General features: G+C 42.9%; 1 protein-coding gene across 1 annotated transcript; it reads right to left on the bottom strand.

Moving 5' to 3' along the window:
- Positions 1 to 26,300: 26,300 nt before the first annotated feature.
- ACTN2 (actinin alpha 2) lies at positions 26,301 to 99,765 on the bottom strand. The gene is made up of 21 exons (XM_044288723.1): positions 99,450 to 99,765; positions 75,320 to 75,434; positions 74,149 to 74,268; positions 71,254 to 71,340; positions 68,812 to 68,899; positions 64,548 to 64,626; positions 57,169 to 57,250; positions 56,137 to 56,222; positions 52,378 to 52,470; positions 50,367 to 50,597; positions 50,084 to 50,231; positions 48,298 to 48,448; positions 46,472 to 46,580; positions 43,337 to 43,477; positions 42,902 to 43,084; positions 39,584 to 39,718; positions 38,485 to 38,664; positions 34,616 to 34,762; positions 31,841 to 31,906; positions 29,276 to 29,434; positions 26,301 to 26,585 (listed from the first exon to the last, which is right to left on the bottom strand). The coding sequence occupies exons 1-21, from the start codon at positions 99,573 to 99,575 to the stop codon at positions 26,427 to 26,429; spliced, it is 2,685 nt and encodes an 894-aa protein (XP_044144658.1). The 5' UTR covers positions 99,576 to 99,765; the 3' UTR covers positions 26,301 to 26,426.
- Between the last annotated feature and the right edge of the window lie 9,013 nt (positions 99,766 to 108,778).

Below are 108,778 nucleotides of genomic sequence, written 5' to 3'. Positions count from 1 at the left end.
TGCCACACTTTTTCCTTCCCACAGACTTCCCACTGAGGTGCCTTGATACCGCACTCTGGGAACAGCCTATTCGTTCAGAAATTTCTTTCTGTGTCTTACCCTCTTGCTTGAGGGTGTCAATGATGGCCTTCTGGACAGCAGTCAGGTCGGCAGTCTTACCCATGATTGCGGTTTTGAGTAATGAACCAGGCTGGGAGTTTTTAAAAGCCTCAGGAATATTTTGCAGGTGTTTAGAGTTAATTAGTTGATTCAGATGATTAGGTTAATAGCTCGTTTAGAGAACCTTTTCATGATATGCTAATTTTTTGAGATAGGAATTTTGGGTTTTCATGAGCTGTATGCCAAAATCATCAATATTAAAACAATAAAAAGGCTTGAACTACTTCAGTTGTGTGTAATGAATCTAAAATATATGAAAGTCTAATGTTTATCAGTACATTACAGAAAATAATGAACTTTATCACAATATGCTAATTTTCTGAGAAGGACCTGTATATAAATATACACTCACCTAAAGAATTATTAGGAACACCATACTAATACGGTGTTGGACCCCCTTTTGCCTTCAGAACTGCCTTAATTCTACGTGGCATTGATTCAACAAGGTGCTGATAGCATTCTTTAGAAATGTTGGCCCATATTGATAGGATAGCATCTTGCAGTTGATGGAGATTTGAGTGATGCACATCCAGGGCACGAAGCTCCCATTCCACCACATCCCAAAGATGCTCTATTGGGTTGAGATCTGGTGACTGTGGGGGCCATTTTAGTACAGTGAACTCATTGTCATGTTCAAGAAACCAATTTGAAATGATTCGAGCTTTGTGACATGGTGCATTATCCTGCTGGAAGTAGCCATCAGAGGATGGGTACATGGTGGTCATGAAGGGATGGACATGGTCAGAAACAATGCTCAGGTAGCCCGTGGCATTTAAACGATGGCCAATTGGCACTAAGGGGCCTAAAGTGTGCCCAGAAAACATCCCCCACACCATTACACCACCACCACCAGCCTGCACAGTGGTAACAAGGCATGATGGATACACGTTCTCATTCTGTTTACGCCAAATTCAAACTCTACCATTTGAATGTCTCAACAGAAATCGAGACTCATCAGACCAGGCAACATTTTTCCAGTCTTCAACAGTCCAATTTTGATGAGCTCGTGCAAATTGTAGCCTCTTTTTTCTATTTGTAGTGGAGATGAGTGGTACCCGGTGGGGTCTTCTGCTGTTGTAGCCCACCTTTCTTTCCCATTCTGACATTCAGTTTGGAGTTCAGGAGATTGTCTTGACCAGGACCACAACCCTACATGCATTGAAGCAACTGCCATGTGATTGGTTGACTAGATAATCGCATTAATGAGAAATAGAACAGGTGTTCCTAATAATTCTTTAGGTGAGTGTATATGCATATAAAGGCTGGCATATATACATATAGATTTAAATTCAACCCTTCCCTCAACAGTTGCATATAAAAGCACCCTGAGGTACCCCTAGAGTGGAAACCCCCAAAAGTGACCCCATTCTGGAAACAACACCCCTAAAGGAATATTTCAAGATGTGTAGTGAGAACTTTGTCCTCAAAGGTGATTCATGGAATTGGCTATGAAAATGAAAAATAAAAAAATGTTCCCGAAAAAAAAATTGACTTTAGGCCCAAATGTTTCATTTTCACAAGGGGGAACTGGAGAAAATGTACCCCCTAATTTATTGCCCATTTTCTCCTGATTACAGCAATACCCAATATGTGCTTGTATACTGCTATATGGGTGTACCACAGGGGTCAGGAGGAAAGGAGCACAAAATGGCTTCTGGAAGGCAGATTTCACCGGAATAATTCACAGACGCCATCTTGCAACTGAACACACCCTGAGGACAGATTTTGCAGGATTGGCTTTTGGGAGCTATGTCGCATGTGAAGACACTCTGAGGTGGCCCTACAGTAGAAACCCCCAAAAAGTTACCCCATTCTGGAAAAAACACCAATCAAGGAATATTTCAAGGTGTGTAGTGAGCACTTTGACCCATCGGGCGTTTCACAGAATTAGGAAACGCTTGGCTGTAAAGATGAAAAATTAAATTTTTTTCCAGAAAAAGTTGCTTTACACCTACATTTTTCACTTTCACAAGAGGTAACAGGACAAAATGCACCCCACATTTTGTTACCCATTTCCCCCAAAATACGCCAACACCCCATATGTGCTCAAAAAATTATGTATGGGCGCATGGCAGGCTTCAGAGTGGAAGGAGCACCATATGGCGTTAGGAGAGCGGATTTAGCTGGAATGGTAATTGAGAGCTATGTTGCATGTGAAGACACCCTGCGGTGGCCCTATAGTGGAAACCCCCAAAAAGTGACCCCATTCTAGAAACTACACCCTAAAGGAATATTTCAAGGTGTGTAGTGAGCACTTTGACACATCGGGTGTTTCACAGAATTAGGAAACGCTTGGCTGTTAAAATGAAAAAATCAAATGTTTTCCAGAAAAAGTTGCTTTAAACCCACATTTTTCACTTTCACAAGGGGTAACAGGACAAAATGCACCCCAAATTTTGTTCCCCATCCCCCCCCCCCCGAATATGTCAACACCCCATATGTGCTCAAAAAGTGGTGGAAAAGGTACTTTTTAGCAAACAGGTGTTTCACAAAAGGCAGAAATAGTAGAGAAAGGATTTCAAAGCACATATTTGTAAAAATGAAAAATTACTAGCAGACCCCAATTTTTCACTTTCACAAGGGGTTAAAGGAGAAAATGCACCCCAGTATATGTTCCCTCTTTTTGCAAACACCCCATATGTGCTTGTAGCCTGCTGTATTGGCGCACAGCAGGGCTCTAGAGGCAAAGTGCAAAAACAGTTTTTTTGCAGGCCTGAATAAACAGACATGGATTTTAGCTGCCATGTCACATTTAAAAATTACTGAGGTCCCCAGAAATGAAAAAAAAACAAGAAGTGACCCCTTTTTGGAAAGTGCACCCCCGTACGAACATTTTAAGGGGTGGAAGGGCACGGTTGTCTCACAGAATTTTTTTTTAGTGGTTGTTGGAAAGTGAATATGCAAGCGAGGTAGACTAAATCAGAGATATAAAGTGGAAATATTACAGGGAGCATAAAGGATTAAATTAAAGAGAACCTTTCACCGATTTTTACACTGTGAACTAAGTATGCAGACATGTAGAGCGGAGCCCGAGGATCTCACTGCACTTACTATTATCCCCAGGCGCCGCTCCGTTCTCCTGCTATGCCCTCCGGTATCTCCGGCCACTATGCTATAGTAGGCGGAGTCTGCCCTTGTTCTTCTGTAGCGCTGAGCAATCGCATTGCAGAGCTCACAGCCTGGGAGGCTATTTTCTCCCAGGCTGTGAGCTCTGCGCTGCGATTGGCCAGCGCTAGAGCAGAACAAGGGCAGACTCCACCTACCATAACTTTGGGACTGAAATCTCCGCCTATTATAACTTAGTGAGTGGAGATACTGGAGGGCATAGCGGGAGAACGGAGCGGCGCCCGGGGATAATAGTAAGTGCAGTGAGATCCCCGGGCGCCGCTCTCTCTATGTCTGTATATTTAGTTTACAGTGTAGAAATCGGTGAAAGGTCCTCTTTAAATGAATACTCCATAGATGAGTGGTATATTTTAAAACACTCCTTCATGCACAGGCCAGGTTTTTCAGCGCAGGTTTCACAGTGGTAAATGGTATCCTTCCAAATACCCCTTTTTGAACAAACTCTGACTCTTTTTTGGGTCCTTCCCTTTCTTGCTGTCTGGGGGACTTCAGCTGGGAAATGTTGTCCTGGTACAACACGGCCACTGTGACTTACAGAAGTACTGGGGCCCTCTTCTGCTTGGTTTCGAAGAATTAGGGCCTTGATCACTACTTTTTGAAAGTGAAGAAATGTTCCTGTGTGTCTGCTAGGCTTATATAGCACATACGCATTGTACATTGCCGTCCGTACAATGTGTACGGCCAGTTTTTTTCTACCACACTTTTGTTTTTCGTGTGGCACTGTAGGGCTTCAGAACTCTGGTTTGGGGACAGTGGTAGTGGTACCTCGTACAGGGGCAGGGGAGCTGGTGTTACTGTGAATGGTGGTCAGTACAAGGAATTCCCTCTTGTACTTAACCACCAGCATGTTCTCATTGTGGAGAGCCCTGCTTTCACCCTTACTAAGTGGTTGCCCTACCAGGGATATAGGGAGGCCTCTCTGATTTTTGCATACCGTGCTGCAAGCCACAGTACCTCTGGAAGTTAGGGACATAAATAGGGGTATGCTGATATAATAGTTATCCACATAGAGGTGGTAACCCTTATCCAGCAGTGGGTGCAGTAAGTCCCACACAATCTTCCCACTAACTCCTAGGACGGGGGGGGGGGGGGGGTAATCTGGGGGTTCTATCTGGGAATCTTTCCCTTTATAAACCCGAAACCTATAGGTGTACCCGGAGCTACTCTCACAGAGTTTATACATTTGTATCCATACCTTGCTCGCTTGCTGGGCAGGTACTGGCGGAATCTTACCCTCCCCTTGAAATGTACCAGGGACTTATCTATACAGATATTTTGTTCTGGGGTGTACACCAGCAAACTTGGTGCTGAAGTGGTCAAGGACGGGCCTAAATGTTGGGTCATTTTGGGGCGGACACTGTGCATTATCGTTGTAAAGCAAAAACTTCAGAATCAACTCAAATCTATTCCAGGCCATGGAGTTACTGAATATTGGAGTGTGGTACAAGACATCCGCATTCCAATACTGTCTAATTTATGTTTTCTTTTTAACAAACCCCATATGCAGCAGAAGCCCCCAGAAGAGTTTCATTTCTGCTGCTGTAACTGGGGTCCAACCAAGGGGTCTTGCGAATGGCGATGTGGGGTTCTGGGTAATAAACTGCTGGGCATATAAATTTGTTCGGGCCACGATAAAATTTACTAAATCTTCACTGAAAAAGATTTTGAAAGAATCTATTTCTGTGAAGCCCGTGTAGTCAATTTGGATTCCAGAGTTTCCCAAAAACTCTGGAATTTGGGGCTGATAATCGTCAGGGAGTGGTTTCCATATGGGGTCACTCTGGGGGGCTGCCTCCGCTGCTACCCTGGGGCGCCTTCTAGAGGGTCCCTCATCAGCGGATGATGATGATGAGGGGTAGAGGAGTAGAGGAAAGTGGCATCTTCTTCTCCCTCACTGGCAGACTCAGTATCGGAGGCAAGCACGACGTATGCCTCTTCAGCTGAGTATACTCGTTGGGATGGACGGGCCATTTTTATTTTATTGGGGTGTGATGTGTGACATGTGTACAACTTTATTTAGTGTGTGGTGTGTATGTAGTGTTTTCACACGTGAAGGGGCTTGTAATTGTAATAAATTTTAATTTAGAAGAAAAGTTGTAAAAAAAAAAGTCTTTTGCACAAAAAAAAGTCTTCTGTACAAAAAAAGTATTTCTGCAAGAAAAAAACTTGCAGGGCAAACTGAGCAGACGCGATCAGTAACTATTGATCGGTGCTCAGTGCTCTGCAAAATGCACGCACGCAAATGGTGCGTTCGTGTAAAAACCTAAACTGCCACTGAAATTTATATATATATATATAAAACGACCTCTAACTGAAGCTCTTTTTTCATAACAAAAAAATGTTAAAAAAACCTCTAAAATGTGCAGATGCTACTGAGCACACTACTGATCAGTGCTCTGAAGCACGTACGCACGCACACAAATCGTGCATGCATGCAAAAACTGTAGTATAAAAATTTACTAAATGTTTGTGTATATATATATATATATATATATATATACATAAATATAGAACTCACCTCTCTCTCTCTCTATATATATATATATATATATATGAAAAATTTGCCAAAAAATCGGCACAAATATTCCGCAGGTGCTGATCAGGCAGGTACACACTGAACAGCACTTTGTGGTCACAGCTCGCACGCAGAAAAAGTGTTGCAGAGCTGGAAAATGGTAAAAAAAAAAATACAAATAAAAAGATAAAAGAAAAGTGCATGGACCAAATGGTGTCCGTAAAAAAGGATGGGAGGGGGGGTGGGAAGGGACAGGGACGGAGGGTAGTTTAGGGATCTGGACCTGCAAATGAAAAAAAAATATCTGTGCAGCTATTCCAGATGTTCTTTCTTCTTATTTTAATCAGGAAAGGGGTTAAAAACACAAGCAGCACAGAAAGGCACAGAACCTCTCTGCATGCAGTCAAGTTCTGCCCCTTCCTGTGCAGCTATAGCGCTGCCATTGGCTGGAGCATTGTTCCAGCCAATAGCAGCGCTGGCAGGGGACCCAAAACACTGGTGTCCCCTGCCGGACCTAGGAGGAGACAGGTGCTGACTTGTTCAGCACTGGTCACCTCCAGATGACACCCCCCGCACCCCCCGGAAGCTCCGTTCAACAGCCGGAGCTGCAATGCGCATGCCTGTGGAATCCAGCCAATAGCAGCGATTGGGGCTGCGGGGGGGGGGGGGCGGAAATACCTCCCGCAGCCCTTAGCTAACATGGCTGCCTGCTCGGCAGAGCAGCCATCGCACCCCGGTTCCCCAGCAATTATGCCCGGAGGCTTGCCGTGTCGTAATAGTACGGCGCTGGTCGGGAAGGGGTTAAACCTAACACTTCTGTCTCCAGTTTTCCTACTCCACCTCCTACTGGAGTGAGATTGTGTCTTTTTTGCAACTTTTAAAAAAACATCAGTGATATGTCGGAGTCAAAACTGGAGTGAGTGGTGTAAAACCTCAAAATGTTGCAAAATTTTTGTGCAAGTAAGTGCAAAAAATTGCAAAAGCCCGACTTTGTCACTTTCTAAGCTCGAATTTTGGAGTAAAGGCCTGATAAATCAGGACCACAGACTTTTTCTCTAATGCTCACAGCCTGCCTCTGTAAAAAGAAGATTCATACTTACCTGCTGCCCGCTACCCTGGTCCTCCGCTCTTGCTCCCGCATGTCCATGTTCCGATCCCCAGACTGCTCCAAATGCTGCACTGCAGCCAACAACTGGCCTCAACAGTGACCTGATCACAAGGAGTATATCACTGCTAAAGCCAGTTATTGGCTACAGCAGGGCATATGACCATGCACTGCTGGATGTAAGCAGTCCGGGGACTGGAACATGGACAGCGAGATAGACCGGAGTGGAAGAGAGCAGGTAAGTATGGATCTTCTGTTTACAGAGGCAGGCTGTGGGCATTAGAGTCTTATTCCCGGAGAACCCCTTTAAATATCAAAGGTTTCCCTAATAAAAACTAATGACACTTTCTAATATAATTTCTGTTTCCATATTCAAGAACTGCTTGCTGTCAGTGAATGGGAACATTCTTGCTTACATTCAGAGAGAGGCTCAAAGCCTGTACAGACCTAATTCTTCACAGCTGCATACAGTCTATGTAATCCTCTGTGAGCCTAATACATCAGCAGCACAAGTTTCGCTTCTGTTCTTTTTGGTTTGCTGCAATGTATTAGTGTGGGTGAAATATCAGTCTGGAGTCTGGGCTGCTTAGAACTTACATGGTTGTCTAGGCTGGATACAGTTGTAGAACCTATGAGAACTGTTATGTCTGCACTCATTTTTATTCTCTGGAGCTAAACAAGAGGGTTCCCCTTCACTGACAGCAAGCAGAGATCTTGAAAAGATCGATAATTGAAACACAAAATATGCAATGATAGCATTTTATTTAGCTGAAACTGGATACTCCCTTTAAACACACAGCGCTTAATTTGAATTTATTAAAAGTGTATGTGCGTAAGGGCTCATGCACACGACCGTATATATTTAGCGGTTTGCAAAACACGGATCCGCAAAAAATACGAATGACATTCGTGTGCATTCTGTATTTTGTGGAATGGAACAGATGGCCCCTATTGGAAAAGTCCTATCCTTGTCCGTAATGCAGACAATAATAGGACATGTTCTATCCCTTTGTGGAATGGATATACGGAAATGGAACGCACACGGAGTAATTTCCGTTTTTTTGGCAGACCCATTGAAATGAACAGTTCCGCATACGGTCCGCAAGAAAAAAAAGGAATTGACACAGAAAGAAAATACGTTTGTGTGCATGAGCCCTAAGGCTGAGTTCACATTTGCAATGAACTGATCCATCAGAAGAACAGAAACATTTTTTTTTTTTTTTATTGATCCGTTATTTTGAGTATCAGTTGTGCTCAGTTTGCATCAGTTATTTTTTATGGGACAAAAAGTCCTGCGTAAAGGACATAAAAAATAACTGATGTCTGACGGAACTGACAAAAACTGATGCTAACTGAGCACAACTGATGCTCAAAATAACGGATCCATTTTTTAAGAACATTTTTTGTTCTTCTGATGGATCAGAAAGCTCAATGCAAATGTAAATTCAGCCTCACGCAACTTTTTGGTTTAAAGTTCTTGATATAAGCTACTCCCTACCTAGATCTGTGAGAATTGTGTTACTTACCTATCTCAACATTGCTATTTGCAGTTACTGGATGGACCGCAAGGAATGAAACCTGGATTATTAGAAGGAACATCTGAAAATACGGAATCATCATGGACACTCCGGAAGTTCTTGACTCATCGATGGTCAGAAGTCCAGTGATGACTCCACCGTTGGTTCCTTGAGAGTAGGTGATCCGGGTAACGCCTAGGCTCAATTTTTTTAAAGTGTTTCTTCTTTTTATCACCTTTGCAGTGAGGAGTGCCTCCTACTTGGACAAGGAACAATAAATTTAACAGGCAACAATGGGATTCCCTAAATTCACAAAAGCCTCTAGTGGAAACCAGGACAACGCACACAAAACTTTTGAATTTCTCTTTTAAGACCAAATTGTCCAACAATAGAAAGTACAAAACAAGACATTTTTGCTTGTCCTGTAGTAGCAGCTTGATAACGTGTTATTTATTGGCCTGGAGTGTGGACCCCTTATGATGCCCAACTTCATTGATGCCTGTAAAGTGTTATAGTGTTTGTCCGGTCAGCTATGAACACTTGTGAGTGGGAAATACCACGTATTTCAGTCCAGGAAACGATAAATACCGCATGTGTCACACAACAGTTTGTGGTTACAAAAAAAAATACCAAAAAATAACTTTTTCTATTATATGGGAAAACACTATGGCTTTGCTATAGGTTTACATAGGAAATGGAAGTAGGGAACTCCCAGGATACCAGGTTGTGTACAGGCGTTTTAAAGCGTGATAAACCATTTATAGTGTGGTTTTAACACACCGTGCCATATGGTCCTTAGAAATGTTAGTAAAGGACACCCCACTTCTGACAACATAGCTACTATACTATGTCCCTCTTTGTAATTGCTGGGCATTGCCCACCCAATCTATGTGTGTAAAAAAAAAAAAAAAAAGTTTTAACTGACCAGGGCTTCATCACATGTTCATATGTCTCCTATCTATCTATCTATCTATCTATCTATCTATCTATCGATCTATCTATTTATTTAATATCTATCTATCTATATATCTATCTATCTCATATCTATCTGTCTATCTCATATCTATCTATTTAATATCTATTTATTTAATATCTATTTATTTAATATCTATCTATCTATCTATCTATCTCATATCGATCTCATAGCTATATATATCAGCTATCTATTATCTATCTTTTATCTATCTATTATCTATCTATTATCTATCTTTGTCTATTGTGCATTCGGAAAGTCTTTTTACATTTTGTTATGTTACAGCCTTGTGCTAAAATAAAAAAGTCCAACATTTCCCCATCATTCTGCGCTCAACATCCCATAATGAGAAAGTTATAACAGAATGTTAGAAATCTTTGCTAATTTATTGAAAAGAAAAGATTTAAATATTATACTGACATAAGTATTCAGACCCTTTACTCAGCATTTAGTTGAAGCACCTTTGGCAGTGGTTACAGCCTCCACTCTTCTTGGGTATGATGCCACAAGGTTTGGACACCTGGATTTTGGGATTTTCTGCTATTCTTCTCTGCAGATCCTCTCGACCTCTGTCAGGTTGGATAGGGACTGTTGGCGGACAGCTATTTTCAGGTCTCTCCAGAGATGTTATGTTATGTTACTAAGTCCTTGTATAGCGCTCTAGAGGAACTCAATCCGATCGAAGATGTGCGCTTGGGTTCAAGTGTGTGCTCTGGCTGGGCCACTCAAGGACATTTACACCATTGTCCCCAAGCTACTCCTGTGTTGTCTTGGTTGCGTGCTTAGGGTCATTGTCTTGTTGGAAGGTGAACCTTTGGCATAGTCTGAGGTCCAGAGCACTCGCCATCACGTTTCATTAAAAATATCTCTGTTTACATCTGTCCTTCTCCCATAGTGTGACATTTGCACATTCTGATGGTTTGATGCAGGTCTGGTTTGTCCTACAGTATCTATCTCTGAATCTAGACCTGGGTAAGGGATATTCTCCAAGCACATCAGAGTGCCATAATGTTGCCACCACTTGCCCACCATATAGATTTCCAACCTTTAAACCATGTAACACATGACAGTAACTCTATCCTTCTTATCCTCTGCATAGGTCATCAGTATCTGATCGGTGAGGGTTCGATAAACGGGACCCCCACCGATCAGCTGTTTGAGAAGGCACCAGCACTCACAGTAGTGCTACGTTCATTGGTCACATGACTTAGGTGCAGCTAAGCCCCATTGAAGTAAATGGAGCTGAGCTGTGATAGAAGCACAGCCACTTTACAAGGCTTGGTTAGAAGACTGTGGCACTACTGCAAGCACTACTGCAATAACTTCAGGTCCTCGGAGGAATTGCTACCTCTGCACCCCTTATAACTATGCTCCTGAATGCACCCACATAGTTCTATGTCAGTGTTTTGTATTTGTCCTCTAGTATCTATGATCCTTGAAGCTTTTTTCCACTTTGAATATACAGTATAGAATCACAGACTTATATGGTTGCACATCTTTCTCTGTATTACGTAGCACTTTAATAATCTTCATTCTTATTTCACATGTAATGTTTTATTATCGTAAAGCAGTGGACTGGATCATATAACTCTAAAAGAGACAGATATAATTCCCTGTACGCCAGAAAACTGGCATCAAAAAGTCACTACATTTGGCATATACCCAGCTTGAGGAAAATGTTTGGCTTTTTGGGGGTTTTCACCCCTCTCGCCACTTTTTTCAAAAAGTGGGTGGAGTGGGGTGGACAGCAGGACTGGGCACAGCCGTCTTGGCACCTTTATTATAATCTATGCCAGGAAACTGGCGTGGATTATCTTTGAGAGCATCAGCTCCCTTGCTGGATAATATTTTGGTTCTGGTGCACAGACCTGCACAGATATGGCAACATATTAAGAAGGGTACACCTTTTAATAAAAGCAGCTATCTCTACAAATGAATTCAGAGGGGAAAAAACAGCAGTCTGGTTTGAAGTTGTTTGGTAGCAGCAGCTATACACTACTCGCAAAAAGTTAGGGATATTTAGCTTTTGGGTGAAATTTATGGAAAACTTAAAAAGGTCATGCTACAGTGATATTATATCATGAAAGTAGGGGATTTAAGAAGAAGCATGCAATGGTGATTTCCTTATTAATGTCTCAGTAACTTGTCATGTGGCCTTGAGCATCAATTACAGCTTTATAACGACATCTTATGCTGTTCACAAGTCAACTTTTTGTCTGCTGAGGCATGGCATCCCACACTTCCCTCATCCAGCGCAGATGCTCCCTGGCCCATGCAAGACGATGACGCCTGTGCTAGGTGGTGTGGTCAGGAACCCTTGCAGGTCGTCTACCACACAGACCACACTGATGTAAATGGTTTTGAATGGTCTGACGTTACACTTTGATGCCTCTCACCTCTCTTAAATGTGCCTGGAGTTGTGTGGCATTCATCATCCGTTCCACAGGGAATTGTTGTCACGGCTGAGGATGGGGAAAATCCTCAGCCGTGCGATGCCAGAAGATGTAAATCCCTGCTCGGCCAGGACGAGAGAATTAGGGAGCAGGTCACCTCCTAATACATCCCTAATCCGTCCCTAACTCCTAGCTGCATGGGCCGACCTTGAAGGTAGGAGGGCCCATGCTCAGGAACCTCGGATCCCTACTGCCCTCCGACCAGTCCCTGAACTAGGAGTGAGGGTAAGACGACCTGTTCCTTCTGGACGCGGAGGAACAGGAGTCTCACTGGCCAAGCTGCAAGGAATGGGGAACAAATACAACATACAGATATGACAGGCGAACTAAAGTAGTTCCAAACGTACCTGTCACAGCCACGCTGACTGGAACCCATGCATGACTACTAATGTCCACAAAACACTCAGGGACACAGCACACATATCACACAGGTAACCAGGACATCCATAGTTGCAATAACAGATAAGAAAGGAAAACATCAGGTAAACATCAGTAAACTTAAACTTATGACCACAAGGGTGGCCCCCACTGGCAGGTGATATAACACAGGAGGCTACTCCAGCTAGGCATGGCTGAAGTACCCCTCAGACTGGAGATTAACACTGAGGCTTTATAGGCCCAAGTAGTCACACCCACACAGACACACCCAGTGTTCACACACACAGAAGGGAATTAACCCGTCCAACACCAGGAAGTGTAGTGAGACAACATAAAGGGAAATACACACAAATACTCACTGCAGCTGTTACCGATGACAACGACATGTGTGGCAAACGTGTCCTGGGAGCCGGACAAAAGGCCGAGACACTGCCACCACATGTACATCAAACCAAACGTTGCCACGGGCAGCTACAGTGAAGGGAAATGTCAGAGTGCACACCAAACATACAACAGAGTGCACACCAGACATTCAGAGTGCATACATACACACACACTCAGGTGTAACCGCATGCACTTGACAGTAAGCTACCTAGCACCAGCTCAGGCTGCTATACTGCCAAGTACAATCACATGTTGCCGGCGGCAACCACAAGTGTGGCAACATACTAGCGGCCCTCACCTGTGGCTGAACATCCAAACCGCAGGCAACAGCATGCGGACACAGGAGTCACGACCATAACCATGGCCGTGACAATTGTCCACAATAAAGCGGTTATCAGCGTGGGATGTGGCCAAAGGATGTCCATTTCTATGCCTTTCTGTGAATCTTCCAGTCTCTCTGTATCTCTGTTACAACCTGCTGATGATTCTCTAAGCTCAGTGGCCACTTCCATCTGAGAACATCCTGCTTAAAGCCTTGCAATGACGACAATTAGATGTTGCCTTGGCCTCATGATGTCAAAATGTGAACAGCATGATGAGGAGGACTGTTTAAATACCAATTCTAATTGAACCAGGAAATTTATTGGGAGATTCATGGATCAAACACCTGTTGTGAATTTTGCTGTTAAGCTCCTTGCTAGAGAACAGCAAGTTGTGCAATAAGTAACATAGTAACATAGTAACATAGTACATAAGGCCAAAAAAAGACATTTGTCCATCCAGTTCGGCCTGTTATCCTGCAAGTTAATCCAGAGGAAGGCAAAAAAAAACAAAAAAAACCCTGTGATGTAGAAGCCAATTTTCTCCACTTTAGGGGAACATAAACTTCCTTTCCGACTCCAATCAGGCAATCATAATAACTCCCTGGATCAACAACCCCTCTCTAGTAGCTATAGCCTGTAATATTATTAAGCTCCAGAAATACATCCAGGCCCCTCTTAAATTCCTTTATTGTACTCACCATCACCACCTCCTCAGGCAGAGAGTTCCATAATCTCACTGCTCTTACCGTAAAGAATCCTTTTCTATGTTTGTGTACAAACCTTCTTTCCTCCAGACGCAGAGGATGTCCCCTCGTCACAGTCCTGGGGATAAATAGCTGATGGGATAGATCTCTGTGCTGACCCCTGATATATTTATACATATTAATTAGATCTCCCCTCAGTCGTCTTTTTTCTAAAGTGAATAACCCTAATTTTGATAATCTTTCAGGGTACTGTAGTTGCCCCATTCCAGTTATTACTTTAGATGCCCTCCTCTGGACCTTCTCCAGCTCTGCTATGTCTGCCTTGTTTACAGGAGCCCAGAACTGTACACAGTACTCCATGTGTGGTCTGACTAGCGATTTGTAAAGTGGTAGGACTATGTTCTTATCACGGGAATCTATGCCCCTTCTGATGCAACCCATTATCTTGTTGGCCTTGGCAGCAGCTGCCTGACACTGGTTTTTGCAGCTTAGTTTGCTGTTTATTAAAATTCCTAGATCCTTTTCCATGTCAGTGTTACCGAGTGTTTTACCATTTAGTATGTACGGGTGACTTGCATTTTTCCTTCCTATGTGCATACCTTTACATTTATCAGTGTTAAACCTCATCTGCCACTTATCTGCCCAAGCCTCCAATCTATCCAGATCCCTCTGTAGTAGTATACTGTCCTCAAATTACATTACACAGTTTAGTATCATCTGCAAAAATTGATACTTTACTATGCAAGCCTTCTACAAGATCATTAAAGGGCTTCTGTCACCCCACTAAAGTGATTTTTTTTTTTTGGGCTAGTGAAATTAGTTATATTGCGATATATGACAATATAATTGTGTTACTTACTTTGATCCAGCAGTTTCTGCAAAAAACAAAGTTTTAATATATGTAAATTCGGTCTCTACCAGCAAGTAGGGCGGCTACTTGCTGGTAGCTGCTGCAGAAATCCGCCCCCTCGTCGTGTTGATTGACAGGGCCAGCCGGGATCTCCTCCTCCGGCCAGCCCTGTCGGCATTTCAAAAATCGCGCGCCTGTGTTGATTCGGCGCAGGCGCTCTGAGATGAGGAGGCTCGTGTCCTCAGAACTCCCTCAGTGCGCCTGCGCCGATGACATCACCGAAATAGAAGACGTCATCGGCGCAGGCGCACTGAGGGAGTGCTGAGGAGACGAGCCTCCTCATCTCAGAGCGCCTGCGCCGAATCAACACAGGCGCGCGATTTTTGAAATGCCGACAGGGCTGGCCGGAGGAGGAGATCCCGGCTGGCCCTGTCAATCAACACGACGAGGGGGCGGATTTCTGCAGCAGCTACTAGCAAGTAGCCGCCCTACTTGCTGGTAGAGACCGAATTTACATATTATAAAACTCCGTTTTTTGCAGAAACTGCTGGATCAAAGTAAGTAACACAATTATATTGTCATATATCGCAATATAACTAATTTCACTAGCCCAAAAAAAAAAAATCACTTTAGTGGGGTGACAGAAGCCCTTTAATAAATATATTGAAGAGAATAGGGCCCAATACTGACCCCTGAGGTACCCCACTAGTGACAGTGACCCAATCTGAGTGTGTACCGTTAATAACCACCCTCTGTTTTCTATCATTGAGCCAGTTACTTACCCACATACAGATGTTTTCTCCCAGTCCGAGCATTCTCATTTTATATACTAACCTTTTATGTGGTACAGTGTCAAATGCTTTGGAGAAGTCCAGATATATACGACATCCATTGATTTGCTGCTGTCAAGTCTAGAACTTACCTCCTCATAGAAACTGATTAAATTAGTCTGACATGACCGATCCCTCACGAAGCCATGCTGATATGGCGTTATTTGCTTATTTCTGTTGAGATGCTCTAATATAGCATCTCTCAGAAAACCTTCAAACAGTTTACCCACAACAGATGTTAAACTTACCGGCCTATAGTTTCCAGGCTCTGTTTTTGGCCCCTTTTTGAATATTGGCACCACATATGCCATGCGCCAATCCTGTGGGACATTCCCTGTCAGTATAGAGTCTGCAAATATCAGAAATAAGGGTCTGGCTATGACATCACTTAATTCCTTTAGGATACGGGGGTGTATGTCATCCGGTCCTGGCGATTTGTCTATTTTAATCTTTTTAAGTCGCTGATGTACTTCTTCCTGGGTCAGACAGGACACTTTTATTGGGGAATTTATTTTTGCATTCTGCATGTCATCTGACAGTTTATTTTCCTCAGTGAATACATTGGAGAAAAAAATATTTAACAGCTTTGCTTTCTCCTCATCGCTCTCTGCGACTTCCCCCTCATTACTCTTTAACGGGCCGACACCTTCAGATTTATACTTTTTAACATTTATATAATTGAAGAACATTTTAGGGTTAGTTTTACTCTCTTTGGCAATTAATCTCTCGGTCTCTAGTTGTTTTTTACATGTTCTATTTTTTTCCTTATAGTTTTTCAGTGCTTCCGTGCTCCCCTCCTGTTTCAGTGAATGATATGCTTTCTTTTTGTCATTTATTGCTTTCTTTACAGTTCTATTTATCCACATTGGTTTCTTTTTGTTCCTTAACCTTTTATTACCATACGGTATGTACCTCTCACAATGAGATTTTAGGATGTTTTTAAAGATATCCCATTTTGTGGCTGTATTTTTATTTTTGAGGACTTTGTCCCAGTTTGTTTGGCCTATGGCCTCTCTTAGTTGGCTAAATTTAGCTTTTTTGAAGTTTGGTATTTTTGTTCCTCCCTGTAGAAACGCTCTTTTGAATGATAATTGGAAGGTTATTACTTTATGGTCACTATTTCCCAGGTGTCCCCCAACCTGCACATCTGTTGTTCTGTCGGGCCTATTGGTTAATACTAAGTCCAGTATGGCCGTCCCTCTAGTCGGGTCCTGAACCAGTTGGGAGAGGTAATTGTCTTTGGTTATTGCCAAGAACCTGTTTCCCTTATGAGATATACAAGTTTCAGTTTCCCAGTCTATATCTTGGTAGTTGAAGTCCCCCATAATAACCACCTCATTATGATTTGCCGCCTCGTCTATCTCGTTTAGTAATAGATTTTCTGTGGACTCTGGTATATTAGGTGGTTTATAGTAAACTCCTATTAGTAATTTATTGTTGTTTTTAGCTCCATGTATCTCTACCCACACTGACTCCACATGTTCATGTCCCTCACTTATATCTTCATGGAGTGTGGGCTTTAGACCGGACTTTACATAAAGGCAGACCCCTCCCCCTCTCCGGTTTTGACGATCCTTTCTAAACAGACTGTAACCCTGTACATTAACTTCCCAGTCATAGTTATCATCCAGCCATGTCTCAGTTATTCCCACTATGTCATAGTTCTCCTCACACATCGCTAATTCCAGTTCACCAGTTTTATTAGTCAGACTTCTGGCATTAGTATACATACATTTGAGAGGTATTGAAACATTAAACAGTTAGACATGTGCATTCAAAAGTTTAGAGAAGGTCATATTAAGTTCACCTTTAAAGGTTAGAGTGCATTTTAGGTTCATCCTGAAATTTCACCCACAAGCCAAATATCCCTAACTTTTAGTGAGTAGTGTATAAGCAGACAAAAAACGCAAGTTTGTTTGATTTCAAGTATTTGTATTAAGTGCGTGATTTAGGGTGGGTTTGCACTAACGTTATGGCATTTCATTATAGGTTCCGTTATATAACAGAATGCCTAGACAGAATTCAGTCCTGTTGACTGGACTTTTTTCCGTCCTGCATAACGGAAACCAGACGGATCTGTTATGCTTGCCCATAGAATTCTAATATAACGGAACAAAACGGAATGCCTCTAAAAAGGCTTGAGTTTTGCATTCCGTCTGGGCATTCCGTTATATTCCGTTATAAACGGAACCTATAACAGAATGCCATAATGCTAGTGCAAACCCACCCTTAAGATTAAAGGGGTTATCCCATCATAATGATCACTGTTAAATCTGTTAATGATTTGACAGTGATCATTTTTGTAAATATACTTTATTAACAAATCCCCACCGATTAGGATAAAATTCATACCCACTTACCTGATTGTTGTGACTCGGTCTCCCCTGGTTACGACCACTTCTCTTCTCCAAAAGCCGGAAGGTCGCGCTTGCCCAGAAGACGACTCCTTTTCTCCCGGCCAGTCCGCTCGCTGTTCTGAACGCGCACGCTGCCACGCATGCGCGACAGTGACTTCTTCCCGGCCAGAATAGTACAGAGCTGCGAACGCGCACGCCGGCTCTGTAGGAATAAGTCACCATTGCGCATGCGCGGCGGCGTGTGCATTCAGTCCAGCGCGCGGCACGGCCGGGAGAAGACTTCAATCAAGATGAAGCCTGCCCCCAGCCAGAATCCAGGAAGTGAACGCGCGGTGGCAGCAGGTAAGTATAAAAACGCTAAGTGGGATAACCCCTTTAAGTAACTTTAGATTAAAATGTTTAATAAAAATTATCTGATTTAAAATTAGTACCCATTAGTACACATACCCATTAGTATGTGTTCCATTATTTATAATGCAGTCCAGTGGACATCTTGTCAAATGTATGCAGTCCTGGAACAGCTTTTGAGGCTGCATATCTTAGTTCAAAATGTGAGCAAATTGCACGCTTGGTATCACACATCCTGTATCTAAACAATCAAATTTTGACACTGAGATGTATTGATAATCAGGGCCGGCATCACCACCCAGCATAAGCGGGCAAGTGCTGGGGCCCACTGCTCTTGGGGGGGGCCCGAGAGCCGCACCGCCAATTAGACGAGGTGAGGCAATCACCTTGGGCGGCGCAGCCCTGGAGATAAAAGGATAGCGGGGGTGGAGGCTGCAGCAGCAAGGCCATGAGAAATGAGAGTTTCCATTGTGGAAGTGCTCATCTCTCTACATTCATCTGTATTGCTGTCCTCAGGACAGTGATACATTTGGATGCTGTGGCGGGACAGCGGAGAGGGATCTCCCTTCCCCATTTTTATGATAGGCTTCAGGCCTAGTGCCTGCAGCCTATCAGAGGCTGTTGCAAGCGGCGCTATGACATCATCATCGTCATGCCGCCTGAGCTGGGTAGCGTACAGCATGGGACACAGGCTAGAAGAGGCCTGCATCGCATCGCTGCCAGAAGCATGGAGGTAAGTATTAATGTATTTTTTTGTACAATGCTGTTGGGCACACTATATAGGGGCATTTTTTACTGGCACATTATGGGGGGCACTATGGAGAAGGATGGGCAGAAGCAGTATGCGAACATCTATTGGAGGCACTAAGAAGGGGTATTTTATACTGGCACATTATGGGGAACACTATGAGGACATCTACGAGGGGCACTTTATAGGAGCATTTTATACTGTCACACATTATGGGGGGTACTATGGAGAGGGGGAAAGAGGAGCACTATAAGAGCATCTACTGGGAGCACTATATAGGGGCATTTTATATTGGCACATTATGGGGTCACTATGGGGAAGGGGAGAGGGGTACTATGGGGCATTTTATACTGGCACACATTATGGGGACACTATGGGGACATACTTTGTACTGGCACACAGAACGGGAGCATTTTTGTACTAGTTCACATTATTAAGGTGCATTTTTTGCACTGTTACACATCATAAGGGGGCACTTTTGTACTGGCGCTCATTTTAGGGGCATTTTTTGGTGCTGGCACACATTGGGGGCATCTTTCTACTGCCACATTATGAGGACTATTATTTCTACTGGGGGAAATTGTGGTGAGCTTTCTTATTGAATAGAAACCGATCAAAAAGGTGTATGTATGCAAAAATTGTAAAAAATACAGCTTGTCTCGTTTTTGTCTTTTCTTTTATATATATATATATATATATATATATATATAATTACTTTATATACTTTATCGCTCAAGGGTCCCCATGAACATGGAGCCGGCCCTGTTGACAATTTTGTAAAGCGTCTGCTGCTCACTGAGCAGGCACTCTATGGGGTAGATGCAGTGGAGGGTGGTAGTATAGAGGATCTAGCTGGGTAACAGTTACAAAGTGGGGTACAGGAAAGAGGGCAAGGGAGGCTAGCCCTGATCTGGAACACTCCAACAAGTTTGCAAGGTTGGCAGATGAGGGAGATGTCAGTTCAGGGAGAGCACTGCTGCAGCCGAACCCTTCCTCTGCCAGTCAGGGGAATGTCAGCTCCAGAAGGAAGCAGGGGACCAGGAGAGTAGGGCAAGCCAGACAGGTGGTGGTAGTGGGAGACTTGATTATTAGGGGTACAGATAGGGCTATCTATCACAAGGACCTGGACGGTGTGTTGCCTTCCTGGTGCTTGAGCTCGACGTATCGTTCATAGGGTTGATAGATTACTGGGAGGGTCTGTCAAAGACCCCACGGTTATGGTCCACATTGGAACCAATTACAGTCAGAGGTAGGTGGAGCATCCTTAAAAATGATTTTAGAGATTTAGGTCAAAGGCTCAAGGCAAGGACCTCAAAGGAAATATTTTCCAAAATACTACCTGTACCACAAGCCACACAAGAAAGGCAGCAGGAGATTATGGAGGTTAACAAGTGGCTCATTGTTGTAGGAAGGAGGGGTTTGGGTTCCTGGAGAACTGGTTCTATCGTACATATTCTATCGTACGGATGGGCTTCACCTCAATAGAGAAGGTGCAGCTATTTTGAAGGAGAAGATCGCTAGAAGGTTGGAGGAGTGGGTGGGAGGGTAATTACATATAGGAGGGGATAGTGCAGATGGAGAACTGAGGCTAGGTAATGGAACGGGGGGTGGGTGGTAGTGGAATGGAGGCAGTTGACAAGGAAAGGTGGAGGGTAAAAAATATGCAAAAACGTCTTAATTGTATGTATACTAGACTGACTAATAAAAATGATGAACTGGAATTAGTAATGTCTGTAGAGGACTGTGACATAGTTGGAATAACTGAGACATGGCTGGATGATAACTATAACTAGGTGGTTAACGTACAGAGTCTGTTTAAAAAGGTTAATTAAAACCGGAGAGAGGTAGGGGTTTGTCTTTATGTAAAGTCCTGTTTAAAGCCCACACTCCAGGAAGAAATAAGTGAGGGACATGAACATGTGGCGTCACTGTGGGTAGAAATATATGGTGGCAAAAAGAATAATAAAATACTGATAGGAGTCTGTTATAAGCCACCTATTATACCAGAGTCCACAGAAAATCTACTACTAATGGTCCATTCACATATCCGCAAATGGGTCCGCATCCATTCCGCAATATCGGAACGGGTGCGGACCCATTCATTCTCTATGGAGCCGGAAGAGATGCGGAGAGCACACTATGTGCTCTCCGCATCCGTATTTCCGGAGTGTGGCCCCGAACTTCCGAGCTTCGGTCCCGAACTTCTGGGCCGCGGCTCCGCAGAAAAATAGAACATGTCCTATTCTTGTCCGCAATTGCGGGCAAGAATAGGCAGTTCTATAAGGGGTGCCGGCCGGGTGTATAGCGGATCTGCACTACATTACGGACGTGTGAATAAATCCTAAGGGAAACAGATGGCAAAGAGGTGGCAAATCGGAATAAGGGCATTATTTTGAGGGATTTCAACTACCCAGATATAGACTGGGAAACTGAAACCTGTAGATCTCATAAATGAAGCAGGTTCTTGTCAATAACCAAAGACACTACCTTTCCCAACTGGTTCAGGATCCGACTAGAGGGACATCTATACTGGACTTAGTATTAACCAATAGACCTGACAGAACAAAAGATGTGAAGGTTGGGGTACTGAGAGAGAGAGAGCAGTGTCATTGCTGTGCTCTTTGCTTTGCTGAGTCATCTGGATTCTTATTCAATTACATTAGATAGTTAGTTATCATATATATAAATATATATATATATATATATATATATATATATATATATTACAGATACTTAGTGGGAGATAGTCAGTGTAGATTAGATAGTAATATAGTGTAGCTGATGGGTTCCGGTGCAGGGTGTTAGGTAGTGTGATAGGAATTACTGTACTGTGCATTTTCTCCAGTCTCAGGAAACTTCTAGCAGCTTGAAAAATGTAGCAAAAGTGACCCACACCTGTATTACACGCGCATATTACATTGCCGATTTTCACAATCAAGAAAATAATGACTGGAGATCACGAACTCTAGAATTTGCTAATTTATTGCGAATACTTCAATGAAAATAAAAGAATAACGCCATATCAGCATGGCTTCACGAGGGATCGGTCATGGCAAACTAATTTTATAAATTTCTAAGCGGAGGTAAGTTCTAGACTTGACCGTGGCGAATCAATGGATGTCGTATATATCTGGACTTCTCCAAAGCATTTGATACTGTGACACATACAGTAAAAGGTTAATATATAAAATGAGAAGGCTTGAACTGGGAGAAAATGTCTGTATGTGAGTAAGTAACTGGCTCAGTGATAGAAAACAGAGGGTGGTTATTAACGGTATACACTCAGATTTGGTCACTGTCACTAGTGGAGTACTTCAGGGGTCAGTATTGGGCCCTATTCTCTTCAATATATCAATGATCTTGAAGAAGGCTTGCTCAGTAAAATATACATAACACGGAAGAGGACAGTATACTGCTACAGATGGATCTGGATAGATTAGAGGCTTGAGGCAGATGAGGTTTAACACTGACAAATGTAAAGTTATGCACATGGGAAGGAATGATGCAAGTCACCAGTACATACCAAATGGTAAAACACTGGGTAACACTGACATGGAAAAGGAAGTGGACAGCAAACTAAACTGTAGAAACCAGTGTCAGACAGCTGCTGCCAAGACCAATAAGGTAAGATAATCGGTTGCATCAAAAGGGGCATGGATGCCCGTGATGAGAATATAGTCCGGCCACTTTAAAAATCACTAGTCAGACCACACATGGAGTACTGTGTACAGTTCTGGGCTCCTGTGAACAAGGCAGACACAGCAGAGCTGGAGAGGGTTAAGAGGAGGACAACTATATTGGCTGTGTAATCGGACAGATATACTAATACTACCTCAAATTCAAGGTTCATGCACATTTTGCTGTGTCTGTTCCTTTTTTTTTTTTTTTTTTTTTGCGTCCTGTATGTAGAACAATTCACTTCAATGGGGCTGCAAAAAACCCAGAAATGACTCTGTGTGCATTCCATCTCCGTATGTCCGCGTGGGTGTTCCACAAAAAAACTGAACATGTCCTATTATTGTCTGTATTACGGACAAGAAAAAGGACTGTTCTATTAGGGGCCGGCCCTTCCGTTCTACAAGATGCGGAATGCACACAGCCGGTACGTGTGTTTTGCGGATCTGCAATTTGCGGACTGCAAAACACCCAACGGTTGTATGCATGAGCCCTCAAGCGGTGCAAATTTACATGTCAGATTGTGTCAGATTTAGGCTACTTTCAAACTTGCAGCAGAGTGATCCGGCAAGCAGTTCAGTCGCCGGAACTGCCTGCCAGATCCGGCAAAACGCATGCCAACTGATGGCATTTGTAAGACTGATCAGAAAAATGCCTGAATGCATTGAAATGCCGGATCCTTCTTTCCGGTGTCATACGGGAAAACGGATCCGGCATTTATTTTTTTCACCTTTTTTTCGGTCTGCGCAGGCTGGAAAGGACGGATCCAGCATTAATACGTTCCTATGGAAAAAGATGCCGCGGTTTTATCTTTTGCCTTATCAGTCAAAATGACTGAACTGAAGACATGCTGATGCATCCTTAACAGATTGCTCTCCATTCAGAATTCATGGGGATAAAAAACTGATCAGTTCTTTTCCGGTATTGAGCCCCTAGGATGGAACTCTATGCCAGAAAAGAATAACGCTAGTGTGAAAGTACCCCTTATCACAGTGGTAGATGCTGGATGATAAATCTGATGCATCTGGACAATGTTGAACCACCTATTACTTGGCGTATTTTTCACCAGAATTTTATGATAAATCTTTGCACAATTTTTTGAACACAGTGGCGTATCTTCAAAGAGCTGTCTGGGTTTTTAACAGATGTATTCACATGTACATCTTCCCCATGCAGTTTTTTTTTTTCAGTTTGGACTCTCCTGACCCATTTTCACAAGGTACACAGATCACTATGGTTTCTTTAACCCCTTCTAACAGGACCAGTTTTCACCCTCCTGCCCAGGCAGTTTTTTGCAAATTTGACATGTGTCACTTTATGTGGTAATTACTTTGGAACACTTTTATTTATCCAGGCAATTCTGAGTTTGTTTTCTCGTGACACATTGTACTTCATGAAAGTCATAAATTTGAGTCAATATATTTCACCTTCGTTCATGAAAAAATCCTAAATGTACCAAAAATTTGGGAACATTCACAATTTTCGAAATTTCGATTTCTATGCTTTTAAAACAGAAATTGATACCTTATAAAATATTTATTACTTAACATTCCCCATTTGTCTACTTTAAGTTGGCATCATTTTGTGAATGTTTTTTTTATTTTTTTTAGGACGTTAGAAGGTTTAGGATTTTAGTAGCAGTTCTGAAAATTTGAAAGAAAATTTCCAAAACCCACTTTTTAAGGAACAGTTCAGTTCTGAAGTCACTTTTTGGGGCTTACATAGTAGAAACCCCCCATAAATGACCCAGTTTTAGAAACTACACCCATCAAGTTATTCAAAACTGATTTTACAAACTTTGTTAATCCTTTAGGTGTTCCACAAAAATTAAAGGAAAATTGAGATGAATTTCTAAATCACTATGACGTAATTGTACGTCAAATTGCAGAAAGTCACCTGCCGCCATGACGTACTATTACGTCATGTGTCAGGAAGGTGTTAAATCCTATATGTAGCAATTCCTGTTGCTGTATACAACCAAACCCATGATGCACTTCTCCTTTCTCTGCCACAGCTCCAGCACCGCCCATCTAGTTTATAGCTCCTCCCTCTCACCCTTGTTGGGTACTTGCAGGAAAAGCGTCTAATCCCTTAATGTGGAGTAAGGTACTGTATGTGCCCAGAATTTTTGTGCCTTTTCAATAGTAAATCTGCCTAAATATTAGATATAGAATTAGCTATATATGTAGCAATGCAGAGAAGTATAGCTCGATTTACAACACATATTTAGTTTAACTGACTCCATTGATCTTTATTAATGTTGCATACATCATGTACATTTTTGGTTTGATGTGTGCTGCACCAAACTCCTAAAAATGTTCAAAAAAAAGTACAATCAAAAGCATATTATAAATTGAAGTTAATGTGTTATTAAAGGACGTCTGTCAGCAGATTTGTAGTTGTGAAACTGGCTGGCCTGATACATGTGCACTTGGCAGCTGAAGGCATTGCTGAGAAAAAAATTATGTTTTATTATATGCAAATGAGCCTCTAGGAGCAACGGGGGCATTGTCATTACACCTAGAGGCTCAGCTCTCTTTGCAACTGCTGCGTCCTCTCTACTTTGATTGACAGGGCCAGGCAGTGTCAACGTCATCACGCCTGGCCCTGTCAATCAAAATGCAGAGGGCATGGCAGCTGCAGAGATAGTGGAGTCTCTAGGTGTAACGGTAACGCCCCTGTTGCTCCTAGAGGCTCATATGCATATATTAAAAACATCATTTTTCTCAGCAATATGGGCACATATGAACATGGGACATACACAGATGTCTTCAGCTGCCAATGGCACATGGAACAGGTCAGCCAGTTTAATAGGTACAAATCTGCTGACTGATGCCCTTTAAAGAGAACTTTTCCCTAGACATGATTAAATCACGGCATGCTGCTGAAACACTTCTAACTGTGCCCTTGTTGAAATTGTTTGTATTATAAGGTTAAAAACTAAATGATAAAACCACCACGCGGTGCTCACCGTGGGCAGTGCTGCAGTGGTCACAGCCACCCATTCTGTCCTCTTGTATAGCTTATACTGACTTCACATGTCAAGTGGGACGTTAAAGAAGGCAAAGTGGGCATATTAATACTGAGGACACTATGAGTAGTCACTCAGATGACTTTTGGTACGCGGCGCGTGAAGTTTTATAACTTAATTTTCTCTATCTTAGTAAAACAAGGCACATCTACAAAAGTATTTACAAGCACTATACTCTGCTGACAGGTTGCCTATAAGCCTTTCTAACCAATTTAAAGGGGTTGTGCCAAGTTTTCAAGTTATCCCCCATTCACAGGATAGGGGATAACTAGTTGATCAGTGGGGATCCGACTGCTAGGACTCCCACCGATCCCGAGAATGGGGGTCTTGTTTCGGTATGCTGATGGAGTGGCAGGTCGATCATGCAACCTAGCGCTCTATTCATTCTCTATGGGTCTGCCGGAGATGCAGTACAGGTCTCAGCTATTTCCAGCAGTCCTATAGAGAATAACCTGCCGCTCCATCAGGACAGGAGGAACAGGACCCCAGTTCTTGGGATCGATGGGGGTTCCAGGGGTTGGACCCTCACCGATCAGTTACTTATCGGGGATAACTTGAAAACTTCACACAGCCACAACACCCAGACCTCTGCAGTTCTACTAAAGTGAACCTAGCCATACCCTTTATGGTGATCAGTACAACCAAAGGTCTGGATGTTGTGACCATATTAAAATCCAACCATACTGCAGCCATGTGAAACTGGCCTAATTCCAGCAAGTAACCAACCAATCCTGTATGTAGGGTTTTACCTGAAACATTTTCCCACAGAAAGGAAACACATTCACAGATTCATATTTGTCTAGAAAAAAAAAAAACATTTCCCATTTCAGTGTGACACTGCCCTTTAAGCACATATACTTTTAATGCACGTTTCCTTTTAAGCTCATTCAATGCTGCGAGCACACCATCTACATTTTAGGGTTGGAGCCGAGCATCCTACAGGAATATAATTACAGGTCACTTTCTCCATACAAAGCAGTTGAAAAACAGGAATAATCCAGAGCCCCAGGAACGGCACCCCGACCAGTGTACGGAGGCATCTTGGAAATGCAGTACTGGGCTTGATCAGGAGGAAGCTCTCTCCGAAGTTCATCAGCTAATATGTACGGCTGTAGGGAACAAAAAGAGAAATAATGAATTACTGCTATAACAAATCCCTTTATTGGCCGATTATATCACAAGGCAAAGATCTAGACTGAGCATGTGTGACCAGTGGCATTCAGCTCAATAGATGGACATATGCCTTGCTAGACACTATGCTATGTAAGCAGATGTCATAACTTTCCACTGGATTTTTTTTTAAATGCTATGTTCAAATCTGTGTTAGATATTACATTAGAGACCTCTGTCTCAGATTTCATAAAAATTAAAAAATAACGGACCCCATGTACTTCCATTCGCTTACCAAATAAAATCTAGGTGCACCATAGCTCCAGCCCTTTCTGTTTCAAAGCCTTCCCCTCCTGCTTGATTGACAGGGGCAGGCATGAGAAGCCTGGTCCTGGCAATCAAGGAAAAGAGGAAGGAGCTGAGAGTTACGGTGCACTGCACAGCTCAGGACCACCCTTAGTGCACGTGAGAGCTAATTTGCATATGAATTAGAAAACATTTTGCAGGATTGGTTCTGGCATCTAAAGGTATGGGTATTACTACAGCCAGGCAGGCCCACCAGGCATTGGGCACAGTTTAACTGTGCATTCGGTGGTGGTCACAAGCAGTGTTCCCTCTAAGCCTTGGCAGCTGCTGAGCGGGGTCGGCTCAGAGCTGGGCACAGCGCCATCAAAGGTGGGCGATAGGAAAACCTAAGATAATTGTCACTTCAAAGAGCATACAAACCTTAGCGCCATCCCGTACAATATACAGTATAATCCCTGCACCATCCCGTACAATATACAGTATAATCCCTGCACCATCCCGTACAATATACAGTATAACCCCTGCACCATCCCGTACAATATACAGTATAACCCCCTGCACCATCCCGTACAATATACAGTATAACCCCTGCACCATCCCGTACAATATACAGTATAACCCCCTGCACCATCCCGTACAATATACAGTATAACCCCTGCACCATCCCGTACAATATACAGTATAGTCCTCTCTGTGATCACTGGACATTGGTCTCCGTATAAAAACCATACAGGGAAAAAAAATCTTTGATCCAGAGAACTTACATAGAAAAACTAATAACCAAGAGGCTAAACAAAACCCAGTTTCTGACCCTTATGTTAAAACATAATTTTCATTTTATTGCTCTAAGGCCTCGTTCACACTTCAGTGTTTGGTCAGTGATTTCCATCAGTGATTTGTGAGCCAAAACCAGGTGCAGCTCTAAACATAGAACAGGAGCAGATTTTTCCCTTCTACCTCATGTCTATGGAGGCTCCACTTCTGGTTTTGGCTCACAAATCACTGATGGAAATCACTGACCAAACACTGAACTGTGAACTAGGCCTAATACCTAAACACCTAAAGGAAAAAAATAATTTAAAAAAGCTGCTGTTTCTCTAGATGACCTTATGTTGAGAGTAGTGGTAATAGAGTCTCAAGGGTCTATAAAAGCATCTACACTATTTTTACAAATCATTGAGACTCTATTAACACTACTATCAACATAAGGTCATCTAGAATTCTAGAGAAACAGCAGCTTTTATTTTTTTCCTTTCTCTTTAGGTGTTAAAATAGAACTTTAATTAGATTGCTGTAACACCTAAACACCTAAAGGGGGAAAAAAGAAAGACTGTGCTGGGCTGGCGGCGCTGCTGTTGCTGTGGGCTGTGGCAGGGCCGGGGTGAAAAGGGGAGAAAAATACGTTATAAAAAAGTCTGATAAATACCAGTGTGAATGAAGGACTGTTAAAAGGGGTTAATAACTACTGAAGGCCCTTCACAGTAGTTATTAACCACTTCAGCAGTCCCCCATTCACAGTAGTTATTAACCACTTCAGCAGTCCCCCATTCACAGTATTTATTAACCACTTCAGCAGTCCCCCATTCACAGTATTTATTAACCACTTCAGCAGTCCCCCCTTCACTGAAGAGGGGACTAGTGAAAGGGGTTAATAAATACTTTGAATGGGGGACTGCTGAAGTGGTTAATAAATACTGTGAATGGGGGACTGCTGAAGTGGTTAATAACTACTGTGAAGGGCCTTCTGTAGTTATTAACCCCTTTTAACAGTCCTTCATTCACACTGGTATTTATCAGACTTTTTTATAACGTATTTTTCTCCCCTTTTCACGCTGGCCCGGCTACAGCCCACAGCAACAGCAGCGCCGCCAGCCCAGCACAGTCTATCAATTTCTTTCAGACCAGACACGGCCACTACCTCAGCAAACTCTGTGCCCGCGCTCCTCAGAGTTCCCTTCCTTCTCCCACGAATCCTGCAGCGCCAATAAGTGCGCGAACAGCGGTGTGTGTGTGACGTCTGACGTTATGTAGGCGGCGCCCCGCTGTGCTGAGCCGCATAAGACTACGAGGAGGACGTCGGCGCCGTCACGCACAAGTCTGACGAGTGACGACAAGAGCTGGCATTTTGCCAGCAGTGTTAGCGAACTAGGCATGAGCGAGTGAGCGGGCATTATAAAATTGTGAGCGGGGCCACAATAATTGCTGCGCGGCCGCCCACCCGCGCAGCTTAGAGGGAACACTGGTCACAAGACTCGCTATCTTCAGCACGGGTGGCCCATGGGTCTTGCACACAGGTTGCACACTTCTACAGTGGGTCCTGGGTCTATGAAATTAGTTTCCCACATTTATCAAAAAGGTGAAAAAAAACCTATGTTTTACCAACCTTATCTGCAGCCAGAATTCTGAACGCACCGACAACTTGTTCGGCTGAATCCGTTTCAGCTGTCTCCCTTGTCATAAAGTCAATAAATGACTGGAAAGACACTGTTCCCGAATTATTGGGATCAACCAGAACCATAATCCGAGCAAACTCTGCTTCACCCTACAAGCAATCACATATGACTACATATTACCTGTTATGAATATACTGAGATAACTGACAGTATACAAAGACAGTATTGTATTCTTTTCACAATCATTACTGGTTAATTAACTCCTTCCTTCCCTGAGCCATAACAGTACATTTTCCTGGAAATGGTCATACTAGTACAGTACAGTGATAGTGTGGACAGAGGAGGTCTGCCTTCACCATACCACGTATAGGTGTCAACCGCTTTGTGACATCCCGTTCTAAAGGCTGGGATTGGAGATAACTCCTATCTCAACTGTTTAACCAATTAGATTCTGCAATCAGTAGCTAACAGAGGGGGAGCTCCCTCTGTTAGCCTGTAGGCACCCCTACAACTAGATTACAGATTGCTGTCAGGTTACTATGACAGTTGGCGGCCTGAAAAGATCACCCGTAGCTATTACGCCAAAACAGAGGCATGACCTAATAGATCACCTGTCAGTGTGCTCAAAACAGCAGCTTCAAGTCTCTAGTGAAAATATTAAAAGAAATCTAAAAGACAGAGTAACAAAAAATGAACAAGATTTTCTGAAATAACATTAACATTAAAGACATAAAATGTGGTCTCGGGGTAGTATTAGACCCCCAAACATTCTAGGTAACTGTGTAGCCGCTAAGTGTGCATGGTATGTCAGCCCCAGGTCTCCTCATACCTGGAAGCCTGCATCTGACTCACTGCGGGGACGCACTTTGTTACATTTTTGCATGCACCTATCTGACCATGGTGGCATATGGTAAATGAGGTATGGGGGGGGGGGCACACACAATGATAAATGGAGTGCGCTGGCAGTTCAACAAATACATATGCAATAACCCGTGAGGAAGCTGGTTGTTACTGGCGATACGCGTGGGGCGATGTCTCTCCATTCAGACCCACCTGAATGATCTTATACCCTTGTATTCTACCCGGGTATCAGGTGTTTTGATGCCACATTACGATTGTTTACTTATTTCCATGCGTTATACTTTTGGGTATTGTCATGTTTGATCATATAAATATTGTGTCCATATTTGTGACGATTGGTATATGTGTTTGGTTTTAGCGGATATCAGCACATGATACATTGTATACAATTTTTAAATTTGTTTGTATGTCCTTGTAGTTAAATAAAATTTAAGCACTTTATTTTTGGTGGATGTGCGCCTTATTAGAGTTTTCTTGGGCCATGTGGACTCTTTTTTTGCATTGGTGGCATATGGGACAACCCCTTTAAGAGCCATTTACACTGGCCAAATGTACAGGCATTTATTAGGAACAAACCATTTGTTCCTGTCAATTTCCTGCTCGTCAGTGGAGATAAGAGCTGCATTTACATACAGCAATCAACTCCACCGTATGGAAAGAAGCGACCTCTACTGTGATCGCTCCTCCCTTACAGACTAATTGGATAACGACAGCAGACCCTTGTTTAGACAGGACTATCTGCTGTCCAGAAACAATGCTTTCACCTGATGAACTAGCATTTGCTAGCTTTACACAGGCCAGTTATTAATTAACATTAATTTCCAAAAATCAGCCTGCATAAGGGTGCTGCCATACATTTTTGATGATTTCTAGATGAAGTTTCTGAAGCCAAACCAACAGATACTATCTCTTCTCTTTTTTTGAATCCACTCCTTGTTTTTGCTTCAAAAACGACATAAAAAACCTGAATGTGTAGCAGCACACTGAAGGGAACTTCAGGTTGTTGGATGTTCACCCCTCGGCACCCTTGCTGACTGAAGGGTTGGGTGCTCCAGCAAGTGATGCATCCTCTTCATTTATTAGCAGGCATAGCTCTGTACTTTTTTGTAGCAGCTATGCCCAGTAATGAGGTTCAGTCCCATTGACTTGCATGGGATTGAGCTGCTCTGAGTTGCAATACCAGGCACAGCCAATTATAAATGTACAGAACTGTGCCTGGTAAACTATGAAGGAGCCCCTTCAATAATCTGATCAGTGGGAGTGCTGAGGGTTGGAGCACCACTGATGTGATAATGATGGCCTTTTGTAGAGTCAGAGAACTCTTTAAAGGGCTCAACTTTATTAAAGTATGGACTTTGACAGAACGGCCATGTTGTCCTTTCTAATGCCCCAGACTGACTGCTCAGATAACTGACAGCTCCTGCCCAGTGTCATTTACTGAATGTACTATGATGTCCTATTGCAGTAAGAACACCTCAGTTGGGATGTAATCCTATGTGGGAAGGAGCTAAGGTATCCTATGGTTCTGGTAAAAACTAAATATTAGCTGTGTGTAATGGCAGTTACCTAAAATGTACAGGGAATATATACATAGTGGCTTTTTGTGTGATTCCACATTGGATACATAGCTACTGTGTTTGTACATTGATACTTTAGCAATTATATATACACTTAAATAAATACACGTTACTTACCAGATCGTAACCCATTGAAATAAGACAGGCCCTGAAGTCATCATGATCCATCATCCCCTTTTTTCTCTGTTGGTTGAACATATTGAGAGACATCTGAAGTCAGTCATATGTTGTATCATTATTATTTAAAAATACAATTTATATCATTTGTAGTAAAGACACATGTAATGAGTTATTACTGTCATAACCAGAAGGCTGTAGTTTTAATAAACAGATTGATAACACTATATCTGACAATTATATGATTTGTATCTGTCATTATAGAGAAGTACTGAGCAATATAGATGAGAATAAAACACTTGGGCTGAGATACAACATTTACTATTAGCTGCAGAATCTGCTGAATCATTCCCGTGATGTTTTTTTCTCTCTCTATCTCACTCTGCTGCTCACTGCTCCTGCCCCTCCCCTCTCTATAGACTTCTATTTGATGATATAATCTGCAGCCTGTCTTAGTTAATGGAATTCAGAGAAAATGTTAAGGTTTTACACGGACCAATAATTGGGCCAATAATGGGAGTGTTTGCAGAAATGCTCATTCTCAATAATTGGAACTTGTAAAAGTGCCAGCAATCACCCAATGAACAAGCAAACACTTGTGCATCAGGTGATCATGCCTTTTGGCCAGTACCAAATATCAATATTTCTGTGCAGCATATCTTTCTGTATAAACAGGGATCTGCTGCCTAGAAACAATGAATCTGTATGGCAGATGTGATCACCAGTCCTCATACAGAGAAGATCACTGCTGTATGTAAATGCAGTCCGCTCCTGATATTTGACTTGACAATTGCCATCGGTCCAGGTGAAAAGACTATTCGTTTAGGAAAGAGGGAGCTAATAACTTGGGAACACTAAATTTTTCTCTGACAAGATATATTACAAAGTTTCTTATATTCACCTGTACTATTACATTTATGCAAAAGCTATTGTCTGATTCAGACTTTGTTCACATCTCCACTAAATATTTCAGTTGGTCTGCTCTGTTATAGGGGAAAAACAATGAAAGTAATGGAATCCCAGGTCTGTTACATAAAAAAAGACTGACAGACCCTATTGACTGTAATGTAGTCCATCAGGTTTTCATCAGGGAGAATGCCATTTTATCGACAAAATAGTGCAGCTTTTAATAGGGGCCTAGTTATCAGTGGCTGGCTGCTCAATTTGCTCACCTATTAGCCAGAGAAGACAGGGGCTACAAAGACCACTCTGTGAGACCTAGGACATTGCTTTGGCCACAGGTTAAAGGTGCTTTCTTTTAGGACATATAGACATCATAGAGTAGGGGTACTGCTCAGAAACAAGTCCTATGAGCCAGAATAGGGTGGCACCCTGTACAAGCGACGTCTGTTCTGCCATAGTCATGCTGTCCTTGTATTACTTAGGCTACTTTCACACTCGTGTTTTAGCTTTCCATTTGGGAGATCCGTTCAGGGCTCTCACAAGCGGTCCAAAACGTATCAGTTTTGCTATAATACATTCTGAATGGAAAAGGATCCGCTCAGAATGCATCAGTTTGCCTCCGATCAGTCTCCATTACGCTCTGGAGGCGGACATCAAAACGCTGCCTGCAGCGTTTTGCTGTCCGCTTGACGAAACTGAGCCAAACGGATTCGCCCTGGCACACAATGTAAGTCAATAGGGACGGATCCGTTTTCTCTGACACAATCTGGCACAATAGAAAACGGATCAGTCTCCCATTGACTTTCAATGGAGTTCATGACAGATCCGTCTTAGCTATCTTAAAGATAATACAAACGGATCTGTTCATGACGGATGCATGCGTTTGTATTATTGTAACGGATCAGTTTTTGCAGATCCATGAGGGATTCGCCCGAAACGCGAGTGTGAAAGTAGCCTAAGATATAACACTTTCCCTGCAGTGGCTTCCAGGAAACACCAGGCTAGCTGGGTTCAGAGTAATGCGAAGATCGCCCTGGACACTGCATTTTGGAAGGGGTTGTCTCTCATGTCTCTGCTCACTTTGCATAGTGGAAGAGAATGGGGCCACCAACAGAACAAGCATTGCTAGGGCAAGATAAGCTGGTGACTGGGTCGCTAAACTTCAACTCCATCTTCAGACGTCAGTATCCAGAGATTTACACGCATTACTTTCTGGGGGGGAGGGGGCACCAAGTTAAATATTTTCCTTGGATAAAAGAAATAGAGGTTTAGAGTCACCAAAGGATTATATAATGAGTAAAATAACCTATTTCTATTTTTTACATTTTCCTTAAATTTGGGAGCTGGAATGTAGCAAATTTGGGAGCTGGAATGTAGCATACATAAAGCCGTTTACTCCGTTCTGTGCAATGAAGCTTGATAAAAATTAACCTTGGCATAATAGTATCTGCTCATGGATTGTCGGTCTATAAATAACACTAAACACAATGTACACAGCTTTATTGTATCATCCTTAAAATAGCTGGCCATGAAAGGATTTCTCCTAATGTCAAACTGATAAGGCCACATTCTACACCGCACAACAGATGGAAGTAACGCATTCTGTTCATCTGACATTACCAGGGAATTACAAAGAAATGTCTCCTGAGACTTTTGTATGGACAGTCACTGATACTTGATTAGACAGGACTGATCCGTAAAATAAATATACAGATGGTCATAAACAAGTTATAGAAATGTATAAAAAAAAGTAGCATAAAAATACCATGGGGCTGTGTTGGCCATATGCAGAGATCAGTGTCTCTTTGAATAAAATAACTCAATCAGTACTGACCTTATACCATTTTACTGTCCTATCGTTCTCCAAATTACCTTGTCGAAATGATTGAATGAAGAGCGGAATTCATTAATCTGTTCCTGTGTTATGCCTTTGGCGTCCCGTGTAAGCATCTGAGTTTCGATTTCATTGATTGTTCTTGCTATTGTAGTTAGCAGGAGCTCCCAACCCACGCGGATGTGCTGCACGAGAACACAAAATCTGGTTAAGTTCATATGTGAATACTAAAAGAGTCCTGCTTCTTGAATGATGTAAAGCCATAAAGAATTATCTATCTACTGTATCTATCTAAATCCAGAAATAGAGGCAGCACTCCAGGGTGTGTGAAAAAGTGTGGTAGACCTACCTTATTCACCCGTGCAGCGTTTCAGCCTTGCACAATGACACCTTTGTCAAGCCTCATTGTGTTGCCTAGAATTATTGTGGATGTCTTTTTTGGATCCTGGTCCGTGGATTTTGGAGGGATTGCACCCATTTCCATTTTCTGGTCATGTCTGGTCATGTGACTAGATAAATCACCTCCATGCTATGTCGCCTCCATTCAAACACACTGCAGCTATACTAAACTCCCAATAGAACAAGTGCAAATGGCAGGTGCAGTGTGTTTGAAAGGAGGTGACATCACATGGAGGTGATTTGCCTGGTCACATGACCCTACATCAGCAGCCATTTTACGGACAGCAGAAAAGACTATGTAAACAAGGAAACAAGGGGGCACACCTTATGAAATACAGAAAATGGTGCAGAATTTCAACAAAGACTACATTTGTAAGTGCCATGTAATAATCTCACAAACACATTGGTCAACAATAACCAGAAAGTGGCCAACCACTTTAAGTGCTGCTGTTCTTTTTTGTATCTATCTAATCTTGCTAAATCTAACACAGAATCACCCTGAAGCACCATATATACTTTATATAGACATACTGAGTAGTATAGATGTGAATAAAGCACTTGGGGTGAGATATAACACTTACTGTTAGGTGTTGAATCATGCCTGTGTTGTGTTTCTCTGTCTCACTCTGCTGCCCTCCTCATAGACTTCTATGGGATGATGTAATTGGATCCTTCAGTGAGCAGGTAGCTCATCTCTCAAAAAGAATGTTAAAAGGGTTTGACCACTTTCTGGCGACTTGTGACCAATGTGTAGGTAAGATAACTACAGTATATGGCACATACTAATATAGCCGTTGTTGATATTCTGTGCCGTCTACAATATTTCATAAAACTTGCCACCTTGTTTGGCAAATCTTCTGTGCTGTCCACATGGAGGTCCCGTTCATAACATGGCCACTGTTGGAGGGTCATATGACCATGCAAAACATCTCTGTGGGATGACTCCTCTATTCAAACGCACTGCACCTGCACTAAACTCCCCGTGGCAGATCCTGTGTACTTGAATGGAGGAGACATCACATGGAGTGACAGTCACATGACCCTCCATCAGCAACCATTTTATGGATAAGCCCTCTTTGTAGACTGCACAAAAGACTTGGTAAACAAGGGGGTAAACCCTAAGATTATATTACTAAGTGCCATATAGTTATCTTATATACACCTTGGCCAACAGTAACCAGAAAGTGGCCAATCCTTTAAAAAAAATTTTTTGCACAGACCAATAATTGGGCTAAGGGTACTCTCACACTAGCATTATTCTTTTCCGGCATTGAGTTCTGTCCTATGGGCTCAATACCGGAAAATAACTGATTAGTTTTATCCTAAGGTATTCTGAATGGAGAGCAATCCGTTCAGGATGCATCAGGATGTCTTCAGTTCAGTCTTTTTGACTTTTCAGGACGGAGATAATACTGCAACATGCTGCGGTTTTATCTCTGTCCAAAATTCCAGAACACTGCATTTTTTCCCATTGACATGCATTAATCCGAGTGTTCTGGCAAAACGGATCCGGCATTGCGGTCTGCACATGCTCAGACTGCAAAAAAATGTGAAAAAAAATTAATGACGGATCCGTTCTTCTGGATGACACCGGAGAGACGGATCCGGCATTTCAATGCATTTGTCAGACGGATCAGGATCCTGATCCGTCTGACAAAAGCCATCAGTTTACATACATTTTGACGGATCCGGCAGGCAGTTCCGGCGACGGAACTGCCTGCCGGAATCCTCTGCCGCAAGTGTGAAAGTACCCCAATAATCAGGGATGAACGTTTGTAGAAAGCCTTATTCCAGATAATTGGTCTGTGTAAAGGTGCCAGCAATCACCCTATGGACAAGCAAGAAATCTGTGATAGCGTCTTGCAGCCAGCACCAAAAATAATTTCTGTGCAGCACATCTCCCTGGGTAAACAGGGATTTCCAACCCAGAAGAAAATGATTCTTTATGTGGAAAAGTGATTGCAGTAATGATGATTAGTCCCCATACAGAGGAGATGATTGCTGTATGTGAATGAAGCTCTCACCTTCTTAGACTATCAGGCAAATAGCTATGTATTTAAAAGGACATACTAAATAATAAAATAAAAACCTAATGGTGACTGTTCACAAGTACAGACTGGGGGGGGGGTTCATATCAGCATCACAAATTCCGTTATTGCTTTCTGTTGAACCTTGGTTATAATGGAAAATGCTGGAATTCAAAACGGAAACCTTTAGAGGCATTCTGTTTTCATCCGTCACAATAGATGTCTATGAGCAAGCACAATGGATCAGCCTGAACTTTCTTTTCCGTCCTGGATAACGGGAACCAGACGGATCCGTTCTACTTGCCCCTAGACTTCTATTATAATGGATCAAAATGGAATGCCTCTAAGGCATCTTTCACACGGGCGAGATTTCCGCGCGGGTGCAATGCGTGAGGTGAACGCATTGCACCCACACTGAATCCGGACCCATTTATTTATATGGGGCTGTGCACGAGAGCAGTGATTTTCACGCATCACTTGTGAGTTGTGTGAAAATCGCAGCATGCTCCTCTTTGTGCATTTTTCAAGTAACGCAGGCCCCATAGAAATGAACGGGGTTGCATGAAAATCGCAAGCATCCGCAAGCAAGTGCGGATGCGGTGCGATTTTCACGCACGGTTGCTAGGTGACGGTCGGGATGGGGACCAGATCATTATTATTTTCCCTTATAAGATGGTTATAATGGAAAATAATAGCATTCTGAATACAGAATGCATAGTAAAATAGGGCTGGAGGGGTTAAAAAAAAAATAGAAAAAAATTTAACTCACCTTAATCCACTTGTTCGTGCAGGCGGCATCTCTTCTGTCTTCATCTGTGAGGAAAAGTACCTTTGATGACGTCACTACGCTCATCACATGATCCATCACCATGGTGATGGATCATGTGAATGACCATGTGATGAGCGCAGTGACATCATCAAAGGTCCTTTTCCTCACAGATGAAGACAGAAGACATGCCGGTTGCGCGAACAAGTGGATTAAGGTGAGTTACATTTTTTATTTATTCTTTTTAACCCCTCCAGCCCCATTGTACTATGCATTCTGTATTCAGAATGCTATTATTTTCCCTTATAACCATGTTATAAGGGGAAATAATACAATCTACACTACAACTAACCCAAACCTGAATTTCTGTGAAGAAGTTCGGGTCTAGGTACCACAGTCGTTTTTTTATCACGTGCGTGCAAAACACATTGCACCCGCGTGATAAAAACTGAACAATGGAACGCAATCGCAGTCAAAACTGACTGCAATTGCTTACCTACTCGTGCGGGTTTGCCGCAATGCACCAGGACGCATCTGGACCTAATACGGACATGTTCGTCTGCAAGGGGCCTAAAGGTTTCCATTTTGAATTCCGTCTTACAACTCCATTATGTTCTGTTATAACCATGTCATAACGAAAGTAATAACTGAATTTGTAACGCTGATATGAACCCGCCCTTACATAGATTATTTGAAGGATCCCAATTATGCTTACCTCCATAGTGTAATTAGTGTGCTTGTTATCAAAGATGAGCGACTCCTGAATAATCTGGTGATCGCCTTCCAGTTTGTCAATGTTATGCTTGTAATTGATAATGTTATGTTCTTGCTGCTTGAGATTATTCATCTGATCTTCAAGTGTTGTACTTAGATCAATGGAGCCGCGAGCAATCTCCTGTACAAAGAAGATAACATCATATCAAGAATTCTGCAAAAAATGTCCATTTCATCAGATTATCCATGAAAGCATATTAGTATTATACAATATTCTTGTAAAATTCATCCTTAGGCTATATGCACACGACCGTGCCGTTTTTTGAGGTCTGTAAACAGCGGATCCGCAAAAAACGGAAGCCGACCGTGAGCCTTCCGCAATTTGCAGAATGGAACGGGCAGCCCATTGTAGAAATGCCTATTCTTGTCCGCAAAACGGACAAGAATAGGACATGCTATACTTTTTTTGCTGGGTCACAGAACGGAGACACAGATGCGGACAGCACAGGGAGTGCTGTCCGCATCTTTTGCAGCCGCATTGAAGTGAATGGGTCCGCACCCGAGCCACAAAAACTGCGGCTCGGATGCAGACCAAAACAACGGCCGTGTGCAGGAGGCCTTATTCAGAAAATCTGAGTGTTCGGAATGTTTCAATTCCAGTAAAATAAGCCAAGTATAGGTTTTGACTGTAAAGGGCTCGATACGATAAGTAAATCTTGATGTGTTCACATTGTGTGGTGCTGCATGATGGTTGTCGCTGTTGTGGTGCTGTGCCTGTAGGTTGGGGTGACCCAGTGCCGCGGGGCACTGATAGCAGGGGTGCTGTTAGGCTGCTGGGTCTCGTCACCTGCAGGGGCTGTGTAGTGGCAGCGGATGCCATGTGGTACTGCTCCAAATTAGAGTAGGAGCCCACTCATAAGAGGCCAGCTTGACGTGGTGAGTGGGCCTGTGCATTTTGATCAAAACATATACTAAGAGCCTCAATAGGGATATTTCTAAATTATGCTGAGAAGTAATAGAACACTGCTTGGCATGCGGATGTAAGATTCTTTATTTTATTTTCTACAGGATAGGTATAAAGTAAATGTTGATTTTCTAACCTCCATCTTGCTCTGAATCCATGGTCCTATGACATTTGCCTGAGCAGCAAATTGTCGGCGATAGCGCTCATTAGCTTGTTGACGTGCAAGTTCTTCTTGCAAAGACTGGTCTCTAGTAGGCACAAGCCTTTTCACCTTCATGGAAAAATAAGATTTTTTTTATCAGAAGCATCCAATTTGTACATTATTTTACGATCCCGTATCAGTAAAGAACTAGACGAAAATAAAAAATCTAAAGCACCTTTAGAAAAAAGCCACACTGACCTATTCACCAATACATGATTTCTGCTTCAGGTCCCTTCTGGACGCAAAGTGTCCCATCTGTTGTCACGTGTGCTGCTGCAGCTATTCAAAGCCTGGTTTAGAGATACATCACTGCTGGGGCCAGTGAGTGGCTGCAGCGGTGCACGTGGTAACGTACAGGACATCTCATTCCCAGACCGGTTGGGGGTTGTCCCTGCACAGTCTGATACTATTCAATAAGTGCTGATGAAGGGGGTATGAGGTAGCAACCCCGAAACGCGTTGACCTGACCTGTGATATCAATAAAGGAATTTGCCAGAAGTGCCACTTGTGGGACTGCCGTCCTTCCTAAGATACTACAAGCGATCCAGGCGAGGGGGGTCAAGTTCGTGGGTGTCTTGAGCTTATCCCACAACCGCCCCCCCCCCTTCCCACCCCACCCTGGTGAAGTGAGTTATTTTTTCACAATTTCAGTTCTTACAACATTTTTATTATATTGACTTTTATCCTGTGAATTATCCCATTTATTTGAGGTGGGAATATATTTAGTATTTTATGTTTACACATATACACATACTTCCCTTACAAACTACCGCTCACAGCTACCAATATTGGTTTGGCGCCTTTTCCTGTGGCTTTTTTTCTTTTGGTTTGTTTTTCTATTACAATAAGTGCTGAGCCAGACTTTGCAAGGACATATCCCTGGCTGGTAACATTCAATTGTACCTTTACTGAAGACCGCTGGCAGTTTATTCATATACCTCTAGTAGGACTAATAGAGGAATAGTACAACACAGAGTTATATGAAAAGATGCTCAAGAATTGTTATTATATGGGGAATGCGAGTAGTTACCAAAACAAACATGTCAGGAGAGGTTGCAAGGCTTCTTTCACACAGACAGTGTTTGGTCAGTGATTTTCATCAGTGATTGTGAGCCAGAAGTGGAAGGTAAAATGGAAAGATTTGCTCATGCTCTGTGGTTTTGACATGGTTTTGGCATAGAATGGAGCCAGGGTGCTGGAGCGGATCAGTGGGGAGCAGACGAGTATATTTTTTCACTAGGTACAACATACTACTGGGGCTATTTAAATAGGACAGAAGGCCAGATTTAATACCCCAGAGTAGTATAACCATTTATTCACCCTGCTACTGTATTTGATTGCTACCAATAATGTCATCTATGTATTTATTCCAGGTCCTCCTACATTGTGCATTCATAATCTTGCTATGTAAACGTTATGTTCATGTATTGTGCCTGGTTCACCAGCAGGTGGCAGCCTGTATCACAGAGCCATCTTTAGACAGAATGGAACTTACCATTCTATTCTCTCCTTTTGGGCAGAAGTGGGCCAGTCCCATTTCCTACCCAAGGGAGGGGCAACAGGAAGAGTGTGGTCAGTCTAAGCCAGGGCACAATAAGACCCCTTTCACACGGGCGAGTATTCCACGCGGATGCGATGCGTGAGTTTAACGCATTGCACCCGCACTGAATACCGACCTATTCATTTCTATGGGGCTGTTCACATGAGCGGTGATTTTCACGCATCACTTATGCGTTGCGTGAAAATCGCAGCATGCTCTATTTTGTGCGTTTTTCACGTAACGCAGGCCCCATACAAAATTAATGGGGTTGCGTGAAAATCGCAAGCATCCGCAAGCAAGTGCGGATGCGGTGCGATTTTCACGCACGGTTGCTAGGAGACGATCGGGATGGAGACCCGATCATTATTATTTTTCCTTATAACATGGTTATAAGGGAAAATAATAGCATTCTGAATACAGAATGCATAGTAAAATAGCGCTGGAGGGGTTAAAAAAATAAAAATTTAACTCACCTTAGTCCACTTGACCGCGCTGCCCAGCATCTCGTCTGTCTCCTTTGCTGAACAGGACCTGTGGTGACGTCACTCCAGTCATCACATGTTCCATCACATGATCTTTTACCGTGGTGATGGATCATGTGATGACCGCAGTGACGTCACCACAGGTCTTGTTCCTGAAATGAATGCTCACCACAGGTCCTGTTCAGCAAAGGAGACAGAAGAGATGCCGGGCTACGCGATCAAGTGGATTAAGGTGAGTTAAATTATTATTTATTTATTTTTTTAACTGCTCCAACGCTATTTTACTAGGCATTCTGTATTCAGAATGATATTATTTTCCCTTATAACCATGTTATAAGGGAAAATAATACAATCTACAGAACACCGATCCCAAGCCCAAACTTCAAATGAAGAGTGCCTGTCTACAGTGATAACTCATAGAGCATTCTGACTCCTTATCGATTTACAGACAGAATATTGCAAGGGGATCAACAGCCAAAGGCACCCCACTCCAGAGATACCAGTACAGTCCTAAAGTCCAGCTGCCAGAATACAGCTGAGTTTAGCACAGTAGCGAGAGAAAGCAGAGTACTTAAATTTGCCTGCCAGTTTATGCCAAAATCTGCTGGACCCAAGAGAGAGCCTGAATATTGTCCGGATACAAGTTGATGCAAGTAAAACTGTTGAACTTTATAAAAGTCTGGACTCGATTTATTCTCCATCTCCACCATTACTATTCCCCTTTATTGCTTCGGAGCCAAACCCTGTGGACCGACAGTACCAGGAAGGAGCACCGTGACACACATAGAAAACTGTTGGGGGTGCACCACACCACTCGGCATTCCAATAAACCTGGGATGCGATTGGTCCTGGGGGGCGGCACGTTGCACACACAACCCCTTTACGGCTATGGTTGATCAGTTTATAGTTTTGCAATATACTACCTTTATCAATTCCTCAAGGCATTCTTGAAGTCAATCAGTAGAAACCTTCAATGTTTACTCCAGTGGATATGTTTCAGTCCTGGTCATGTGATGAACATATAGGTGCACGGTTCCTAACGGTCCGGTTATCACGGCTCTGCCTTCTAAGGAGCCGAGAATCTGTGTGTCCATTACATGAACAGGTCAGAGTTTTATCCACTGGAGTCAACATGGACTGTTCCTATTGAATGACAGAAAGCATTTACACCATTGCATAACAAACCCAGGTATTATAGTACCGAAAGATGATTTCTTATTCTCTTAATACCTTCTCCCACTTGGTGCGGAGTTCTTCCAGGGTAATAGTGCTATATGGATTAACTGAAGACACTCTAATGTTATAGCTCTGAATCACTTTCTCCACCTCACTCTGGATGCCTATAATTGCTTGTCTTTCGCTGTCCGCTTCCGGCAGTGTGGCTTTAAATTGCTCATGAGCGGTAATTAATTTCTGGGAAAAAAAAGAAAGTAAATACAGACCATTTTATACCTCTAAAATCATTATGAAGAGAAAAAAATGACAAGGAAGAAAACCAGACTGTAGCTGTTTACCCAACTGAAGAGAAGGCAACTGCTCCCTAAGAAACATCTTTGAGTTTGTGAATTATTATATCTGCTGTCTTGGTATTTACTATATTTTCTGTTGCATATTATTTACTATGTATATGTCATAGATATGGCCATACTTTGTCCATTGGCTCACCTGAATCTCCTCCACGCTGTGGACAATGAACATGTCCTGGAGATCCTCCATGGCTCCCTCCATCCAGATGTTGAAAGGTGCTGCCCTCTTGATAAACTCCAGGTGAAGATGATCAACAGTTTCCAGTAGCTTCTCAGCTCGCTGTATAGAGAGAAACAGACAAACCCGATCTAAAATAATCAATAGGGTAAAGTAAGATTCCACGGAGAGCTACATTGCTGATCTGTAGAGAGGGGATGTCAGGCTTCATGTTGTTCAGGGCTCCTTTGGTGCTGCAATTTCATATGTGTTGAGGTAAAAGGTGAAATTAGTAATTTATGGAAACCTACTTCATGTTATTCTAGTATTTAGTCATTCGTAACATTGTAGCTTGTACTGCTGTATCTTGAGACAGTTTTCATTCTCTCCAGGGTCAATAGAGACTATCACCGATCCAAGGTAACAGGTTTTTCCACCCTCTGTCCACAAAACGCAGACATATGTGGACGTCTGTATAGCGTCCGAGTGGGTAAATTTTTTCCTGGACCAATACACTTGAATGAGTTTTGGGTGGGAAACGGACGGCAATGGTGAATGCTGTGAGTTTTTTTGCACAGATGAATTGAAAAACTGTGTGAATTGCGTGTTTTACTTTTAAATTTTTTATTCTCTGACCTGCTAGAAGGGTACATGATGTAATCTGTAGTGAAGGTAATCTTCTTGCCAGTGTCTGTATTTGTGCGTTATACCCTCCTTTCTGATCCTCAGCTGTGTCATGTGACCAGCAATCAGACCTTCCAGATAAGGCTACTTTCACACTAGCGTTCGGGCGGATCCGTTCTGAACGGATCCGCTCATAATAATGCAGACGGAGGCTCCGTTCAGAACGGATCCGTCTGCATTATTTTTAGCATAGAACAGCTAAGTGTGAAAATAGCCTAGTACGGATCCGTCCAGACTTTCAATGTAAAGTCAATGGGGGACAGATCCGCTTGAAGATTGAGCCACATTGTGGCATCTTCAAACGGATCCGTCCCCATTGACTTACATTGAAAGTCTGGACGGATCCGCACGGATCCGCACGCCTCCGCACGGCCAGGCGGACACCCGAACGCTGCAAGCAGCGTTCAGCTGTCCGCCTGTCCGTGCGGAGGCGAGCGGAGCGGAGGCTGAACGCCGCCAGACTGATGCAGTCTGAGCGGATCCGCCTCCATTCAGACTGCATCAGGGCTGGACGGCTGCGTTCGGGTCCGCTCGTGAGCTCCTTCAAACGGAGCTCACGAGCGGACCAGCGAACGCTAGTGTGAAAGCAGCCTAACAGAGCATCTTATGTGAGGACAGGCAGTCAGTTTCTCTATGTATTCCTATAGGAGCCTCAATGTCAAGAGTGAATAGAGTAATCAGTTGGAGATCAAAGAGTTGGTCACATGACACAGCTGAGAATCAGAAGGGAGGGGATAGCTCACAAATACAGTCACCGATGAGAAGATTACCTTCACTACTGATTACATCATGTACCTTTCTAGCAGGTCAGAGAATAAAGATTTTTGCAGGAGTTCTTCTTTAAAGGGCATCTGGCACCACATACCAGTAGGTAAAATGGTCGGCCGCTGTAGATCAGCGCTTGTCAGCAGATTCTCATAATATCTGTGGCATCTCATATCTATCATATATGCTGGCAATCTGGAGAAAAAAATAACTTTTTATGGCATGCAAATTACCTCCAAGGTGCAATGAGGGCAGTGCTGCTGCAACCCATTGCATCCAGAGGCTATGCTCCCTGCCATGCCCCACCACTTGGACTGACAGTGATAACTGCAAGACTTCAGGGCCATGTTTTCACTGTCTGGCCCGTCCTTCAAAACGGTGGGAGCACAGAGAGCAGATAGGGAGAAGAGCCTCTAAGTGCAACAAGGTACAGCAGCACCACCCTTGTTGCACCTAGGGGGTAATTTGCATACCATAAAAGTAATTTTTCTCCAGATTGCCGGAATATATCGAGATGCCACAGATATAAGAATTTGCTGACAAGCGCTGATCTACAGCGGCAACCATTTTACCTACAGGTATGTGGTGACAGACAGACATGGACACAGTAGAGGCAGCATGGAGAACCGAAGCCGTGTGGAGCAGGTAAGTAGGAATCTTCTGTTTAAGCAGGCAGGCTGAAGGCACTTGCCAAAGCTCATTATTCCCAGAGAACCCCTTTAAAGGAACATTCAATGTAAAGGCAGCAACTAATAAAAGTGCAACTTACAAAAAGAGCAGCTAATATTATTCTGGATTGTCTTTAGAAGTAGAGGTTGTTAATTGTGGTAGATTAATGTAAGGATCATGAAAGCATATGGAGCACAGAAGCACTAAAGCTTCCTGTCCCAGATATTATGGTGAATTACATTGAAACTGTTGACTGATGGATCCTATGCAGGATGTTAGTTATGGATCACGGTATTTCTTTCTAGCCCTAGCCACATACAGTCGAGACTCCACACCCATGGCAGCCAACGGCCGCACAATTTTATGGCTAAACTTTAGTTATTCCTTTCAAAAACATGTGGCCTTTGGCGTATGACCCCTGCCTAAAGCAGAACAGGTCCTTGGTAACAAGAGCTCCTACAAATGAATGTTCCTTGAAGCAATGGAGCAGATGAACAGAGCTGTCCCCTTATAGGATAGTTATGAAACTATTACAAGTTTTTTTTAGATTTGTATTTTTGGTAGTGACCACACACTTAACAAAGATCTTCAAAATCAAATGGTCGGAATGAAATTAAGCAGAGCTTCTTTTGACTGCGAGTAGATCTTTCATCTTCTGTTCCAGGGCCAAATTCAGAGGATACTTTATGAGTTGCATTCATTAAAGTTGTGAAAGACCATTTGCATATCACTTCCTATTCTCGCTATGAAAGGCTTCACAGCTATGACAACTGTGCTGTCCTTTGTCAACAATTAATTGCAGTCCTATCAGTTGCCATAAATCCTGCAGTCCTATGTCCACAAGATTCCTATAATGTTATGAGATGTATTGTGACCTGGTGACTTATTTTGGAGACTTGGATCTGATTAGAATGATATATAAGTATATATAAACACTTCCTTTAAAGTTGCCTGTATTTTCTAAGTGGTGTACAAAAACAGCTACTTTATAAGGCCCACCTCAAGAGCTTCCCTCCGTTTTTGAGTTAATGTTCCAAGTTTGTCCCATTGTTCACAAATCTTTTGGCATCGTTCATTAATTCTGGCTGCATCATGATAGTCCAGCTCACTGGGTGGAGAAAAGGACAAGAACATTATGAGACTCCAAAACTAGACCAAAACAATTCATGATGTGAAGACTGCATCTAAAAGGCTTAACTGGGCAACTTTATATCTAGTGATCCCACAACATGGAAATAATTTTAAACCAGATCTATAATTAGGCTATGCTGTCTTATGTTAGGGCAGTGCCAAAAGGACCACACTCCTGTTAGCCAAAATGGCTTTTATACATAGTGTGCACCACATTTATTAAGTGCTTAATTTTTGGAGTATTTTTCCAACTTGTATGACATAGTTGTGTGGCTTCTGACTGGTGATCTGGCTCAGTCCTCCCCGGCCTGAAGCCTAAAGCGAACAGATGTGCCGAATGTATGAGAAATGATCCCATAGTCTTCTATGGGATCATGCACATATATCTGATGCATCAGCTGTGATGTCGGATGTCAAATAGCGCCAGACAGAAAAATGCTGCATGCTTAGTTTTTCTGTGCACTGCACATATGTTAGATGTCTCTAGTTCCCGGCATAAAACAGTTGGCCGGACACAACTGATCTATGTGGGAAATGGACATGGCAAAACATGCACCAAAAATGTGCCAAAATTGTGACACATGATTTCGGTGCAAAACAAGCCAACTAATAAGTTGTGTAAAGCTATAGCGGATTTACACCGCGCAATTGTCAGGCCGATTATTACTATGAACGCTCGTTCCCGGTAATAGGCCTGTGCAAATGTGCTGCCGAACTTGTACGAATGCTCGTTAGCGATTATCTATCGATGTAAAGGCGCCGCCGATTACCTGATGAACGAGCAAAACGCCTGTTCATCAAGTAACATGATAGTTTGTGTTGTCATCTAAATCGCCTTTTGCCAGCTACAGATCGTTCTGTCTAATCAGAACAATGATTCTGTATGGAATGGAGCGATGGCATTAGTGATCGCTCCTTTCTCATACTGTGGAGGAGATCACTGCATTTCCTCCACTGAGGATTAAGCGAATGTCAGCAAGCAACGCTTGCTTCCCGACAATCGTTAGCCTGATCTGTCAGTGTAAAGGGGTCTTGAGACTGGCTAGTCTAAGGGGGTAATGTATTAACATGCGTCTACCCCACTGACAAAACAGGCACAGCTATTGGAGCAATGACTGAGGGGATCTCTGGATCCATGTGAGGTACAGGGCAGGTTCTAAGTTGGTTAGAAAGAGGTGGTCATGTACTATATAATGGCAGATTTCAATTTTTACATTAATCATGGGATAACCCCTTGAAGCTCAGGGAGGCAACTGTAGTTGGTGCAGATGTAGGAGATGGACCAGAGCCCTGGAGCTTGAAGTAGCCCAAGGCCCTGTTACAGATTTTGCTCTGGAGCTCAAAAGCTTCCCGTTCTGCCTCTGAGTGGAACTACTTTTTAAATAATTAACAAAGATTTTCCTAATATTATTAAGAAAATTAGAAGTTATTTGAAAACCTATTCAGCAGCCGCTGGTAATTATGCTGCAGAGTAATAAAACTAAATGGACGTTGAGTTATTTGTGTAGATCGAAGGATTCCGAGTAAGGACTAAATTTAGCCATTAAAAGAAGAGGGTTTTCAAAAGCTCAAGATAATATTCTTACCCAACTATGCCAGGAATTCTTTTACACAGTACCTATGACACTATTGAATGCCACGGAAATAGTTTTATCAGCTAAATGTCAGCAGCTGTGAGTCTGAGCGGAACATACTTCAGCTCCTGGGCGATGGCAGCAATCTGCTCCACTCGGTCTTGGCGGGAGGCCAGTTCGCTTTCAAAGGCCTCATGTTTCCTCAGTAGTGCGCGCACTTCTGTCAAAGATGAGCCCTCATAGTCTTTCTGAGTTAGCATTTGCTCCTTTCCTGGAAATAGAAATCAAGAAATAACATTAAAATGTAAAGTAGAATAATGGTCTTAAGTTAGGGCGTGCTGGGAAGTTCACTAGCTCGCTAAAAGATCGCCTCACTTAGCCAACCGTTGCTTCATTATGAAGAAGTAAGTTTAATTCATATACAAATTAGCGGGCAGGTCCATGCCATTCTGTGCACCTTAGCTCCTTTTGCTTCCTCTGCTGGCCCATCCTCTTCTTTTTATTCAACAGGGTCAGGTTCCTGCATAGTCATCTTGCCTGGCCCTGTCAGTTAAGAAGAAGGGGAAGGGGCTGGCAGAAGAAACAGAGGGACCGCCCTTATTGCACTTAACTGCTCACTTCCATATGGATTAAAAGTACTTTTTCTCCAGAATGAAGCATCTGATCGCTAAGTGAAAGGCATCATTACATTGATCTGATCTAGCCCTGCAAGGCATTGTGCCAGGGTTAACAGACAATTTCCTGGTAACCCATTACCTTTAAGTTATGGCAGAGCAACGTGCAGAGAGCCTGTATTGCTGTGTACAGGGGGTGTATGGCTCCCTAGTACAGAGATACACAATTTCCATTTCCTTCTGTACAGGCTCTGCTGCTTGCAGTTTATACCGAGATATTCTCCCCCAGAAGCAATGCTCACAGGGAAGAACACCTCCGTACGTATGGAATATTATGGATCATGCCACGTCAGAAAAAAACCTCCATATTCATCTATACGATATTATACACCTCTATGGGAGCCCTATTACAGGTGTGTACCAAGCATAGCTTGAGTCCTAAGTAAGGCAGTGTGCAAATGGTGGCGTAATATGCTGTTAATGCGCAGGTAATAAGCTTTCCTTATTGTTCCATGTGAAATAAAATCCGGTATTCACATAGTGGAAAATTCAAGAGGGCATCTGTGGCCGCTGATTAGATGCATGAGTACCTGATGCTCCTAGCATTAATTAATGCTGAGAGCATTACATCGTTATGTATCTGGCAGGTGGTGTAAGGAGGGCTTGGGCGGCCCCCTGGGCATTGGCCCACTGGGAACTTTCCCTTTAGGGTCTTTGACCAATCTGCCCCTAGTTGCAGGCCTTTACAGAGCTAAAAATGCTTCTGAAATATGGGACTTTAAGGGGACAAAGGAGACACCTCTTACTTTTGCAAAATTTATTATAATAAAAATTATGTTTGATAAAAAAAAAAAAAATGCTTCTGAAATAAGTAATACACCAAAAGGTGCCTGGATTTCAGAGGCCGATTTGGGGTCTCATAATAAGCTCTGTATATTACAGCTTCAAAATGATGCCGTGTGAACGTAACCCAACACTGACAACAAGGTAAGACTGACAAGAAATTACTTACTAGCAAACCATCTGGGGTTTAAATAGGGTTTTCTGGGAGTGCAATATTGATTATATCCTCAGGATAGGTCATAAATATCAGGTCAGTGGGGGTCCGATCCTCAGCAACCCCACCGATCAACAATTCTAAGAGGCCTCTTCCTATACTAGTGTCTATTAAAGCCTAACCCTACTCTACAAGGTCATGGGTTTACAGCAGTTTACAGGTGGAGTCATGCTTTTATGGTTTGTATAATGTAACCTCCACATTTGTATTACCAAGTTCTTATATCAGTCCTTACCAGAAGACCATGTTTCATGTGTGGTTGACTTCTGCCTAAATTTCTCAGCCAAATGATCAAGTCTTTGAAGCCTCCTCAGCTCATTAAGCAGCCACTCTTCATACCCCTTTTCACCCTGCTCCAACCTCTGCCAAGCGTTTGCAATATCCTGCAGGACAAACAGGTGATTATGCAAAGTAAAAGTACGGCATAGCAGACAATATACTCAAATATATCTTGATATGTAGTTTCAAAATACAGTACTTTGGAACAGTTTCTTTAGAACATGCCCGGCTCTACTTACTGAAACCATCTTGCCTTCAGATGGCATAAATGCAGGTCTATTGCTTATTCTCAGCTTTGTCTGTAAGGTATTGAAGTTTATCTCCAGTTGACATTTCTCCTGCACTCTGGGGGGTTTGTGCCGCCGACGGTAGTCTCGGAAATCATCCAGTTTTTTCATCATGGCTTGCAAACTCTTCTCAGGAGTGCGGTTTTCCAGCCATGGTATTGTGCGTCTGATCCATTCCAAGAGCTGATTCATGTGAAGTAACAAAAAGAAGGTCAGGTTTTCCTTTACACCAGTTTTGATAAATCTCCCCCATCATGTCCATATGACCATAAAGACTACTATATGTATGCGCTACAGGTATTGCTATCAATGTATGCATTTCCAAATAGAAATCTGTGTAAGGCCTCTTTTACATGACCGTATGGCTTTTTCAGTGTTTTGCGGTCCGTTTTTCATGGATCCGTTGTTCCATTTTTTGTTTCTATTGTGTTTCCGTTTCTGCTCCGTTTTTCCATATGGCATATACAGTATACAGTAATTACATTGGGCTGGGCATAACATTTTCAATAGATGGTTCCGCAAAAACGGAACGGATACGGAAGACATATGGATGCATTTCCGTATGTGTTCAGTTTTTTTTTTGCGGACCCCTTGACTTGAATGGAGCCACGGAACATGATTTGTGGGCAATAATAGGACATGTTCTATCTTTCAACAGAACGGAAACACGGAAATATGGAAACGGAATGCATACAGAGTACATTCCGTTTTTGTTTTTCGGAACCATTGAAATGAATGGTTCCGTATACGGAACGAAAAAAAAAGCCTGTAAACGGAAAAAAAAACGGTCTTGTGAAAGAGGCCTAAATCCGGACATGTTAAAACAGTGATCCCCCTCCCTCATCTGTAGACCACAGGAATGGAGTTACTTTTATTCACCCTGTATATTGCCAAAAGGATACTACATGACCAGTTTACACCCATTACACAGGCCGAGAATTCGCCAATTACCAGATGAACAAGCGAGAAACTCATTCATTGGGTAATATACTCGTTTGTGCATACATCTAAATTATCGTTTGCCGGCAGCAGATCGTGCCATCTAAACAACCTCTGCTGCCAGCAATGATTATGTATCGGAAGGAGCAATAGTGATCATTCCTCCCAATACTGTGGAGGTCTCCTTCACTGATGAGCAGGCGCTTGTTGGGAAGGAACACCTGCTAAATTGTCCCGTGTAAAGGGACCTTTAGTTTCCAGGGTGATGAAAGACACAGAGGTTCTGTAGACATACATGTAAGATTAGAACGCCTAAAATAAGTTACATTTTTAGGCTTCCTTCCCAATCAGATTCTGCCTTTCAATTTTCACAGCTCCTCTAGAAAATAAAAGGTGGAATCTGATTGGCTATAGGTAAGTAAGCCAGTTTCCCTTTACACCAGTTTTGATAAATCTCCCCCTGTGTGTTTAGCAAACTAAGAGGCAAAGCTGCTACCGTTTGCAATAACATCAGGCAATGTGGCTGTTCTGATCTGGCATTAGCTGGTATTGGAGCAGAAATGCTGTACATTATATGTAAGGCTCAGCTTCTGGCATCACTGCTGAGAAAAAATTACTTTGCTTTTTCAAGAGCTGCGATCAATGTGGATCCCAATGGTTGAACCCCACAGTTGAGCCTAGTGCTATTCCATTAACTAGGGTGCATTCACATACAGTATATCAGGAAGATGATCGGATTTTATCATTATTAAAAAAAACTATTGCGATGCCCCTTGTTCCCACCTTTGACATTTCTGTCAGACACGATGGACAGAGAGATCTATCAAAAGTGGTGCAAAGGAAAACTGTCTTAGTTGCCCATAGGAACCAATCAGATTCCACCTTTCATTTTCCAAAGGAGTTCTGAAAAATGAAAGGTGGAATCTAATTGGTTGCTATGGGAAACAAAGCACAGAATGTGAGCAGGAATGTGTTAATGGGTTACCTTCCATGAAATATATCTTATGAAGAAATGTGACATTACCTCACTTGCCAGTCTCTCGTACTCTTCCATCATTTTCTCATTTTCCTGGTTCACAGCAAGCACTTTGCAGATACGATTAGCCGCGGTCTCCGCCTGTAAAGATTTCCAGATCATTAGGTATAATTTAAGTTTCCAGTTTGAACGTTCCGTTATTCTAAATTATAGGCTTTGTATTTATTGTCACTGACATTTTAGTCCCCTTACAGACTGGGGGTGTATGAGCAGGTCAGGCAGCAAACCCCAAATTTCCATGGAAGGAAATAATTCATGGTTCATATAAAAGTCCTACCTCCAGCTTCCAGTACCCTGACATAGTATTATGTCAAAGGTGATTGCCCCACCATGAGGCACTAATGATGACAGTTACAGATACCCAACCGCAATCCCGCCACGACTCCTCGGATCACAGAAAACCGACCATGGAGGATTTATGCATATCTAACATCAAGGTCTAGGGGAGATCTATCAAGACTGGCGTATCCTGAGCACTAGAGTTTGTCCCACAAAAAATAGTCTACAGTTTTCAAACCAGCACCAGGATCTGAATACTTTTGTAATTACATGTAATTAAATATTTATTATAGCCACTGAACTATTCAAGAAAATGCATCTGTATAGCGCCACCTGCTGTTTGTTCTTTTTCTCACATCACTGAGATGGACGCACATGCTCGATTCCATCCTTTAACTGCCGATGTTAGAGGGAGAGATCTGCAGCAGAAAGGACACACCACCTGCGCTGCAAACTTGATATAAATCTAGCAGAGCAATTGGAGCAATGAATGGGGAGACCTCTGGACCCATATGAGGTACAGGGCTGGTTCTAGCTTTGTTAGAAAAAGATTGTTATGTACTATATGATGTCTGGTGTAAATTTTTTACATTAATCATGGAATAACCCCTTTAAGAAGCACATGCCTTTTAACCCCTTCAGGACTTTCTAATTTCACCATTTAATACTGAATAGTCGGAAACAATTTCAAATGGGATAGAATTGGAAAAAATGGGTATTATTTCCACAACATGCCCCATGCACTAAAAATTATCTGTTGCCTTCATTCTGCGGGTCAGTACAATTACAGTGTATACCCGACTTATATAGTTTTTCTTGTGTTTTAATACTGAAAAAAGACAAATATTCTGAACCCCATAACCTTTTTTTTTATACCTGTGTGAAGGCTCATTTTTTGTGGGGCAATCTGTAGTTTTTATTGATACCAATAAGGAGTGTGTACGACTTTTTGATCACTTTTTAATGAACTTTTAATTTTTATTTAGGTACTGTATGGCGCTCACCCATAGGGGATTTTAAAATGTTATCATTATAATCGCTTTTCCCATAGACTGCATCTATTTAAGAATGCAGCCTATGGGAGATTTAATATATTCCTTTGGAGCACTTCCACCTGTAGGCCTCCTGAGGAATATACTGTACCTGTCGTAGGCATGATAGCCTTGAGCAGACACCATGGTACTACCACCAATGAACGGCTTTCCCGATATCATCCCAGGGAAGCTATTAGGGCCCCAGAGGCGCTCCAGGGTAAAGTCGTCTTAGCTGTCATGGTCACTTCAAACCAATAAAATGTGAACTCCAGTGAACATAAAATAAAAGATTATAGGTATAGTTTAGACATTTTCAGATGACTATCACCAATGTGGGATGTCCATTTTCTTTCACCTAATTTGCTATTGCTCTCAAACGGTCACCCTGTGCAGGAGCCTGTCCTTGTTGATACCCCTAATATCCCTATCCTCTTTCTGGGGTGCTCCAAATGTCCTCAGAGGAGAAGACTGATAAGGGCCTAAGTAATTGGGTGTTTTGTGCCTGAGTTAAATGTGTTGAATCTGGGCTGAAACCACAAGTTATATTGATGCAGAGTTTCAATTCACCACATGTTTAGGCAAGGCACGAAATGCCTGATTACTGTGGCCCCTGTCAATCTTCTTCCCTGAAGACATCTGGAACGTCTCAAATCTGCTGAGAGAACAGGGTACAATAGGGGTGACACCAGAGACAGGTCTGTGGTTTGAGGAAATACTTTCTTGGATTTTGTCTGAGTCTGGACTTTTAACCATTTACTATTCAAAGTTATATTATAACTAGAGATGAGTGAATTGATTTGTCTCATCAGCAGGGCTTATTCTCCTGTGTGGGGGCTGCAGGTGAAGGAGCACTTATCTGATCTGTAGCAAGATTGACAGGCCTGGACATTAAGTCCAGCCCTGACAATTTCCTACCTGCCCTACGGCTTCGGAGCATTGTCTGTGCAGCCATGGCACAGGTGAAGAAGCCCTGCTGATGAGATGAACTGATTCGTTAAAATCGATTTGCTCATCTCTAATTATACCCTCTATATCTTCCAATGATAACCTTTATTGAGTAGGCAGAGTCCATTTTAGTGTATATATAGGAAAAGTGGACCCTGCTTTTCACCAAGGCCTCTTCCACACTTTCACTAATGATTTCCCTTGCTCTGCTCCATTTGTTAAGAAGTCCAACAAAAATAACGGAAGCGCTGGATTCAGCACATTACTGATCCGAACGAAGCCAAACAGATCACTTTAATTGTAATGGGGCCAGTTCAGTTTCCGTTTAGGAGTCCGCTTTTTTTAGCAGCGAAAAGTCTTGCATGCAGGACTTTTCTCTCTGTTGTTTTGACATGGAGCCTCCAAATCAGATGTGAACAAGCCCTAATGATTCATCTATACCTGACTTGACAATATGCTGCCCTTAAATAAGAAAGCACACTATGGCAACAGACCTTTTTTTTTTTAACACACCATATGTCATTCTCTGTTATGGATCGTGGAAAGTTGCTCGAAAGTGGATTCGACCCAAAATGAACAGTTTTCAGATTGCAATGAATTTCTGACCTATTTCCACCTTGGAAGATGTCTAAAACTGCAGGGACAAGTCAACTAACATAGTTCTTGTTGATAGGTTCACCCATTGAAAAGATCTGTTGACACCAGCAACTGGAAGAAGGGGAGCAATCAGTGGATAACCCCAAGTCAAGCATTCTACCAAAAAGAGGGAATATGCCTAAAGAAACAACGATCTCTGTGGGATCTAAGAATTGGTGCACTGTCATAGAATTATGAGGAATTTTATATATGTGAGGCAGTGACAGGCCTCATAGCTGCTAGGGGAGATTCATGGCAGGGGTTTCTATGTCTTCCCCGTCAGTCATCAGGTCTGAGGCAGCACCAGGTGCCACAATCAGTCTGGGATAAGAGCCCAGCCCAGACTGTCAGTCAGAGAGAGAGAGTCTTGGTGCAATAGAGGCCTGCTGGAAGGATGGTCTCAGCTGGGCTGGCAGAGGGGCCACGGAGCTAGGTGTTAGCCTGAGCTTTGAGGGACTCCTCGAGGTCTGGGAATCGACGGTCACTAGGCCAGAGACAGGCGGACTTCTGGGCCACAATTTCCCAAAGGTACTGGACTTTGTTACAGCCTGGAAGTGCTGGAGTATTGGCTAAGAAAGCCGCATGTTGGTACCGTGTGTGAACGGTGCTATAAGTGAGGTAGGGTTCTGTTATGTTTAGGTAGAGCCCAGATGGGCAGGCTTTTATTTTGTACTAAATCTCACGTTTGGACCTGCAATCCGGCTGTGGCGAAGCTAATTGTGAGAATGACCCCCGAAAAAGAGCTAATACCCCACAATATTAACATATAGCAGGACGCTTGTGCATTATTAAAATTTGATATAGCTAGTGGCCTTCTTGTAGCGCATAATTTGAAACAAAAAATCCAATATACCTGTTCTGCTCCAGCAAATGCATGGTAAAAACAGGATACATAGGTCATGAGAGCTCTCTCATCAGGTTTAGGAGTGTTTACAATATCTGGAAGAAAATGGAAGAATAATCAGTTATGAATTACCACAAACTTCTAGATTATCTACAAGTTCCTACCAAGCTGCCACGGACGCTGTGTAATAATGGGTAGTTTTTTATCAAAAATCCAGCAAGTGTGCAAGTAGACCCGAAAGATACAAGTAATTATGTGTGGAAAAGTTACCATCATATACTCCTCAGGGCTCATGCACACAACCGTTGCCTGTTTTGCGGTCCGCAAAACACAGAGACCGGCCGTGCGCATTCTGTATTTTGCGGAACAGAACGTCTGACCCATAATAGAACTGTCCTATCCTTGCCTGTAAGGCTACTTTCACACTAGCGTTTTTTGCAGATCCATCATGGATATGCAAAAATGCTTCAATTACAATACTACAACTGCATGCATCTGGTTGTATTATGCCTTCCATAGCCATGTGCCAGATTGTGTCATAGAAAACTGATCTGTCCCCATTGACTTACATTGTGTGCCACGACTGATCCGTTTGGCTCCGCTTCGTCAGGCGGACGGCAAAACGCTGCAGGCAGCGTTTTGGTGTCCGCCTCCAGAGCGGAATGGAGACTGAACGGAGGCAAACTGATGCATTCTGAATGGATACTTTTCCATTCAGAATGCATTAGGCAAAACTGATCCATTTTGGACCGCTTGTGAGAGCCCTGAACAGATCTCACAAACGGAAAGCCAAAACGCGAGTGTGAAAGTAGGCTAATGTGGACAAGAATAGGACATGTTCTATATTTTTGCGGGTGTAACAGAACGGACATATGGATGCGGACAGCACGCGGTCTTGAGGGTCTCCCATCGACAGCCAATATTGATTTACTGAAACGTATAAAATTATCTGTGCAATATTAAGGAAATCCTCAATACATGACGTCTTCCTTGAGGACGGGATTAGGAAACACAGTACAAGGGCAAGAGATGGATTCCTACCTTCAGCGTCTAACATCTTTGGTATATCTAAATATTTTTCTGCAACCTCCATGGCTAGGTTAATGTTTCCAACAGGGTCATCCTGTTTGATAAAAAAAAATAAAAAATTATAAACTGAAATATTGTGCATATACCACCATTATTTTATATTTACCTTCAAAATTACCAGGATTAGCCAGATTCAAGTGCTGTTATTGATTTTTTGGTTAATTTCTTGCAAACCATTCTGGAAGTAACACAATATTTAGTTGGTTAATAGGGATCTATTACATGGTCGATTTGTTTGCTGCATTAGGATTGTGCATAGAATACAGTACATGGTGTGTCTGCAATAAGGGGATCTATTACATCGCAGAAAATCTATAACGAATCTGTAGCAAAATCCTCCTGGGTTGGGGTATGACTACTGAGTGAAGGCTGTACAAGCGCCAATTAACTAATTTAGACTGCGCTGTTTAGTCAGTCTGCATTGTTAATGGTCGCATGGAACCCACAATACGGCGCAGCTATTAACAATACAGACCGACTAAACAGTGTGTTCTTTGCATGTCCATGCAATACTCGATCACCAAGCAGCCACGTCACAACCGCATCCCGACCATGCTGTGTGCAGATTTTGCTGTAGATGTGCTGTTGATTTCACCCTCTGCTTTGCAAATGTAGAAGTCCGCGTTGGAACTCTGCAGCCTAAATTCACATACTGCTGTTTTAAAGGGTCACAAAGTTTTCATCAAAATTATTTATGTCATAGAGACATTTTAAAGGTCTGTGCTGAGACTCCCACCGACCGCCAGAAGGAGGAGAGAGAAGGGCGCGCATAAGGGACAGAATCGAGAATTGTCCATATACTTTCTATTCAAGTCCATCTGGCTTCCTCTCCTGCAGTGAGGAGAGAGACTATGATATGCCAAAGGTCTCAGCGGTCAGACTCCCACCGATCAAAACCTTCAAACTGTCTTTATGACATATAAAAAGTTTTATTATAACTCAGCGACCCTTTGATATCTGTACCTCTAGTGAGTGAGTGTACGTCACGTGTGGATTAGTGTGAATGTCATTTTTGTAAAATTCTCTTCCACTTTTCTGCTTTGGTAAAATGCAACAGAAATCTGTTTTGAAAAATATACAGCATTTCTACCACTTTACGTTGATGTAACCTCAGGCTAACACATTTTTGTATGAGAACCCTATGTAACACTTGTTTCTCCAACAAGAACACATTTTTTTCTATTGTTTTCAGTGTGCAAGTCCTGAAAATATTAGTCATCCAAATTTGGTTTGGGATATCCAGATGCTGGTGGGAGACAACAATCCACTTTGCCCTTGGCCAGCATATTTAGATACCTAGGGCATGGGCAGGAAACTAAATCTTAACCTGGGTTGAAGAAAGTTCAGTGCACACTCTCAAGATTAACAATGAGTATTCATGTTTATTAATGTACTTTTACAGCATTTACATTTAATTAAAGTGTAACTGTCATATTTTTTATTTGCTAGTTTATTAGAGCTAGGCATGTATACCTGAGTTAGTCTGTCAATGATTGTCAAAAGATCTGTAATTACCTTATAATAACAGCTTTAATTAATGTCCCCTGTCCCTTTCCACTGCTCCCTCAAAAGACCGTTGCTAGGGCTTGTCTGTCTTCGGTTCATTGTAAACAGAAGACATAGGGGCGTCCCCCACACTGCACGCCTGCATTAGGCTTCAGAGTGAGGAGGCGTGTCTCTCAGTAATCCAATTTATTGGCTGGAAGATGTTGGCTACAGCAAGTGTGTATGTGAAGTAAGGGAAGTTTTAGCCTCAGAGAACTGGCAGAGGAGCCATATTGAGAAGATCCTCATATTGTAGGGGTTAAAACAGCCGTAACTCAAGAAAAGCAGTGGTATGTGAAGAAACTAAATATTGCTTTATGCATAATGCTGCAGCAGCAGTATTATAGTAAAATTGATTTTTTGAAGAAAACATGACCGTTACACTTTAAGTCTCCAATGTACTTATACCAGCAGTGTGGAATTATAAATTTCAGAGGAGTAATATAATGAAATTTTGGTAGAAATGACCTTTGTCTAGTCTTTTCGCATACACCTGTCCTTGGGAGGAAGGTGATCACTTGATCTCCTCAGGCTCCAGAGCTGTTTATTTCTCCAATCCTTGGTCCACAACTAGGTTGGCCAAAGCTGATTCCAGGGATCCTTTAGTTTGTGAGCAGCCTTCATGCTCTGTCCTCTCTGGTTGAAGAACCCCTCTAGTCCCCTCATCTTTGGATTGGTGTGCTATTTAAATTTTCATACATTGAAGGAAAGCCTAGCTATAACCCTGCCTAACTGTTACAAGTAGTTTATACTATATAGTGTATCGTAATTACTCTACATACACATGTATTTAGCATAAGCTTTGTTCTAGCCAGTGTTTCGACCCCCAATCGAACGATGAGTTATAACTTTATAATGTCGAAGCACTGTTCCCATCTGAGCATGCTCTCACTAGGGTATGCCATAACATTCTAATCAGAGGAATCCGACCCCCCAAAAATAGAGAAAATATGGAACAGAGGTCTAGAAGCATCCAATTCCATTTAATGGGACCTTGCTATAGTTCCCTACAGAGTAGGTAGATGGGTAGACTACTGATGAGGAAGTTACTTCCTATAGTGTGAAGAAGCCTTTAAAATGTCCCTTCCAGATGATGTACCAGGTACAGATCTCATGCTGCAGATTGAAGTATCTATTCCCTACTTTTTGACAAAATTCCCTTGTGGCTTCTTTTTCAGTTTGAAGGGAATGAGTCTAAGGCTTCATGCACACAGCTGTATCTGTATTTCAGTCTGCAAAATATGAATATCTTCTGTGTTTATTTTACATTTTACACTACCATCTATAAAAAGAGCTATTCTCATCAGCAACACAGACAAGAATTGGACATGCTATATCATTTACGGAGAGGCCAAAAAGATCAGCAAAAACTTATATAAACGTGGACAAGTTTTTTAAGTTGAAATCAATGCATAAAATGTGTCCCCCTGCACGGCTAGGCTATTGGATGCAGTCTAATTCTGTATCTGGCTTGTACGTACGCTTGATGATTCCACTTTTAGCATTATCTGAGGCTTCTCGTACAAGGGAGAGAGAAAGATTAAGAAGCATTCATAGGGATTACGCTGTATAGACAGGCTATGATATCAGGCCTGCCAACACACTTTAGTTTCTTAAAATAGTGTAGTGATGTGAAGTGAAGCCTGGCAGGTCAGAATACAATGAAGTAATATATTAGGCAGGAAGGCTGGATGGGGGGAGAGAGGCCTAGCTATATATTATGTTCATTTCTGATTCCAGCAAAAATAAAAGAAAGCAGCTAAAACCAATAGATTACAGCTGAAATATTTTTTTCTATATAGTTTATATTATTCTTGTCGATTTCGATTATAAATATTAGAGGAAATGCAGTGCAATGTACAGAAGCTGGGGGTAGGGGCATAAAATTATAGGGGTATATTTGATCAATGGTTGGGGTGTATTTATAAGCGGTGCAGAGGTATCAGTTGCACCTGGAGCTAATTTCCTAATATAATTTCATTGCTGATACAGCCCCTATCTCTAGATGTGGATTCCATTCATGTGATCCTTATGTGCCCCTTCTAGTGATGTTGTGTCCACTGTCTGGCTCCTGTGTCTTCCGGTCTCCTCCTGGTCCTGATTGTGTCCCCCTCATCTAATTTAACATGAGCAAGGAGCAAGCAGTACCAATCAGATCTCCTGCATCAGTGAGGGCGCCGGAGTATGCAGGAGAGCTGGTGATGTCACCTACTCCAGCCCATGTAAATTAGAGGGGACCATGGGCGTAGGGATCACCATAGCAGCCATAGCAATGGCTATGGGGCCCAACGCCACTGGGGGCCCGGGCCATGGCTAAGGATAATTTTTTTTTTAAATTCATGTGGCGTAGCTACAGGGGTCGCAGGCCCCTCCAGGACAGACAGAGAAAGCGCTATCTGCAGGGCCTGCAGGCTGTGGGCAGAGAGGCGTACCTGCAGTGAGGAGAGGTAGTGGTCCCGCTCCCAGTCTGGGCGGCAGTCCTACTGGCCGGAAGTGGAGGAGGCAGAGCGTACAGCGAAGCTGTGTGCTGCTGGGCCTGGCAGTGCTGCTGGAGTGTGGGCACGCAGACGTACAAGTGGCTGTGTGGTGAGGGCTGGCTGACTCTGGGACTGGTAAAACTTACTCTGGACTCCTTGACCATTATATCTGGGGAGGAGGGGGGAGCAGGACCCTGGAGGTCTGGACCATTATATTTAAGGAGAAGGGGGGGATCAGGACCCTAGAGGTCTGGACCATTATATTTAAGAAGGGGGAGCAGGACCCTGGAGGTCTGGTCTGGACCATTATATAGGGGGGGGGGAAGGACACTGGAGGTCTGGACCATTATATCTGGGGAGGAGGGGGGAGTGGGATCCCCAAGGTCCGGACCATTATATCTGGGGAGGAGGGGGGAGCAGGACCCTGGAGGTCTGGACCATTATATTTAAGGAGAAGAGGGGAGCAGGATCCTGGAGGTCTGGACCATTATATAGGGGGGAACAGGACACTGGAGGTCTGGACCATTCTATTTAGGGGGGAGCAGGACCCAGGAGGTCTGGACCATTATATATGGAGGAGGGGGGAGCAGGACCCTGGAGGTCTGGACCATTATATATTGGGAGTAGGGGGAAGCAGGATCCTGGAGGTCTGGACCATTATATTTAAGGAGAAGGGGGGGATCAGGACCCTGGAGGTCTGGACCATTATATTTAAGAAGGGGGGAGCAGGACCCTGGAGGTCTGGATCATTATATTTAAGGAGAAGAGGGGAGCAGGATCCTGGAGGTCTGGACCATTATATAGGGGGGGAACAGGACACTGGAGGTCTGGACCATTCTATTTAGGGGGGAGGAGGACCCTGGAGGTCTGGACCATTATATAGGGAGGGGGGGGGGAGCAGGACCCTGGAGGTCTGGACCATTATATTTAAGGAGAAGGGGGGGGGGATCAGGACCCTCGAGGTCTGGACCATTATATTTAAGAAGGGGGGGAGCAGGACCCTGGAGGTCTGGACCATTATATTTAAAGAGAAGGGGGAGCAGGATCCTGGAGGTCTGGACCATTATATAGGGGGTAGCAGGACCCTGTAGGTCTGGACCATTATATTTAGGGAGGAGGGGGAAGCAGGACCCTGGAGGTCTGGACCATTATATAGGGAGGAGCAGGACCCTGGAGGTCTGGGTCATTATATATTTGGAGTAGGGGGAAGCAGGATCCTGGGGGTCTAGACCATTATATATGGGGAGTAGGGGGAAGAAGGATCCTGTAGGTCTGGACTATTATATATGGGGAGTAGGGGGAAGCATGAACCTGGAGGTCTGGACCATTATATAGGCAGGAGGGGGGAGCAGGACACTTGATGTCTGGACCATTATATCTGGGGACTGGCGGTGGAAGATTTAGGGTGGGAGGTGTAGGAGGGGTGTGGGGATGTTGGGGTGGGAGGTCCTGGAAGGGTGTTTGGGTGGGCGCTCTGGAAGGGGTGGGGGTCTGAGAGTTATGTGGGGGTGGGAGATCCGGGAGACCCCCGCCCATAAAAAAATGTTGCTATGGGGCCCAGTCATTTCTAGCTACGCCCCTGGAGGGGACACAGCCAGGATTAGGAAGAAACTGAAAGACACAAAAGCTAGCCAGAGGATGCTACATCATGGGAAGAAGGGCACATGAATAAAACCCAGATCTGGAAATAGAAGCAATGCAGACAAATGAGTGATTGGAGATACTGTTATACAACAGAAAATATTGAAAGAAACCAGACAAGCCCTTTAATTATACTTTTGTCATCCTGATCAACACATAGGTGCCACTAGTACTGTTCCTACTTGCAAGAAGGGTGCACTACAGACTCAGTTTTGCACCACAGTAACACACTTGCATGGCTGCCTGCAGAGGGGTTCCTGTACTTCTTCCAGTCTAATGGACAACAGTCTATCAGACTCACCAGCCTTAAAGGCTCTCTGTCTCTCTTGGCATTGACCCCTCTAAGGTTTTCCGATCTCTAGTTCTCTCACGTTCTTCTAGGGCAGCCACATGTGTCACACTCTTCTCAGGCTTCAATCACTTGTCCATCTCTACCCTCAGCCCATTGGTGCATTCCTTGGTGGCTTACTAGTACCAGACTTCTGCTCCCACTTTCAGCAGGTTTTACTACTGCTCGTGCCCTCTGCTGAATAGACACTCACACTGAAGGTGCTAAACACACACTTTAAAGGACGTGCCCAGCCTGACCTACCAACCCTACAGCATACTGCTTCTGGGCCACAACATCCACAACTAACTTGGTGTAGACACCAAAACAATGGCCCTGCTTGCACCAGCTCCTCATCCTCCTTCATTATGGTATCCAGGAACTCTGTTTCTGGTGTTAATAACTTACATCGGAAATGGCAAAACCACTGAGAGTGTAGGTCTCGTCAGTTGTAAGCCACTTTGTCGCTGGTAGATGGGCCTGACAAAAAATGTGGGCAAAGAGCTTTTTCATTTTCATATAGTAAGTATAGCGGTAATGCGATTTACATTTATTCATGTTTCCAGTGTGTTTGAATGTGTCTTTGCGCATGGAAGTGTGCTGCTACTTGTAGTCCTTGTTTGCTTTTACATTGCGGATATCATGGACTTTCCCGCGACAGGTGGCAGGAGATCGGTGAGACTGGCAACACGTGGTTTTATCTGACATGTTTTCTGTTTGGATCAAATTAAGTCTGTGTTGTTTCTGATGCTTGCCACACCTTCTTTCCCCAGGTGTGGCTATTATGGTAATTTAACCTTCTCTATTTATTGTTGTTTCTCCCACTATGCTATGCGGTTTATAGCTTCTGTTGGAGTTGTGAATAGCTGGTGTGTGGATCTCAGCTGAGATCCTGGTGCTGCCATAGCCACTTGAATTTATTTATTTTATGCACTTTTATAGCACTATTATATTCCGCACTGCTTAACAGACATTAGCATTTAAGTGTTTTCTTTCCCTTTTGTATTTTGTTTGGGTTATTTTGTGTGTTTCATTTCCCTGTCACTTGTATTAAGGCTTGAGGGAGACTCCTTTTCGTCCTTCCTTTGGAGGAACAGGTTGTCTCATTCCTACCATTAGTACCAGGGTCATATAGGGTGCGTTAGGATACTAGGTATTCCTGTGTATGAACTAACCTACCTCTGGGGTCCGTTCATACTGGTAGTTAGTCAGGACTTTGATGGTAAATCTGTGCTATGTTATAAAAATATAATGTGAAGGATCAAACTCAAATCTGCACATGCAGTGTTAGTCAGTGTAAGTAGACACCAAAAGGGATCTCATCCCAGTATGAGGTTGACCTTATTTAGCTTGGAGTAGTCAATGAGATCAGGCCGGTGTCTGTGGATCAGGGCACATAGGCCTAGGCCATCTTTCCAGCTTTATCATATACAATGCAAGAAAAAGAAAACAGTTACATGTTCTGTTCAAAGAAATATACAGAGTATTCACAAAGACGAGCCCCTATTTCAGTAACTTGTAGGGTTAGGCTACATTCACATGTGATGGATTTGCTGTGGACTGGCGGTGTGGATGGGTTTTACAAAACCCCATTCTGTTGTAATGGAAAAATACTCACTTGTATATAAATCATAGCATGCTTCAGATTCTCAAATCTGCAACATGATGATTCTTGAGCAGAAAAGCCACAGATTTTGCTGAGGATTTCACACTCTGCGATACAGTAGAAACCAGTGGTGAATCCACAGCCAGATCCACGACAAAACGGCCACACACAGACTCCACTTACAATAGTGTGCCAGTACTAATCTGGCATCAATGTGACCTGATTCCAAATGGTAAGATATTCTAAAAAGTATATAAAACTCACTCCCATATTAACAAAAAAATCTGTGCGGCAGTAAGCACTATATGATCTAACTTCTTTATATGTACTGTATATTGGAGAAGGATGCAGTGGGTAATATAGGTGCTAGAGAAACAGTTCCTGATCTATTGTGTGTTCATTAACCTAAACTGCCTTGCAAAAAATAAAGGTCACACACTCTAATATTTCATTGGACCACCTTTAGCTTTTAATTACGGCATGCACTCGCTGTGGCATTGTTTCCACAAGCCTCTGCAATGTCACAAGATTTATGTCTCTCCAGCGTTGCATTCATTTTTCCCCAAGATCTTGTATTGGGAGATTTGAACCACTGCGCAAAGTCTTGACCAGCACATCCCAAAGATTCTCAATGGGGTTCAGGTCTGGACTCTGTGGTCTCCTTCTTCCTAAACCACTCTTCATCTTGGCATATGCCCGCGCCATCGGGGAATACAAAATCCAGGCTACTTTCACATCAGCGCTTTTTGCGGATCCGTCATGATCTGCAAAAAATGCTTCCGTTACAATAATACAACCACATGCATCCGTCATGAACAGATCCGGTTGTATTATGTCTTCTATAGCCATGACGGATCCGTCTTGAACACCATTGAAAGTCAATAGGGAACGGATCCGTTTTCTATTGTGTCAGAGAAAACAGATCCGTCTCCATTGACTTACATTGTGTGCCAGGACGTCTTGCTCCGCACCACTTCACGGACAGAAAAACGCAGCATGCAGCATTTGGTGTCCGCCTCCAGAGCGGAATGGTGACTGGTCGGAGGCAAACTGATGCATTCTGAGCAGATCCTTTTCCATTCAGAATGCATTAGGGCAAAACTGGTCAGTTTGGACTGCTTCTGAGAGCCCATGATGGATCTCAGAAACGGAAAGCCAAAACGCTAGTGTGAAAGTAGCCTAACTTAGTTATGCATCCTAATATGCGTCCACTTGGCAGCTGTCCGCTCGTTCTCAGTTGGTTGTTTCTGTATTCTTATTAGTTATTGGTTGAACATTTGATACTTTATGTGGCAGTAGTGTATTTGTGGTCTTCAACCTAGAAAACCTCCGGGACCTGTGCTCTGAGGCAGCTGGAGTACATGATTTCACATGGCCGCTATAGGGAGTACTTTGACATTTCTTTCATCACCGCAGTTGCCTGTCTAGGAAATATCAGCCACGTCTAAATCCCTCTTAGAGACAGGCAGCCAAAACAAAGCTCAGATTTCAGGGACATTTGTATATTGCTGCTGGAGTTCATGTGTGCAATGTGGATATGATCATGGAACAAGACAAATGTATTGAATTTAATATGGTTTAAAAATATTCTACGCTCAAAAATCTGCAAATACCACATTTCAGATGGTAACAGGAACTAAAATAAATTTAAAAGAAACATGCAAATATTTACGTTTCTAAGCCAAATTAATACATTGTTTTAAGGGAATAGATTGCATTGAACTCAGTGGAGGAGATTTATTGAAAATGGTGGAAAGGAAAACTGGCTTACTTGTCCATAGCAACCAATCAGATTCCACTTTTTATTTTCTAAAGGGGCTCTGAAAAATTAAAAGGTGGAATCTGATTGGTTGCTACTGGCAACTGAGCCTGTTTTCCTTTACACCAGTTTTGATAAATCTCCTGCAGTGTCTGATCTGTAGACAGCATGTTATAGAGCAGAAGGAGCTGAGTAGATTGATATATATACTGTAGTGTAATGGGAAATGATTCAGTATAAGGCCTCTTGCACATGACCATTGTTTGGGTTCGCATCCAAGCCACATTTTTTTCGGCTCGGATGCGGACCCATTCACTTCAATAGGGCCGCAAAAGATTTGGACAGTGCTGTCCACATCCGTTGCTCCATTCAGTTTCCCCACAAAAAAATAGAACATGTCCTATTCTTGTCTGTTTTGCAGACAAGAACAGGCAGTTGTATAATGGGCGGATTGCGGACAAGAATAGGCTGTTCTATAATGGGCGGCCAGTTCCACAATTTGCGGACTGCAAAACATGGCCCGGTCGTGTGCATGTAACTTAATTTGTATTTTCATTTAAAGTGTACCCTCACATACCCTCTATTAAAACTTGCTCTAAATGAGATGGAAATTATTTTCGAATGTATTTTAATATTTTTTATCATTATTATTATTTTTTAACTTTTCCTAGCGAAATAGTTGCCTGACGTTCAGGTGCCTATTGGGCTTAGAATCCGTACTCTTGTACTCTGCTGTGTACTGTAGTATGGATTCCTCACTGGTAGGAGCCTCATTCCTCCTGCCTGTACCAGCGCTGCCCTTCTAAAGCCTGGCTGGCATACATGGGTCTGAAACAGTTTTTCAGACCAAACAGCTAAGGCTGGTTTCATATCACCATTTCATTTTCCATTCTTCTGATTGTTCAGAAAGAAGAAAACGGATCCTGTATAAAAACAACACTCTGAGCATGCTTTATGCACATTTTGCGTCCAGTTTAGCCATTTCTGTCTAAGAAATGCATGCAGTACTTTTTTTCCGTCTAAAAACGGATTTTAGAATGGAAATTGCTAACACAGATACAAAATGTGCACAATGGATGCTCAGGAACCGTTTTTTATACAGGATCCATGTGAAACGGTAATGTCAACCCAGCCTCACATGTATTTTAGTCTGTGACTGGAACCTCTTGAGGTGTTTGAACTGTTACCTCTGACGGCTCCCTGGTAAAATCCATAGCATGTGAGGATTTAGCAGAGCGGGCTCAGGCAGAGCCGCAATGTGATATGGAAGCTCCTTCCTTGCTCTTGCTCCTCTCTGCTTTTAGCCTACAGACCACGCTGGTTCAGGCTATTAGCAGAGCAAAAGCAGGGCAGGAGCTCCAGTTTCACATCGCTGCTCTGCCTGCAACCGGGTTCAGTGATATGAGAACATCTAAAGAGTTAAACATTGGGACCAAAATTGCTCTATGTAGATGTAGCTAGGTGATTTCCTGTATTAGAAAAAATAAGTCACCATTCTGCCCTATGACCAACATAAAGGTGACAGATCACCTTAGCAAAATGGTCACATTTAATTCCCTGAGCTATTTTGCTAAGATTTTGTATCAAACAGCTCCTGCGCTGGATCTATTCAGTAGACAATGTAAGTCCTTATACTCATGAACTCGCTTCCCCCCAGCTATTGATTTCAATAGAAAGAGTATGCAAAGCTGCCAAGGGGGCAGGGAGAGCTGTTTTGGAGGGCAACATAAAACTGGTGACAGCATATTTTTAAAAGGTATGACCGGTTTCCAATGTAATTGGTCAAAATGCGATATACAGTCAGGACAGCTGGAGACAGTATACAGTCATGATGGCTTGTATGGAGGACTGTATATGTCATTTTAATCACTTACATTGCAAACTGGCCAACCCCTCTGAGGGTCCATTCACATGTCCGTAAGTGTTCTGCGTATCCGCAAAACACGGACACTGGCATTGTGCATTCCACAATTTGCGGACCACACATCGCCGGCACTATAATAGAAAATGCCTAATCTTGTCCGCAATTGCAGAAAAGAATAGGACATGTTCAATTTTTTTTGCGGAAATGGAAGCATGGATGCGCAAATGCGGATGTGGGCAGCACATTCTGGCGCCATTTAAAATGAATAGGTCTGCACCCGTTCAGCAAAATTGCGGAATGGATGCGGACCCATTTTGCGTACGTGTGAATGGACCCTAAGGGGGTCCATTCACTTCATATGGCTTTAGAGTGTACCTGGTATGGAAATTCTGGATGTTCACATTACGGTAGGGGGCAGTCTTCCTCTGGCACCATAGAAGTAATCCTTCTTTTGCAGAGGTTTCTAGAAAATAAAATGTATATTATTAAAAATCAAACAGCAACATCGAGTAGTGATTGGGAGGTTTTCTGTATTTACTAAGATCAGTCAATAAAGTCATGCAGTAAATCAGCAGCACTGTACAGTGCCAGCAAAGTGGATGAAATTTTAGGAAATCTCATCCACACGCTGTGTATATTGGCCTGAAGTGTGGATTTGAAATCTGCTGCATGTGAATTTATAATGTGGTTCTCCCGGTCAGAGTTCACCCTTTGCAATGGAGAGAGTGAACTCCGCAGGCTGTTCCTGAGCAAAAACTGAATGTAATACACGTGATTCTTGTTGCATTTTTTGCAGCGGAACTGCCACAAAACCGGTGTGGACTTTCCTGTTGCAATTTCCGGGATGTGTGGGCATACCCTCATGCATAGAAAAAAAAATGACTTTAATATTGATAATCTATCAATATGAAATAGGGTTTTCTGGGATTACTATGGTTTTTAACAGATATGCTCATGTATTTGTTCACCTCATGTACATCTTCCCTGTGTTTTCTATTTATTTATTTGGACTCTCCTGACCCATTTTTACTCTGATTTGTTTCCATCCTTTGAGGTGATTTCTACCTATGATGCACTTCTCCTTTCTCTGCCACACCTCCAGAACCACCCCTAGCAACGCCCATCTAGTTTATAGCTCCTCACGCCCACCTAGTTACATAGACACTCCCCTATCACTGTGTCACAATGGAGAGCAGGGGGAAACCCCCCACCGTCCAATGAAGTATGGTGGGATATGACACTAGGCCTGGAAACCGGGATAAGGGAAGCAGGCCACCTCCTAACGCCACCCTAATCCAATCCCTGACCTCCTAACTGTATGAGCCAGCCTTGAAGGTAGAGGGGCTCATATTCTGGAACCTGGGCCCTTCTAAACCTAATGATCCCTGAAATAGGAGAAAGGAATAAGAGACAACCGGTTTATCCATGATACGGATGAACCAGAGTCTCCCACAGGCCTGGCAACAAAGGGAAAGCCAGTAAGCAAAAACCAGATTGGCAGGTAAGCACCCAGCACAAACAACACACGCTGGAACAACAGCACTGATCTGCCACAACAACTGGAGATGTGAAATGGAACCCATGCAAATGGACTGCAATCCAAACACCATCCCGGACTCAGTACATACTGACAAACATAGGAACCAGCTTTTATTATGATGGATCAAAACTGAATGCCTCTCAAAGGCTTCCGCTTTGCATTCCGTCTATGAATACCATTATAAATGGTACCTATAACGGAATACCCTAACGCGAGTGCGAACCCGCCCTAAACCACTACGAGGTCATAAACACTTATTTAAGCCACATTCTTATCAGTAAGATAAAAAATTTGCTATGATGAATGTTTATAAGGTCAGAGAGAAGAGATAAGGAGTCTGTCTGCTCCCCAGAGGACGGATGAGACAGAAAATCCACAGGCTGCTACTACAGCATCTCAGCTCTGTACAAAAAAAGGATTCCATATTTTTAATAAAGACCAATTAAAAAAAAAAAGTTTTATCTCAAAATAAGAACAATGCAATAATAAAAAAAATTGCCCCAAAAGGTGTACATAGCCTTTAAAGGGAACCTTAGATGTATTCACTTACTGGTGTGACAGATGGTTACCTCATAATATACACACAAAGATGCTGCATGCCGCATGCTAATGAGCTGATTCGAGTCCGGGTTGATGTCATTGAGTCCAGCGTATATTTAATTCAGAGCTATAGCCACTCCCCTGCCCACCTGCTGCTGATTCATATGGAAACAAACTGTCACTCAGCAGCAGGTGGGCGGGGAGAGTCAGGAGCTCATGAATATTCATGACTCATCATTATCAGCTGGAGCTTTTCAATACAAGATGTTGGCAGATTGACTGGGTCAATTAAAGAAAGTGATCCAGCATTTTGCTAAGCGAATCAGTCACTTATTTATGTTGCCCTTAGTTAGGACACCATAAAACTGGTGACAGGTTCCCTTTAATCCTTTGTGGCAGCATGGCTCAATATTTTTTGTTATAATAAAGACCAATTGAAAGAAATTATTTTTAGCCCAAAATTTGTAAAATGTTATCAGGTGTACATAGCCTTTAAGAGTACAATTTCATAGTTTAACACCAGTTCTGCCAAATTTAAGTTCTCTTTAATTCTACAAGTATTTCAGTAGACAGCACTGGAAATAAATTTGATATTTTTCATCTCTCCCACTGAATGTGTTGCCCTGTAGAATGGGTGACGCATACTGTCATTAGAAATGGATGCATCAAACTGCATAGTAGAGATGGAAAATAAATAAATCTAATAGTTTGGTAAGAGCAAGAGACAAACAACTTACCTTCTACTGATATGTCCTGAATAGCAAAACGCAGGATGATTGTCCAGATCATACCAAGGGTCATTTTCACATTTCCATCAACAATTTCTAAAGAGTAAACCAGAACATATAGGTAATTGGTCATGGAGGTCCAATAATCAATGTCTGAAGATGGACATACAGTATAATAATTCAGGGTATGATTGTCCATAGACCATAAAGGGAAACTTCCCCATGGGCTGATGCCCAAGGGTTTGCCTGAGGCCTCCTCACGGCCGGCCAGTGGCAGTTTTTTGGGATGTATTTTGTGCTGCTGGGGAAGTATTTTGTGATGCACTGTGGTACTTGGCTCTGTTGGGCTGATATTGCTGGCCCACCTACTTGTGTTGCCTGGCCGTTTGTCCATTTGGACCTGACTACGAAATGGGGCCAGTTTTTTTTTCCTGGGCCACTTTAATTTCCACTTTAAGTCTGTAATAATCTGTCCCCAGTTAGCATGTGGTGTACATTTCTTTGGACCCCATGTCTACAGTGACTAAGTTCAAGAGGGGCCTGGATGCATTTCTAGAGTGTAATAATATTATAGGTTATAGTTATTAGATTTCTGGAGATGGGTGGTTGATCCAGGGAGTTATTCTGATTGCCGAACCAGAGTTGGGAAGAAAATTGTCTTCTACCTCACATGTTTTATTTTTAATTTGTTTTGCCTTCCTCTGGATCAACTTGCAGGGCAACAGGCTGAACTGGATGGACAGATGTCTTTTTTTTCAGCCTTACAAACTATGTTACTATGTTACCTAGGGATTAGTAACAGAGAACACCTTAAAGGGGTTGTGCATCTTTGGTGGAGGGGAAGGTTGGCAACCCCCCCCCCCCCCCCTCTTGGGCAGACCTGCAAAGGGAAGCCTATTTACCTGCTTCCTGGCTTCCTTCTCTTTCTCTCCCCAGCCTTGGCTGCCAGGATGTCAACTTATGTCTTGATGTCGCTGAAGCCAGTCGCTGGCCCCAACTATACCCTGCTTCCCTTGCGCCATGTGACCATTTAACTGCTGCGGCCAGCAATTGGCTACAGCGGTGTCAAAATGGAAGTTGACATCCTCGGAGCACGGCAGAGCAGCCAAGGCTGGGGAGGGAAGGAGCAGGGAGCCAGCACCAGGAAGCAGGTAAGTAGGCTTCCCTTAGCAGGTTTGTCCAATAGGGTTGGTTTGGCAAAAAAATCCAAAAGTGCACTCCTTTAAGGTACCCATACACATTAGTCAGCCAATCCCACCAAGAACAGCAGATTCTGCCAACAGTCTAATGTGTATGGAGAGCTTATGACTCTCCCCCAACAGATGATGCCTGACCTTTTTATTCTCCCAGGAGATAAGCCGCCTCCATAACTATATGGTATAACTATATGGTAGCAGCTTTTTCTGCTCTTCTCATTGATAACACATACATGCCTGGACAAACCAAACATGTATCAATATGGGAAGTCAGGAGAGATAGCTGACAGCTGAATGATTGAATGTGTGGCCAGCTTTAGTCTAAACTTAATCAAAATGAAAGATTTCACCGACAACGATCGTTCATCGGGTTAAATTTAACAATGAACAATTGTCTTAGCCGACCAATGACAGACCACGCCGTCAGCTGAAAAGAAGTTGGCAGTGTTTGAACTTCGTATGGTTGGACAACAGATCTTTCTTTTAAAGAACGTTCTATTAGTGGTCGTGAGTCAAAATCAGCAGTGCAGTCTACACAGAGACAAGGTATAATGGAAAGATTTGTACTTCTTCTGTGTTTTTGACCCATATCTGGTTTTGGCTCAGAATCACTAATGCAAAACATGAGGCCTTAGGATGGGTTCACGCTGAGTTTTTTTTTGGAGGAGGTTTTGAGGCAGATTTTCCTGCAGGTTTTTCAGTCAAAGCAAAAAGTGGATTCAGCAGGGAGAAGTAGAAGTCCTTCCGTTATATTTTCAATTTCTTTCAATCCATTTTTAATTTTGGCTGAAAAACCTGCAAGATAATCTGCCTCACAGCCTCCTCCAACTGTGATCCTACTCTTCGAGTGACTATTAAGATCCTACAATCAAAGTTCACTATACAAATAAGTAAATTACGGTAAAGAACTCAATATCTATGTATTTATCTGAAACGAAACAATTTAAAATAAGAAAGAGCATAATGTTAACCAACCCGACCTCCCAGACCTGATCATGGTTACCAATCTGACTGACTGGTGGAAAGTAAAATGTACATAAGATTTGTCAAATCTCATGCACTTTGATTGTACAGTATTATGCTGTGGTTTTTCTCCATGCAAATCCTTGCGTTCTTCAATGTGTGCAGGTACCTCCTGCATATTGAGATAGAAGTCGGAAGTAGAGATCAAAGGGGAGCCATGCAGTGTTGGAATGGCAGAAGCAGGTGATGAGTGGAGCTGAGTGTATCTTCTTTTATGTTTTTAAGCTGCCCTGACCCAGCTACAAACTACTTTTAAATGGAAGGAACACCCCTTCACAGATTTGATTTCTGCGGTATTAGAAATAAAGTAAAGCAAGCTAAAAAAAAACCACTATCATGAATGATAAGGGGCTCCCTTAAGGCGGGTTTAGACACTGCAATGAACAGCGTTCCTTCCCGACAGTGGGCTGCTCATTCAATGAAGGAGACCGATGCATTTACCTGCAGCGATCTCCTTCACATTATGAGGACAAGGGACCGCTGTTTAGACAGCACGATCTGCTGCCCAGCAACAATATTGATGTGCCTGCATGAATAACAGGATCACCCGATGAACGAGCATTCTGACGTTCGTTTCTGATAATCTGCCCAAAATTTGGGCTGTGTAAATCCGCCTTTATTCTCTGGACAATTTGCATTCCTCCCCTTAATTTGATTACAGTTTTTAAAAAAGAGGTGCAATTACCTTCTGCTCCTATTGAAACCAACTTCACTCCTTTGCTGGCAATATAGTCCAAAGCTTTGTTGACATTGGCAATTTTGTGGAAGCGCATTTTGCCTCGGTCTGGCTTTGACAGCCTCTCCCCTGCCAGAAGAAAGTGAATCATAGGCACTTAGAGATAAAAAATATATGCAGCTGAAGACACAGTCATGCGGACATGTTGATATGCTACACCATGCTGTCAATGAAAATGTCCCATCTGGACATTTGTGGCATATTCACAGCAAATGCCATAAATTTGCAAGAGAGATCCACTCCAATCTCAGCGAATGACAAGATGGTCATGCAAGCACAGCTCTCTCCAGTCACTGTAAATGGACTTTCAAAAATAGCTGAGTAAGCAAGCCTAGCTAATTTTGTTTGTCCCACAGCAGTGAATAGAAGGTACAGTACCACGCATGCATGCCATTTTTTCATTCACAGCAGCGCGTGATGGTCTCCCATTTTCGAGATAGCAGAAGGTCCCAGAAGTGGGCCCTGCACCTATAAGGTTTGTCTAGGGTTTGAAACATGGCTCATTTCTTCCAAAATATAGTACTACAACTGTCCACAGGTCCCTTCACTTTAATGGAGTTAAGCTGTAATACCAGACACGACCCACATTCTGGGTATTCCATATGCACAGGATATAAATGTCCAATAAGTGTAGACCCCACCTCTGGGACCTGCATTTGTCTCAAGAACGTGGGTCCTCCAGCCTCTGTGAACAGAAAGGTGGTTGCACATGCATGGCTCTCTGCATTCACTTCTATGGTGGGACCCACACCTATTGCATATTTATGGCATAGCCATAGGATATACCATAAATGATGAAATGAGAATAAATAATATTGTATAAATTAATTTACAACCATATTTTTGCAGTTTAATTTTGCGTTTAGTAATTAGGAGATTATAGTTGGCAACATCTAGAACGGGGATTACATGGTTACTTCTTCTCAACAATCTCATGTGATATATTCTTGGTGGAATCTGTTGCACTGCAGTCATGATTAAACCAATCCAAAGCTAAAGCAATAAAGTAACAGCAGTAAGAGCTATGTCAGATGAGTTAAATCTTTTATTTGTGAGCAAGACATGGATAGTCCATCTTATCTGTTAGGTGGCCACAGTCCTGAGAAGAAAGACAGCAAACCTGAGATGACTTCAAGTAGGAGCATTAATTTCAGTCCATTTCTGAAATCTTCTTCAATGTTCTCAATCTCTGTGCCAGCTTTTCGTAAATGTGAATTGCACCAAGCTGTAAATGTCTGTACAAACATAAAATAACACTGTAGTTTAGATTAGGTTCACACACACAAAAAAGTATGTCTGAAACAAAGTGTGCATATGACATGTTACTCAAGTTGTGTGATCAAGCATGTATACGTCTAGCCATAGTTGTACAGATGAGTAGGCGTACATCTGACCCTAGATCAGGGATGGCCAACCTGCGGCTCTCCAGCTTTTGTAAAACTACAATTCCCACCATGCCCTGCTGTAGGCTGAAAGCTATAGGCAGTCTTTGCATGCTGGGAGTTGTAGTTTTGCAACAGCTGGAGAGCCGCAGGTTGGCCATCCCTGCCCTAGATGTCTAAATGAATTAACCTACATCTGTCCCACGCTGTGTGATTGAGGGAAGGAATACTTGACCCTGAATGTCTGGACTGAAGACTGTACACCAGATTTTGGAAGTTTAGATAAGCCTGACTCTAGTTCTGTGAGTGGAACAGCTAGTGGACCATTAGTGGACCACTGCTATTGTCTGGATGCGAGGCATACACTGGCACTGGGTGTATGTATGAACAGGAGTATATTTTGCCAGGGATGTCTGCATGAGTGTACGGCTATCTTTGGATGACTACATGAGCGAGTCTAACCATTGAGGACACTTGGACATCCTTCACAGGGTGTCATTTAATCTAAGGGTACGGCCACACAATCAGATTTACTGGTGCAGTTTTGGAAGCCAAAACCAGGATTGAACTGAAAAAAAGTGAATTAGTATCTGTCCTTTATACTTTCTCTCCTTTTATGATCTACTCCTGATTTTGGCTTCCAAAACTGCATTAGAAAACCTGATCGTGCGACAATGCCCTTGGGCTAACTCACTACAGACCTTCTTTTTTGCATTCAATCCAAGAATTGACTTAAACATTCACCAAAATCTTGAAGACACATGATGCGACATACTATATATGTGACTGCATAAAAAAAAAACAAGTGATTCCCCATAATTTGTAGTCCCTAGTATATCCTATGGGCTGAGTTGAGTGTCAACTGTTTTAGTGTCATATGCTCAGTCATATGCTATATTCTTATATTTCTGGCATATCTTAGGGAGGCCTGTGTTCACACAGCGCAGTTTTTATGCATTTCTAATTATAATAATGGGAAGAGGGTATGCCAATGAGGTCTTAGAAAGCTCTGCTTCTAATGTCACCAGATGTAAGGTAACTATCCTATAAGTCAGAGTTCAACATTTTAAACAGGCCTTGAGACATGACTTGGATAAAAATGTCAGGGTGATAGCTCCTCATCAGTGCAGAGCAGGGGGTACTCACTTAAGTGGGGAGAGAGGCCTAGGTCAGGATTTGGAGGATATTTTATCTCCTTATGGAGAGTGTCTAAACTGTATGAGGAGTCTTATAGGCCAGGCAATGCTCTTCTGGGAAGAAGGTAGGCACTCTCCATAAGGAATGATGGTATCCCTCGAATCCCGACCTAGGTCTCTCATCCAGTTAAGCCAGTACTCTCTGCTCTGCACTGATGAGAAGCAATGACATTGAAACAGCTGTCTGCAGATGAGGTGCTGGCTTAATTATTATCCAAGTCATGTCTCAAGGCCTGTTTAAAAGGTCGAACATTGACTTAAAGGCTAGCTGCCTTACATCTAGTGGCAGCATAGGTCGAACTTGCTAAGAGCTAATTTGCATACCCTCTTCCTAGAATTCCAGAGTGTTGCCTGGCCACTGTCCATAAGGAGAAATAATAATAATAATTATTAATAATCTCTGCATGTGCACTGCTCATTCTCTACTTGTATTTTTTTTTTCATGCCATACTGTTAGAAGTGAGCTTAGTGCTTGTACATACAGTACAATCTTTCATAAACGACGACATCCTGAATATTTACAATATTTTTATTTACCTAATACCATAATAAATCCATATAATATCTAAATTTACTTTCATGAAAATTAGACCTGTAAGTCTTCTGTGCGCTAAAGAGGCCCATAAAGTCTTATAAATAGATATGAGAGTCCAAACCAAGAGCATTACTCACAATGCTAAAACTACAAGACTGCACACAGTGCTTCCAGCAGGATTTACTGTACTGTGTACTTAGTTACAGAATCTTTTCCAGTAATGCGTACCAGGGATGGGAGCTTCTCACCAGGGATGCATCATGCCGACAAGCAAGTGGCATTTGAATGAAAGCAAAGGGGCTGAGATGCCAAACCTTTGGGATAGATTTAGAAGAACCATGGTAATAAAGAATAACGCTACACCTTAAGTAATAATAAGAAAAACTGCTAACAGTGAAATGCAATATACAAGTTTTATACGTACTAGAACTAATCACTAGCTCGATGCCTGTTCAAGCATCCTATCACTGCTTCCTTTGAAAGGCCTATAACTCTGGCAGGACATGATGTGCAAATGCAATAACCCTACATTAATAAGTGTCTATCACATTATACAATTTAGCTGACAGCGGCAGGAGATTAACGTGCAAATAATGTTAGTTTTTTACTGCTTAGGGTGAATGAGGGGGTTGGGGCTTCACTATACACATTCATTTCACACTAATGAGATGTGCTGTCAGACTGCTCAGCCTGAGAGAAAAGCTCAGGTATGATCGCTCCAGTACTACCAATTGTAGAGCAGGAACCCTACTCTACAATAGTTGATACTGATTTGATCCTCTGTCATGGCTGAGCAGCCTGACAGGAACAGGGAGGAGAGATGCGATCCTGCCCCACCCCGCTGTTTCTGTCAAGCTGTTCAGCCATGACAGAGGGTGGCATCATATTCTTGAGCAGCCTGGCAGCGAATCTCATCAGTTTGAAGTGACTGCAGTGCTGGTCCTGGAGTGTAGTATAGGGAGGCCCCCTTCACTTTCCTCTCCAAGCAGCTGCAGAAGAGGAGGCAACCTCTAGTCAACCTCTAGTATGGGTTGCTCGAGGCCATGTTGATAACATTCCCAGATTTGTCCTCTTTAAAGAGGACTAGTCAAATTTCCTAATATGTCTACTTCAGTAATGCTTGTATTCCCCATCGTCATTTCTAAAGTATTTGGTTTTTAGATTCTTAGAGCTCTAGGTTGTTTAGTTCCTTTATTATTCCTCAAAGATATGTATGAATAAATTGACAACTGGATGTTATCAGTTAGAGGTGTGTCACTACACAGTCTGACACTGTCCATCCCTGGCTGTTCCACTAGTTCCTCAGAATGGTGAGAACTTGTGATAAACTCTCTTCTGCAGAGAAACTATATTTTACTCAAGATGAGGAAGGGTAATTGGCTCATGTGTCATAGAAATGATTTTTTAGGGGGAAAACAAGAATCAGGCCCTTCACTTTTGGTTGTCAGAATATATTTACAGTTCACACCTGAATGTGCCTCTATTAAAGGCATCCACACAACGCCAATACAATTAAACACTGTAGTATGGGGGAGAGCCATATGCTCCTTGCCCTACGATTAGCTGTTTTATAGGCCGAAGGATTCTTTGGGCCTGTAGCCTGCAGTACACTGGGACCAAGCAGAGGATGTAAGTGTCCTGGCGCAGGTGGTGCAATGATGTCACTGCATGATGCTGCTTTTGCCAGGACACTAACTGTGCAGGGGCTCAGTTGTTGCACCTGTTGGCGTATCTTGTTGAGCTGAGGACAACTTTTAATCTTTTGGAGGGGGGCACAAAGGTACGATTGTGTGTGAGGCAATGAGGGGTTATTATTATTAGTTATTAAGTGGGCACATGAGACATTATTGCTTATTAAAGGGGGACTCAGGAAATTATTAGGAGTCCTGTCTACAAGACATTATTTTTTTGAGGGGGTAATTATAGTTATGACGCTGTTCATGAAGTACAGTATTGGGGGCATCATACCCCATGGTAGGCACAGTAATAGGGCCCGCAACAAGCACAAATTTGTATAGGTTGGGGAGGGAGACTGCTGGAAAAGTGAGGAGACAAAGATGTGTCTGTTGTAAATGAAAGAAGTTGTCATGGTGGTCTGGATCAGAAGAAAAAAGTGGAGAAAGTGAATGACTACAAACAGAGAACATGTGTGTCAAATATTAAATCTTTGTACTTTATTGTACTGCATTAACTTATACCTACCACTATATGGTCACTGTATGATTGTAAAATTGGTCTTTGTATAGTGTGTTTTGTTCAGTAGTGGTATGGTTATATTATTCTGTTACAGTTTAGTGCTATTGGTAGTGGCCATGATGTGGCGTTACAAGGGTTGGGAGATTCTCTCAGCCCTTAGATGTTTTTAGCAATGCCTCTGTGTTAGTTGTCAACTTTGAATTAGCTTCTCAGAAACTGATGGTAAGACTGTCATTTTGATTGAACACACTGACAAAGTGAGAGTTGAGCACCAGTTTCTGAGAATTGTCCCATCTGGGACATATATGGCATATCGATAGAATATGCCATGAATGTCTGAAAGATATGGGTCCCACTTCTGGAATCCACTCCTATGTTACGAAAGGGGCAAGCCAGTGCACTACACTATTATACAAAGTCCCTTAGCAGTGAATGGAGACTAAGCAGCACATGTTTGGGCACCCCACCATTCACCTCTGTGGAACTTATGAAAATGGCCAAACACTGGGGTCGGCAAATTTCAGAGTGAATGAGAGTGTGGCCGCAAATGTGCTGCCTGCTCCACAGCACCATGAACAGTGTGATCTCCGTTCATGGCGGGGCCCCATTCTTGAGATAGAGGCAGGTCCCAGAGGTGGAACCCACACCTATCGGATATTTATGACATATCCTATTGATATGCTATAAATCAGATGAAACAACCCCTTTAACTAATGTTGGTACTCAGAATAACATTAAATTCATTAATATATGGCTGATTTGAAATTTTTTTGGTTGAAATCCTAGTATATCTATGAGTTGATGCAAATATTCTAATAAAACTGAACTGGGTAGGATACTCCTGTGTTAGTGATTTAAAGGTTGGCCCATCTGGTACATTGATGGCATATCGCTAGGCCCCCAAAGTGAACGGAGAGCAGGTGCGCATGCGCGGCCACCCTTCATTCACCACTATGGAAGTTCCGAATATAGCGCTATTTCTGCCAGTCCCATAGCAGTGCATGATGCAGTGGCTACACTTAAAGGTGCGCTGTCCATTCAAAGCTATGGGACTTCTAAAAACAGCCAAGCTGGCACTTGGCACAACCCTTACAATAGAGAAAGGTCAATAGACTTTTGTTTACTAAGCCAGCTACTGGCACAGGAAGAGTTTGGTCGTGTTTGCCAAAGAAGGGAGTCAGCATTTTTCTTCCATGACCAATAAAAGGGTCTACAGAGAGGTCTACGGCCTATAACAAGGAGCTTGTCATAATGAGACCACCATATAAAGAGAACCTGCCACCTCTCCTGACATGTCTATTTTAGCAACGACTTGCATTCCCCATGTAATAACAATTCTGGACCATCCATTTTTATGGTTCTGTGCTGTACTATTCTTGTTTTTTTCCTTCTATATGTTATGAATGAATAGCTAGCGGTATACAGTCTTGGTTCAGATGGGTGTGTCCCTACCCAGTATGACACTATCCATCACAATCTGATCGGCAGGGGTCCGACACCTCACACCCTTGCCGATCAGCTGTTCTGCGGTAGCTCTGAAACTACACAGCTGATTACCGCAACGCAGATCCCATTGACGTGAAGGCTAAAAACAGCAGAAGACTGGCTGCTATTCTGGTAGCAATGCTGCACCAAAAACAGCCCATTTGTAGCATTTTTGTTTGTAGCATCAGACCAGAGTAACCCACCGCTGAATTGCAATGACAGCAAATCAGCAGTGAAGTCATCCCATCTAGCCGTACCCCTAGAGGGATTTCTATTTCATGTAGGTAAAAATCCCCTTCCTTCCTAAGGCACCACTGAACTAAGTGCCATTGCATGTAAATGTTTCATCAGTGTTCATTTCATACAGCACATGGTACTCCCTGCAATATATGGGACACTTGTACATTGCATAGAGAGAATTACACACTTTGTGACCTTTGTGACACATGTACAATACGTGACCTTAGAGGGAAGGCCATGTTCAGACAGGAGTTTTACTGCATGGACAAACCATTTTACAGGGAGTGCAGAATTATTAGGCAAATGAGTATTTTGACCACATCATCCTCTTTATGCATGTTGTCTTACTCCAAGCTGTATAGGCTCGAAAGCCTACTACCAATTAAGCATATTAGGTGATGTGCATCTCTGTAATGAGAAGGGGTGTGGTCTAATGACATCAACACCCTATATCAGGTGTGCATAATTATTAGGCAACTTCCTTTCCTTTGGCAAAATGGGTCAAAAGAAGGACTTGACAGGCTCAGAAAAGTCAAAAATAGTGAGATATCTTGCAGAGGGATGCAGCACTCTTAAAATTGCAAAGCTTCTGAAGCGTGATCATCGAACAATCAAGCGTTTCATTCAAAATAGTCAACAGGGTCGCAAGAAGCGTGTGGAAAAACCAAGGCGCAAAATAACTGCCCATGAACTGAGAAAAGTCAAGCGTGCAGCTGCCAAGATGCCACTTGCCACCAGTTTGGCCATATTTCAGAGCTGCAACATCACTGGAGTGCCCAAAAGCACAAGGTGTGCAATACTCAGAGACATGGCCAAGGTAAGAAAGGATGAAAGACGACCACCACTGAACAAGACACACAAGCTGAAACGTCAAGACTGGGCCAAGAAATATCTCAAGACTGATTTTTCTAAGGTTTTATGGACTGATGAAATGAGAGTGAGTCTTGATGGGCCAGATGGATGGGCCCGTGGCTGGATTGGTAAAGGGCAGAGAGCTCCAGTCCGACTCAGACGCCAGCAAGGTGGAGGTGGAGTACTGGTTTGGGCTGGTATCATCAAAGATGAGCTTGTGGGGCCTTTTTGGGTTGAGGATGGAGTCAAGCTCAACTCCCAGTCCTACTGCCAGTTTCTGGAAGACACCTTCTTCAAGCAGTGGTACAGGAAGAAGTCTGCATCCTTCAAGAAAAACATGATTTTCATGCAGGACAATGCTCCATCACACGCGTCCAAGTACTCCACAGCGTGGCTGGCAAGAAAGGGTATAAAAGAAGAAAATCTAATGACATGGCCTCCTTGTTCACCTGATCTGAACCCCATTGAGAACCTGTGGTCCATCATCAAATGTGAGATTTACAAGGAGGGAAAACAGTACACCTCTCTGAACAGTGTCTGGGAGGCTGTGGTTGCTGCTGCACGCAATGTTGATGGTGAACAGATCAAAACACTAACAGAATCCATGGATGGCAGGCTTTTGAGTGTCCTTGCAAAGAAAGGTGGCTATATTGGTCACTGATTTGTTTTTGTTTTGTTTTTGAATGTCAGAAATGTATATTTGTGAATGTTGAGATGTTATATTGGTTTCACTGGTAAAAATAAATAATTGAAATGGGTATATATTTGTTTTTTGTTAAGTTGCCTAATAATTATGCACAGTAATAGTCACCTGCACACACAGATATCCCCCTAAAATAGCTTAAACTAAAAACAAACTAAAAACTACTTCCAAAAATATTCAGCTTTGATATTAATGAGTTTTTTTGGGTTCATTGAGAACATGGTTGTTGTTCAATAATAAAATTAATCCTCAAAAATACAACTTGCCTAATAATTCTGCACTCCCTGTATTCTTAAAGGGAACTTGTTACCATGAAAATGCAATGTAAGATAAAGTCAGCATGTCATAGAGCAGGAGAAATGGAACGGATTGGTATATAATTTTATGGGAAAAGATTCAGTAAAACTTGTATTTCATTCATTTAATTTCTTGCTCCTTCTGGGCTTTGAAGTCAAGGAGGCTCTAGTCCCTCTATGACTGTGTGCAGAGATAGCTGTCAATCACTGATAGGACCGCCTCCTTGACTTCAAAGCCCAGAAGGAGCAGGAAATTAAAAGAATGAAAGACAAGTTTTACTGAATCTTTTCCCATAAAATTATATATGAATCTGCTCAGCTCCTCCTGCTCTATAACGTGCTGCCTGCAGCTAAAACACCATGTTCAACCTGACAAGTTCCCTTTAATAAAAGGGTTACACCAACAATATGTTCTCCATAGAGGTCAGTTAACATCTGATAGCCCTGGAACAAAGAATTTGATAGAAAGATGGCTGGATTACCCCAGACCTTACAAACTGCAGCTATGATTAGCAATCTCATCCATTGTAATCCTGCAGACTTCATCATTTGCTAGTAGCATCTGTTGACAGATTTCATGCCATGCATATCATCTGAATGGCAACAGTCTAGAGTCTGCTGCCCACAATAGCTGCAAAGGCAGTCTGACGTCTCTCCGCTTCCAAGAGATTTTCTCATAGGACATACATGTCTGCAGGCTGCCAGGAAAGGCTGACCATGGAGCTGTTCAATGTGATAAATAGGGACTGCCAGCAGAATCCATTTCAAACATGCGCATGTTGCTTTTGAAATCTATCTACTTCTATATTTAGATACTTTCATAGGGGAACATTTATCAAGACCGGCGTTTTCTTTGCCGGTCTTGACTCCCCCTGTGCAGCCGGAGGTTGCGCCAAATTTATGTAGAAGTGCAGGCGTCTCATAGATTTGGTGCAGCACCAGGGCCGCCACCGCCAGGGAGTTGGGACAGTGTGAGTTTAAAGGGGCGGGGGGGGGGGGGGCTGGCTGCGCAGGCGTGCGTGTTGGAAAAAAAAAATGTTTTCTTACAGAATTCATGAGAAAATGTAGTGCCCTGGAGCAAGGGTAATTTGGACTTATGAACTTCTATGGATATTTGCCCTCAATGCTACTATGTAAAGCTATCAACTCACTATCAACAGTGTCCAGGGGACTCACAGTAGCTTTGGGATTACCCTCAACCCAACCACTGCAAAACAGCTCGGCATGCCTCAGTGTAAAACTGGAGGAACACATATACATTTGACAGGTCACATTCAGAACCCAAATGTAGTTATATACAGGGGTCTTGTGACGAATTTAGACAGCTGCAAATATAGTAGTAAGTGCCAAAAATGGGATTGGACCCCGTCAGGACAAGGCAGGGACAGCTTTTCTGCCGTCAGTGCGTGATTGTTGTAAATCATGAGAATCATGAGATCAAAAGGGTTTTCATGGGGCTGACTTGCATTTCCTAAATATGACCAATATTCAAAATTATAGAACCCTTTACTGAGAGCTTTTCCAATAACAATTGCAATTTGAGCAATTCCTTCAAGCACTATGGCAGACTCCAAAGTATATGGTGAGTCAAGGAGTACCCTTCTTTCATGTAGAAGTATTAAAATAATTTAGCGATTCCCTGGTGAAGCTTTGCTTTGAATTTGTCGAGAAAATACATTTATATCCTTGACTAGCTAGACATCCAATGTATCAGTACTACTACATGTGCACTATATAGCCATTATGTGAAACGTAAGCTATGAATGAAAATAAATTAATATAAGAAGGCATATCCAGTGGGCCATAGTTTCCAGTTATGGATTACTCAGTACTACTTTAAGCAATAGCTCATGTCATGTCATTAATCCCCTGCTGATAGCAGAATTACCAGTGTGCAGTCCTACAGATTTAATAACCTATGTTATAAATGACAGCAAGACATATTTTTGTTTAACCTGTAGTGATATACCGGTTGAAGTAATACAGCTGTAATAATGTTGCGTCACACTTTACACACAGAATTTTGTCTTATTGCAGTAAACTTGAAACAATCAACCACAGTATAAGAGTGTCACCAGTGGGGTCAAGCTGCTGGAGCTTCCCCAAATCCTGAGAACGAGGGGAGCAGTTAAAGTTGGGGTACATTCACATCTCCGTCAGGCTAATTTGGCAGAGGAACAGCCGGCCAGAGTTCACCAGCATAGCCGGATAATGCCATGAACCGCCGAATCCCCATTTTATAAGGGGATCCGACGGGGATCTGAATGCTTTCCAGCAGAAATGCCTGATTATGCAATCGTGTGCACTGCAACTGTCACTCAATAAAATCAATGAAAAGTGCTGCAAAAAGTTTAGAAGTACGGTTTAGCTTTTTTATGCAGTTTTTGAAGGCAGAATCAGCAGCAGTATGGGTACTTTAAGGGCTATCCTGGTTGTTACAAGTTATCCCCCCCCAGGATAGGGGATAACTATTAGATTGGTGGGTGTCCTACCACTGGGACTCACAGCTATCATGAGAATTGGGAACTGTAATGCTGTGGGCTCCTATGACCAGTTTTGAAGAAAGGCAGGGACACAACAAAGTCTCATCAACATGGTTTATTGTTCGTTCCAGCAAACTTACAGTTCAAGTACAGCCGGATCACAGCCGGGTCAAGTAATCAGTCCACAGGCCAGTGTTGCTTCACACTTGCCTTGTAGTGTGTGATCTTCAGCCTCTCACTCCACAGACACACCCTACTTCCTGCTGCTCACTTTTAAAACACAATTGTGGACATGAGCCACGTATAAACCCCAGAGTGGATCGTGGGGAGTAAGCACCCACCCAGCTTTTTGCTTATTCCCAGTAAAAGCCAGGCCCGGATTAGCTGATACCAGCTTTACTAGGTAGCAACAGTGTCTATCTATCTTAGTGGACACTCTAGCTAGTGGCTTCCACTCAACCAAGGCCGGGTACCTTGTTGGCACATCTCAGGTGCATCCCCTCTAATATGATTCCTGCACCATTCTTGGAGACACATACCTTCCTTCGTATATGAGGACTGTCTGCCTCACAGAACCAATACCTCTCGGAGCCCCCTCTTCCCTAAAAACATTCATCTCAATAGGAGCTGCTGTTCTCGGCGGTCTACAGAACTTCAGCAGAAATAAATGGAGCAGCAGGAGCTGCATTGTGCATGCTCGACCTGCTGCTCTGACTATTTTAGAGGCCCCAAGGGATACCTGGTCTGCATTCTCGTGATTAGTGGGGGTCCCAGCAGAAGGACTGCCATGGATCTTAGGCTGGGACTACACATAGACTTTTTGCATTACTTTTGATTTAAAGGCTGCGTTCACATGACAGTGAAAAATGGATGTGTGACGGCTGTTTTCAGAACCAGTTAGGGCGCCTGCACACTTAGCGGAATACGAGCAGATTACCATGCAGAAAAACCATGCAGAAAAACTGCAACGTAGTACAGTACCAGCAAAGTGTATGAGATACAATTCTCATGTACGCTTTTCAAATGTTTTCCATGCAGAAACTGACCTGCTGTGCAGATTTAGAAATCTGCAGCATGTCAATTATGTTGCAGTTTAAAGAGGACCTTTCACTAGTTTAAAAACAAAAAACTAACTATATCAGTGGGCAGAGCGGCGCCCAGGGGTCCCCCTGCACTTACTAGTATGTCTGGGCGCCGCTCCGTTCGCCCGGTATAGGCTCCGGTGTCTGCAGCTCCCTCTGTTGTACTGGACGGATTTTTTGTATTAGGCGTGTCCCTTGCTGCAGTGCTGGCCAATCGCAGTGCACAGCTCATAGCCTGGCTATTCACATGGTAGTTTTTTTAGGACCCCATTGAAATAACTGGAAATTTGAAAAAAGAGTATCCAGCTCAATTCAGGTGAAATTAAGAATGACCTTTATTCCAGCGTTAAAATCCGTAATGCAAGTATAAATCTACATGTTTCAGACCTCTTAGATATATGGGTCCTTCCTCATGACAAGCATAACTGGGCCTGCTTTAATGGCCGTCTATACAGGCGTGTAAGCTGTTAACTGTTACACTTCTTTTAAAAAAATGGCCTATTAGAGGATAAACAAAAAAAGTAAATACCTCACCACTTGCACGTGACGGAACACTTACTCTGCACTGGAGGCAGCAGGACCTGACGTTTACTGTGTGATAATGTCACATGATGATCCTGGGAATGCCAGGTCCTGCATGTTCCAGCTTGGAGCGAGTGTTTCCACATGTGCGGTAGTGGTGAGGTATTTTTTTGTGACACCAGCAGGGGGGCACTAAGTAGGTCATTATTTCTACTGGGATGACCAGAGGGGGTCATTATTCCTACTATGGGGCACTAAGGGGCCCATTATGCATACTGGAGGGCACTAAGGGGGCATTATTTATTTTGGGGGCTACAAAGGGGGCCATTTGATGTCTAGCGAGTACTATGGGGTATTATGTATACTGAGGGCACTACAGGGGTTGGGATAAAAAAAAAAGCTTATGAAATTCATCAGTTTTTGGCGGCCATTAAAAACTGAAGCAAAATGGCCGTTAAAAGTGGATAGACGGCTGGAATATGGATGTGCACATGGATGCAAAATGGCCATGAAAAACTGACAGTGTATCCGTTTTTAATGTTTTTTTTTCACTGTTGTGTGAAAGCACCCTGTTCTGTAACAGCCCTGTAGTGACAAGACTGCACACAAGTCAATTTACAGCTTAGAAATAGAAGCTCACGCTCAATAGTTACATTCATTTATAATTGGTACAAACAGTTTAGCCTGGATCCACATTAAGTTTTTGCCGTATGTGTACTGTATATGTTGGGGGAAAAAAGTTGAAAGTTCTCCATGTGATAATTTGGAGATGTTTTGAAGACCATATAGTTAAAAACTGGTAATGAATGCTTTAAATAACATGGAGTGGGCAAAATGTGCAGTGGAAGCTTAAAGGGAACCTGTCACCACAAATATATCTGACAGCATCATGTTATAGAGCCGGAGGAGCTAAGCAGATTGATGTATAGTTTTGTTGGGAAAGATTCTGTCATTTTTACATTATCTTAGTTTTTTTTACCTCCTGTGAGCGCCATCGGTACAGGGAAGGGGTTACCAGTAATTGATAGCATTGTGTGTATACAGAGATAGCTGTCAGTCACTGATAACCCCTCCCTCCTGTACGGATAATTGTTCACAGGAAGTGAAAAAAAAAGATATAAATGTATAAAATTACAGGTTTTACTGAATCTTTTTCCATAAAACTATATATCAATCTGCTCAGCTTCTCCTGCTCTATAACATAGTGCTTTCAGATTGCATTGGTGACAGGTCCTCTTTAAATCTTAGGTAACCTGATGGGGAAGTCCCAAAGTAATAGTGATAAGTAGTGATGGACGAACATCGGCCAGGATGGTTTGCAAACATGCGTTCGCGATCAAATGTTCGCGGTGGGCCCCATTGACTTTAATGACAGACGAACCTGAAAAACCTTCAGGTCATATGTGCAGCCACCAAATACTTACTAGAAGTGCACAAATAGTCCCACAACATGGACAGTGACATACCAGAGGAGGATCATTGGCATAAAATTCCCACAAAAAATATGTATTTTATTCAGGGGTCATTTTTATGCATCTTAAAGGGAAACTCTCCAAAATGTGGCCTGCTGGAGCCTAGAAAATTTTTATTTTAGCCCATGAGAGTACAGGCCACAAAAATTAGGCATTCACCTGACAGAAAAGAATGTGATGATGTGGCTGGAGGTACATTAGGTGGTCACTGGCTAAAAATTTAACTGTAGGCCAGTACAGGCCCCAAAAATTAGGCATTCACCTGACAGAAAAGCACTTGTGACTATGTGGCTGGAGGTACATTACGCGGTCAACGGATACAAATTTTACTGTAGGCCACTGGAGTACAGGCCTCAAAAATTAGGCATTCACCTGACAGTAAAGAACTTGTGATTATGTGGCTGGAGATACATTAGGCGGTTACCGGATAAATTTTTTACTGTAGGCCAGTACAGGCCCCAAAAATTAGGCATTTATCTGACAGAAAAGAACTTGTGATTATGTAGCTGGAGGTACATTAGGCGGTCACTGGATAACATTTTTACTGTAGACCACTGGAGTAGAGGCCCCAAAAATTAGGCATCCATCTGACAGAAAAGGCCTTTTATGACGCTGTATATACATAAGACAAGGACCATTCTTTGTTCTGGGTGGTGGCGGATATGTGTGGGCTTTCATGAGAAAAATTCAATTACACGTGGTCGTCATAGGTGTTAAATTCCTCAGAGATCCATGCCTCATTCATTTTTAGAAATGTGAGGTAGTCCACACTGTCGTGAGCTAGGCGAGTGCGCTTATCGGTCACGATCCCCCCCTGCTGCGCTGAACGTCCTTTCGGATAGGACAATCAACGAGGGGCATGGTCGTTTGCTGCAGGCCACATGCGGTGTGACTGCTCCGCCAATGAAAAACATGCTACAGTGTTTGGGTTTGAGCATTTTACCCATATTTGCCACTATATTTTTGTGATTCTGGCTGTGACTGACCAGTTTGGTGATCTCAACAAATGGCCGCAGAAGTCTGCATGCGTCACGCATCAGAAGCCACTAAAGCGAGGTGAAAAGAAACCAAAACAAACTCCCCAGAACCTGTCCGGCTGCAGAGTTCGTACAGGTAGTCGTTAATGGCACGTTGGTGCTGGAGCAGCCTATCAAGCATATACAAGTTGGAGTTCCAGCACGTTGGGCTGTCACAAATCAGACGTCTGATGGGCAGGTGGTGTCAACGCTGAACGTCAGCAAGGCGAGCCATGGCCGTGTAAGATCTTCTAAAATGGCCAGAAATTTTCCTGGCCTTCCGCAAGATGTCCTGGACCCCGGGGTATTTGGCAACGAATTGCTGCATGACTAAGTTCAGGACATGTGCCATGCACGGCAAGTGTGTTATTTTGCCCTGTTTCAGAAAGCTCAGCAGATTGGCACCATTGTCGCACACCACCTTCCAACTGTCAAATTGAGCGGGGTTAGCCACTGATTGGCCTGTGACCGGAGAGCTGAAAGCAGTGCAGGACCGGTGTGGCTCTTGGTTTTCAGGCACAACAGCTGCAGCACAGCATGGCAATGTCTCATCTGGCACGTCGAATAGGTTCTGGGGAGCTTGGGGGACGCAGCGGAAGAGGCGGTAGCAGTGGAAAAGGAGGAGTCAGCCGAGGAGGAGACGGAGGATGGAGTAGGAGGAGGAGATGAAGAGGCAGGCCTGCATGCAATCCGTGGCGGTAACACCAAATCCACACGGGAGCCACTAGTTACATGCTTGACGGCTGTCAGTAGGTTCACCAAGTGAGCAGTAAAAGTTATGTACCTTCCCTACCCATGTTTGCTAGACCACGTGTCTGTGGTCAGATGTATCTTGGCACCGACACTGTGTGCCAGAGATATATTCACTTGCCGCTGAACGTGGCCATATAGCTCTGGGATGCCCTTCTGGGAGAAATATTTCCATCCGGGGACCTTCCATTGCGGTGTGCAAATGGCCACGATTTTTCTAAAGACCTCAGAGTCCACCAGTTTATATGGAAGTAGTTGGCGGGCTAGCAGTTCCGACAAGCCAGCGGTCAGCCGTTGGGCAAGAGGGTTATCCGGCGTCATCAACTTTTTACGCTCGAACATATGGGACACGGAAGCCTGCCTTCTGCCAGATAAACGCGATGACGGCATGGTGGAAGGTGGAGTGGAGGAAAAATGGGAGGAGAGAGGAGAAGAAGAAGAGGCAGGACGTGGAGCGCCGGAAGTGTGGCTTTGTGGGTTCTGACGGCGTTGCTCCCACTGGACTCAGTGATGGGAGACCAGGTGCCTTCTTAAGGCGGTCGTCCCTAGGTGAGTGTTGGGCTTACCACGACTTATGTGTTGACAGCACAAGCTGCAGATGGCAAAACTACTGTCAGCAGCTGACACATTAAAAAAAAGCTCACACTGCGGAACCATGCGCCAGAAGTGACCATGCATGGTGGATGGATTGCTCCCGATAAATTTGCAGTCTGCTTTTTGCCTCCTGTGCCCTGCGAGTTCTCTGCTGTTCCGTCTCTCCCTCTGAAATCCCCTCCTCTTCCTTTCTTGTGGGCACCCATGTGACGTCCATCGACACGTCATCATCGTCACCTTCACCACCACTGACATTTGAGATCTCAGAGTAGGCATCAACAGCGGGGAACTCCCTCCTTGGGCTGATCTGGGTACTGTCATCAGACCGCTGAGTGTCAAGAATCCCTGCCCATCGGAAAGGTCTGGGAATGGATGGGAAAATAATTCCTCTGACTCGAGTGGAGGGGCTATGGTGGTGGTGTCTTTGTGGGTGCACATGCACACAGCAGAGAGTGAGGAGGGTGCAGAGGCGGAAGGCTGAATGAGCCACTCAACTAACTCTTGGCCATTTCATAACATTCCACTTCTTTCGATTAAAAAACTCTTTGGTTGCCTTTGCAGTATGCTTTGGATCATTGTCCATCTGCACTGTGAAGCGCCGCCCAATGAGTTCTAAAGCATTTGGCTGAATATGAGTAAATAATATTGCCCGAAACACTTCAGAATTCATCCTGCTGCTTTTGTCAGCAGTCACATAATCAATAAATACAAGAGAACCAGTTCCATTGGCAGCCATACATGCCCACGCCATTAGACTACCACCACCATGCTTCACTGAGGTGGTATGCTTAGGATCATGAGCAGTTCCTTTCCTTCTCCATACTCTTCTCTTCCCATCACTCTGGAACAAGTTGATCTTGGTCTCATCTGTCCATAGGATGTTGTTCCAGAACTGTGAAGGCTTTTTTAGATGTTGTTTGGCAAACTCTAATCTGGCCTTCCTGTTTTTGAGGCTCACCAATAGTTTACATCTTGTGGTGAACCCTCTGTATTCACTCTGGTAAAGTTTTCTCTTGATTGTTGACTTTTACACATATACACCTACCTCCTGGAGAGTGTTCTTGATCTGGCTAACAGTTGTGAAGGGTGTTTTCTTCACCAGGGAAAGAATTCTTCGGTCATCCACCACAGTTGTTTTCCGTGGTCTTTCGGGTCTTATGGTGTTGCTGAGCTCACCGGTGCGTTCCTTCATTTTAGGAATGTTCCAAACAGTTGTTTTGGCCACGCCTAATGTTTTTGCTATCTCTCTGATGGGTTTGTTGTGTTTTTTTCAGCCTAATGATGGCTTGCTTCATTGATAGTGACAGCTCTTTGGATCTCATCTTGAGAGTTGACAGCAACAGATTCCAAATGCAAATAGCACACTTGAAATGAACTCTGGACATTTTATCTGCTCATTGTAATTGGGATAATGAATGAATAACACACACCTGGCCATGGAACAGCTGAGAAGACAATTGTCCCATTACTTCTGGTCCCTTAACAAGTGGGAGGCACATATGCAAACCGTTGTAATTCCTACATCGTTCACCTGATTTGGATGTAAATACCCTCAAATTAAAGCTGACATTCTGCAGTAAAAGCACATCTTTTTAGTTTTATTTCAAATCTATTGTGGTGGTGTATAGAGCCAAAAATTTTAGAATTGTGTCGATGTCCCAATATTTATGGACCTGGCTGTATATCGCAGTCCTGAATCAATATTTGGTGGAAACAGGAATATCAAACCCCTTAATCAGTATTTTGTGGAAGCAGGTATATTGCAGGCCCCAATCAGTATTTTGTGGAAGCAGGTATATCAAAACCCTTAATCAGTATTTTGTGGAAGCAGGTATATCGCAGGCCTCAATCAGTAGTTTGTGGAAGCAGGTATATCGCAGGCCTCAATCAGTATTTTGTGGAAGCAGGTATATCAAACCCTTTAATCAGTATTTAGTGGAAGCAGGTATATTGCAGGCCTCAATCAATATTTGGTGGAAACAGGTATATAGAACCCCTTAATCAGTATTTTGTGGAAGCAGGTATATCACAGCCCTCAATCAGTATTTTTTCAGAAGCAGGTATATCACACCCCTCAATATTTTTTTTTGCCACAACAGTTATATCACACCACCCTGTTTTTTTCGGGCAACAGGTATATCGCAGCCATCAATCAGTATTTTGTGGAAGCAGGTATATCCCACCCCTCAATATTTTTTTTTGCCACAACAGTTATATCACACCACCCTATTTATTTCGGGCAACAGGTATATCACAGCCCTCAATCAGTATTTTTTCGGAAGAAGGTATATCACACCCTTCAATCAGTTTTTTGGGGGGCAACAGGTATATCACACTCGTTGCAAATAGTTGTTACAATAACGCTTGTCCCTCTATATAGCTACGGTATCACAGCAGAACAGCACACAACTGCTGCACAATACAAATGCACTATAATATACTTTCTATGTTAGAAAATATATTATAAGTATATCACACCCCTCAGTATATCACACCTATCGATAGCACACCTTTTATGGCCCTATTAGCTAGCGTTTGGTGTCCCGAACAGCCTGTCCCTGCTCCACAAAGCAACCTCTCCCTACAGTGGCAAAACATAGAATGTAAAATGGCTGCCAGATCGGGTTCTGTTATAGGGTGGGGTGTGTCCATGTGTTGAAACATCTCAATTGGCTGTTCTGTCCCACCTGATGGATGTGTCATGAGTCAAAGTTTGGCGCAATGGAAAAGAATATGGCGCCAGTGGACATCACCATATGTTTGCATGTTCCACGAACCGCAAGGCCATCTCTAGTGATACGTTTTTGTTTCTTCTAACTTGAGCATATTGGCGGGGAAAACAGCATTCTTGTTGTATGCTCTGTTTCAATCTACAGTCGTGGCCAAAAGTTTTTAAAATTGGAAAAGTTGCTGCTTAAGTTTTTATAATAGTAATTTGCATATACTCCAGAATGTTATGAAGAGTGATCAGATGAATTGCATAGTCCTTCTTTGCCATGAAAATTAACTTAATCCCCAAAAAAACTTTCCACTGCATTTCATTGCTGTCATTAAAGGACCTGCTGAGATCATTTCAGTAATCGTCTTGTTAACTCAGGTGAGAATGTTGACAAGCACAAGGCTCATTATGTCAGGCTGATTGGGTTAAACTGGCAATGACTTGACCTGTTAAAAGGAGGGTGATGCTTGAAATCATTGTTCTTCCATTGTTAACCATGGTGACCTGCAAAGAAACGCGTGCAGCCATAAAAATGGCTTCACAGGCAAGGATATTGTGGCTACTAAGATTGCACCTCAATCAACAATTTATAGGATCATCAAGCACTTCAAGGAAAGAGATTCAATTCTTGTTAAGAAGGCTTCAGGGCGTCCAAGAAAGTCCAGCAAGCGCCAGAATCGTCTCCTAAAGAGGATTCAGCTGAGGGATCGTCGTGCCACCAATTCAGAGTTTGCTCAGGAATGGCAGCAGGCAGGTGTGAGCGCATCTACACGCACAGTGAGGCGAAGACTTTTGGAAGATGGCCTGGTGTCAAGAAGGGCAGCAAAGAAGCCACTTCTCTCCAAAAAAAGCATCAGGGACAGATTGATCTTCTGCAGAAAATATGGTGAATGGACTGCTGAGGACTGGGGCAAAGTTATATTCTCCGATGAAGCATCTTTCCGATTGTTTGCGGCATCAGGAAAAAGGCTTGTCCGGAGAAGAAAAGGTGAGCGCTACCATCAGTCCTGTGTCATGCCAACAGTAAAGCATCCTGAGACCATTCATGTGTGGGGTTGCTTCTCATCCAAGGGAGTGGGCTCACTCACAATTTTGCCCAAAACCACAGCCATGAATAAAGAATGGTACCAAAACACCCTCCAACAGCAACTTCTTCTAACAATCCAACAACAGTTTGGAGAAGAACAATGCATTTTGGAGCACCGTGCCATAAGGCAAAAGTGATAACTAAGTGGCTCGGGGACCAAAACGTTGACATTTTGGGTCCATGGCCTGGATACTCCCCAGATCTTAATCCCATTGAGAACTTGAGGTCAATCCTCAAGAGGCGGGTGGACAAACAAAAACCCACTAATTCTGACAAACTCCAAGAAGTGATTATGAAAGAATGGGTTGCTATCAGTCAGGAATTGGCCCAGAAGTTGATTGAGAGCATGCCCAGTCGAATTGTAGAGGTCCTGAAAAAGAAGGGCCAACACTGCAAATACTGACTCTTTGCATAAATGTCATGTAATTGTCAGTAAAAGCCTTTGAAACGTATATTTCACTACATCACAGAAACAACTGAAACAAAGATCTAAAAGCAGTTTAGCAGCAAACTTTGTGAAAACTAATATTTGTGTCATTCTCAAAACTTTTGGCCACGACTGTACATTGCGAGACACAGAATTGACATTTTGGTTGGGCCACCCGACCACATTTAGCCGTCCAATGATGGCCCTTTTGTGTTATATACCTTTTATTTCACAGTGCCCTGCTGAAAGCAATAGCATGAAGGCATGCTGGGATATTTTAATGTATTTCATAAAGGAACTGTGCTCTTCTGAAATTACCCCGTATAGTACAAAAATGTAAAAGCTGTTTCAACTAGTGACCATTGTTCAAATATAGTTAAAAAAATATTTTTACTGACAATCCTTTGCTTTGCTTTGAGTGGATACCTAAAAATCTATGCCTGCAGAAAAATAGAGAAATATCTGACAATCAAAAACATATTCAGGTTCACTACAACTGCAAATATTTTCACCAGAGGCGCTGTAGGTGAATAAAGTTTTATTGTAGAGTTAGCCATATTGTCTCAAGTCAGATATCTTACATTTCTACCTCAAAAAGTTTAGCGAACAAATGACTTGGTAATTAGTGTATAAATTCTAAGGTCATGCATTGTGGTTAGAGCTTCAAGTAATCAATTAAAAGGTTTATCTTCTAATAGGACTAACTATGTGGTCATGATGTTCAGTGACAGATTAATGCACGCTTTATGAGTGTACTATTTATGAGTGTGCTTAATTGGTGCAAGTATCGAGTTTTGATACTTTATGGCCAATGTATTCTTTTAACGAATATGGGCAGTGAAAAAAGAAAGACTAAAGGTTAGTGTTAGGGCTCATGCACACGACTGTTGTTGTTTTGCGGTCCGTTTTTTACGGATCCGTTGTTCCGTATCTGAGTGTTTTTTTTTTCTCTGACTTAAGTCCTCTTCCGTTCTGTTATTGCACAAAATATATCCGTATGGTTTCCGTATTTGATCAGTTTTCTTTTTATCGGAAACGGAAACAGTAACTTATTAATCACCAAATATATGAGCAATATGGGCTGGGCATAGCATTTCTACAGTATGGATCCACAAAATACGGATGAAATACGGATGACATACGGATGTGTTTCGTGTGCGTTACATATTTTTTGCGGACCCATTGACTTGAATAGGACCTCGGACCGTGATTTTTGGACAATAATAGGACATGCACTACTTTTTTGCGGAATGGAAACACGGAAATACGGAAACGGAATGCACACGGAGTGCCTTCCGCTGTTTTTGCAGACCCATTGATATGAATGGTTCAGCATACGGTCTGCAAATAAAACGGAATGGAAGCGGAAAGAAAATAAGTTTGTGTACATAGTAACAAGGCCGAAAAAAGACATTTGTCCATCCAGTTCGGCCTGTCATCCTGCAAGTTGATCCAGAGGAAGGCTATACTAGATATTTATAAGAAAACTTTCTGGAGTCTGCCTGACTTTTCAATTTACTCTTTAATCTACCCTGTCATTAACAAGGCCTCATGTACACGACCGTTCCGTTTTTTGCGGTCCGCAAATTGCTGATCCGCAAAACAAGGAAGCCGTCCGTGTGCCTTCCGCAATTTGCTGAACGGAACAGGCGGCCCATTGAAGAAATGCCTATTCTTGTCCGCAAAACGGACAAGAATAGGACATGTTATATTTTTTTGGGGGGGCTATGTAAAGGAGAAACGGATGTAGACAACACACGGAGTGCTTTCCGCATCTTTTGCAGCCCCATTGAAGTGAATGGGTCCGCACCCGAGCCGCAAAAACTGCGGCTCGGATGCGGACCAGAACAACAGTCGTGTGAATTAGGCCTAAACATGTGAATTTTTTCCCAATAAGAATTCTTTCAAGAATCTGCTTCAGGAGTCCAACGGGGCAACCTACAAAATCTGTAACAGAGCCTACCACCTAACACCTTTCGAAACACGTTTTTAGTAGAAGGTTTCTCAATAAAAGCATTCAATTTCCCTACAGCGTCACCACAGGCAAAGCAAAGCATTACACTACTAGACCACTGAAATCAATGTAATACATGCACGTAATGGGTCCTCCAGGGCTAGATAAACTTTTTTTCATAGCTGCTACTGCCCTAACAGATGAGAGATCTGGATGGAACCACCCTTCCAATAAACAATAAATTCCCTATTACTGTTTATAAAAATGGGTTTAAAAAATTAATTTTGAAGTCTGAAAGGAACCAGTGGTACCTATAATTCACTGAGACCTCACGGTACATTTTCTTTTATAACATCTTTTTGCTCTGAATTTCTTCTAAGCTCTCTAAGGAATTCTTAGCCACTTTAGCAAGCCAGCTATACACGGGTCTGAGACCACATCTGGTGGATGACACCGATGGATCCACGTTTTAGCAGAGGCACAATTCGGAGCATCTAGGTTCAGAGAAAGTTTCTGCATCTAGTCTAAAAAAGGGAGTGACTTAATGGAAAAGAGGCGTGGGTTCATGGCAAGGGGGCGGAACATCAAATGCGCTATTTTGTGTTACAATTCTGGGGTAAAATTCAGTCTCAAATTAAAGGTCCTTTTATATGGCAGTCATCAGGAATGAACCTTTTCTTCCCAATACTTGTCTGTTCGTCAGAGGAGCTAAAAGATGCATTTACATGCAGTAATCATCTCCACTGTATCGGGATGGGCAACAGATCCCTGTTTACACATATGATTTTAGGTATTGGCCAAAAGACATGATCACCCGAAGAACAACTGTTCGCTCTGGTGATTGCTGGCACCTATCGGAAACAAGTGTTTCCACAAACACTAATCCCCAATAATTTGGCTGATTATCGGTCTGTGTGAGGGTACGGCCAAACATTCAGGTTTTGTGATGCAGTTTTGGAAGCCAAAATCAGGTAAGGACCATAGAATGAGAGAAATTTTTAAGGACAGATACTAGTCTTTTTCAATTGACTGGCTTTAAAAACTGCATAAAGAAAACCTAAAGCCAGCCAACCAGATTTATCATCCAGCCTGAGCCCCTGTGATAAACCTTGTGCATATCTAGACAGACAGTCTAAGCCTACACCATCTATAGGATGTATACATCTGCCCCATAGCCTGGAACAGTGTCGGACCTGAATATATCTCACTGATATCAGCTCTCACGAGTACACCTGCCTGTGTAACAGAAGACACTTAGAAGTAGACTTGTTCTTCTACATGAGCTGGGGCAATACAGGTCCTCCGACCTCGGTGGACATGTTGGTAGAGTTGTGTTTTGTTTTGTGTGGCAACTTACTTGGTGATGACTTATAATAAATGCCTGTTCTGTATATTCCATCCTTGCAACTGTACTAACATACTATTGGCAGTGGGGTTAACAAATTAATAATAATGTGTATATCGTATCATAAGGTTCATAAAAAGAGGTTTTACTCATCTGTTAAAGGGGTTGTGTCAATTCAGCAAGTGGCATTTATCATGTCGAGAAAGTTAATACGAGGCACTTACTAATGTATTGTGATTGTCCATATTGCATATTTTGCTGGCTTGATTCATTTTTACATCACATCAGGCCCCATGCACACAAGTGTATCCATTTTGCGGTCCACAAACTGTGGATCCGCAAAATATGGATGCGATCCGTGTTACATCGCATTTTTGGGGGAACCATTGGATTCAGCAAGTCGGTGGTCCACATTTTGCGGACAAGTATAGGACATGTTCTATATTTTTGCGGAATGGACATATGGATGCAGAAAGCACAATGTCAACAAAATGAGGACCACTGACCCATTTAAACCAATGGGTCCACAAATAAAATGCTGATAGCACATGAATGGGGCCGCAAAATGGGTATGGTCGTGTGCATGGGGCCTTAAACACTGCTTGTGTTACGACCGCCCTGCGATCCAGCAGAGGTGCACGCACACTATCGAAAAAAGCACCGCTCTCTCTGGTGGCTGGCGCAGCAGCTCCCGCCCTAGACACCTTGTATCAGTGCTGCAACTATGGCCATAACCCCTGGTTATGAACATTGTATAATTACGATGGAAAAATGAATCAAGCCAACAAAGGATACAATATGGACAATCACAATACATCAGTAAGTGCCTTGTATTAACTTCGTCTACATGATAAAAGCCTTTTGCTGAAGTGAGACAACCCCTTTAAGAACACTTTTGCACTCTATAGCCTGACCTTTCGTTGTTGCTTTTCCCATGCTGGGTCTAGGAGCATGTCTCGGTCCCATTCATCTTCTTGGTTCATGTATTCTTGCTCTTCGTAGGTATAGCTGTACATGTCGTTGGTCATCACTTGGGTCATACTCCTGGTAAACGAATTTCTTAAGGAGAACCCGAGTAGCTCTTCTTTTTTCCGGCGGACAGCTGTTACTGGAGGAAGCCGCGATGCTGCTGGAGTTAGAACGATGACCTTTGTTAACCTTCACGCTGAGCTCAGCCTCATCAGCCTCAGTCCTGGACACCCCTGTGCCTGCTATCCCAGTGAAGCTCTGGCTAGGCAGCTGTCTATTATCCCCCGGGATCACGTGACGGGCCTCTTAATAATGCCAGATATGAAAGCACTCCTACTGCAGGCTATTTTGGAACCTGCATTTATCACTCGAACATCTGAAAACAATTCACTGCTCGCACAATGGAAGCGTTCCAGATTCACTATAATCACTCTGTGGCTCCTGAGCGCCAACTGTAATAACTTAACCCTGTCTTACAGGACAGTATCAGATCCCCTTAATCCGTATTATTCCATGCTGCCAGTAGTATTTATAGAAGCACGATGCCGAAAGGCTTTCCTGCAAATGGTATAAATGATATCTTTCATTTACAGTAGGACGTGAATTACCTTCATCAATGAGAATGAAAGCCCCTTCTCACACTGTGTTTGGCAACGTCTGCATGCTGTATGCGCCTGGCACATACGTTAAATATACCCATAGGCAAATGTCGCTGCCCAGGTGGTATATGTCAGTTTACCAGTTTTCTGCTGTAATGGAATAGAGCAGCGTACTGCGCTATTCCAAACAGAGGCATCTGCAGTACTCCAGACCTGGGGGTATCTGCAATTATTATGTACACCAGCAGATGGGGTATGGATGGTATGGTCGGCAAGGACAGGGTTAACCACCATGTTCCTCCCCTCTTGGTAGGAGTGGGCTGATCATGGTTCCTGCCAGGAAGGAGAATTCTTGCTCAGTGTGGAGAACAGTGGTACATTCAATTTCTCCCACTCCAAGGGTCTTAGAGACCAGCACGAGAATCTACTCTTCTGTGAGACCACCACTCCAGAGAACAGAACTACAGATGTCGTAAAAGCTACAACATTTTACAGATAGCAGAATGACCAGCAAGCCATAACTATCCAGACCCTGCTGCAGTTGAGGGACTACAGCTCAGACACCCATCACCTAGATTACAACCAGGCCAGACCAACTGAAAGCCTGCAATGCACATTGGGCACCTATAGCCAAAAGTACTAGCTTCCAGCTGTTTGCCTGAACTTCAAGGGAGAGCCATCACCAAGATAACACATCAGAGGTGCCTTTAAATGGCACTTTGCAAGCCAAAATACATCATTATCTGGGGATAAAAATTGCACTTTGTCAAAACTACGGAGGGATGTACTACAAGTTATCTTTTGCACTGAGTAAAGAGACACTTTCATTCTTTTAATTGTCCTTGTCCTGAGTTTTTGAACCACCTTCCCACTGCACCGATTTCCAGGGAGCAATGGCCTGAGGAAGTACACTGCGACATAACATCTCATCAGGGCCACTACCACTTCCATCTTCTGCATTGGCTCATTAGGGACTCACTGCACATCCAGTAAAAGATGTATGCCACACAGTGGGCGCCTTTGTATGTCGGATGAAACTTTATAGCACCTACCATTTCCCAAAATATTTGAAGGTAAAATAGCTAATTGAATAAGGTCCAGTCTGAAGCCACTTATAGAGTTTATTAAGAAATTGCAATTCATATCAATTGACTGGTTTTCGATGTGCCATTCAGTGATGCCATGCAAGGCAAGGATAGAGCAAGGATACTATAAATGTCCCGTTATGTCATTCCAGAACTTAGGGACAGATTTACCAAAAGCGGTTTAAAGGAAAACTGGCTTAGTTGCCCATAGCAACCAGTCAGCTTCCACTTTTTTCGGAGCTTATTATCTGAATGGTTGCTTAAGCTAGTTTTTCTTAGCAACACTTTTGATAAATCTTCCTCTTCTCTCTTATTAAAACGGGAGTTCTAAGAGATGGATGCTTTCATAAACAATGCCACTCTTATGCATGGACTGTGTCTAGTACTGCAGTTCTGCTTCATTCACTTCATTAGGAATGATCTGTAAAAACCCACCACAGGACATAAACAAGAGTGGTACTGGTTCTTGAAGAAAGCAGTCATGTTTTTTAAATCCTTGCAGACCACTGGATGACTTAAAGGGGACCTGTCTCCTCTCATGACATATCTGTTTTAGTAAGCAATTGTATTCCACATTAAATTGCCATTCTGGAGCATCTATTCCTATGCCATTTCTCTGAATTGCCAACTGGGTGTTACCAGTTATGGATGTGTCTCGGCACAGTCTGACAATATTCAATCAGTGTTGCCAGTATCACTGTGCACATATACCCCCCCCCCCCCCCCCACAGACTTCTAGTAGGAATAAAAGAACAATGGCACAACATAGAGCTCTATCAAAAGATGGTCCAGAATTGTTATTGATTGGGGGCACTAGGATTGCCATGTGGCCACTAAACGACCAGCCTTGCCAGTATTACCAGCAGGATGCCATATGCCATTTCAGGTATTTGATTTTTATGTGTACATAGATGCACCAGTAATTTTCAGTGGCAAAAAGAGTTATGAGCTACCTCCTTGTTACTAAAAGCTATATCTCAGGCTGTATAGCACCTAGAGCTGTTTTTAACCCCTTCAGTACCGAGCCTTTTTCTTTCTTTTTTTGCAGATTTTACATTTTAATCCATTATTTTCTTTAACACAGCATGGGTTAACAGCCAAACAAAACTCAATATCTATTACCATGATTTAGCAGTTTACAAAAACACCCCATATGTAAACTGCTTAATGGGTGCACATCAGGACTCAGAAGGAAAGGAGCGCCATATGGTTTTTGGAGGACAGATTTAGCTGGAATGGTATTTAGACACCATGTTCATTTTGAAATCCCCCTTATGCACCCCTACAGTGCAAACCACGGGATAAATGTGAAAGTTTTATTGGTGCTACTTTGGGGTACATATGATTTTGAAATGCTCGATATTATGCATTTTAAGCCAGGTAACAAAAAATGGCTGTTCTGGCAGTTTTTATGTTTTGTTTTTTACAATATTCACCTGACAGGTGATATATTTGTAGAGCAGGTTGTTACAGATGCAGCGATACCTAATATGCCTATTTATTTATTTTCGATTTTACACAATAAAAGCATTTTTGAAAAAAATATGTTTTTGTGTCTCCATTTTCTTAAATCCATATTTATTAATTTTTGGGCGATTGTCTCATGTAGGGGCTCATTTTTTGTGGGGTTAGGGGAAGGTTTGATTGGTACTATTTTGGGGTACATATGACTTTTTGATCACTTTTTATACCATTTTTTGAGATGTGGGTCAGGCAAAATTGCAATTCCATCATAGTTTTTCTTTTTTTAATGGCGTTCATCTGTGAAAGTAACATGATCTTTTTATAGATCAGGTTGTTACCAAACATGTGTAGTGTATTTTCTTTTTCCATTTTTAACCAATTATAAATGTGTGGAGATAGGAAAAAGTTTTAAACACTTTTTGTACCCAGACCCACTTGGTTCTTGAAGATCCTGTGGGTCTGATGGCTGTACTCCTCTGGCAGGACCTTTCAGGCTTAGATACCATGGCAAGCCTGGATGTCTGTAAAGGCGTTCGGTTGTCATGCTAACCATCGGGACACTTCCACAGCAGAGCAGCAGCCCGATGGGGGAGGGGACTTCCTCCCTCCCTCTGTTAACCATTACAACCATCAGGATGCTGCCACAGCAGTGCAGCGGCCTAATGGAGAAGGAGGGAGCTACCTCCCTCTTTTATTCCCTTCAATACAGCTGTCTGTATGGACCACGGAATGGAAGGGGTTAAATGGCTGACATTGGTGCCAGCAGACAATCTGATTCTACTGCTTGACCATCCTGATAATTGCGGCAGGGGGGGAGCAGTGTCCACCGCCAGCCATCCTGAACAAAGAGGGAAGGGGGGTACCACATATAGCACTTTGGGTGGGGGGGTTCCTCAAGGGTCATTCATACTTTTCACAGGGTTCTGATCCCCCCACAAATATGGGGATCAGAACCTTTAGCTGGCGATTCAATCTTCTGATTGGTTAGTCTGTACAAATTAGCCAATCAGAGCGATCACTGGTCCTGGACCACCAGGTCTGGACTGAGATCTGCAGGTAATGATTATCAGTCCTGGTCTTGTTCTAAAGCTAGATTCTTGCTCATTTCTAGGTACTATACAGCCTGAGACATTCCAGGTTAAAGCAGCCCACCCTTTGTCGATGTGGAAAAGGAAAGGGGAGCAGTGCGGGACATGGTGATAGGATGCAGGGAGAAGAGGAAAGGGATAGATCCTCCTGCCTTGTATTTGGAGGGTCCATCAAGAGTCCCTATTGCAAATTCAGTCAAAAATACGGTCAAAATACCACGTTGCCTTTTTTCTCTAAATACAAGGTCTTCTGATGGAAACCAGATCCAATTATAGTGAATGGGATTGTCAGATGGCAAACACAGCTTCCATTATGTTCATTATTCTGTTCATATATTGCAGCAGAACAAACAAAATAAAAATTCCGTATGTGAACCCAGCCTAACATGGATTTCTGTGCATAACAAATTTGGCAGTTTATGTCAGCGCTATTGGATAGGTCATCAATATCTGATTTGTGGGGGTCCGACATAAGGCATAGCCATTGATCACCTATTTAATAAGGCTGCTGCACTCTGGTAAACGCTGCATCCTCACAGAATACCAAGCACGGCACTGTACATTGCATAGCAGCTGTGCTTGGTAATGTAGACAAATAAACATGATATCCTTGGTCTAGGAAGAGACCACAGCACTGAACAAAGCTGATCAGTGAAGGTGCCGAGAGTCAGAATCCCAACAATCTGATATTGACCTAGCCTGAGAATATGCCATCAATACTATTCTCCTGGAATCTGTTTGTGGTCAATGGGTGGTGGATAGCAAAAACAATGAACCCAGATTTCTGTCTATTGCAATATTTTTATGGAAGTCAGTTTACCATCTACAACAAAGGTGATCAACCAGCAGCCATGGTACTCACTCTGCTAATCCTGAATCCACTACTATTGGAGGGGCTATTACTTTTTACATATATTTTGGCATATTGAAAGGATCTGCCAAAAAAGTTTGACTGGTGGTAGTTTGATTACTGGAATGCCCCCCAAATCTTGAGAACATGGTTTTCAGCAGAGAGGTGGCCGCACAAGCTTCTTCTCTATTATAGTGAACTTGGATGTTTCTGTATCCTTCATAACCTACACGGAAAAGTTATTTCTTATGTACAACCACCTCAAGACCAAAGACCTGAGGATAGGTCATCAATAGTAAAAGTCCAGACAATCACTTTAAAGGGGTTGTCCCACTATAAAAAGAATGAGTGCTGGAATCTCCTAAGTGAATTCACAGGCACCAATGCATGTGTGCTGCAGATCCATTCAATTCTAGGGACTGACGAAAATAAGCCAAGTACATCAGCTGTGCTGTCTCTGGTAGTCCCATACAGCTGAATAGAGCAGCAGTGAACATGCATGACTGCTCCTGTATTTACTTCAGGGGCTACATCATCTCATTCTTAAAACTGATGGGGGTCCCAGTGGTCAGACCACCACTAATTAGATACTTATCCCCTATCCTGTGGATAAGTTCTTTAATGGATGTGGTCTTTGACTCCATATGAGAACTATTCATGAAACTGGATAAATTATCTACACTGGCATTGTGTCTCTGGTGGGACAACACTACTTTAAACACATATCTGGACAAGAGGATGATCCCCAGTGGCCTTAGGATAGGGATGAGCCACCTCTGACACTCCAGCTGTTCTGAAACTACAACTCCAAGAATCCTCCTTTCAATTCTATGGTGGTTACAAGAGCAGCCAAGAAAGTGTGCATGCTGGTAGTTGTAGTTCCACAGCAGCTGGAATGCCGAAGATTGCTGATCTCTGCCTTAGAATATAAAAAAATACCTATACAGACCTATACAAACAAAAGATTAAAAAAATAGGATGAAATCATCTTGACCAAAAGATTGAAATACATTACGGACACTAATGATTATTCTACTGGTAATGTATACAGGTGGAAAAACAATACCCACACACGGAGGCCAAAATCAATTCTCATAAAACAGACGTGGAGATTTTTGGAGCTGATTTTGGAGCGTTTCTGCCTCAAAATCTGCTCCAAAAAATGCCTCAGAACAGCCTCCCATTTATTTTTAATTTTAATTTTTTTTACTCGGGGAAAATAGAAGTGTGTAAAAAAGAAGCAGCACGCCCTATCAGGGGGCAGAATCAGTGCTGAATCTTATTAAAATGCATAGGAAGCAGAAAAAAAAACAGCTCAGGATTCTTAGTCGATTCATTCAAATACTTCAATTTTAATGCTCTTTCTATATAGCATAAAAATGTAGTGGCTCCATGGAGCCAAACTTCATCTCGCGAGAATTTGGGTACTACTTTATTCATATCACAAACCAACAGGTGTGAACCCACTTTGCCACGTGTCCTACCTACTCTATGGGCGTTGTCTAAGTGAAGCCCTCGTTCTTCACAGTATCCCTGATGGTGGAGATAGACTTTCCAGAGGGGAACAACAGGTCGCTACCTCTTGAGGAGGATTGGTACACGAGGCAGCTGGTCCAGACGGACCAGGAGGTACCAGAGGTACAGACAAAGTCAGCAGGCCAAGTCGCAACCAGGAGCAACAGTGCAGGACCGAAGGATGAGGCAGAGGCGAAGTCAAACAAGCAATAGGTCAGGGCAGGCGGCACAGGTCAGGCAATCCGGGTCGGCAACAGGAAAGTCAAGGCAAGCAGGCACGGATCAAGCAGGTAACAGAGTCCAGGAACACAAGCACAGCCCAGGTAAACAGGAACACAAGCAGAGATATCAGCAAGCTTTGCAGGACAAAAGGCATCTGGGAAGGGGGCTGAGAAGGAGATCCCAGAACAAACAGTACCTACAAGGACAGAGCCCAGGACTACAGCGGTGAATGGGGAACTGTAACACCTCAGAGTGGTGTTACCACTTCTGCACCTTGCTACTATCTTTTATGGTCTAACCTGTATGTCATATATATATTTATTTCCAGGTCTCTCAACACTGTGCATTTATATTAATGTTATGTAACTGTTCATGTAATGTGCCTGGTTAACCAGCAGGTGGCAGCAAACATGGCAGAGCTGTATGTAGGTAGAATGGAGTGTTCCATTCCATTCTAACTCCCCTCTGTAGGGAAGTGGGGTGGCCCTATTTCCTGAAGGAAGGGTGGGGACCAGTTAGAGTTAGAGGGTAGTTTACCCCCTGCAAGGGGAAGGGTGTGCAGGGGCACATCTCTGCTGGACATGCCCATGCCAGCCAGAGCACCTTAAGCTCTGCTGGCCAGGGAGGCTGAAGCATAGAAGCCTCAGGAGCCAGGAGATTAGTTCCTTGGCTGAAGCTAAGTCCGATTAAAGAGAGAAGTGCAGAATAAAGAAGCAACCAAGTTATACAGTCAGCTTGTCAGTACAACAGAGTGAGAGAAAGATATATCTGGGTTGAGTTTGCCTGTCAGTTTTAATGCTAAAGCCTACTGGAACCAAGACAAAGCCTATAAGCTGATGGAAGAAACGTTTATTCAAAGTAAAGCTGCTGTTGAACTTCATCGCAAGGTCTGAACTCAAGTTATTTCTTCAAATCCCTCAATTACTCTCCCTTTTTATTGCTTCGGAGCCAAAGCCTGGGGTCCAGCAGTATCCACGAAGGAGCACCGTGACACATAAAGAGAAATTTAGACCGCACTACACCACTCGGAATTCCAGCTAAAATTGGGTCGCAATATAGAGGGCCAAGGGGAGGCTGCCCATTGCAGAAACACTGGCAGCAGATCACTGCACCCGGGACCGCCGCGGTAAGCAGGGGAACAGTGGCGCACAGCAGCCGCTGTTAAAATGCATATCTGCGTATTTAAAGGGAGTCTGTCACCACATTTGAGCATATTAGACTGATCAAATAGCGTTATATGTGCCACCGAGAACTTAAAAACAGTACCTTTGTTGTATCTAATGGAGTTTTCTTTCAGCCGAAAATTAACTTTTAAGATTCTGTAAATGCCCCCTCTCAAATGCCCAGGGTGGCGTCTCAATCGTCCGAGCCCCAGGCAGCACCTCCTCAACGGCTCATAACCCCGCCCTCCGTGTGCCTCTGCCCGCCCGTTTACTCTCCTCCTCTCCTTTTCCACTGCGGCTACGCGGTCAAATTCGTAGCGGGCTGAAAGAAAGCTCCATTAGATTCAACAAAGGTACCGTTTTCAAGTTCTCTGTGGCACATATAACGCTAATATGCTCAAATGTGGTGACAGACTCCCTTTAAAAACAATTTAAAATAGGAATCCGAAGTGCACTTTGGTACTGGCTGGTACCTCGGTACCAAATACCACTTTGGATTGCTATTTTACTGTACATTGTTTTTAAATGCACAGATATGAATACAGTAGTAATTCATTGAAGTCTCACGTTACTTCGGGCGAGACGAAGTTTGGCTCCACAGAGCCAATACATTTTAATGCTGTACAGAAACAGCATTAACATCAAAGTATTTAAACAAATCAACTTCGGATCTATGATCCAAAGGTTGATTTGCTGAAGCCTAGTTAAAGAGACACTTTTTCCAACACTCCACCAATCGAAATGACCCATCTCATACGATTTTACTCTCTGAAGTGGTAGGCATATGTAATGAGTTCTCTGACTTGGACTTTAAAGAACAATGCACTATGTTCAATCTAATGGATTTACAAGAGGATATTTCTTCTACTCCACACAGAACTACCCATATAATTGACATGAAAGGATTCAAACCTTCATTTTATCCTATTTCCTATCCTAGAGTCCAGACCCTGGACCAATGTCAGCAGACTGTTGAAAGAGATCTCAAGAAAAGCCCCCAGATTGAATAGAAGGGGCTTTAATGTCACCAGGGAAAAAAATCACAACCATCAATGAGCTCAACCAGAACCACAGCATTGTGATGCTCATGGTGGTGTCACCACCAGTTTTGTGAGAAGGTCTGGCAGACGTCCTTCTCTACCTCTTGCATGATGTTCTTTGTTTTGGTTTCACTTTCTCATCTCCTTTCCTTCTCCCAGGTGTCACCTATTTAGACTAATCGTCTCCCTTTATATTCCCTCCCATACTGCCTCACTTTGCGGTTTATACTACTTCCTGGATGAAGTGT

This window comes from Bufo gargarizans, chromosome 4, assembly GCF_014858855.1.
Source record: "Bufo gargarizans isolate SCDJY-AF-19 chromosome 4, ASM1485885v1, whole genome shotgun sequence".
Taxonomy (NCBI): Eukaryota; Metazoa; Chordata; class Amphibia; order Anura; family Bufonidae; genus Bufo; species Bufo gargarizans.
Note: the sequence above shows the minus strand (reverse complement) of the source record. Positions and strands in the feature narration are given on the sequence as shown.

Bases quoted from the DNA above. Each gene is read 5' to 3' on its own strand.
- ACTN2 (XM_044288723.1), bottom strand. From the start codon at position 99,575: ATGACCCAAGTGATGACCAACGACATGTACAGCTATACCTACGAAGAG. The intron at 43,478-46,471 runs GTGGGCCTTATA...CTCTCTATACAG, and splicing joins AACGGAGGGAAGCTCTTGAG to CGAGCTGAGAAGCTACTGGA. The intron at 31,907-34,615 runs GTAATTTGGAGA...TTCAACCAACAG, and splicing joins CATTCAATCATTTCGACAAG to AGAAAAAAGGGGATGATGGA.